This window comes from Dromiciops gliroides, chromosome 1 (genome assembly GCF_019393635.1).
Source record: "Dromiciops gliroides isolate mDroGli1 chromosome 1, mDroGli1.pri, whole genome shotgun sequence".
Lineage (NCBI taxonomy): Eukaryota > Metazoa > Chordata > Mammalia > Microbiotheria > Microbiotheriidae > Dromiciops > Dromiciops gliroides.
Genome location: NC_057861.1, coordinates 110,445,031 through 110,575,091, shown reverse-complemented (window position 1 = coordinate 110,575,091; position 130,061 = coordinate 110,445,031). Strand labels below are relative to the sequence as shown.

General features: G+C 37.5%; 1 protein-coding gene and 1 pseudogene across 2 annotated transcripts; both read right to left on the bottom strand.

The window, feature by feature from the left end:
* Positions 1–26,023: 26,023 nt before the first annotated feature.
* On the bottom strand, positions 26,024–108,319 carry ATAD2 (ATPase family AAA domain containing 2). Of its 2 annotated transcripts, XM_043982182.1 has the most exons (28): positions 107,805–108,319; positions 95,772–95,917; positions 93,715–93,764; positions 92,868–93,033; positions 91,659–91,761; positions 90,871–90,958; positions 88,311–88,442; positions 87,618–87,735; positions 79,451–79,567; positions 78,313–78,421; positions 77,318–77,433; positions 73,818–73,992; positions 73,348–73,436; positions 70,746–70,905; positions 68,400–68,490; positions 67,527–67,841; positions 66,593–66,725; positions 65,906–66,092; positions 65,009–65,194; positions 50,897–51,032; positions 50,306–50,502; positions 48,794–48,953; positions 42,178–42,300; positions 41,930–42,085; positions 39,725–40,129; positions 32,810–32,943; positions 29,700–29,828; positions 26,024–27,446 (listed from the first exon to the last, which is right to left on the bottom strand). In XM_043982182.1, exons 1-28 carry the CDS (start codon positions 108,039–108,041, stop codon positions 27,402–27,404), a joined length of 4,203 nt encoding a protein of 1,400 aa, XP_043838117.1. In that variant the 5' UTR covers positions 108,042–108,319; the 3' UTR covers positions 26,024–27,401. The 2 variants fall into 2 exon arrangements, with proteins under 2 accessions (XP_043838117.1, XP_043838126.1); XM_043982191.1 differs by lacking the exons at positions 65,906–66,092; positions 66,593–66,725; positions 67,527–67,841; positions 68,400–68,490.
* Positions 108,320–111,488: 3,169 nt separating this feature from the next.
* On the bottom strand, positions 111,489–111,632 carry LOC122737700 (annotated as a pseudogene).
* Positions 111,633–130,061: the final 18,429 nt, after the last annotated feature.

Below are 130,061 nucleotides of genomic sequence, written 5' to 3'. Positions count from 1 at the left end.
TCCATTGACTGACATGACTTGAAGGTGGTCTTAAGTTAGTTAACTTCCTTTAGTTAGGAAGGTCGATCTACATTTCCTTTGAAATTCTCCTGACTCTGGGCTGGCCCTGCAAAACCAGCCAGAGTTCCTGTGTGGGGGGGGGGGGGGGGGGGGGGCGGGGGGGCAGTGTCTGAGTCCCCAAAACCCCATTATTTTCTCACAGTATGGAAGGTAGGTATAAAGTAAACAATGGAAGAAAGGACTGAACATTTAAAGGAACTTAGGATACAGGTAAAGAAGTAGGGGAAGACAGAAATATAACTAGAATTATAGGACAAGAGCTTTGTCCTTGTTTAGGACATGATTCATGAGATATCTGAAGGAGTAGACACTGAAATTTAGAAGGTATAAAAATTTAACATTTGCACTTAATTAGCAGCATCAAAGCAACTACAGTAACTACTTTCTCTGTCCATACAACTAAATTTGTCTTAATTACTGCTTGTATTATTTCCACATCACGAATTACAAAGTTGATCTGTGCTGCTTGTCTTTGTCACTTGCTTCACATATATTCCTTTGTTATTTGCTTCAGGTGTATTTCTTGCTCCTTGCTCTGGGTGCCAACATTTCTAGTTACAGCTATGACAGGAGAGGAAACTGAAAAAGTAGCTTGGAGCTAGAATATTAAGATCTTTGAATATCTGGCTAAGTCATTTTAAAATTAATTTGTTTATAGATGTCTGGAGTAACACTCTCTGGATTAATCACTGCCTATTTGACTATAAAACAAGTAACTGAACCTCACTTTCCTTATCCTAAAATGAGGGAACATGTTGGATTATATGACCTCTTATGTTCCTATCAGCTCTAAATCTAAGGCTCCTATAATCCTCCACTAGAGTGCTGTTCTAGTTGGGGCAGCTAAGTGGTTCAGTGGATAAAGCATTGGTCCTGGGATTCAGAAGGACCTGAGTTCAAATTTGACCTCAGACACTCAACACTTATTAGCTGTGTGACCCTGGACAAGTCACTTAACCCTCATTTCTCCACCCCCACCCCCCAAAGTGCTATTCTAATGCTTCATCATGACTTGGAGTTGACCCTGGGTCAACTTGAAGGCGTTACCAGCATAGACATGACCTAACAAGCTGCAAAGCCTCTATGGGTTTAGCCAGAAGATAAGGCACAGGTCTGACCGTGTCATTCCCCTACTCAAAAGCCTTTGTTGGCTCACTATTGTCTACAGAATAAAATACAAATTCCTTAGCCTGACATTTCAAGCCCTTCATACAACATCTCATATCGTATACCAAGATAAACTCCAAAAGGGTACATGACTTAGACATAAAGAGTGACATCATCTAAAAACAAACAAACAAATAAATAAGTAAATAAATAAGTAAATAAACAAACAAACAAACAAACAAATAAACAAATAAACAAATAAACAAATAAACAAATAAATAAATAAATAAATAAATAAATAAATAAATAAATAAATAAATAAATAAATAAATAAATAAATAAATAAATAAATAAATAAGGGGCAGCTAGGTGGCACAGTGGATAGAGCACCGGCCCTGGACTCAGGAGGACCTGAGTTCAAATCCGGCCTCTGACACTTAACACTTACTAGCTGTGTGACCCTGGGCAAGTCACTTAACCCCAATTGCCTCACTAAAAAAATAAATAAGAGTGACATCATAAACAAATTAGAGGAGCAAGGAAGAAATTATCTGTCAGATCTATGAACAGGGGAAGAGGTCATGACATCTCAAGTGCTAAAGAAGTTTACTGAAGATAAATGGACAGTTTTGATTAGATACAATTAAAATATGTCTGCACAAGCATAACTTATGAAGCTAAAATAAGAAGAGAAGTAGGAAGTTGAGAAAAAAAATCTTTGCAGCAAGTTTCTGTGAGAAAGGTCTCATTTTTAAGGTATGTAAAGAACTGTTAAATTTGTAAAGAATGAGATTATTCCTCAATTGATAAGGATATGAATAGGCAATTTCAGAGGAAGAAATCCAAGTTATCAATAACCATATTTTAAAATGCTCTAAGTCACTAATAATTAGAGACACAAATTAAAACAACTCTGAGGTACCACCTTGTGCCCAACAGATTGGTGAAGTTGAGAAAAAGGTAAAAGGACAAATGCTAGAGGGGTTTGGGGAAAAACAGGGAGTTTAATGCACTGTTGTCTTTTTTGCGGGGAGAAATTTTTAATATTCTTTTAAAAATTTTTTTTGAGTTCTAAATTTCCTCCTTCCCTCTCTTCTCTCCCCCCTCCCTAAGACTGTAAGCAATTTGATAAAAGTTATACATGTGCAATCATGTAAAACATATTTCTATATTAGTCATGTTGTGAAAGAAGAAACAGACCCAAAAAACTCAACAAAAAATAAAGTAAAAATAGTATGCTTTGATCTGCATTATGACTCCATCTGTTTTTTTCTGGAGGTAGATAGCATTTTTCATCATGAGTTCTTTAGGATTGTCTTGGACCATTGTATTAGTTACAGTAGCTACATCTTTCACAGGTGGTCATCCTTACAAAATTGCTATTACTGTGTACAATGCTCTCCTGGTTCTTCTCACTTCACTTTGTATCAGTTCATATACATCTTTCCAGGTTTTTCTGAAATCATCCTGCTTATCATTTCTTATAGTACAATAGTATTACATTATAACCTTATACAACAACTTGTCAGCCATTCGCCAATTGATGGGCATTCCCTTGATTTCCAATTCTTCCCCACTACAAAAAGAGCTGCTATAAATATTTTTTGTACAAATAGGTCCTTTTACTTAAAAAAAAATATTTTTGGGATACAGATCTAGTAGTGGTATTGTTGGGTCAAAGGGTTTACACAGTTTTATAACCTTTGGGGCATAGTTCCAAATTGTTCTCTAGAATTGTTGGATCAGTTCATAACTCCACCAACTGCATCAGTGTACCAATTTTCCCAATCCCTTCCAACATTTCTAATTTTCTTATTTTGTCATATTAGCCAATCTATGAGGTAGTACCTCAGAGTTGTTTTAATCTGCATTTCTCTAATCAATAGTAGTTTAGAGTGTTCTTTTTTTTTATATGAGCATAGATAGTTTTGATTTCTTCTTCTGAAAACTGCCTGTTTATATCCTTTGACCATTTATCAATTGGGGAATGACTTATATTCTTATAAATTTGACTCAGTTCTCTATATGTTTGAGAGATGAGGCCTTTATCAGAGACAGTTGCTGTAAATTTTTCTCCCTGATTTTCTTTTTTCTTTCCAATCTTGGTTGTGTTGGTTTTGTTTGTGCAAAAAATCTTTTTTTAGTTTAATATAATCAAAATTATCCATTTTACAACCTGCAATACTATCTCTTGTTAGGTCATAAATTCTTACTTTATTCATAAATCTGAGAGGTAAACTATTCCATGCTCCCCTAATTTGCTTATGGTACCACCCTTTATGTCTAATTCATTTACCCATTTTGATCTTATCTTAGTATACAGTGTAAGATGTTGGACTATACCTAGTTACTGTCATACTATTTTCTGGTTTTCCCAGCAGTTTTCGTCAAATAGTGAATTCTTGAAGGATTTTACAATAGAAGAAGGATAGACAACATAAGAAAGAAAGCTGCAAAAAGGAATGGGGGAGGGAAGGTAGCCAACATGGTGGAGAAACCAAAGGACAGAATGAGTGTAGCTGGGTGGGAAATGACCTATCTGAGAAGTCAGTCCTGTTCCCTACTTAAATGGATGAGTTTATAACTATTCTCCAACCAGAAGAGGAGAGAGTACCAATGAAAGGAGAGTAACAAGGTTGACGGATCTTGCAAGCTGATGAAATTCCCAAAGATGAATTTGGTGGGATACTGGTATAGAAGCTGAGGAAATCCAAAATGAGTATCCTATTATCAGAAAACTGATAATGATCTATTCACATCCTGACTGGGAAATGATGGATTCATGATCTACAATGAAACATACATTTTTGGCTAATGTGGTTATTTGTTTTGCTTGATTATGCATATTTGCTACAAGGGTCTTGTTTTTCTTTTTTCTTCCCTTTTAAATCAGGGGTAGGTGGGAGATAAAAAATCAGTGCTTATTAATTGAAAAAAAGTTTTAAGTTGAAAGAAATTACATTCCTATGTACCCTATCTACCTTTTCTCTCTTTCTTCTTTCTGCAAGGTTACTCTTTAAAAAATGGACAGGAAGCTTCTTAGTGGGTAGCTATTTTCATTTAGGCAGGATCTGAGTGATTATCCTTCATGTAACATCTGTGGAGGGAAAATGAAGAAGGAACCTGAGAATTAGCAAGTAGCGTCTAATTTACATTTCCCCCCAATGGGGTGGGAAAATAGGCTTAAGAGAAATAGCATTAAAAGAAAGATACCAGGCAGACAAGACAGGGTCCTCCATCTAAAATATGTAACTGAAATTACATAGTAATTACAGAATATTTACATAGGGTGGTACTTATTTTCCTTCCTAAATAGCTGGCGTGAAAGCGTGAGCCTTGTCATTTTTAAACTCCATGATTTTCCTAAATATTCACCACGGTAAACAGCCATAATCAAGATTCATCACCCGTAATCAGATTCCAAATTATATTGTGAATACATTATCTATGCCAATGAACCTTCCCCCACTCTCCAGCCAGTCTTTAAACCAGAAGAAGTTTCACAATAGACCTTTAAACAAACACTTGCTCTCTCACAATGCGCACATGTCCAGGATATCAATTTGGACTTTCTTTGATCCATTAACTGTTTTAATCACGTACATTCAGAACACTTAAACAAATGTGCTGTCTGAAGGCAGAAGTACTCCAAGCGCCCTCTCGCTGCATGCTAAGTGCTTTTCTCTGAATTGGAGCCAGAGCAGTCATTGGCACAGCGACTGTTTTCATGTAGGGATTTCATCTCCCAACCTTTGCTCACTCAAAAATGCAAAACCTAAAGAATGCAGCTTTCTCATTTTCCCCCTTAAGAAAATGTAATGAAAACAAAATGCAGAAGTGCTACCAGGGATGAAGAAACAAAAGGGCTCACCCATGGCAAGAAACTATAAAAGGAAGTTTGGTGAAAGGGACTAAGATGCCCCATTATGGTATTAAAGAAGTGAGTGTTGGGTCAGTGTGGGATTCTCGCTGAGATACTTCAGAAGCCTCATTCAAAGAAGCAGCCTATCATGGTGGGGAGAGGGCTGGCTTCGAGGCAGGAAGCCTTGGGTTCATGTCTTGCCCCAGACACATATTTGCAATTCGGCCATGGGCAAGTTACAAGCTCTTGGTGCTCCTAAGCAACCCTCTAAAATTATAGTGTGGAAGAAGTGCCAGTTTCCAGCCATATACAGATGAAACAATAAAACAAAATACATCTAGTTTAATAAATGCTTGTTGATTGATGGTTTTGTCCAAATGTAATGAGGGTATCTCGTACTTTTCAAATTTTTCCTTTTTTTTTTCAGATTCTCAAAACATGCACTTACCATCTGTCAGGCTAAAGTGAAAACTGTCTAATACACATGGATGCTTAGTAAATTGGTAGAATGTATCTGGGTTGCCCCTCCTGTTCTCTAACTAAATGATTTTCCCTCTCTTCATTTGGGGTATTTAACACAGAAAAAATACAATTTGTTTAGCTTGTCAAGGTGATAATAATAATAATAATAATAATAATAATAATAATAATAATCTTTTCAGGTCTAGTTTTTTTTTATTTTTTTGTGCAAAGCAATTCAACAAGTATTTATTAATCTCCTACTTTGGGCCCAGAACTGTAATAAGATACCAACACAAATCATCATAATGTACAACATTACTTGATTTGTTTTTATATCTCCATTACTGTTTTATACCCTTTTGGGGGTGGGTGGGAATTGGAGCCTTGATTTAATTGATGTGTAGGATTATCAATGAGAAGAGTTCCTCTACCAATGCAGAAGAGCAACTATTCTGAAACTTGTGGTCTTCAGGAAGGGGCACCTAAATATTGATTGGCTTGCCCAGGGTCACCCAGGCAGTAGCGGTCAGAAGGGGAACTTGAACCTCATCTTTCCTATGCCAAGGCTTTCTCTCTATCCACTCTGACACACTCAATTTGATAAATGCAAGAGAGTTAGTAGTTTGTATTAATTTTGTATTCTGCATTTACTTATTAGTATACAAATCTCCCTTAGATTGTAAACTCATTGAGGTTAGAGACCCCCCTTTTTTTTAAACTCTTGCTTTGTATGGCATACAGTGCCTGTGACATTGTAAGTACTTAATAACATAAATACTTGTTGATTGATTGATAGATATGCTGAACACCTTTCTAGATATGACTCAGTTAATCCCTTTTGGGTAGACCTTAGGCATGTAGGCATAAGTTTTGTTTAAGAGATTGTCCTCAGAGTTTTCCTATAGCATAGATTAGTGAGTATGAAAAGAACTGGATTCCCTCTTTTCAAGGGCAGGATCCCCTAAGAACTGAAAAGTTCATTAGGGTGAATGAGCCCACAGCTGGGGACCCTTAGTGAGAGAGGGAGTCCTACCTGTCTGTACCAGGAGATTTTTGCACCAAATTCATCTAAACTGTTTAAAAATCTTCCACACAAAGGGTTTGGCTGGAACCCATTTGTTAAAAAATGAAAATGCAACACCTTCTTAGAAGATGGAAATTCACTAGCCAAATGTAAACAAAAACTTTTGCATAATTGATGGATGGGCCAGAAAAATGACAGTCATGATTTAGTAAGGATAGGTAGCGCTACACTTCTTCCTTTTAGAACTATGTAAGGGATATTTTTTAGTTATCATATCCATTAAAACCAAGTATCAAAATATAACTGACTATCAAAGCAGACCTTCAAATGACCATATTACAAAATGTTGTCAATACTTTTAAAAAATAATGAACACATTGAATAGTCTTGTTCTCATTAAAAATGGAATCAATAGGGGGCAACTAAATGGTGCAGTGGATAAAGCACCAGCCCTGGATTCAGGAGGACCTGAGTTCAAATTCGGCCTCAGACACTTGACACTTACTAGTTGTGTGACCCTGAGTAAGTCACTTAATCCTCAATGCCCTGCAAAAAAAAAATTAATAATATTAGTGAGAAGAAAAAACGTTTTTGTACTATTAATGAAAGTGAAAACTTCCTCATCAGAGTTCCCTATAATGATGAAATCACTCCCGTATTACCTATACCTAATAAACAAACGAATTATTTTAAAAGTGTTCACTTCATCCTTTTAAAAGCCGTTTTATGAATTTTTACATAAAATATTGGTACAGTAGGGCACATATATAATTTATATGTGAAGAGAGAGATGTTACCCTCTCTCTGCCCCAGTGGATATAGTCATACAGGATAAAGTTTTAAGGAATCAAAAATATGGGCTTATATAGCCCTAATTCCTCTATGAAGTACAAACCCTTCCCTAATTGAGTCAAGAAGGGTACAATATGATTGGCCAAGAAAACAAATTAGTCATGCCTCTTGGGATTTTAAATTGCTAAACCCTGAAGAGTTCAAGGAAATCAGTTGTGGAAATGGGCTCAGCAGTTGTGGAATAAGATCTTCCTCCCCACCCCCATGGAGCTGAGAATGGGATATTTCCCTCTCCTCCTTGTCCCTATCAGTGACATCTAGGTAGTGGCATCTAGCAGCAGAGGGGGAGTTTGCCAACGTTGGGAGAGATTGCAAGCTAGAAGCTACCTGTGGAGGAGCCCCCTGTAAGGGGGGTGAGAGGAGGGGATTTCTCTTTCACCCCCTTCCCATACACGTCATCCATGTAGCTTTTAAGAGCTCCTAATAAGATCAGTAGTGAAGAGCACAGGCACACGCTCCTAACAGGTATGGATACAATAACCAGAGGAAGACAGCAGCTTTAAGGATTGTGACCCCTGACAATTGAGGGGGACACACCATGGGAGTTCGATAGAGCAATACTCTGGGCATAAATGCTATATTCAAAGGAAGTTGTATAAAGATTCTACAAGGGAGAAAGAACTTCCAAATTCTGCATTACCAGCATTTGTGAGTTGCCTGGTGCCTCACAACATCGTATTTTATGTTTGAGCTCACTCTTCCCATGGAGTATGTGCATTTGTGGGAGTTTGTACTAAATTTATGGGGAGAATGTTTTTGAACTACTGTTCTTGATATGCCATTTTAGTAAATCATTTTTGCTAAGAACTAATTGATTCTACTGGATTGACTATTAATGGGAGGTTTACTGTTGGGAGCTTATGAGATATAAGAATAAGACCATAGCCCCACCTCTAGAACTTGAGTTAGCAGCTGCCCTTTGGGGACCTAACTCATTAAGAGAGCTGTCCATTTAAAAGTAAATAAATATGTATACGTGTATGCATATTTCCATGTAGATGGATAGTAACTGCTCACAATTTTTTACTAACACGAGGGAAAAAGTTGCAAGATACTTATTTTATCCCACTCCTTTGAACTTAAGAAGAAAAATTTGTGATGTGAGTCTTCTTACTATCCAGGATCATTTTTTAGGTGAATACACTTTCCCAGCATTCACTTTCTTAAAATTTTGTTTGGTGGTGGTGGTTGTTGTAGTGTCACGTCTGGCTCTTCACGACCCCATTTGGTTTTGTTGTTGTTGTTGTTGTTGTTTTGGCAAAGATACTGGAATGGTTTGTCATTTCCTTCTCTAGCTAATTTTTTTTTTTGGTGGAGCAATGAGGGTTAAGGGACTTGCCCAGGATCACACAGCTAGTAAGTGTCAAGTGTCTGAGGCCAGATTTTGAACTCAGGTCCTCCTGAATCCAGGGCCGGCACTCTATCCACTGTGCCACCTAGCTGTCCCCACTAGCTAATTTTACAGATGAAGAGACTGACTTGCCCACAGCCATACAGCTAGTGTCTGAGGCCAGATTTGAACTCAGGAAGAAGAGTCTTCCTGACTCCAGATCTAGTGCTCTGTCCATTGCACTAACTAGTTCCATTTAAGGTATAACCAATCAATTTCAAGAAGGGGGAATCAGCACATAATCAAATCCCACTCCTCCCTAGTGTTTTTCTTTATTCAGTTTCTGGAAGGCCATACTTCATAGGTTAGTGGCTTAAGGAAGGTTAATGGTCCTTCTGAACTTTGACCTGATCAGGCCACATTTGGAGTAATAATTGCAGTTCTGTATGCTAGCTTTTAGGAAGGAAATAGAAAAGATGGAACATATCAGAAGAAGACAACCAGCATGATGAGAAAACTAGAAACTCTATATGAATCAGTTGAAGGAAATGGTAGTGTTTGGCCCAGAGGGAGGGAACAAGCATTTATTAAGCACTTACCTATGTGCCAGAGAAAGGGAACAAGCATTTATTAAGCACCTACCTATGTGTCAGAGGAAGAGAACAAACATTTATTAAGCACCTACCTATGTGCCAGAGGAAGGGAAGAAGCATTTATTAGGCACCTACTTGTGTGCCAGAAGCTTTACAAATATTATCTCATTTGATCCTTGTGAGGAAACTGAGGGAAGCAGGGGTTAAATGACTTGCCCAGGATCACACAGCCAGTAATTGTCTGAGGCAAATTTGAATTGAGATCTTCCTGACTCCGGGCCCTGTGCCCTATCCACTACATCATCTAGATGCCTAATCATACATTGACTACCACCTATTAAATGAAGGTTTACAGAAGATCTAAGAGCTGTCTATTTCTTAGAACTTTTTATCTCTTCTGACAGCACAGAAGAAAAAGTGGGCTGCCTGTGGAATTTAGAGGCATATTGTATTTTTGTTCATTTCGTGGTCAAAGCAAATCATTACTTCATCACTGACCATCTAAGTAATGAGCCTCTCCATAATTCAGATATACTAATCTTTGGAAAGCTAATGAAGTCTGCCATTAGGTTAGTACTGGGAGCCTTTGTAGACAAGCAAAAACTATTGGAGTTTGTGTTAAGCTAGCTATGCATAGTTTTTGAAAAGCCAGGGTTACTTCCATGCTAAGATGTGGGAATCTTGTGTGCTTTGGGGTAGGGCAGACATTGACAGTCCAGAGAGGAGCTAGAGAGATGGTAGTTGTTGGTGAGGATTGGTCAAAAGAACTGGGGATCTTTATTTAGCTTGGAGGAAGGAAGACTTAAGGGGGCCAGAGGAGGAACACGTGATAGCTGTCTTCAAGTATTTTTATTGCTGTCATATGGAGAAGAGGGATTAGAACTTGTCCTGCTTTGCCTTGAGGGTAGAACTAGGGTAGAAGCTGTAGTCAGCCTTTAGTTGGGTGTAAGGGAAATACTTCCTGACAACTGGAAGTATCTGAAAGTTGAATGGTTTACGTGCTGAGCTAATGGGTCCCTAGGCTTGGCATCTGAAGTTACTTCCAACCCTGAGGAATTGCAATTCTGATATATACTGCACTAATTACATCTTATGTGCTAGAGTGCCTATACCAGAGGTGCGGGGAAGCCAGCAATAGTGAGAGCTGATTGTTCAATTTGCAGTGTGAGCATTTACACCTCAGGAATTGGCTACAAATTAGGGCTTGATTTACTGTTTGATTATTGTTGATTGTCTAAACTTAAGAAAGTGGTGGGAAAATGTTAACAATGCAGATGAAACTTCAAGATGTGTCTCATGCATATTTTTTTTCAGAGTAATTTGTTATACATTTGCCAGCACACCCTAGCAAATGACAACTGAAATCTAGAAACATTCTTCTAAACTAGGTTTTCAGTTCTTTCCTCATACCCTGTGGTCTATCAGGACTGCTACTACAGTTGTGAAATCAATGAATTCCAATTTCTATCTCTGTCCCTGCACACCCTCTAGTGGAGGTGCTAACAAGCAACGAGAGAGAGAGAGAGAGAGAGAGAGAGAGAGAGAGAGAGAGAGAGAGAGAGAGAGAGAGAGAGAGAGAGAGAGAAGAAGAAGAAGAAGAAAGGAAAGAAAGAAACGAAAGAGAGAAAGAAAAACAAAGGTAAGATTTTTGGCTGGTCCAATTGGCAGAATTTTAGGAAGTCACAATAACTCCACCCTGAATAATAAAGGATTAACAGTATCAACAGAAATGCTGTGATGAAAAAGGGTGAGGGAACTTTGGACGGCAATGTATAAAACACAAAATATTTATTAAAACTAGAATCCCAAGGACTCTTTTCATCTGAATTCATATAATCACACACTGTTAGAGCTCTAGACTAGGGCTTTTTTTTTTTTTTTTTAAGTGAGGCAATTGGGGTTAAGTGACTTGCCCAGGGTCACACAGCTAGTAAGTGTTAAGTGTCTGAGGCCTGATTTGAACTCAGGTACTCCTGACTCCAGGGCCGGTGCTTTATCCACTGCGCCACCTAGCCGCCCCTTCTTTTTTTTTTAATCATAAAAGTATTTTATTATTTTCTGGTTACATGTAGAGATAGTTTTCAACATTTGTTTTTGTAAGATTTCTAGTTCCAAATTTTTCTCCGTCCCACCCCCCTCCCCAAGACAACAAGCAATCCGATATGTTATATATGTACAATCGCATTAAACATATTTCTGCATTAGTCATACTGTGAAAGAAGAATCAGAACAAAAGGGAAAAAAAACCTCAAAAAAAAAAACCCCAAAAGTAGAAATAGTATGGTTCAGTCTGCATCTAGATTCCACAGTTCTTTTTTTCTGGATTTGGAGAGCATTTTCCATCACGAACTATCTTGGAACATTGTATTGCTGAGAAGAGTCATGTCTGTCACAGTTGATCAAAACACAATGTTGTTGATACTATATACAATGTTCTTCTGGTTCTGCTCATCTCACTCAGCATCAGTTCATGTAATAGACTTGGGCTTCTTAAACTTTTTCCACTGGGGACCCCTTTTTGCCCCGGGGCAAATTTTTTTACATGACCTCAGGTATATAGGTGTATAAAATAGGTACACATAACCTTTTACTGTTGCCGAATTTTTTGTGACCCCCACATTTAGTTATGTGTCCCCCATATGGAATTGAGACCAACAGTTTAAGAAGCTAGGCTGGGGCAGCTAGGTGGTGCAGTGGATAGAGCACTGGCCCTGGATTCAGGAGGACCTGACTTCAAATCTGGCCTCAGACACTTACTAGCTGTGTAACTCTGGGCAAGTCCCTCTCTCTAATCAGATTGTGAGCTCTTGAAGGCAGGGATTGTCTTTTGTCTCTTTTTGTAGTCCCAGCTCTTAGCACAATGCTTGGTACATAGTAGGTACATAATAAATATTTAATAAATGTTTAGTGGCTGCTAGTTGGTACAGTGTATAAAGTATTGGGCCTGGAGTCAGGAAGACTCATCTTCTGACTCATCTGGCCTCAGACCCTTACTAGCAAGTCACTTAACTCTGTTTGCCTCAGTTTCCTCATTTGAAAAATGGTCTGGGGGGCAGCTAGATGGCGCAGTGGATAGAGCGAAGACCTGAGTTCAAATCTGGCCTCAGACACTTAACACTTACTAGCTGTGTGACCCTGGGCAAGTCACTTAACCCCAATTGCCTCACCAAAAAAAGAAAAGAAAAATGGTCTGGAGAAGGAAATGGCAAATCATTCCAGTATCTTTGCCAAGAAGACACCAAGTGGGGTCATGAAGAGTTGGAAACAACAGAAATACAACTGAACATATGAATGTTTATTGACTGATTTTAGTGACACTGGCCTTCTTGCTGTTCTTGTTCCTCTAGACATTCAGTTTAGTTATTTTTCAATCTGACTTCCCCATTTTACAGATGAGGAAACTGAGGAATTAGGTGTATGACTCTGGGCAAGTCACTAAACCCTGACTGCCTCAATAACAAAACAAAAAAACAGAACTAGTGACTGCCCATCTACCACACAAGTTTATTTTACCCAAATTGGGAAAGAAAACCCAGAATTGCCCCTTAGCACAACTATAATGTGAAAGACTACACAGCACCGTGGATTGATCTGTACTAATAATTAAGACCTGTTAGACCATTATGCAAAGGATAGCAACTCAGTCTTTTAAGTTATAGCTACAAACACTGCCACTGTCCATCTAAGTTTTCTAACTCTTATTCTATAGTGTCATATTACTTTCTAAAAACATCACAACAATTCACAACTCTTGAGGTAGCTTGATGTAGTAGATAGAGCTCTGGGCCTGGAATCAGGAAGACCTGAGTTCAAATTTGGCCTCAGATATTATTAGCTATAGGACCCTGGGCAACTCACTTAATGTTAGTACAGTGCCTGACACATAGTAGGCACTTAATAAATGCTTGTTTCCTTCCTTCCTTCCTTCCCTCCCTTCCTCTTTCCCACAGCATTATGTGTGCCTGTCTTTCTATAGCCCTGTCAACACAATTTTGTGATTTTAGTTCTTTTAGTGATCTTTAGTTCTTACTTATTGTAAGGAGCTGTCTCAGAGTTGTTTTAATTAACATTTCTTTGATTAGAGACTTTAAATAGTTTTTCAGGGTATTGTTGGTAATTTGAGTTTTTTCCTTCAAGATCTGCCTATTCAGTTTCTTTGACCACTTACCTGTTGAGGAGTGGACCTTACTCTTCTATATTTGTCTCAATTCTATATAGATTTTCAACATTGGATTTTAATGAGAAATAATTATAGTAAACACTTTTCCTTTCTAGTTTCTGTTCTTTTTATTATGGATGCATTGCTTTTTGTTGTATGAAAACTAATAATCAAAATCATCTCTTTTATAAAGTCCTATAGATTCTTCCATCTGTTGAATAGATGCTTTCCCCCTTCCTCTTCCTAAATGAAATAGAATATAATTTTTTTTTTTGGTGGGGCAGTGAGGGTTAAGTGACTTGCCCAGGGTCACACAGCTAGTAAGTGTTAAGTGCCTGAGGCCGGATTTGAACTCAGGTCCTCCTGACTCCAGGGCCAGTGCTTTATCCACTAAGCTACCTAGCTTCCCCCCGCCCCACCCCAGGATTAATTGTTCTTTAAAAGTTTGGTAGAAATTCACTTGTGAATCCATCTGGTCCTAGAGATTTTTCAACTCATTCAACTTCTTCAAAAACCCAGATGCTATACCACTTGGCATATACATGTTAAGTATTGATATGACTTCATTGTCCATGGTATCCCTCAGCAAAATATAGTTTCCCTCCCCATCTCCCCCGACTCGATCTATTTCTGCTTCTGTTCTGTCTGAAATCATAATTGCTACCCCTGCTTTCCTTGCTCTACCCAAAGCATAATAGATCCTGCTCCAACTCTACATTCACCCTGTGTGTATCACTCTGCCTCAAATGTGCTCACATTTATAGTTATGACTAACTGTCTATTATCTCTGTGCTATTTTTCATCTGCTTATCCTTCCCATTCTGACCCACTACCCTCTACTTTCCCACAACTGCCTTATGCCTTCCCCAATATTCCCTCCCCCATATCAGTCTCCCCTCCCCCCTCCATTATCACTGAGCCTATCTGAACTTCCCTATAAAGTAAGATTGATTTCTATATCAAACGGTGTATTTGTTGTTCCCTCTTTGTGACAACTTTGATAAGAGTAAGGTTTAATCTTTACCCATGTCCCCTATCTTTCCCTCCATTATGATAATTTATTTATTGATTGATTTATTCACATATTTTATCTATATATTTAAGTCTCTTTGTGTATGTATTTTTTATTTATAAAACATATTTAAGGAATTAAAATACCGCTGTATGTATTAGAATACATCTAGGTGCAGCTAGGTGGCGTAGTGGATAGAGCACTGGCCCTGGATTCAGGAGTACCTGAGTTCAAATCTGGCCTCAGACACTTAACACTTACTGGCTGTGTGACCTTGGACAAGTCACTTAACCTCAATTGCCTCACCAAAAAAAAAAAAAAGAATATATCTAGGTATATCTAAATGTAATAATGTAGAAAATTTACATTATACATATCATGTATGTATCCGTATATTATATCTATGATATATGTATAAAATACAATTCTATATTACAAATAAAATAAAAAATAAACATTTTTATCTAAAGGTTTTAATAGTTCTTTCTTTTATTTTTCCAATTAAATGTAGATAGTTTTAAACATTCATTTTTTATTAATAAAGTATTTTATTTTTTTCCCATTACATGTAAACATTCATTTTTGTAAGATTTTGAGTTCCAAATTTCTCTCTCCCTCCCTTCCCTTTCCTCCCTCCTGAAACCAGCAAACAATCTGTTATAAGTTATACATTACAATCATATTAAAGAAATTTCCACATTAGTCATCTGAGAGAAGAATCAGAACAAAAGGAAAAAAAATACAAGAAAGAACCAACAAAAAAGAACAAAAGTGAAAATAGTATGCTTCTGTATTCAGACGCCATAGTTCTTTTTCTGGACGTGGAGAGCATTTTCCATCCAGAGTCTTTTGGCATTGTCTTGGACCACTGCATTGTTGAGAAGAGCTAAGTCTATCACAGTTGATCATCACACAATGTTGTTGATACTGTGTACAATGTTCTCTTGGTTCTGCTCGTTTCACTCAGCATCAATTCATGTAGGTCTTTCCAGGTTTTTCTGAAATCTGCCTTCTCATTGTTTCTTGCAGCTTTTGCGTGTGTGTGTGTGTGTGTGTGTGTGTGTGTGTGTGTGTGTGTGTGTGTGTGTGAATGAGAGTTAAGTGACTTGCCCAGGGTCACACAGCTAGTAAGTGTCAAGTATCTGAGGCCAAATTTGAACTCAGGTCCTCCTGAATCCAGGTCCAATGCTTTATCCACTGCGCCACCTAGCTGCCCCCCTTCTCATAATTTCTTACAGCACAACAGTATTCTATCACATTAATATACCATAACTTGTTTAGCCATTCTCCAGTTAATGGCCATCTCCATAATTTCCAATTCTTTGCCAGCACAAAAAGAGCAGCTATAAACATATTTTGTACTTGTGCGTCCTTTCCGCCCCCCCCCCTTTTTTTCTTTTTTAGTGAGGCAGTTGGGGTTAAGTGACTTGCCCAGGGTCACACAGCTAGTAAGTGTTAAGTGTCTGAGGCCGGATTTGAACTCAGGTACTCCTGACTCCAGGGCTGGTGCTCTATCCACTGCGCCACCTAGCTGCCCCTTTAAGAAAGACAGACTCTTTTTTTTTTTTTAGTGAGGCAATTGGGATTAAGTGACTTGCCCAGGGTCACACAGCTAGTAAATGTTAAATGTCTGAGGCTGGATTTGAACTCAGGTACTTCTGACTCCAGGGCCGGTGCTTTATCCACTGCGCCATCTAGCTGCCCCTCCTTTTCCCTTTTTAATGATCTTTTTGGGATATAGTCATAGTAGTGGTATTGCTAAGAGTTTACCTAAAGTTTTGAATTCCAAGTTCTATCCCTCTCTCCTCCCTCCCCTCCCCTTTCCCTGAGTCAGTAAGCAATCAGATATAGGTTATATATATGCAATTATGTAAAACATTACCATATTAATCATTTTATATGAGAAGACTCAAGTAAAGGAAAAAAAATGAAAGAAAGTGAAAAATAGCATTCTTCAGTATGTGTTCAATCAGTATCAACTCTTTCTTTGGAGATGGATAGTATGCTTCATCACTAGTCTTTTGGGATTATCTTGGATCATTGCATTGCTGAGAATTGTTAAGTCATTCACAGTTCTTCATCAAACAATATTGCTGTCACTGTGCACATTCTCCTTGCTCTGCTCACTTCACTATGCATGAGTTCATATAAGTTTTTCCAGGTCTTTCTGAAAATCATCCTGCTTGTCATTTCTTATAGCACAATAATATTCCATCACCATCATATACCACAGCTTGTTTAGTCATTCCCCAATTGATGGGCATCCCTTTGATTTTCAATTTTTAGCCACCACAAAAAGAGTTGCTATAAATATTTTTGTACAAATAGGTTTTTTTCCTATTTTTTGTATGCCTTTGGGATATAAACCTAGCAGTGGTTAGCTGGATCAAAAGGTATGTAGTTGGGGGCAGCTAGGTGGTGCAGTGGATAGAGCACTGGCCCCCGATTCAGGAGGACCTGAGTTCAAATCCAGCCTCAGACACTTAACACTTACTAGCTGTGTGACCCTGGGCAAGTCACTTAACCCCAATTGCCTCACCAAAAAAAAAAAAAAAAAGGTATGTAGTTTTGTAGTCCTTTGGGCAAAGTTCCAAATTTTTCTCCAGAATGGTGGATCTTTTCACAACTCAACCAACAGTGGATTAGCGTCCCAGTTTTCCCGCATCCCTTCCAACATCCGATATTTTTCCTTTTTTGTCATACTAGCCACTCGGATGGGTGTGAAGTGGTACCTCAGAGTTGTTTTAATTTGGATTTCTCTGATCAATAGTAATTTGGAGCATTTTTTCATATGACCATAGACAGCTTTGATTTCTTTGTCTGAAAACTTCTTGTTCATATCTTTTGACCATTTGTCAATTGGGGAATGACTTGAATTCCTATAAATTTTTTTTTTTTTTTTGCGGGGCAATGGGGGTTAAGTGACTTGCCCAGGGTCACACAGCTAGGAAGTGTCAAGTGTCTGAGGCTGGATTTGAACTCAGGTACTCCTGAATCCAGGGCCAGTGCATTATCCACTGCACCACCTGGCTGCCCCGAATTCTTATAAATTTGACTCAGTTCTCTATATTTTGGGGAAATAAGGCCTTTATTAGATACTTGTTGCAAAAATTCTTTCCCAGTTTTCTGCTTTCCTTATAATTTTGGTTGCACTGGTTTTGATTGTGTAAAAGCTTTTTAATTTTATGTAATCAAAATGATCTATTTTACATTTTGTAATGATCTCTGTATCTTCTTTGATCCTAAATTCTTGCCCTGTCCATAAATCTGACAGATAAACTATTCCACGCTCTTAATTTGCTCATAGTTATCACCCTTTACGTGGAAATCATGTATCGGTTTTGACCTTATTTTAGTATACGATGTGAGACATATTCTTTTTAAAAAAATTATTTAAAATATACTTGGAATCTATTATATGGGATTAAGATCTAATTTCATTCTTATTATTTCTTTTGTCATGCTTCTTGGTATTCAATTTGCCAAACAATTTATATTGTTGTTGTTTTGGTGGGGCATTGAGGGTTAAGTGACTTGCCCATGGTCACACAGCTAGTAAGTATCAAGTGTCTGAGGCCACATTTGAACTCAGTTCCTCCTGAATCCAGGGCTAGTACTTTATTCACTGCATCACCTAGCTGCCCCCCAAACAATTAATATTGAATAATCATTGCTTTCCCCAATGTTTTGTGATTGGGCTTCATCAAACACTAAATTAAGGACTACCTTTGGACTTAATTCTTAATGATCTACTCTATTCATCTATTTTTCTATTTAAAAACCCCAGTACTACTAGTTCGGACAGTTATTCTTTATGGTTTAGTTTTATCATTCAAAATGAAAATTGTTTTTCATTTTTTTCTTCATATTTTCTAATCCCTCTTCTTATTTTCACCTATTCATTCCTCTATAGAAAAGTTTAAGATTCAGTTCAATTCAACAAACATTTATTTATTAAACTCCTACTTGGCAAGCAGCACCATGCACAACCCTGGGAATCCAAAATAGATGACAAAACTATTTGTGACCTCAGAGAATTTACATTCTACTAGAGGGATATAGCAAATACACTTAAAAAAAAGTAAATAAAAGGTAATTGGAGAGAATTTTGCCCTGCTAACTGCAAATCTGGGAAAGCTTCACAAAGAAAGTAGTACCTCAGCTGAGTCTTGATGGAAGAGGACTCTGAGAGGGACATCTGAGGAGGGAGTGTGTCACGTATTTTTTATGTCTTTTCATCTTCTTATAAGCTGAACGTTTTTATGTGCTGTCTTTCCCAATATGAGCTCCTTGAAAGCCGGGACTGCTTTTTAATTTCTTTTTTTCCTATTTGAATCTCCAGCACTCCATAAATGAAAGGAATCTTAACTATAATATTGTTGCCTATCCTACCTTTTCAAAAAGGACCAATAACTTCATGGGGTGATATTTTGACTTCCTCAGGAATTTGAATTTAAGTGAGTTAGAGGTGCACAAAGCTGTCAGCCTTACTCACTCTGCTAGAGTCATTGAAGTCCAGAGGCAAGACAAAAGCCAGGATGATGGCCCAGGACGCAGTGGAAGATGCAGGCATCTTCCATGCCTGATAAAGTTCTAAGTGCTCCACTGAGCCTGCTTCAGTTACTTTCATGACCATTGGAAGAAATTGTTCTCATCAGCCCATTCCACAAGGGGAAGTCTTCACATGCTGACTTGTGGTCACACGGCCTCTGTTGGAAGACCTCTAAGGATGGGGGAACCCCTCCATCATTCAAGACAGTACATTCCACTTTTGATCATCTCTAATTATTAGGAACTTCCCCCCTATATCAAGCTTACATTGACCTTTTTGCAACTTTCACCTCCCTTTGAGGCCAAATAGAACAAGTCTAGCCGTTCATATATTTGAAATCATCTCCCATTTCCTGCCATATTCCCCTGAGTGTTTTCTTCTCCAGGCTATCCCCAGTGCCCTCAACTATTCTCTTGTGATATGTCCTCTCTCTTCTGGACCTCCAACTTATCAATGTCCTTCTTAAACGATGGTATCCAGAATTGAACAAAGAACTCCAGATGAGGTCTGAGTGGAATTCCAGTGAAAGGATCACCTCCCTATTCCTGGAAGCTATGCCTCTCTTAATACTGCCCAAGATCACATTAGATATTTGGCAGCCACAGTACACTGCTGACCCCCATGTTGATTTTTCAGTACACTAAAATTTATAGATCTTAAAAAAAAAGAAAGGGTGCATCTATGTGGCGCAGTAGATAAAGCACTGGCCTTGGATTCAGGAGGGCCTGAGTTAAAATTCGGCCTCAGACACTAGACACTTACTAGCTGTGTGACCCTGGGCAAGTCACTTAACCCTAATTGCCCCACCCAAAAAAGAAAAACAAAAGATATTTTTTATTGTGACCTTAACAATAAATCATCAACAAACACAAACATTTCACTATATAAAGAACAAGAAACATGCAGAGGAAACAACTGAACTTTGGTTAAATTTGGTTAAATTGTTGCAAATTTACTCCAGTATCTTTGCCAAGAAAATTCCCAAAGGGGTCACAAAGAGTTGGGCATACCTGAAAAAAACAACTCTTTTTCTAGGCCCACACAATTCTCATATTCATCCTTGTGTTGAAGATGGTCTTTGGTTTTCTGTATATTTCCTTTAAAAATCCAAGGTGGTTATTGAGTGCCCTATGAATCCACATTGGACCAGTAAGACAAATTCCATTTTTCCTCTCATTGGTATTGTTTCCCTTTGTGTTTGATAATTTCATTCTTGAGTATCTCCTCTCTCTACTGGGCTGACTTGACTTATAGCATTTTAGTCAAGGGGACCTTATTTAACTTTCCTCTGAACCCTTTGAAATATACTTTCCTAAAATCTAGGGTGAATATCAAGCTATGCTTTGATTTCCTCATCTCTATTACAGATCCTAGGACACTTCCCCCTAGGGTTCTCATCCTTTTTACTCCAGCAACTAGATCTTCCTTGTTAGTAAGACATATCCAAAATAGAATTTCCCTTTGGTTCCTCTCATTTTTTGATAGACAATTATCATCACTAAAGGAAGTTAAGAAGCTACTGACTTTTGGTAGAGAGGGAGCGCCAGCAGTTGTCTCTGCAACTAAAAGTTCCCCATCATTGCTATACCATGCCTCTCTATCAGCCTTCTGATCTGTTTCCTATACTCATTCTATTTCCCCTTTCTTTCTAGGTAGTCTCCAGTATGCTCCAATAAGAACAATCACTTTTTTCCCCTCCTTTCATTAACTTTCAAGTACTCTCTTGTCATGTTTCTCCTCTCTGGTTCCTGGCCTTGCCAATATCAAGATACTTTAATATTCAGTGCTACCACCCTTGCCCTACTTAAGAGATCCTGTTCCCCTCCTTTTAAAAATAAAGTATTCTTGGGGCAGCTAGGTGGCGCAGTGGTTAAAGCACCGACCCTGGATTCAGGAGAACCTGAGTTCAAATCTGGCCTCAGACACTTGACACTTACTAGCTGTGTGACCCTGGGCAAGTCACTTAACCCCAATTGCCTAAGGAAAAAAAAAAGTATTCTTATCTAGAACTAGTGATGTGAGGTCAAATTTGCCTCCTGGCTTTGGTAGCTAATTCCTGTTGCTTTTTGTCTAAACTTCAGGTGTTTATGGCCATGGGTTTTACTATTGGTTTGTTTCATGTATCTTGTTTTCTCTGAACTTGTGGGTGCAATTACTATTCCTCTTCCTTCATTGTAGTTACTATGTAGCTAGCTTGAGGAACATAGAGAGGTAATATCTCCCATCCTTATCCTTTTTTCCGCCCCCCCCCCCCCCCGGGCAATGAGGGTTAAGTGACTTGCCCAGGGTCACATAGCTAGTTAAGTGTCAAGTGTCTGAGGTAAGATTTGAACCCAGGTCCTCCTAAATCCAGGGCGAGTGCTTTATGTACTGCATCACCTAGCTGCCCCCGTCCCTATTCTTTTTAAAGCCATTTTGATAAATTTGCAAGATATTCAGCAAATACATTCTTGCTAGCTTTTCTTTGGTGCACTCCATTTCTTTTTGTTTTGTTTTTTTGTTTGTTTTTGTGGGGCAATAAGGGTTAAGTGACTTGCCCAGGGTCACACAGCTAGTAAGTGCCAAGTGTCTGAGGCTGGATTTGAACTCTAGTCCTCCTGAATACAGGGCCAGTGCTTTATTCACTGTGCCACCTAGCTGCCCCAGTGCACTCCATTTCTGACCAGGAATCTGTCATCTAGTTATCTCCTTCCTTTGGGGAAGAAAGACTTGGAGGAGAGACCAATCTTGATTCATGGGCATGCCCTGCCCTTTCTTTGAAAGAAAAAAAAAAAAGGTTGTGGAAGACAGTTAAACATGGAAGCAGACAGTAAGCTAAGAAATAAGACTAGGTAGAGAGAAGGGCACTGCATTCTCTTCCTACTGTTTCTTGGTAGGAAATTATTTGGAATCTCCTCCAATTATTTATTTATTTATTTAAATTTTTGGTGGGACAATGGGGGTTAAGTGACTTGCCCAGGGTCACACAGCTAGTAAGTGTCAACTGTCTGAGGCCGGATTTGAACCCAGGTACTCCTGAATCCAGGGCTGGTGCTTTATTCACTGCGCCACCAAGCTGCCCCCTCCAATTATTTTTTAAAGGAAGGCTTAAGTAAGCCTGGTGTCAAAGTTGACTCCGTCCCCCAATTCTTTCTGTTCAAAGGCATATTATACACATATATTAAGCCATGGTCCAAAATCCAAATCCCATTCTCATATACCCCTGAGGCAGCTATTTACTTCCCATATTACCTTTCGTTTTGTGCATCCCTTGCTTTCAATGGGCAACAATGAGGAAAACACAACCAGCATCCCATGGTCTTTTATTTTCTTACCCAAGATTTCATAATTATTGGCAACATTTTCTGTGTTCCATCTGGCAGTATCATTTGTGCACAAGTGAATCACCAGAAGTGGGAGTGAGGTTCTCTGTTATATCTTGGACACATGCCCCAAGAAGACAACTGACCTCTTTATTGTTGTTTTAATCAGTTCAACAAATAACTTTCTTTTTATCTTTGAGCAAGCAATACTACTACTGCTCAATTCTTTCTCCACCCGTTATTGGATAGATCTCTCACCTGATAGTTTATCTTAACCATAGGATTCTTTGACCAATCAATAAATATTTGTCAAGCATTTGCAATAAGCACCAGCCACTTTGCTAAGAACTAAGAAAAAAAAAAGAAAGAAAAAGCAAAACCAGTTCCTGTCCACAAGGAGCTCATATTCTAACTGGGGAGACAACACATGTATATATAGGTATATATAGGATACGTATAAGGTAGCTGCACCTCTTTGGAACAGTACATTCTTTGTCCTCAGAATATCCAAGTTTCCTTCTTTAGGAAAAACCTCAACTCCATTTTTGCCTTTTGGAATATTCTTTCCCAAGCTCTGCCCCACCCCTTTCTGCCTCCTCCCCTCTGTTCTTTATAATAATTGTGGCATAATTTTGTGTGATACTGTGGTTTCTTGGTACTTAAAACTTTCTAGATGCTTGCATCTATTTGCATGTATTTTCTCTTTAACTTGGAAGCTCTGGATTTTGGTTATCATAATCCTTGGTGTTTTCAGTTCGGAATGTCTTTCAAGAGGTGATCTATGGGTTCCTTGTCTTCATTCTGCCCTCTTTTTCTAATAGATCTGGGCAGTTTTATGATTTTAAGTAAAGTATCCAGTTTTTTTTCCCTTTTGGTTGTGATATTTAGGGAGTCTCATGCTTAAGTTACCTCTTCCGAATCTGTTTTCCAAGTCAGGTGTTTTTTATAAGATACTTCACACTCTTTTAAAAAATTGTTTTCAATTAAGTTAATTTAAGTATTTCTTGAAGTCATATGAAGTCATTGAGTCCTCATTGCTCTAGTCTACTTTTTAGGGAGTTCAGGTTAGGTAAAGTTTTTCACCTTGTTTCTTTCAAATTTTGTCCTAAATAGCTTTTATTTAAATTCCAACTAATTTTAAAATTTCTTCCATCCATTCTTTTTTTTTGGTGAGGCAATTGGGGTTAAGTGACTTGCCCAGGGTCGCACAGCTAGTATGTGTCAAGTGTCTGAGGTCACATTTGAACTCAGGTCCTCCTGAATCCAGAGCCGGTGCTCTATCCACTGCACTACCTAGCTGCTCTCATCCATTCTTATAGTATCTGTGGCCAAGGCATTTTCCCCCTGTTCTGCTATTTGTTGTTGAATTACTGTCAGGTTTTATCTCATGGGTTTTTCTTCACTCATGGTATTCTTCATTATGTCTGTTTTGTTTGTTTTTTTAAACTCATAGTTATCTTGATGTAGTCCCTCTTTGAGGCTTATAGGCTTCAAGTTTTTCTAACAGTCCATTTCTTCAGTGAATTTAAGAGGGATTACCATCTTAGTCACTCCGGGTTTTTGGTTGTTTTTTTGTTTTGTTTTGTTTTGTTTTTTTAAGATGCAGGTGCTTATTTCTCTACTTCCATAAGTTTTTTTTCTTTTTGCAAGAGTGTCACAGAGCTGGCTTTTTCTACATCTCTTGTCATCAAATCTGATACTGGGTCCTCATGGAGGTGGGTCTTGGACAGTTGGGTTACAGTTTCACTTTAATCACTTACTAGCTATTATCCTGGGTAAATTACGCAGCCTCTCTCAATCAATTTCTTTATTTGCAAAATGTGGGAGTTGTACTTCATGGCCATGGTCCCTTCTAGCACTAAATCTATGATCCCAGAAGGTTTGGAACAGGTGCTGTGGGGGAGTATTATAAGAAATTAAATCAGATTGGCAAAGATGAAAAACAAGGAAAATAAATTTTGGAGGGGCTATGGGAAAACAGGGACACCAAGGTTCTTTTGGTGTAGCTGTGAATTGGTCCAAATCTTCTGGAAAGCAATCTGGAACCATATCCAAAAAGTCACTAGCACCAATAGGCTTACATCCCAGATATCCAAGAGGAAAAGGATTCATGCAAAAAGTAATTTTAGCAGCTTTTTGTTATAGCACAAAATTGAAAACAAAAGCTTAATGCCCGTAAATTGGAGAAATGCTAAACTATGGAATAAGGGATAGCATAATGGAATACTGTGCTACAAGAAATAATGAAATATCTTCAGAGAAACCTTGGAAGACTTAATACCCAGTATTTATCTAATAGCACTATAAAGTTTGTGAAGTGCTTTACACATATCTCATTTTATTCTCCTAACATCCCCAAGTGTTAGGTACCACAATTATCTCTTTTACAGATTAGGGAATTTAGCCAGAGGTTCAAGTGACTTGCCCTAGGTCCTGCAGCTAGTTAAGTGCCTGAGGCCATATTTGGCCTAAGGTCTTCAATGACTCCCAGTCTATGGTCCCATCTAGCTGCCCAAAGATTCACAGGAATTTATTCCAAGTAATCAGAACAAAACAATTTATACAACATGATAAAAATGAAAAACCTGGATAGAAAATCAATCAGGGAAGGAAAAGAGAGTGCTGTGTAGTTTAGAGGCACTTGAAATTAAGACATGATTGTGTAGTGGATCCAGTTGACAGGGTAATATGACTTCAAGGATACAAAAATCTAACTTATGCTGACATTTAAAAATCAATGAAATCTACTTTGTATCTACTTTTAAAATTTCACCTATGTGCACTCACTTCCAGTCACAGGCTGGCTTCCTCCCTCTCTCTCTCATCACAAAATTCTACTTATTCCCCATGTAGAGGTAATTACCTAGGCCTGGAATGCCCTGCTTTCTCATCTGCCCTCAGAATCCTTAGGTTTCCTTCAGGATTACCTAAACCTTTCCCGACCTCCTGAATTGTTGGCATATGTCCTCCCACAATTACCCTGAATATACTTGGCATTTACTTCTGTGTTTACATGTGCCTCCCCCCGCACCACCGTCAGCAAGATGTAAGCTACCTGAAAGCAGGGGCTATTTCACTTTGGTCTATGTCCCCAGTGCCTGGCACCACAATCAGAAGCGATAGTTTTGCTTATTTCATTTCTTTGATTAGTGTCACCCATTTTATTATGTCTTGAGAAAATTCTGTTTGCGGTTTTACTGTTCATATTGTTTTAGAATACTTTTATTCATTTTTGTTTCAATCCATAATAATTTTTGCATTTTTTGGAAAGCTTTTCCCCTTCATTTGAGGACTTCCAATACTTTGGTTTCTTTTTGACATTTCAATAATGAATTTTAAAAAGAATAGTGAGAAGACAACCTCACTTTTAAACTCTCACTTGATTCATCTTTTTTTTAATTGCCCCACTGTCCCCAATCACGTTTAATATTATGCTTAAAATACTAGAGGCAGCTAGGTGGCACAGTGGATAAAGCACCAGTCCTGGATTCAGGAGGACCTGGGTTCAAATCCGACTTCTGACACTTGACACTTATTAGCTGTGGGACCCTGGGCAGGTCACTTAACCCCAAATGCCTCACAATAAATAAATAAGTAAGTAAATAAATAAATAAACAAATAAATAACTAGACATAAAAGCAAAATTCATACTGATTTTCAACTTGCAAAATTTATTATGCAAACTATACATAAAAATGAAGTGCTAAAGTTACAAAATATGTACCTGGAAAAGTAATAATTTATATATAAAATTTCAGTACAAGCAAAATATTTATATCCAGGTACATTTTTTTTTGGAAAACCTTTTCAGGTGTATAGTACTGCTTAAAGCTGGTTATATAAATACTTAAGGCAGTAACAACTAATTTAAAGGTGATAAACTGGTTTCTAAAAGACTTTCAGTCACCAGGTGGTTCAAATATGATATCTGAATGAAAGGCAGTATAACATTGACCATTACATAAAGAGTGACTAAAAGTCCAAATAATTCTCTCCTTATATAGAATAGCTTTACTAAAACTTACTTTCCCTATCCCCACAAAAACACCCACACTAATCTGAAAATTTTTTAGCTTCTTATAGAAGCAACTTTGGGGATTAACATTTTCAAAAAGTGAATATGCACTGTAGTAAATATTTTAACCATTTATAGATGCCAGGAAATTTATTTTTGGTATCATTAATACAAAATATCAAAATGTGTAACATTTATACAACTGTATACAACAAAGTATCTTTATGATGATGTCTAAACAAAAAATTTGAAGGCCACAAGCTTAGATTTCAAATCTAAATCATGTTTTTAAAAAACATCAAAAATGTAGTCAACACAAAATATGATAAAGGTAAATACATAAGGAAATGTAAACATGGATATTTATAAAACCTAAATTAGAATTATGAAAATGCATATTTTACAAATATCTTAATTTAGTGTTCAAGTTTAAAACTGTTGTAAAGCTTTTTACCTCTCATATTCAGAGCTTTACCACAAATCTTAAGCTTGAACATTGGTTCTTGGGTAATGAGGTAAGGAAAGTTACAGAATGCAGATGACAGAGGGACAAAAAAAGGTGAAGGAACAGAGGTCAACAATAGGCCACAATGCAACATAATATTTCTATTTAATTTACACCATTAAGAAAAAGAAATGACAAAATTAACAGTGCCAAATCTAAGTCTCGGGAAATTTAAATGTCGATAACAGATTTGTTATTAATGGATCTCCACCTTTAATTATTCTTATGCAAAAGGGTCATAAATCCAATGAACGATGGCCTCTGACAAAGAAATAAACTTATCAAAACAACTTTAATAGACCTGCAGAGTACTTTGAGTTTAAACGTTGCAGCATTAAATATTAAACAATCTTGTTGTGACTCAAACTGTTTAATATTTATCAAAATCAACTTTTAAACACCCACCTCACACATACAAAATTAAAAACAATTTAAATACTTTATTTATCAGTATTTTAATAACAATATATCTTAAATATGTGGAAATTCAATCTTGCACAAGCTGTGCAAAGATAACAAAAGTGAATGAAACGATGTCAAATTGAAAAAAGCTGAATTTCACAACTTCATGATTTGGAACAACTAAAGTTTTTGATTTCTTGCTCCATTTTCTAGAAGGTTGAGAGAGAGAGAGAGAGAGAGAGAAACAAACCATTAAGTTTTAACGCCATCACTTTATTATCAAACTGCCCTTAGAATGAGTCTAAGATTGATTATCTGATACCAGAGTCAAAAAATTTTAAGGAACCTTGTGCCAAAATTTGGCTATTTATGGTAAATAATACTTTGCATTTATTAGTGACCAAATTTTTCAAGCCAACAATTGTTAGGAAATAACAAAAACAAACCACACCAATGACTTAATTTTAACTAGAGTATCATTATGACTGTATCCACTCTAACATAGAAGAGCCCACCCTGAAACCTTTTAAAGTGCTCACTGCCACCTCACATTGAAAAAATGTTCATTACAAAATTGATATTGTGGTTTGTTTTTTTTAGATGGAAGACCAGTGGTCGATAGATAAAATGTAGTATTTCTATGAATACAAAATTGAGAAATTTAACCTTGAAAGAGTTCTATGTGTAGGAAGTAGGTGGGGTTTGTTTCCCTTACTAGGTTCTTCAAAAGCAAAGGTGAGTACTATTGTTGTAGAAGAGAATCCTAGTGATTCTGAGAATGGACTAAAATGTGTCTGAAGTCCCTTTCAAGTCTGAGACTATAATTCAGGATAATCATCCTATTCACATTTAAATACAGAAAGATTTCCAACTTTTATTACATATGCTGTCTTATTTGATCTTCATAACAACTCTAAGGTGGGTGCTATTACCACTCCCATTTTAGAGAGGAGGAAATAGAGCTAAAAAGGATAAATCATTTTAGTTAAATTGAACATCCCATTCTCCAAGTATGATAATTATTTAAGTTATCAAACAAATATAAAAAAGCATGTTTTAAGTACTACTCAAGAAGTTACAGTAAAACTTCTAAATAAACAACTTAAAATAACCAGGGAAAAGCTAGTCTACATTATAGACCTTGAGGAATGAAGGAGTAGAAATGAAATCAGTATTTTTCAAATATTTGCAATAACTCAAATTATTAAAATATTTCCTAGAAGTTATTCCCAGGCTTGCTGTAATGATGGTAATGCTTACTTAAAATAGGGAACTTTATTTGCATGTCAACAATCATGCTAAAGTCCTTTAAAATAAAACTTTCTTTCTTAACAAGGTAAAAATATGTTTTTCCTATTAATTTGCTTTGCCAGCAAGTTCTTTGAAGTGTCAAGAAAAGCTGCAGTCCAGTTCAGGTCAAATAAATGCCAATTCTAAACTGAATTTTTTGGTTGCACCTTAAAAACTGCCAGTATTTTAGAATTATCTGAAAGTATTTTTGATAGTATTTTTTTATTCTAGGTTACAGTATGATCTAGATGAGAGGTGTCAAACATGTGGCCTAAGAGGCCCACAAGATGGGGAGTGCAGCCCAAACCAAATTAAAATGTAACTGGGAAACATTTAACAAAATGATACAATAAAACACAGGTAATATATGAGGTAACAGGTTGAGACAGTTAAGTCTTGCCTAGGGCCACAGAGCTGAGTGGCAGAGAAGAATTATAGACATGAGAGCAGTCATCAAGTACAACACGGTTTGGGAAGTGGAATGCTATAATTGAACTATGACCAACAGTGGAGGAAGCTGAAGTGCAGAGAGGTTCAGTGATTTGCCCAGGGTCACAAAGGTAGCTGGGGAAAAAGCTAAGGCTGAACTCAGGCTCTGTGATTTCAAAGTTCAGTTCTCTTACCATGTTTTGCCTTTGAAGATATATTCTTTAAACAGGGAAACAGATTCTGGTTTAATAAAAGAAAAAGAGGGGGCAGCTAGGTGGTGCACTGATCCTGGATTCAGGAGGACCTGAGTTCAAATGTGACCTCAGACACTTTCCACTTACTAGCTGTGTGACTCTGGGCAAGTCACTTAATCCTCGTTGCCCAGCAGAAAAAAAAGAAAAAAGATTTTGTAACTGTAAAACTTCTCCAAAAGTGGAATGGACAACCAAGGAAATATAACAGACTAACTTTGTTATATTAATAATGGAATAGCATTACAAAATAAAAATGACAGATAGCAATACAAATAAATATAAAAAATACACAAAGGAGATAACATGTGCACTGACAATATTTTTTTTAAAAAAAGGAAAAGCAATTTAAATCCAAGGATAGTAAAGAAATGCAAAGGAGGTTGTGGCTGTGGTTGGATGGATCAACTTTGAGGTTCTTTCCAACTAAGATTATGATGGTAGATCACTATGGTTCAAAATATCAATTACAAAATGCATATAACAACTCACCTCAATTAGTTGTGTCTTGTCATAGTCTTTGCGATGTTGATAAATACATTGGCTGATTATTGCATATAATTTTTCCAACTGAAATATATTGTACTCTTGAGTTTTCTTAACAGTAATCTTTAAAAGATTCTAAAAAGAAAAGATGTGTTAAATATTTATGTGTGTGTATGAAGAAGGAATTTTCATTCAATTAAAAAAGTGAATATTTATTAAGTGCCTACTATGCCTTTAAGACACAGTGCTAGGAATACAACACCCAAACAGCCCATGCCTTTTAGAAGTTTACACCTAATGTAAATGTATGGTTTACCTCTTTTTAAACGTAATATTTCCAGATATTCACAGGAAAATAACTTTTGTGGTACAAATTGATATCTTTGACCTTTGGGGATATCATATTCCAACTCTTATGATTTCTTATAAATTAGAAGTAGTCTTTATTTTCTCTGTACTTTTGAGCCTCTTTCACTGTTTCTCTGGAAGACTAATAAACCTTGACATTCCACCTTTTAACATTAGTCACTGGCTTGTATAGAACTCATATGCCCAATGATACTGTCTTTTCTCCCTATACTGTAAATTTTCTTTCTACCTATGTTTTTTGAGGGTCCTAAATTTGCCACCAAGAACCTGTTTTACATTTTCCATTGTATTTTCTAAATAGTAGACTTTAATACTAGAGCTTTTGGGGGCAGCTAGATGGCACAGTGGAATAAAGCCACTGCCCTGGATTCAGGAGGACCCGAGTTCAAATTCAGGCTCAGACATGTGACACTTACTACCTGTGTGACCCTGGGCAAGTCATTTAACCCTCGCTGAACCCCCCCCCCCAAAAAAAAAGTAGAGCTCTGTCCTAAGTACTATCTATACTTCTAATTCTTTCACTTTTCTGGTTAAGTCATTATGGACGAAATTATTCCATTATGAATTCTGACTATCTTGCCCTGCCTTTTATTGGAGATTTGGGTCAACTTAGTTAATTGTATAGTATTTATCGTATTGGGTCATTTGGCAGGGACAGGAAAGGAATAAGTATTTATTAAGCACCTATTTACTATGCACAAGGTACTGTGCTAAGCACTTTACAAATATTACTTCTTATTTCTAAGCCTCATTTTCTTCATAAATAGGGATAATAGTATTTGTAGTACTTACCCCATAAAGATTCTGTGTGGCTTAAATGAGATAACACATTTAAAGCATCTTACAAACCTTAAGGTGCTACTGTCAGCTATTATTACTGTTGTTGTTTAGAGACCTTCCAGAGCATCCTAGTGTTAACCTCCAGAAATGCATGAATGGTTTGACAAGATCAACTGACTTGGCCAAGTTACAGAAGGAGTGAAGCTACACAACTGGGAAGCAAGCCCAAGTCCTCTGACTCTCATTCACAACTCTGTGACCCATGACCTAATGAAGAGGTAGGACTTTAAGAACGAGTAGATATTAGAAAGACAAACAAACAAACAAACAAACAAAAACCCCTGAAAAAACAGCCCTACAAAAAACCCAAACCAAAAACTATTTTAGGAGAGGAAAACGAAAAAACAGCACCGGCAATGCAAGGAATCTGCTGTGCGGCAATGGTCGACAAATAAAATCTAGCTGCACTGGAGGGTTCTTTTTTTTTTTTTTTTTAAATTTTTGTGTGTGTGAGGCAATTGGGGTTAAGTGACTTGCCCAGGGTCACACAGCTACTAAGTGTTAAGTGTCTGAGGCGGGATTTGAACTCAGGACCTCCTGACTCCAGGGCCGGTGCTCTATCCACTGCACCATCTAGCTGCCCCTGGAGGGTTCTTTTTAAGGGAGCACTTATAGATTATGGAGGAACATTAAAAGGAGTGACATAAAATAAGATTAGAAGATTAATATTGACGGCAATAGAGAAGTACACTGTAGTTAGAAAAAACTTTTGGAAAGCTATGATATTAATAAAAATGTGGTGAGATGCAAAGTAGAGGTAGATCTCACTATGAAGACTAGAGTTAAAATGTCTCCTAAATCTTAAGCCTTGGGTGAGAGAGAAAAGTATCATTTAAATAGAGAAATTAAGAGGGGAAGCTGGCTTTAGGACACAGAATGAATGATTTAGAGCTGGAAGCAATCTCAGGTCACCTAGTCTACCACGACCATCATTTCACAGGTGAACAAACAGGCCCAGAGAGGTTAAGTGACAAGCTTATTCTAAGAGTAAGAAGTGGCAGAGGCAGGATTCAAACCTAAGTGCTCTTACTTTAGATCTAGCATTCTTTCCACTGCACCACAGTGTTTTTTATTCAGCTTTAAATATCCAAGTGAGATGTTGTGGTTCAGTCATGTCTTACTCTTCATGACTTTCTTTGCAGTTTTCTTGGCAAAGATTTGAGTAGTTTGCCATTTTCTTCTCCAGTTCGTTTTACAGATAAGGAAATCGAGGCAAACAGGGATAAGTGGCTTACTCAGGGTCAAACTGCTAGAAAGTGTCTGAGGCCAGATTTGAATCCAGGAAGATGAGTCTTCCTGATAGCAGGACAAGCACTCTATCCGCTATGCCACCGTGACGGGATACTACTAAAATAGGAATAACTTGAAGAAATCAGAGATATAGTATTAGAGTTTAGGTGAAAGGTCAGGGAGATAGATTTGGATGTCATCTATTTTGTCAACAGTGTGTCAAATGTTACATTAAGCCAAAACCAATAAGGGCCAAGGAAAACTACTGGGTTTTGAAACAGGAGGCCCTTAATAAAGTTTCACTGGAGTAGGAAAAGTAAAAACCGAACCAGAGGGTTGGAGGAAGTTAAGGATGGAACAGGTAGCAAGGAAATGGGTGGGTATAGAACATACATTTGCTAAGTTTGGCATCAATGGAAAGAAACAGAATAAGAGCCTGACAGGACAGGGAAAAAAAAGGAGAGATGAACCCTATGTAAATTTGAATGACCAGCAGAATACACCAACAGGAAGATAAAGAACGGAAAAGCTAAAGGAAGGATAAATGATAGATCCTATAGAATGTTAAAAGGGAATGAAATTTATATCACACATTTATGAAATGGTATCTCAAAGAAATGTGCTAACATTTTAAAAATTATTTGTACATCAGCATTTAAAAATGTTTATTTACATACTTTTAGCTGTTCATGGTCCACAATAAGTGGGGGTGTGGGTTCAGAAAGAATTTCCAAAGCCTTCTCAACACTGATAAGCTGCTGCTGTTCGACCTGGGAACGTCTGGCCCGAGTCATCCTAAGAACACAGGCTTCTAGAAAGATCAATTAGATAGCTGTCATTTAATGCATAAATATGTGGAAATTAAACACCTAAGTTCAAATTCAAATATACATTCATTAAGCAACTATGTGCAGAGTATTATGCTAAGTAACAGGAAAATACCAAGTTCAAATAAAACACTGCTTTTGCCATGGTACAGTGATTGGCATTTGAGGAATGAATGCCTACAAAAATTTAAGAAAAAAACCAGAGATGAAAAGATTATTTAACTTGAAAAGCAATAAATAAATCAGTACATATTTACTAAGCACCTATGTAACTAGTATTGTGCTAGTGAGAAAAATACACACATAATAAAACAATCCCTACTCTCAGGGAGCTTATTCTAATCAGGAAGGTAAGTACAAATAGAAATATATACAGCATAAATAGAAAGTGAATAAATGCAAGTTTATACAGAATAATTAAGGAGGGCACTAGTAGTTGGTGGGATCAGGAAAGGCTTCATGGAGGAAAGGAATCATGAAGGAAAAGGACTCTATGAAGTGAAGGTAAAGAAGAGAACATTCCAAGCTTGGGGGATGGCCAATTTAAAGGCATAAAGAAGAAAGATGGAGTGCCACAAGTGTAAGCAACAGAATGAAAGCCAGTCTGGTTGAATTGCAGAGCACAGGAGGGGGAGTAACATCCAATGAGGCTGGGGAAAAACAGGTGGAGCCAGGCTGTGTAGGGTTTAAGAACCAAGAAAATTTAAATATTTTATTCTTGCAATAAGTGGAAGCTATTAGAGCTGGATAGCAAGTGTCACAGTCAGACCTGTGTTTAAGGCAAATTACTGTGGCAGCACTGTATAGAAAGGACTAGCATGTTGCAAAATATGGCAAGGTGACCAATTAGGAGGCTGTTGTGATAATCTAGGTGAAGTGTGATAAAGTGGTAACTGTGAGTGAAGAGGAGTTTGTGAAAGAGACTGTGAAAGGTAGAAATGGAAATATTTGGCCACTGAATACATGAGGTAAAGGAGAGTAAATGAGTACAGAAGAAAGAATAATTAGTCTTTCTTGTTTATAAATAAAAAAAGACTTCTCTTTGCTATTAAAAAAAAGAACATTTTCATCACCAAAGAATAAAAAGGACCTAAGCATCTAAAGATTTAAGGGGAATTTTATCTTTATCAGGAAAAGTGAAGTGGTATTTAATTCCCTGACTACTTATATCAAGTGAATATCTTATGTAGGCAGGAATACAAAGTACTGAAGTATGTCTGAGTTAGGGAAGGTAAGAGACAGTAAGGAATGGATTTACACTCCTAACAATTCCATAGGGTAGTTTCTTTAGCCTCTGAACAAGTCATTGAAGGAGGACTATATGAAGGGGCTTTGCCACAGAAGGAAAACACTTGTAAACAACATTCCTATGGCAAAGGTCTGCAGTAAGAGATATGGACCTGACAACGAGCTTCATATGGACAGGAATTCTCAGATCAGTGTAACCACTTTCTCTAAGCAAGGACTGTACCTCCTTGGACAGTATTCCATATGAGGAAGGGAAATGTCAACAAGTTGCCCAGGGACACCAACACCCAGACTGATAAATGTGAAACCAGAGATAAGATAACATGGTATTGGAATAGAAACCGATCATGTCAAGCAAAGAAGGAAGGACAGAGCCTCTAGATTTGATACAGATCAACCACAACCACACATTTTTTTCTATTGAACATTGCCACCATTACAATCTGTTGTGAGGCACAGAGGACAAAAATTGCTGGGAAAAATGAAAAGCACTTTGGCAAAAACCAAGTATAGATCAACATCTCACACTATTACTAAGATAAGGTCAAAATGGGTACATGATTTACACATAGAGTAATACAAGCAAATTAGGAGAACATAGAATAATTTAACTATCAAATCTATGGATAAAAGAATTTATGACTAACATTATAAAATGTAAAATGGGTAATTCTAATTACCTTAAATTTAAAATGTTTTGCACAAACAAAACCAATGCAGCTAAGATTAGAAGGAAAGCAGATTGGGAAAAAACCTTTACAGCAAATTTATCTGATAAAGGTTTCGCCTCAACTACACAGAGAACTGAGGCATATTTATAAGATTATGAATCATTCTCCAATTGATAAATGGTCAAAGGACAGGTGCAAGCAGTTTTCAGAGGAAATCCAAGCTATCTATAGTCATATTTTAAAAAATGCTCTAAGTCACTATTGATTAGAGAAATGCAAATTAAAAGAATTCTGAAGTCCCATTGCACACCAATCAGATTGGTTAGTGCAACATAAAAGGAAAATGACAACTGTTGGAAGGTATGTGAAAAAACTGGGAGCTGTGAACTAATCCAACCATTTTGGAAACCAATTTGAAAGTATGCCCCAAAGGCTATGAAACAGTGACCCTCTGAAGCAGCAATACCACTATTTGGTCTATATCTCAAAAAGATAAAAGAAAAAAAGGGAAAGACTTATATGTATGAAAAATATTTATAGCAACTCTTTTTGTGGTGCAAAGAACTGGAAATTAAGGGGAATGCCCATCAACTGAAAAAATGGATGAACAAGTTGTTCTTTAGGAAATGATGAGCGGTTGGTTTCAGAAAAAACCTGAGAAAACTTATATGAATTGATGAAAAGTGAAGTGAGCAGAACCAGGAGAATATTGTGCATAGTACCAGCAATACTCTAAGGATGCTCAACAGTGAATGACTTAGCTATTTCCAGCAATACAATGATCAAATATGATTTTGAAAAACATAAAAAATGTTATCCACTTACAGAAAAAGAACTGATGAAGTCTGAAATGTAGATAGAAGCATACATTTTTGTGTTTTGTTTTTTTTTTGGGATGCAGGGCGATGAGGGTTAAGTGACTTGCCCAGGGTCCCATAGCTAGTAAGTGTCAAGTGTCTGAGGCGGGATTTGAACTCAGGTCCTCCTGAATCCAGGGCCGGTGCTTTATCCACTGCACCAACCAGCTTCCCCATGAAGCATACTTTTAAAAAACCTTTATTTTTCTTGTTTTTTTAATGTCTTCCCCCCCTACCGCCCATAACATGGCTAACACAGAAATATATTTTGCAGGATTATACATTATATAATCTATATTAAAAGGCTTGCCTTCTCAGTGACGGGGAGAAGAGTGCAAATTTGGAACTCCAAAATTCTAAAATTGAATATTAAAAACTTTTTTACATGTAATTGAAAAAAAATAAACATTTTTACTTGTGGGGGACAAAAGTGAGGCATAGCAGAAAAAATGAGGACAGGGTAAAAAATCCAGAAAGACAGTAGAAATTAGATAAAAGGAGGAACTCAAATCTGTTACTTCAGAAGCTTTATCCTCCAATGAGGGGCATAGAAAGAATAAATTAATCAGAAAATGAAATTCAGGAAGGCTGGAAGGGAAGAAAATGAAGACAAAGGAAAACTTCTTGGAAAAGGGTATTATAAGAAAGTTACTGAATAAAATTTGAATAGTAGCTAAGATTCTGAACCACCTGATTGACAGAATGGGAAAAGAGAAGGGATAAAAAGAATGCATGAAATGGATAGAGTAAGACAAATTAACAATCCAAGTAGATTCAAGAAATTGGGGCAGGACAACCAAAAGGAGAGGAGGTGCAGGTAGGGAACTACTAGTATCAGGCACTATACTAAGTACTGGGATACAAAGAAAGGCCAAATATAGTCCCTACTCAAGGAGTTCAGTCTAATGAAGGAGACATGTAAAAAACTGTACAAGTAAGACATGTAGAGAATAACTGGGAAATAATCAGAGAGAGAAGATATTAGAATTCAGGGAGATGGGGAAAGGATTCCTGGTGAAGTTAGGAGCTGTAAGGGCCTAAAATTGTGATGTCTAAAATCTAATGAGTGGTCACTTTGAATTAGAAGCTTTAGCTTTTTAAGCATTTATTAAAGTGCATTAGAAGTTAGTGGAGAGAGAGAGAGAGAGAGAGAGAGAGAGAGAGAGAGGGAGGTGTAAAACAGCCTTTTTCTATCTCTAAGAGCCAGCCTCCAACCTCTTGTCAAGCTGAAGTCCAGAACCAAAGACTACTCCCCTGCGGCTTCTCCCAGAAGCCTCCTGTGAAACAGGAAACAGGGGTGTTCTCACACACAGCTCCAAGCTAATTGGTTGGTAGCACTGATTGACAGGACCCACGGGCAGCAGACATCACTTCCAGTCGCCAAAGTCACATGGTTTCTTTTCAGGCCAGAGCTTACAATGTCCCTCCCAGCAGGGGGTGTCATTCCAATTCTCAGAGGTTAGCTAGAACTTGAAGGAAGCCAGGAAGGTGAGCATTCTAAGCATGGGGGTTAACTAGTGAAAATGCCTGGAGTCTGGAGATGGCATGTTTTGTGTGAGGAAGTGACAAAGTAACAAGGAGGGGACTAAGTTGTAAAAAGACTAGAAAGGAGAAAGTAGGAAAGCTCCCAAGTGTACACCAAAGGATTTTATATGTGATGCTGAATTGGTATTGGGGGTGTGTGTGTGTGTGAGAGAGAGAGAGAGAGAGAGAGACACACACACACACACACACACACACACACACACACACACACACACACTGATGGTAGACCTATGATTTAGGGTAAGGCGGGTTTGACTTGAAAACTAGCTACTATTACCTCTCTTACTAAGTCAACAGTTATGGACCCTGGAGTCAGGAAAGACTGGTGTCTGATGCTTAAAAGTTCTCTATGAATACAGGCAAGTCACTTACCCTTTCCAGCTTTAATTTCTTCATATATAAAAGGAGTGCATTGGGCTCCACGGCCTCTAAGGTCTCTAGAGGTTCTAAATCTACAATCCTATAAACTACAACTGAAATTTACATAGTGCTTTAAGGTTTACGAACTGCTTTCTTCATAAAATATGACATAAAAAGGAGCAGTATTAACACACTATTTTCTTTTGTTTTAGGAAACTTTGACATATCTGGTTTTTTATCAAATATTGCCTTGTTGCCTAAAACAATATTTTGAATTATTTCTGCCTTTTAAAATTTACTGAAGACTTCTTTAAGACCAAATATGCGACCTATTTTTGTGACAGCTATGAGTACTGGGGGAAAAGTTTACCTGATTTTTCCATGTGTTAATCATTTCTAGCTTTAATGAAATGGTTCAGATGTGTGATTTCTTTCTGAATTTTACTGTAAGATCTGTCACATTCTGATAAAGAATCTTAAATTATTTGTATGGAACATATTGGAGACATGAAGGCTAGATGATAATTGGATGTGGAATTGGCTGAATGGTCAGACTATATAGTCATTAATGGTTTAATACAAGAGAGGAATATATTTATATAAGGTTATTCTATTGGTAACATGAAGACTATCAATATGATTAATACCAACAATATTCAGAATGAATCTAACATTTTCTATCATCATAAAAAATAAGCTTATATTTAAAAACAAACCATTAAACTTGGTCTTGATCTATTACAAGTAAGAAATACTACAATTAACAGAGTGAAAGTACTAATCTATGATACATTAGGCATATCTGATTCACTTAGGATTTACTTGTTTAATCAAGGTTCTGGTTGACTCCACAAAATAAAGTCTTTTATTGTTGTTCAACAAAATAATTAAAAGATTAAGTTTGGTAAACTGAATTTAATGTGAGTACAATACTGAAATAATCATAGTAACATCATAGTTGTATTTATTTTGTGGGGAAATTGCTGATCCTACTTCTTAATTCTGAGCCATTTTGCTTAAGTTGACTATTTAATACTCTAAAATGTTAGTCTGTTTCACAAATAAGTTGATATTTTCAGCACAGGAAAAAATGACAAAGTATATGTGAAACCACGTCTCTTTCATTTCAGAATTTCTGACCTAGGCAGTTAGATTGCTTAGTGATGCAATGGATAAAGTGATCGGCTTGGCTTTGGGGAAACCTGAGTTCAAATTAGACCTCAGACATTCATCTGTATGTAAATGGGGATAATAATAGCACCTACACCCCTCCCCCACATATTGTTGTGAGGATTATATGATATAATAAATAATATAATAATCAAGCACTTAGCACAGTGCTTGGTACACAGTAAGCTCTATATAAATGTTAGCTATTATCATCAGTGCAAAGAGCAGTGGGCCTGGAAATAGGAAGCCCTGAGTTCAAATCCAGCCTCATTCGCTAACTAGTTGTGTAACCCTGGGCAAGTCATTTAATCTCTATTTCAGTTTCTTTAACTGTAAACTGAGGATAATAATAGAGCCTACTTCCTAGAGTTGCTGTGAGGATTAAATAAGATAAAATCTGTAAAGTGGTAAATATAATACCTGGCACAAAGTAGGTACTTAATATTTGTTTCTGCCCTTTTTTGGTTATTCTTGTTTTTACCCCTTTCTAAGAAAGGGGTAACTAAGTGGCACAGTGAACAGAGCACAGGGTTTGCAATCACAAAGACTCATCTTAATGAGTTCAAATCTGGCCTCAGACACTGACTACCTTTGTGACCTTGGGCAAGTCACTTAACTTCTCTTTGGTACTGGGGAAGGAAATGGCAAATCACTATTATCTTTGCCAAGAAAACCCCATGAACAGAGGTTAATGTAGCCATGAAGAGCTAGACATGACTGAAATGACTCAATACCAACTTCTAATAACGGTTTTTGAACAGGTAGATCCAGGGAATACCTATATTTTAAATTTTAAAAATTATAATGCCATTCATTTCCTTTATTAACACACCACATAATACATGAGTGAAATCGTCAATTATTTTCCACTATAAATCTCACTTGTTTTACTTTCATAACTTAAAAATGCTTACCCTTTGCCTCAGCATCTTCAGAATATTCCATTATTTGACAGTTTGTAATTTCTCCATTGCAAGTTATCCTCTCTTTTCTCAATTCTGTATTTATTACAGTCTTCTTTGTCTCCTTCTCAGGCTCATTAACACCATCACAAGTAACACAAATACTTTTATTTTCCACCTCATTTTTATTTTCAGAACCATTTTGCTGTTTTTCATTTTCTTCCATTGAAGACTCTCCTGTGACTTCAGCCTCATTATGATCTATACTGGTATCGTGATTTTCTTGATCTCCATCACTCTCATTTTTGTCATCTTCCGTATTTCTGCTATCTTCTTTGGTTTGAGAAATCTTCCTTCTTTTTTTTATGGTGCCAAAGTACCACTTACTCTTTCTCCGAATCTTTTTCTTAGATGGAGCTAGCAAAGACAAAAAAGCCACTGGCAAATATCAACCATTTTTCTCCAAGTCTAGACTCTCATCCACCTCTTCCCATGTCACAACCAGGAGTAAAGAAAGTGCTCAGCCACTTTACAAATAGGATTTTCATAATGTCATAACAGAAAGCTATCACTACATGGGGTCCATAATCATAAATTTGGATACTAACCATTTAATGAAAGGCAACATGATATAGTTAATAAAGAGCTGGCCTTGAAGTCAGGAGTACATGTATTCAAGTCCTGTTATATGATACAGTGCATCTGGCACCCCAGACAGCTCTAAGAATCTTAAGTAGCAGAGAAAGTAAGGTGCACATTTGCCTTGGTAGAGGAAAATCCTCACTGGGAGCTCCTTACACAAATAATATGTTCCTGTCCAAGACTCAAAACCAAACCAAACCAAACTTTCCCCACCCACAACATTTAAAAGCACAAAAGAACTATACACTTAGTATATGACTTATGTTTCTAAATGGAAAGGCTCCAAAGCTAACAAATCTCCTCCTGCTCACTGTGAACTCCCACCCACCAAGTCTTACTACTTTTACCCTGTAGACTTCATTCCTACCGTACCACTCACATCTCGATGCTCCAGGCAGCCACTTCAATCATGTATCCTACTAAACAGTCTGGTGGCCTTCTGGCTGTTCCACCAACAAGGTATTTGCACATTTTCTCGGGCTGTCCCCTATACCGAGTGCTTCCTCATCTCTGCCTCCCAGCTTCCTTGAATTCTTTTAAGTCTCATCTAAAATCTCACCTTCTACGGTAAGCCTTCCCTAACTTCTCTTAATTCCAGTGAATTTCCTCTCGGATTTATTTCCTATCCTGTATATGAGCTAATTTGTACATATCTGTTGTCTCCCATATTAGACTATGAGCTCTTTGAGGGTTTGTCTCATCTCTTTTTGTATCTCCAGAGCTTATAACAGTGTCTGGTATATAGCAGGTGCTTAATAAATGTTGACACTATTTGGTAACCATTTTCCCTGATCCTCCTGCCTTGAATCTTTTTTGTTATTCTATTTAACTTCTCTTATGCAGTTATTACTCTGATTTATATTGTAAACGCCTCAACATCTACTATTGGATTATGAATAATTTAAGAGTAGGAACTACATTTTCTCGAACTCAAGTACAGATCAGTTGGTGTATTTCTACACCATCTATATGGAAAAGAGGTACTACAATAAGAGCATTATTTTCCATTTAAATTCAGCAAGTATTTACCGGATACTTAGTGGACAAGATAAGACTATTTTTAGAAAATTTTAAATCTTGTTTATTTGGGGGGGAAGAGAGAAGTTGGGGAGAGAAATCTAAAAATTGAACAATTACAGGAAAAACAGATGAAAGGAACGTTAGTGTTAAAATGTGTACCGCATTTTCTGAACATTTGTATTTGGCTGAGTTAAAGGATGGTAAATCAAAAGCATGTGTGGACACTAATCCACTAAAAAGAAGGTATTTTAAAGAAATGAAAATTCAAATATTCTCCTTTAATTGTTGCTTCTGATTTGTGTCTTGTATTTTATTTTATTTTTTGGTGAGGCAATTGGGGTTAAGTGACTTGCCTAGGGTCACACAGCGAGTAAGTGTTAAGTGTCTGAGGACGGACTTGAACTCAGGTCCTCCTGACTCCAGGGCCAGTGCTCTATCCACTGCGCCACCTAGCTGCCCCATGTGTCTTGTATTTTAAAACACCTTAAGTTGAATGTTTGTTTCATGATGCAAAAAATAAACGAAATAATAAAATAAAAATCTAAGAGTATTTACCAGTATAAAGTGAAGGAGTACTACAGGCTACAGGGGCATTGAGCATCTTCAGCTTTTCACTCTGCTCTGGGTCTGATCTTTTACCATCAACAGAAGTTGTGCTCTGCTTTGGCATCACATGATAGTAAGATGGTGCATATTTGGAAGAGCTGCAACCTAATTTTAAAAAAAGAAAGAAATCAGGATCTTGGGCACTAGGAACGAAATAGCTTACCAGTGCATTTTCTGATATAAAAATAATTTCCTACCTCGCTTTTTTCGAGACTCCTGAATTTCTTCACATAGCTGTTCAAAATCTTCATCAAGTTCTTCTTTAATTATTGCATAGGCAGTATCTCTTAGAGTACAGGCTCTGTGTCTGATAAGTCGATCTGAAAAGTCAAGACAAAACATGGTACTATTTTTCTTATCATTTACCAAGGGGAAGCTAGGTGGCGCAGTGGATGGAGCACTGGCCCTGGAGTCAGGAGTACCTGAGTTCAAATCCGGCCTCAGACACTTAACACTTACTAGCTGTGTGATCCTGGGCAAGTCACTTAACCCCAATTGCCTCACTAAAAACAAAACAAAACCCAAAAATAATAGGGCAGCTAGGTGGCACAGTGGATAAAGCACCGGCCCTGGATTCAGGAGTACCTGAGTTCAAATCTGACCTCAGACGCTTGACACTTACTGGCTGTGTGACCCTGGGCGATTCACATAACCCTCATTGCCCCCCCCCCCAAGTCATCATTTACCAAGACCAAAGTATTTGGATTATGATTTATTTCTGAACATTACTTAATTTACAAATTTTCACCTGGCCATGTCATGGGTAAAAAGGTCAATACAATTTTAATAAATTTTAGAAAGATGAATTTCTCATCTGAATGTCATTTTACCCAGAAAACGCTGACTTCTTTAAATCTACTCTATCATCATTTCTCCTCTATTTAGATATATCAATGTCAAAATTGAATGAACAGGGCAGCTAGGTGGCACAGTGGATAAAGCACTGGCCCTGGATTCAGGAGGACCTGAGTTCAAATATGGCCTTAGATATTTGACACTTCCTAGCTGTGTGACTCTGGGCAAGTCGTTAAGTGACTCAATGCCCTGCTCCCACCCCCCAATTGAATGAACAAAGATTCAACTCTACTGAAAAGAAAGTGAAAATATAAAGTGGGTGTCAGTATATGGAGTGGGGAATGGGGAATCTTTAGTTGTATCTACAACCTCCATGATCTTGAATCCTGGAGCTCCTCTTTATGAGAATTTTCTCCTGTTCATTTATCTCTTTTGTCCTAGTCTTCTGAAATCTATTCATCCTCCTCAGATTCAGTTCCTTTCACCTTGTTCTTCCAGGTCAGGCCCTGGCCAGGCCTGCTCTGGCTTCACTTTATTCATTGACTCTAGATTTAAACAGATGAACCATGAACACAGAATGTGCTTTATCCTTGAATTATTCCATTGTGTATTGCCCTGCCTAACCTCAATTTTGGGTCACCACCAATATCTGCCTTATCCCAAGTTGTGGAATAGATTGATTGTTGTCCTTCATCCTTGAAGAGAACCAAAATGACACCATTATGTTGGAGTCAAGGTACAGTGTGTCCAACGGTGGCTAATCAGACAAATACAAGCTCAGAAGGCTCTACCACAGGTCAAGCACGAACAGTCCTTATAAATATTTAGGGTGGAGATGTCTCTAGATTTGTGCACCTCAAATTTCTTTTGAGCTACTGCAATTCTACTTCATTTAGAGCACAGCAGCTTCTTTGATTCGGGGCATACTATGCTGGATGGTCCTTTGCCAGCATCTCCCATGTCATGTAACTGATTCCAAAGTTTTTCAGAGACCTTGAGAGTGTCCTTGTATCATTTGCCTTCATTGGGCAAGTTCTCCATAAAGTAATCTTTTTAGACCACACGTTTGGCATTTGAATAATGTGGCCAGTCCATCAAAGGGCCACTCTTTGCAGTAAACTTTGAATGCCTGACAGTGCAGTTTGAGAAAGAACCTCGGTATCTGGTACTTTATCTTGCCAGGTGACTTTCAAAATCTTCCTAAGACAACTCAAATGGAAGCAATTCCGTGTCCTGGCCTGGTGCTGGTAGACTGACCAGGTTTCACAGGCATACAGTGAGGTCAGGACAAGGGCTCTGTAGAATTTCAGTTTGGCAGGCAGTCAGCTCTTCTTTCTCACACTTTCCTTTGGAGCCTCCCAAACACTAAGCCAGCTCTAGCAATGCATGTGTCAACCTCATTATCAATGTGTACATACTTGTAAAGTATATTGCCAAGGTAAATGAACTTATCACAGTACTCAAAACGTTTCCATTTGCTGTAACCGATGGTTCCATGTATGGATGGTGTGGTACTGGCTGATGGGGCACCTGTGTTTTCTTGGTCTTGTTAGGACAAAATTAGCACAAGAAGCAGAGAATCCATCCATATTTTGCTGCATCTCAGCTTCAGAGGTTGCACTGACTATACAATTATCTGTGAACAAAAAATCATGCACCAACTCTCTCTCCACTTTATTCCTGGCTTATAGCCTTTTTGGGGGGGAGGGGGAGGGAATCACATCTTTATTTTCACTAACTGCTAATTGAAATTTGTCACTTTCAGATATGAATGTAGGCAACAAACCCCAACTCCTGAAGCCAGCAAGCAGTCTGATGATATAGGTTCTAATCATTTTAGGATTTTCTTTCTTTTTCGGGGGTGGGGGTGGGTGCGGCAGGGCAATGAGAGTTAAGTGACTTGCCCAGGGTCACACAGCTAGTTAAGTGTCAAGTGTCTGAGGCTGGATTTGAACTCGGGTCCTCCTGAATCCAAGGCCAGTGCTTTATCCACTGTGCTACCTAGCTGCCCCGGTTCTAATCATTTTAAACATATTTTCACATTAATTATGTCATGAGAGAAGAATCAGAACAAAAGGGGGAAAAAAGCACAAGAAAGAAGAAACGACAAAAAAGTGAAAATAGTATGCTTTGATCTGCATTCAGACTCCATAGTTCTCCTGGATGGGGAGAGCAATTTCCACCATAAATCTTTTGGTATTGCCTTGGATCACTAGCTAAGTCTATTACAGTTGATCATCACACAATGTTGCCATTACTGTGCACTTATACTTTACTTTTGATAGAGTTAAATGCTGGCTTTTTAGAGATGGATGAACTCTCCTGCTGGTAAACCCTGTGGAGTTCTCATTTCTCATTTAGTGCCTTCTGAATTCCCCTTCATTTTTGTCGATCCAGGCTTGATGTTTGCCAGTGTTCTGTCCCAGATGAGTATATGCAGTGCTGTACACCAAATCTTACTGGTAGACCGAGCCTACTCTAGCATTAAAGCCACCCAGAATTATAAACTTGTTCTCTTATGGCACACTGATGATGAAGGTCTCCAGGTCTTCATAAAATTTTTCTTTGACCTCAGCAGGCTCATCATGGTGGGAGCATAGGCACTGATGATGGTGGCGTGGTGTCTTCCTGAAAGTGGCAACTGCATTGTCATGGGTTTGTCGTTCACCCCTTCTGGTAAGCATATGAATTTGTTGACTAGTTTTGATTGCAAAACCTATGCCAACTTCACAGTGCTTCTTATCTTAGTGAGCACTCCAGAAAAACGTGTATCTAGTTTCAACGTCAGTAAGCTCACCTTCATTTGCCAGCCTTGTTTCACTCATGGCTGATATTTGGATGCTGTATCTGCTGAGTTCTCTCACAACTAGAGCTTTCAAGGTCTATTGGATTTTTTGTTGTCCATAAGTGTGTGCACATTCTCATGTACTGATAATGAGTGGAATCATCTTTGCAAAAGTTTCTGTACCATTTTCTGTGTTTTGACTACACGGTGGGATCCTCACCTGTTGCAGTAAGCAGGGAAGGGTTGGATTAAGCAGACAATTTTTAGGACACCTTTTCTAGCCCCTTCCTCACACCAGGTGGTGAGCAGCATGGTCCTTTAAAAAGGCTGCCTAGACACCCAAGGGGTTGTCAAATCCCACTGCTGCTTCAGACCTTACGGCAAGGACCACCTGTGTGTAGGGCTGTGAGTTGATCTGCATTCAAACTCCATAGTTCTTTTTCTGGATGGGGACAGCATTTTCTACCATAAATCTTCTGGTATCACTTTGGATCACTGTATTGCTAAGAGGAGCTAAGTCTATCACAGTTGATCATCACACAATGTTGCTGTGTGCTTGTACTTTTTTTCTTTTCTTTTTTTTTTTTTAGTGAGGCAATTGGAGTTAAGTGACTTGCCCAGGGTCAAGCATCTGAGGCCGAATTTGAACTCAGGTACTCCTGACTCCAAGGCCAGTGCTTTATCCACTGTGCCACCTAGCTGCCCCTTGTACTTTGCTTTTGATGGAGTTAAATGCTGGCTTCTTAGAGATGAATGAACTCTCCTGCTGGTAAACCCTGTAAATCCCAGTAAATCCCCATCTACTGCTTTTTCACTTTCATGCCACCACAGGACTTTGAGATAGGTAAAAACAGCCAAATGATATGGCTGATGTCTTTTGATTTGTGCATAAATTGGATTTAAGTGAGGCAGAGTTGTACGAAGTCATTGGCCTTACTCTCTCTCATTCAAGTCCATTGGCAAGACAAAGTTAAAACAACTCGTGAAGGCTCAGGATGCAGTGGGTGACTGATTTTTTTGATGTCTAAACAAACTCTAAGCACTTCACAGTGCCTGCTTCAGCCACCTTCATGGCTACTGGAATAAGCTGTTCTCTTCCACCCATTCTGCCAGGGGAAGTCAACACATGCTTAGGGTAGATACCACCCAACTCACCAATGGGTTTGAGACCCCTTGGTTACATTACAGGTGAATATGAGGAAGCCATGCTCAATGGGTTCACTATAAATTTATGCTGTTTAATTTCAACTGAACCCTGAACAACAATCCTTTTATCTTTTCCTATCACTACTTCCTACAGTAGATTTTTCAAATCTTTCCCTCAATTTTCTAAAGCCATTTTTACCCCACCCTGGCAGATAACGTTACAAAAATAGAAATGATACACCTGAATTTTGGACACTTCTTTCAAATGTTACTAATTATCTCTTACCTCTTTTCTTTGGGGGAGGGGGGCAGGGCAAAGAGGGTTAAGTGACTTGCCCAAGGTCACACAGCTAGTAAGTGTCAAGTGTCTGAGGCAGAATTTGAACTCAGGTCCTCCTGAGTTCAGGGCCGGTGCTTTATCCACTGAGCCACCTAGCTCCTTCTCTTAATTCTTAAACTCAATACACTGTCCTCAATCTTCATCCTTTTGATCTGTTTGCAGCACCCCCACCCCACTATTGTCTACAACTGCATCCCTCTAGATATTATTTCGACCCTTGTCTTACATGACAAAGAGCTCTTTTATTATCTGACTGGCCATGCTTTCTTTAGCTGGATTATCATCCATATCCCATCAGCAACTGCTGATGTCCCCAGGTGTTTCCTCTCTCTCTAAATGTCCCTTGGCTAGATCCATTGCCAATTTTTTCTACAGAAATGGCTGAGGCCCGTCTACCCAGTTTGAATCTCTCCCCAGAGTTCTATGACATCAACTTCCTCCTAGACATTTCCCCTCAGCACCTCTAATTCCTGTGTGTACCTATTCTTCCTCTCCCTCCTCGTTTACCTAACCATCTCGGGCAGGTTCAAGAATCTCAGAGCTGTGCTATACTTCTTTCTATTCCTTCACACTAGGTGCCAATCAGACGTCAGGTCTTATCAAGGTAACTTTTACCATATTTCTGTCCTCTACCCCATACCATGTTAATTTAGGGTCTGTAAAAGTTCTCACTTAGACTACTGTAAGAAACTTTCAATAATCCTCCTGCTTCACCTTTTCCTTCTCCAGTGAATCCTCTACATAGCTGCCAAAATAATTCTAAGGCAGAAATATGACCATGTAATTTTCTTGCTCAAAAATGGTTCGGCAGTCTACTAATGGCTCCAGGACAAAATGAAAACTCCTAAGCCTGACACTTAAAAGTCTTTTGCAATCTAACTCCAACCTACCTCTCTACCCTTATTTCATATTACTCTCTCAAATGGAACTACTACGTGTTACTTGAATTTGACATTCCCTCTCCTGCCTCTGGAGGGCACTCACCCAGACAGTCTCTCATGCTTAGAATGTATGATCTCTCTTTAACACTCTGAATCCTTATTTTCAATCAAGTCTTACTCAAATGCTCTCTTCCCTCCACAGAATTTTCTTAAGTGTTTTCTCACTCCTTAAATGGATTTTAAAATATATTTTTTTAATCTGTGATGAATCCTCTTAGTGGAATGTAAGCTCCTAGAGAGCAAAGAGATTCACTTCTGCATCTGCATCCCCAAGTGCCTTACACACAGTTAAGGGCTTAATAAATGTTTCTTGGGTTGAATTAAAATATTCTTATTTTAAATGTTCATTGACTAAAGGAAATAAAAATTCAAACAGCACATGGTCATAAATGTCTTACTATCCTAAATTATCATCATCATCATCATCATTATTATTTGCAGGGCAATGAGGGTTAAGTGACTTGCCCAGGGCCACACAGCTAGTAAGTGTCAAGTGTCTGAGGCTGGATTTTGAACTCAGGTCCTCCTGAATCCAGGAGCTATTCCTTTATCCAGTGTGCCACCTAGCTGCCCCCCCCCATTATTATTATTTTTTAATAAAGTATTTTATTTCATTTTTCCAGTTACATGTAAAGATAGTTCTCAATTTTTGTTTATACAAGCTTTCCAATTTCAGATTTTTCTCCCTCCCTCCCCCCTCCCCTAGACACTAGGTAATCTGATATAGGTTTTATATATGTATGTATATATATAAAAAAACATTTCTGCATTAGTCCTAAATTATTTTTAAGGGGAAAAATACTCACCTCCAGGATCTCTGTCAGGGTTGTACTCTAAAGCATTACTACAGATGAGGTCAATATCTTTCAGGTAGTCCTTCACAGTCAGATATTTATGTAGGTCAATTTTACTGATGACTAATGATAGGTCCATAGGCTGCTTTATTACAGTGACATAATCAGGAACCTACAAGTGAAATAACATCTCTAGTAAATACACCACTGATTAGAAGCTGCTGTTACCTTAAAATAGCTATATGATTAAAGAATCTACATTCAAATCTGTTACTTATCCAAACTGACCTTCAACTTCCCCCAAGAATGTCTGCTTTAGCTAGACTGTTTTCTTTATTGTCATTTTCAAACACCCATGTTTTTTTTTGGCCAATGGGCTTTAGCCAATGTTGTTTTTTCCCCTACTAAAATGTCCTTCCTCCATCTTGCATAATCCAAAGTCCATTCATCTTTCAACACTATATTTGCAGAATTCTCTGAACTACTAATAAATAGCAGGACACACAAATTAACATCTGACTGTTGTGTAACTATTTTAAAAGTTCTTTCTTGAACTACTATCTAAGCTTAAGGAAGTCAGAATCCTCATCTTATTTCCTTTTGTGTATCTTACAATGCCTTAGACAGGTATTTAATAATCAACAAATAGTTAAACAAAATGGTATATCAAATTTAAGTTCTCAACCTACTACTATATTTTCTTTCTTTCTTTTTTTTTGGTGAGGCAATTGGGGTTAAGTTACTTGCCCAAGGTCACGCAGCTAGTAAGTGTCAAGTGTCTGAGGCTGCATTTGAACTCAGGTTCTCCTGACTCCAGGGCCAGTGCTTTATCCACTGTGCCACCTAGCTGCCCCCTATTACTATATTTTCACTCTGTCTAACTAAGTACCTACTGTCAAATTCAGAAAGGTGACCTGAGTAATTACAAAAATAGTTTTGGACATAAATCAATTCTAAAATTTCAAGGACCCATGATTTCACTGAAGTGGTTAACACCATGACCCTTTTGGTCTTAAGTTTACCTAAATTTATCTAGGCTGGTTCTCAGCAAGATAAAGAGTTCTTATTACCAGGGCCTATATCTGAATACATTCTATGCCAGAATTTGAAACCTTAAGGCACAGATTCAAGATTAACTCAGATCCATGAGCCTCTCAAGTGGGCCTTTGGATCAGAAAATGTAAAAGACATGATGTTTTTTTTAGGCCTTTGAAAAAAAATATCCTCAAAACATATAGCCAAACAGCTTTATACTGCATAAGTTCATGCCCAGGGCCACTATCTGAAATGGTTTGGTTTTGGTTTTTGTTTTTTTTGGCAGGGCAACTGGGGTTAAGTGACCTGCCCAGGGTCACACAGCTAGTAAGTGTTAAGTGTCTGAGGCCAGATTCGAACTCAGGTACTTCTGAATCCAGGGCCGGCGCTCTATCCACTGCGCTACCTAGCTGCCCCTATCCGAAATGTTTTGAGGTAGCATGTCCACATTTCTAAGAGGATTTATCTTTTGAAATAAAATTCAGATACCTCATCAGGATCAACAGGCTTGGTAAATACTCTGAAGCGTTTGTCAATAGCGAGTCTATGAGTAACATTTCTTAGGAAAATTCTAAGTTCACGAAATGTATCCTCCTCTTGCTCTTCAAGCCGCTTCACTTCCTCTGCTGTCAAGGGTTTTGGCTCAGGTGGTGGAGCTACTGGTAGGACTTCTAGTGCCTGTAAAACTTCAAATGAACCAAATATTTTAGAAAATAACCTTCACTTCTCAACGCTTGACACTAAATCATAAACCGAGAGTCAGAAGCTTATGTGTAACAAAAAGAGGTATAGTCACATTCAAATATGAGATAAAAATGTACTGATAAGCAAAAAAAGAAAATCCATCACGTTTTATGTAATAAGTGCATAGTTAAGGGTATGTTTTGATGAAACCAGAAAATCAAAATTTATGTTGATGTGAAATAATCATGGTATAAGAGGTAAGAGATAATGAATGAAATGGGACAAAAAATAACTCCAGTTCTTTCAACCAACCATATATTTGAGGCCCATCATTATCCCAGTTGTCCATATCTGGAAGTTCTTCATATTTAACTGAATTGTAGGAGAGACACTAACCTGCTTTTTTTTTGGATGCAGGAGGCTTAGCAGCTTGATTCAGAATTAAATCCTCAAAAAATTTTGTTCTTTCTTCACCACCAGGCAACTGGACATTGAAAACCTCTCCATAATCACTAATAAATAATTCTTGTACCTAAAAAAATTCAGAAGTATTGTTCTGTAAACTACAGTAAGAATAAGCTTATATTTCTATGGTACTTTAAGACTTGTGAAGTGCTTTTAAATCCTGTAATCCTCACGACAATTCCAAAACTATTATCCTTTTCATTAGGTGTGGAAAGTAAGGTTCAGATATTTAAGGAGTGGTGTAGGTTCACAGAGCTATTAAGCACCTGATGTGGAAGCTAAACCCAAGTCTACCTTGACCTGAAGTCTGGGTCTCTATCCATTACTATGTTCTAACACATACTCTGCCTGGATATGATACACATTCATTTATGCAACTGGCCATTCAACATAGTAGAGAAGAGTGTTATCCATTGTTTTTGACATATAAACCTAAAAAATTACACCCAGTGACAGTACACTGAGGAAATAAAGGGCAATTATGTTCATACTAAGTGATAGCTTAGCCCTTGTAATACAAATTAATAATCTTTTAAACCAAAGATTTAAACTACATAAAGATTCTGAACAAGAGTTCAAAATGAAAGAATCCAGATAACAGGATAAATATCTCTTTTACCCCAACCCGTCTCTCTTCTGAGCTTGACCCACCATGCCGACACAATTTGTATGTTCTATAAGCACCTGAAATTTAACATCCCAAAACCAAACATATTCTTTTTCTGCTAAAATATGTTCCTCTTTCTGACTTCCCTCTGTCACTAGTATTGCTATTTTTATATTAAAAATCTTGCTATTTCTACTTCTTCCTCTCTATTTTCAATACCACACCACACTAATAGAGGCCATTACCACCCAAATGGAGTCATATTTGCAATAACTACTGACTGAGCTAGTCTCCAAGAGGTACGGACTCTTCCTCTAAATCATACTGTTAGGGGCAGCTAGGTGGCGCAGTGGATAGAGCGCCGGCCCTGGATTCAAATCCGGCCTCAGACCCTTGACACGTACTAGCTGTGTGACCCTGGACAAGTCACTTAACCCCAATTGTCTCACCAAAAAACCCCACAAAAAAACAAACAAAGCAAACAACCCCCCAAAACCATACTGCTCATTCCTGCACCTTAATCTTTATGTAGATTTCAAGGGCTTCTCTACTTGAGAGTATAAAACAGGGATCTAGCACACAAGCCAAACTGGAAAAGGATTCTCTGTAAACAGTGAAGGTTCCTAGATGCTATTTCTGGATGACATGGTGCTAGCTGCATCAATTCCCAAAATATTCTGGAAAATATTTGTAATTGTCTAATAGGGTTTGGTTTCATCACCCACACAGAAACGAACAAGTGGATGAAGAATGTATGCAGGTCCAGATTATTACATGTATTTGGACAGACAATTAAGGGTTCACTTATCAGAATGTAGATCCTGGAGATGGTATAAATGGACAAAACAGCAAGTCCAGAATTTAAGAGGAGGAGAGTAAGTGGGATTGCCTTCAATAAACTACAGAGCTTCTTTAAAAACCCCACATTTAACAAAAGTCCACCACTTTAATATCAAAATTCTTCTGGTGTGCTGAAGGACAGCACTGAATGTTAGTCTTAAAAGAAATAAAAATGAGTATGCTACAGAAGGCAATGGAAAAGTACATAGAGGATGTGAACAAGCATTAACACATAACCAGAAAGGAACTCTGAAAAACAAAAATAAAACGTTAATGGGAAGATGTATCATGAGAAAGTGAGGAAGGTCTCCAACAGGTTGGGTGGGCTCCCTGCAGCGTATTTAAGGGAGGAAAAAGACAAGACTTATTGGATGGCCAGGAATAGCTGGGCTGAGATCTGTATGGCTGGAGGGGATTTACTAGTTATTAAACATTCCCCAGTGAATAGAAGTGGTTTCACCTTAAAATAGCTATAGGATCAATCAGAGGTCACCATCAATTGGGGGATGACTGAAAAAACTATGATATTCAAATGTGGTAGAATATTATTTCATCAAAAGAAATGACAAAAAAGGAAAGACTCAGAGAAATGTGGAAGACTTATGGGAACTGATGCAGGTAAAGTGAATGAAGTAGGATAAAAATGTATACCTTTGAAATACCTAATAAATCTGATCGATGAAATGATCAATTACAACTTTATAAGACTAATGCTTCCCTTCCCATCTCTTGGCAGAAATGATGGCCTAGAGGTACAGAATGAGATGCATTTTCAGACCTGGCCAATATGTTGACTTATTTTGCCAAGGCTTCTACTGTTGTGAGGAATGGGTGAAAAGACCATCAAAGAACTAATAAGTTGGGGTACATACAGGAGAATGAGAAAAGAACTAGAGGAAGGTTTCCAGGATGTACTTAGGAAGAATATTCACACTGATAAGATCACAGATTCATTCAAGTATATATTATGGGTACTGGCATAAACAAAAGCCCTGTAAGTTGGCACCAGCTATTTCACAAGCATTCTGCTGAGACTCACAGTCATAAGATCAAAGGACTTAGAGATAAAAGGATCTTAATTTAATTCCCTCATTTTACGGATGAGGTCACTGAGGCACGAAGAAGAAAAATTAACTTTCCAGAGTTCACATTGGCAGTAAATGGCACAAGTAGAATTCAAAATTAATTTCTATACTTCAATGCGCTAAAGCACATAATTTTAAAAGCTTTTATAATCTGGCTCTATTTCTATTATACTGTAGAGTACTAATACTTTGGTTTAGAATATGAATAAATATTCAGTTATTCTTACAAATGAAATTATGCCTACACATGTTAGTGACAACTTTCTGGCAATGAACCCTTCTATCTTTTCTGAGGGAACAGAATGCCTGTTGCTTTTAAAAAGCCATCACACTTGAGGGGGCAGCTAGATGGCGCAGTGGTTAAAGCACTGGCCCTGTATTCAGGAGTACCTGAGTTCAAAGCCAGCCTCAGACACTTGACACTTGCTAGCTGTGTGACCCTGGGCAAGTCACTTAACCCCCATTGCCCCGCCAAAAATAAATAAATAAATAAATATTCAAAAAGCCATCACACTTGAAAGCTGGTATAATAAATACCTTGATTATATTATCTGTGGTTTAAGAAAAGCTTTTTCGGGGGCAGCTAGGTGGCGCAGTGGATAAAACACTGGCCTTGGATTCAGGAGTACCCGAGTTCAAATCCAGCCTCAGACACTTGACACTTAACTAGCTGTGTGACCCTGGGCAAGTCACTTAACCCTCACTGCCCTGCAAAAATTAAAAACAAAAAACCAAAAACAAACAAAAAAAGCTTTTTCATTTGAGTTTTTTTTTCTGTAGACTGTGGCCTAATGAAGGACTCTTGGGATGGAAGGAACCCAGAGTGGCCATTTCTCCAGGTCTCTTTTCCACTGGAGAGTAACTGAAGAAAAGGAAATAATATCACAAGCAGAGATTTAATGCAAGATGTCCTGTGGGAAGGTAGAGATCTGTAATAATTGGCAAGGATAATATAAAATTACTGAAAATATTGTGTTTTCCCTAAGTATGTATATAAGTACTCAATAATTATTTGTTAATTGAACTGTATTAGGATTTTATAAGTTTCCCATTGCATTTTTGCATTCTTCCCCTACCAGACAATAAGCTCTGTTAGGGCATGAACTACATAAATCATCCTATTATTCCTTATTCCACAAATATTTATTGATATTGTTACAAAGAAAATGTAAAGTACTTCATATCAAAAACAAGTGACCTGGAAAACAGATCAAGGCAACAAAGTTTATGGCTCACTGGACTACCTAAAAGCTATGATTAAAAAAAAGAAAGAAAAAGAGCCCAGATATATTCCAAGAAATCATAAAACCGGACAAACCTCTTAAAACCAGAGAGCAAAGTAAAAATAGAAGCTTACTATAAGAAACTTCAAAATGAAAACCCCCAGAATATTTTAGGCAAAATCTAGTTTCCAGTCAAAGAAGAAATACTACGGGCAGGCAGAAAGAAAAGACTTCAAGTACCTATGAGCCATAATCAAAATTACACATGATCTGGCAGCTACCATTTTAAAGGAAAGGAGAGCATGTAGTATGGCATTTCAGAAGGCAAAAGATATAGGCTTACAACCAAAAATAACTTATGATGCAAAACTGAATATAATCAAACATAAATTTCTAAGATTGCAGCTATGCGGAAAATTCAAAGTGCCAACATAAGAATCAAGAGAACTAAAAAAGGTAAACATGAATAATCGTAAGAGGCTAAAATAAGGGTAAATTTATTATATGCTAATACTGGGAAATAATCCATGTGTTCACTTTGAGCCATATTATCATTAGGCATCATAGAGGTAGTTTACATTAAAAGGGCTAAAACTGGGGGCGGCTAGGTGTCGCAGTGGATAAAGCACCGGCCCTGGATTCAGGAGTACCTGAGTTCAAATCCAGCCTCAGACACTTGACACTAACTAGCTGTGTGACCCTGGGCAAGTCACTTAACCCCCATTGCCCCGCAGAAAAAAAACAAAAAACAACAAAAAAGAAGGGCTAAAACTAGTTCTGTTTTGTCTCAATCTTAAAGGAAGAATGGAAAGGGGTGAGGAAAGGAAGATATTAGGGGAGAAAAGGAGAGGAAAGGTAGGAAAAATTATTTCACATATTGGGGTATGCAACTAGAAGTCTATTCAAGTGAGGAGGAAGGGGAGAGGGAATGGTTGACCCTTGAATCTCATTTGTCTAAACTTGTCAAAGGAGGAAAGAATATACACACTCACAGAGATAGATACAGGAATGTATTTCACTCAACAGGAAAATAGGAGGGAAAGAGGGAAAAAGGGTATAGTTTAAGGATAGATTAAGGGAGGTATTCATCTCAAGTAAAAGAAAATATTTATAGTTCTTGTGGTGGCAAAAAAATTGGAAACAGAGGGTACTTATCAATTGCGGAATGACTATACACAAGTTACAGTATGTGCATAATCTGATAGGAATACTATCATGTTATAAGAATTGATAATGGGATAGTTTCAGAGAAACCTGAGAAAAATGGTATGATTTGATACAGAATGAAGTGAGCAAATGAAAAATTTGTATAAAGACGATATTGTAAGTCAAACAACTTTGAAAGATTTAGGAATATTGGTCAGCACAATGACTAAGCACAATGCCAGAGACCTATTGATGAAATATGCTAACCACCTCTTGATAGAGGTAAAAGATTCACGTACAGAATGAGACATTTGTTTTGCTTGATTGTACATATTTGTAACAGGAGGTTTATTTTTTCTTAGAAAGAAAAATTAAGTTTTATATCAACATGTAATGAAGCTTTTAAAAATAGATGCTTTGCTAGTATTAAGCTACAAGTTATTATATAGTTATCCACTGAATCAAAGAATATAAAATCTAATTAATGTCATATGGTGATCAAATGAGAATATATGTAAAGTGCTTTGAAAATCTTAAAACATTATGTAAATGCGAGGCCCTATTTTCTTTGAGATGGAAAAAGTAAATTTTCATTCATATGATTAGATCAGTAGTCTCCTAATGAACTAAAAAAATTAATTCAGCACTGACATTTTATTACCAGCTGTCTTAAAAATAAAAGTTTTTTTGAAGCCCTAACACAAATTGTAAGAATTAGCATAAACCCATGGGATTAGAGCCTGAAAAAAATTAGGGCAGACTAATAATCTTATGACAGAAGTTCCCTGGATTCTCAATCATTTGGTTATCACACCTAAGTGAAATAATACAATTTGCTAATTTAATCATTAATTTTTTTTTTTGCGCGCAGGGCAATGAAGGTTAAGTGAGGGTCCTCCTGACTCCAGGGCCGGTGCTTTATCCACTGTGTCACGTAGCTGCCCCAAGACATTCTTTTCTTCTTCTTCTTTTTTTTTTAGTGAGGCAATTGGGGTTAAGTGACTTGCCCAGGGTCACACAGCTAGTAAGTGTCAAGTGTCTGAGGCTGGCTTTGAACTCAGGTCCTCCTGAATCCAGGGCTAGTGCTTTATCCACTGTGCCACCTAGCTGCCCCCAATCATTAACTTTCAATATGTTTCCCACCAACACTCTTACCAAAATGTTAAAAAGAAAATTAATGATTTGAATTTTATCTCATTTCATTTCCCACCTTATACTCTTGGTACTAACGAGCAGTAAAGGGTTCAAATGCTAGGAAATAGAAAAAAGGAACTTAAATACTTAATGTTTCATAAAGCAAGGACAAGGCCTTATACAATTTCACCAAGCTACTGATGGTCACTACTAAATCATCAATGTAGTACATACAAAAAGAACTTTTAATCTACATGATTGAGTTAAAGGTTTTTGATTTTTTTGTTTTTGTTTTTTTGTTTTTTAGTGAGGCAATTGGGGTTAAGTGACTTGCCCAGGGTCACACAGCTAGTAAGTGTTAAGTGTCTGAGGTCAGATTTGAACTCAGGTACTCCTGAATCCAGGGCCAGCGCTCTATCCACTGCACCACCTAGCCGCCCCAAAGGTTTTTGATTTTGAAATGATTATGGTACAATTATAAAGTAAAGAAGATGCATTTGAATATGGTTTGTGGAAACAAATCCCAAAATCTCACTTTTCCCATAAAGCTTTACAATACCCATTAGAAAAGAATGTCTTGGGGCAGCTAGGTGGTGCAGTGGATAGAGCACTGGCCCTGGAGTCAGGAGTACCTGAGTTCAAATCCAGCCTCAGACCCTTGACACTTACTAGCTGTGTGACCCTGGGTAAGTCACTTAACCCCAATTGCCTCACTTAAAAAAAAAAAAAAGAAGAAGAAGAAAAGAATGTCTTGGGGCAGCTACGTGACACAGTGGATAAAGCACCGACCCTGGAGTCAGGAGGACCTGAGTTCAAATCCAACCTCAGACACGTGCTAGTTGTGTGACCCTGGGCAAGTCACTTAACCCTCATTGCCCCGTTCCCCCCAAGAAGAAAAAAAAAAAGAATGTCTTTTCATCTCAATTACAGAGGGAATCCAATTATGTTTTTAACCTTGCATCTCACTTCTAAAATACATATACATATAATCCACATTTGTTAAATATAACTTAATATTCATTTCTTTTTGGTACAATGCTTTTATTCTTAGTCTTAATGACTTGTACCTGTGTCTACTTCTTAGTGCCTTACACAGAGTTCATAGATGGCAGTCACTATAACTACTGTGCCATGCCATATTAAATTAGGCACTTAAAAGTATTCGTTTTCAAAAATCTTGATCAAAGAAAGAAAGAAAGAAAGAAAGAAAGAAAGAAAGAAAGAAAGAAGAAAGAAAGAAAGAAAAAAGTGGGGGCAGCTAGGTGGCGCAGTGGATAAAGCACTGGCCCTGGATTCAGGAGGACCTGAGTTCAAATCCAGCCTCAGACACTTGACACTTACTAGCTGTGTGACCCTGGGTGAGTCACTTCACACAGCCCCCTTAAAAAAAAAAAAAAAAGTCCTGGTCATAATAATTTCAATTTCCACACTCTACTCATGTTACTTTGATTGTACTCAGTTATATATTGTAATGATAATGCTCATAAACTTCATCTTACACACACATCAAGGTTCTACCTCTGATTCAGAATGCTGAAATTCCTACTTCTACTAACAATTCTATTTTTCCCTATGGCTCACTCACTCTAAAAACATACTAAATCATGGCCCATAGTTACTTCACTGATTATGGTTCTTCTAATTTCTTCAGCTAGGTGGCAGAGTGGAGAGTGCCAAGTCTGTAGTCAGGAAGACTCTTCTACTTAAGTTCAAACATGGCCTTAGACACTTACTAGTTGGGTGACCCTGGGCACAACCTCATTTGCCTCAGTTTTCTTATCTGTAAAATGAGCTAGAGAAGGAAATAGCAAACCACTCCAGGGTCTTTGCCAAGAAAACCCCAAATGAGGTCACAAAAAGTCAGACACAACTGAAAAATGACTGAACAGCACAATTCATCACCACAATTAAACCTCACTTTTCCCCTTTTTCACTTTTGACTGTAGGATTCCATTCCAACTACATACCTTTCCCCCCCTATGAATTACTTGTCCCCTTGTCTGATCTGACTCTCGTCTTGCCAAATTCCAACCCTGGGTTATCCTCACACCATCTACTTAATCAACTATTACTCAAGAGCTGCTGAATATCACCAAAGAAGGCATACAATCATGCTGACTGGATCCACTATGAATATATTTAATTTCATTTAAGTTTTTGTTGTTGCAAGACAATCCTTTTATTCTTTCCTAACAAATTCTTGATTAAGCTTCCCATAACAACAATAGTTCCAAATCTTCTCTCAAGCTTCCTATGCTGCTTCTTAGTAGAGGACTACTTAAAACTTAGTACTGAGGAAATAAAAGGCCATCTGGTATGAACTAACAATTCTTCCTCATTCCACAATGCAAACACCTGCTAAGTTATCTCCCATTCTCTCCACCTCTGTTCCTGTTTCTGAAGAAGGGGTGGTTCTTATTCTTACCAAGGCTTTATTTTACTTTTTATTTTTGCTCAATTCTATCACCTCTGAAAATGTGCCCCCCCCTTCAGTGATTCCCTCTCTTGATAATCTCTAATTTTTCTTAATCTACTTGCTCAGGTCTCTCCTGACCCCCACCCCAACACTTAAAAAAAGTAACCTTTTAGGGGGCAGCTAGGAGGTGGTGCAGTGGATAGAGCACCGGCCCTGGGGTCAGGCGGACCTGAGTTCAAATCTGGCCTCAGACAATTAACACTTACTGGCTGTGTGACCCTGGGCAAGTCACTTTACTCCAATTGCCTCACCAAAGCCCCCCCCCCCCCAAATAAAAAAAACCCCAATGGGGCAGCTAGGTGGCGCAATGGATAAAGCACCAGCCCTGGATTCAGGAGTACCTGAGTTCAAATCCGACCTCAGACACTTGACACTTACTAGCTGTGTGACCCTGGGCAAGTCATGTAACCCCCATTGTCCCGCAAAAAACAAAACAAAAAAACAACCCCCCCCCCATAATATCAACAGTAGTCCTATCCTATCAAGGCAATACAATGTAATACCTTTTTTTTTTTTTTTAGTGAGGCAATTGGGGTTAAGTGACTTGCCCAGGGTCACACAGCTAGTAAGTGTTAAGTGTCTGAGGTCGGATTTGAACTCAGGTCCTCCTGACTCCAGGGCCGGTGCTCTATCCACTGCACCACCTAGCTGCCCCCTAATCTCCACAACTTTTTTTTTTTTTTGCGGGGCAATGGGGGTTAAGTGACTTGCCCAGGGTCACACAGCTAGTAAGTGTCAAGTGTCCGAGGCCGGATTTGAACTCAGGTACTCCTGAATCCAGGGCCGGTGCTTTATCCACTGTGCTAACTAGCCACCCCTCAATGTAATACTTTTTTAAAAAGGTAGATGGTGATGTTTTCACCATTCCGTTTTGGCAGTGTGAGCCAATAATTTTAATTCAGAGCAACACCACTGTACAGCAATAAACTACACTGAAAGTGTTATAACCCTGAAGTTTCATTTCATACCCTCAAAATTGGCAAAAATGGCAACAGGGCTGAAGGGGTTATGGAATGATAGGCACACAAATACCTTGTTGGTGGAGCTGAGAGATATTCAAACACTTTGGAATTATGCAAATAAAGTGACTAAAATGTCCACAACTTTTTAATCAAAGACTGCATTACTGGATTTATGCCAAAGGAAGCCACCAACAAGAAAGTCACCAACATGAAAGTCCCCATATATCTTAAAACATTTATAGCAACACTTTATGATAGCAAAGAATTGGAAACTAAGTATATGCCCATCGACTGGGGAATGGTCAGCAAACAGTGGTACTTGGAATACTGCTGTGGTACAAGAAATGATGTGTGATGATGACTACAGAAAAGCATGGAAAAATTTGTATGAACTTACGCAAAGTGAAGTAAGCAGAACCAAGAAAATAATATATACAACAACCATAATGTAAATGGAAAGAACAATACACACCAAAAAAAAATCAAAAGTAAATTTAATTTAAAAATTATAAAGATCCAACAGGACTTGGAGATATGAGAGGATACCCCAATTCATTCTTTCATGGAAGTGAGAGATCCACTGGTGTTATAAATTGTGAATTTTAGGAGTTTTTCAATGTATTATTCAGTTATGTTGATTTTTCCCCCTCCATAAAAATTACCATTTGTTATATGAGATGGCTCTCTGGGAGGGAGAAGGATATCTGGGATAACTATGATAATGTAAAAAACAGAAACAATCAAAAACTTCTTTTAATAAAACCAACCTATTACTGATTCAACTTTCTAATCAATCCATTCTGCTCTCCTTTTATTTTATGGGTGAGTTCAATCCACTCAGTTATGACTGTGTATTTCCCTCCCTCTTGTCTTCTTGTACTTTCTCTTCTTTGCTCCCTATTTACAAATAAGGTGGCAGAAGAGAGGGACTGTGGCTGATCCTTATAACCTTAAAAATGTGCTATTATGTCTTTTGTCCTACCTGGCAAATGATACCAAGTTTTTATACATTCTTCCCTTACATTAATCCTCCCTTCATGTTCCCTCTTCAAATATTTGAGTTTGTTTTTTTGATTATTCCCTTTCCTCCCCTCCCCCCCTTAGAGCCTTTCTCTCTGTCCCCTCTATTTTCCCTTTTGAATTTTATCTATTTCTCTGAGTAATTATGTTCAATTTTCCTTTGTCCTATTCAGATGAAAGTGAGCTTCATGGGATGTTCTTCACCTCACACTTTTTTTCTAAGACTACATACTCATCATCTCAGGCACCTCTATTAAGCAGTGATTTTTCCTTTCATACCCCTTCCACCTATTTTTGTATTCTCCTAAGATCATTAAAACAGAATGAAACCACCCACAGGCCTTCTGTCATTTTTACCTTTCTCTATGACCCTTAAAGATACTAGGTTTCTGAGAAGACATGTTTCTTATCCCCATATTAACACTCATTTCTATATACTAACTTCCAATTAAACAGATCACTCACCCTCATACCCAGTGTTTCTCTTGGAGCCTACATTTCCATTTCCAAGAAACTATTCAGTTCTGGCCTTTTCATTAGGAGAGCTTGGAAAAACCTCTATTCTATTAAAGATCCATTCCTCTCCCCACCCCACACTCCAGGATTATATTCAGTTTTACTGGACAGGTTATCTCTAGCTGTAAACCTTTATATTCTGAGTTCTGTTACTTGAGAATGGCAGCTTTTAAGCCTCGTGTAATCCTTATTGTAGCTCCTTCCTACTTGAACTCCTTTTTGGCTGCTTGTATCAATTTTTTCTTTGACCTAGAAGTTCTCTGGGATATTCCTGGGAGTTTACATTTTGCAGTTTCTTTCTGGAAGTTACCATTAAATTCTTTCTATTTTTACTTTGGTCTTTGGTTCTTAAAAGAGTTCTGGATAGTTGTCATTTATAATTTCTTGAACTACAGCATTCAAGACTTTTTCTGATTGTAGAATTTAGATAGCCTAATAATTCTTATATTATTTCTTCATGATCTGTTTTCCAGACCAATTGTTTTTGATAATCTATCCTTTATATTTTTCTTTTTCCCCACCCCACAATTTTTTGGTTTTAGTTTGATATTTCTTGTTGTTCCACCGATTTCACATTCTTTCTGGCACATTTCAATTTTTATGGCATTCTGTTCAGAAAAGTTTGGTTCTCTTTACCATTATATCACTGTTCTCTCCCCACTTTAAAAATATCTTTTGGCTGTTGTCTCTATATACAGGGTTTCTCAAAAATCTTAGAGTAATTTTAATCTTGAATGGCTTAAAGGATCAGAATAAGGTTGTTTAAATAGCTCAAAACTGTACCTGAGGGACAACATATGATTAATGTCCCTGTACTTTTGATTCTCTCACCTTCTAGTTCCTCAGCTCTGCTCAATTGATCTCTCCATCCTTAGTTTAATTATCAGATCCTCTCTAATGATACATTTTTCCTCAAAGAGAAGGCATCTAGTTCATCCATGTTCAGGATGTCACCATCTTTAAAAAATTATTTTGTTCCCACCACCTTCTGAAGCTATTTTCCCTTCTCTCTCTTGTGCTGAACTACAAAGGAATAATCTATACTCAATGGCTTCACTTTCTCATCACTCACTTATAATCCAATCTATCTGGCGTAATCTCCTATATGGAAACCCATCTCTTAAAATGGAAATTATTAGACTCAGCTTTGTCCTATCTATAAAACTTGTCATAAGGGCAGAATATCTGCCTCTTCTTTTACTTCAACAACACCAATCTCTCTCCTTGTTCTCCTTTTACTTCTGTGGTTGTTTCTTCCTTTCTCCCTTCTTTCTCAAATGGGAACATAGTCAAAATAAAACTTATTTTACTATAACGAAAAGAGTACAGGATATAAATTAAAATCAGAGTGTATGAGTTCAAATCCAGTCCTTGCTACTATCTGTATGATTGTGGCAAATCACTTCTCTACATGCCTCATGTCAATCCTTTCTAGCCTAAAACCTATGATTTTTTGATCTTCCTGCAACATGTGCCTCTCCCTCCATTTCTGTTGAAGCACACCATCATTATTGCAAGACCCAGGCCCAAAATTTCATTCATATCCAACTCTTTTGAACATTTTCTCGTGACTCTCCATATTATACTCCAGAATCAAATATAAATTCCTACTTGGTTTTTAAGGTCCTCAACAATCTAGGACCTTCCTATCTTTCTAGCCAGTTTCGTTACCCTCCCACCATCCCCATATTCTGTCATTCAGTGTCACTGGTCTCCTTGCTGCTCCCCACAGAAAATATTCCATCTCCTTATAAACCTAGAATTCTCTCCCTCCTTTTCTACATCTCCTGTCCTTCCTAGCTTCCTTCAAGTCCAAACTAAAATCCTACCCTCTACAAGAAGTCCTTGCAGATCTTTGTTAATGCCAGTGCCTTCCCTCTGTTGAGTATCTTCATTTATCTCATCTATACCTTGTTTGTACAGTTGTTATCTCATTAGACTGTGAACTCTTTGACAGCGGGGACTATTTTCTTTGTATCCTTAATGCTTAGCACAGCACCTGACAGAGGAGGCATGTAATAAATACTTGATGACTACCCAACTGATCCCATATCTAAACAGCTGCTAAGCTACCTCTACAATATCTATAACACCACAGTATTCCATACATGTTAACACTAGTCCTATTAATTACAATGGACTTTTACTACTGGTCTTGTAGCCCCCAGTCTAATACTAATACTATCAAGTCATCTTCTGATGCATAGGGTTTATACTTCTTGTCAAACTGTAAGCAGGAGTAGGGCAGAAATGATTTTTCTACCTATAGTCATTAACATCTTTTGCACCTAGGAAACTGACAAGTTTTTCTTGAATTTAATATAATGTCTTCAATTGATAAATATGAATAAGGATTTCTCCAAGTTATTAAATCTATCAAGACTCATAAAAAAACCCCAATGCTCCAAACCACCAGTAATTAGAGAAATGCAAATTTAAGCATCACTGAAGGTGACAAAAAAAGAAAATGAGAAATGTTAGAACTGCTGTGGGGATATAGGCACATTCACATACTGCTGGTAGAACTGTAAATTGGTCCAGGGGTTCTGAGAGGTGGGGGAGAGAAAGTAAATGCTTGTTGAAAAAAAGAAATTAAAATTTGGAAGAGGTGCCTAATTTCCAAGCCATGTTGTTTTGGACACTTAATACCTTGATTCTCCCCTGAATTATACAGTCTATGGATCTTGAGTTACATGGAAGGAAATAGATATTGATAGGTATGGATGAACAGAACAAGTTGCCAAAAGGGAAGGACTGCAAGATAGGCAAAAAAATAGGAAAGTACTAGCCTAGAATTGCATTACAACATTAGAATTCAATCTAAGGTAGGTAAGTCATTTTTGTAACCCATGAAAGGAGAATTTAATTATAATATAGTATCATTTATAAGACAGGGCCATAAAATTCACAACTTAACCTCTAAGACAATACTGGCAGGATCAAAGGAAAAAAAACATGTCCAGACTCAAGACCCTTTTGTATTTATCTTGTACTTAATAAAAATTAGTCTGAAGACAAATTAAAAAAAAAGTACCTCTTCTGGAAGAGTAGTATGTTGTACATCTGAAGTAGCAAGCAGTAAAACTGGAGCAAATGAGGGAATATTCTGTAACAATGTGGTAAAAGTAGCTTTAAGTGTTAATCCAACTGTCTCCCACCACAAGTGGATATGAGGAACATACACTATACTTGGGGCTGTTCTCTTGGCTTCACGGATCACCTAATAGGAGAAAAATTATCATTTCTAGTTAGAAAAGGAACATATTTAAAGTATGTTTAACCTTTCAGAAAAATCCACGAACTACAAAATCTTTACTTTTAAAGAAGTTTCTTCCAATATATTCCCATGCAACCATAAGTTCTGTGAATAATAATAATAATAATAATAATAATAAGTTCAAGTGAATAATGAATTTGATAGGAAATTTTAAAGAAATTTTAAAGAAAAAATATTCCCATTAAAGACTTTGTATTCAATTAGTTGTAAAAGTTCTTCTACAATAAATCAAGGTTAGCTGTAATAGCTTTTTTCCTTTTAAAACTCAGATCAAAGATGAAAATTACAAAGAACAAAATCTATTCATTAGTATAATAGTAATTATAGCTAACATCTATAGAATACTTTATGTTTTGCAAAGAACTTATTTCATTTCATCTTTATCATAACCATGTGAGGGAAGTGCTATTATTATCTCCTTATTACAAATGAGGAAACTGAGGCTGAAAGATAAGTAACTTGCCTAGAGTAACATAGCTATTAATAAGCATCTCAGCCAGTATTAGAATTCAGGTCTTCCTAACTCCAAGTCCAACAATCTATTCACTGTACTGCCTAGCTGCCCACTATATCAAAGACTATAATGTTGTAAATTTTTTCTGCAAGAGACTACTTTAAACACAACACTCATTTTTTTTGTTAACACTGAACTACCTGGGCACATGTTTCCTCAGGTGATGTGGTACTGACTCCAAAAAGAACAGGAAGGTCCAAGGTATATACTGTAAACTTTTCCAAAGCATGAATCACAGCAGGTGCCAAATGAGAACTCTGCCCAAATCCTGGCTCTCCTACTATCAAGATTCTTGGTCGAAAAGATATAGGCTGGTGATAAGCATTTCTAAAACGACAGTGAATGTATTCCATTTTTAAAAAAGTCCTTCAGTACATGTTCTAAAACAATAACCCCATTCCCAATTAACAATGTTTGAACACTTATAATTCAAAGGTTTAACTAAAGACCACCTTAAATATTACTGCTATGCTATTCTTCTTCCCAATTTCTTTGGCACAGTTTTTAACAGTACTATATGTTACTGTATAAATATTGACAACTTTACCATAGCTGAATGCACTTCCTAACAGAGGCTAAAAAGTAATATGAAGTATCTATGACAGATGATATACAAATTTGTATAAGCACACAAAATACAGGTGAATCCGTTCAAACATAGCTATGAATGGAAATGTTTATGTTTAAAATGTATGAGATGTCCTTAAGACTGCTTTCCCATTTAACTTATTAGGTATTTGAGTCAGGTACCAAAGATTCTCTTTTCAATTAACTTCAATTGATTCTCAGAATAAGTATCTTTAACACACACACACAAAACCACATACCTATTGAGATGAAGGAAATTAACATTTTCTTTTGTTTTACTGAAGGCTTTCTGAGAAAGCCCATTTTCGTATACTGAGAGAACTTCATCATCACTATATGCTAAATCACTTTCTAGTAGAGGCCCAGGGACATCTACAAAACAAAATATATTATCCCATTTTAGTGACTTCACTGGGTAAATTTCAATCGATGGTAAAGCAGACAACTATTTAAATCAGGTTTCAGTGAGAGTTAAGAATGACTTAATTTTTAAAATAAAATGTATTATATTAAAAAAATCTAAAAAGCATTCTTAGCTCCAGGCAGACAACAAACTGTTCAGCCTGATGGCTAGCTTGCTAAGTTCAGATTTAGACTGCACTGCAGTTTGCAAATTGAGTGGAGGCATGAGAAATAGGAAGATTACAGGAATTTTTCAAGGAAAAAACCCTAATTTTATAAAAATATATCACAAAATTTAAATCTATCACTTTTAGGTATAAAAATTATATTCTATAAAAAAAAGTTATGTTTACAAACATCATTTTAAAAGAGGTTGAAAGGAATGGATTTCAATGGCCACTTAGTTTAACCTATACCCAAAATAAATTTCTAAAATAACCACATTATAAGTGGTCACCCAGCCTTTGTTTGAAGACCTAAAATTAAGGGAAACCTACTATCTCTCAAGACATGCCATTTTATTTTCTTAGGAAGTTTTTCTTAACATGAACCCTTAATTTACTTCTTTGTAAACTTCCTCCCATTATCTTCTATAGCCAAATATAAGTCTAATCCTTCCTCCAGAGGATACCTCTTATAAATCCAATATCTATTATGTCTCGAGTCTTCTCTAGACTAAGCATAACCATTTCTTTCAACCAATCCTCATATGACATGAACTTAAGATCCTTCAAATTCAAATATGACACTTGTTCATTTAAGACTTTATACCTGACTTTGGTCCTTTATTTGTTCCAAGTTCTGCATGTGGAAACACTCTTTGTATGGCCCCTAAGATCTTACAAACAGTGTTTTCAAGGAGAGGTTTCACAATAGTAGACAGTGCCTGTCCCGGTGATGTCACAGCCCTTTGAGAGGCTGGTATTATCTTTTGCATAGCTACTAGAAAATCCTTAGCTGAGATATTAATCGATGAGAGATCCAACTGTAGTTTCTCGCTACTTGTATATATCTGAGGATAACGTCTACGTAGAGCACAAAGAGCAGCTTCAGAACATATGGACTTAATATCTGCACCACAGTATCCTATTAAAAAGAGTTATCATGAAAAGAGAATAAAGAGTTTAAGACAGTTCAATAATACTGCACTAATAAGCAAAAAAAAAGGGACTGTCCAATTCTTCCAGATGAAAGGTCTAGAGACAATTGTAAGAGATTTTGATTTAGTATCAAAAAGAACTAAATCAACCCTTTCATTTTACAAATGAGATAAGTAAAGTCCAACAAAGTAGCTCAGACTTATTATTCAAATTCTCTCTCTCTCTCTCTCTCTCTCGCATGCGCACACACACACACAGCGAAATAGGAGAGCCAATGTTGGCAAGAAAAAGAATAAAGTAAAAAAAATCATCTAAGGTTGTCCTCTCACAAATCTTACATAAAAATTCACTATTTTTTACTATATTCTATCAATGTTTTGGGCAAGAGGGAAATGGCAAAAACTAAAGGCAAATTAAAAAAACAAATAAATCTTCAATTCCCCCAATAAGTTTAAGGTTTTAAAAGAAACAAAAAAAACCCAAATCAAAAAACCCAACTGTACATTCTATTAAGTATTGTAGTACTCCTTAAAAAAATGTTTACCAACACATTTTTCTGCAAGTTCTTCAAGAAATATATCCAATGGCTTGGGATTCCAATCTCTTGTATGTATCTTTAGAATTTCTTTTCGAGCCTATAAATAAAACCACTCTTTAAAAAATTTAAAAGAACAATATCAGTTTCCCAAAGCCCTTTTGAATGCTAGACTTTTTTAGAATAGATTCTTTAATCAAAAAATGTTAACTTGAAGGTTAAAGTGAAGAAATTAAATTAAGGCGAGAAAGAGAGACTTTAAGTACTACTTGTAATTAATATTTTGTAAGTATTGTTATCACACAGGCCTCCTCTATATTTTAATGCTTAATTTCTAAAGGTATGATTTTTTTTACTAATTCACACTTTCCTATCTTTTATATATATATTTAGGATAAATTTAACAATCTACTAGAGCTTAAGAAACTAATATTCAGGGGCAGCTAGGTGGCGCAGTGGATAGAGCACTGGCCCTGGAGTCAGGAGTACCTGAGTTCAAATCCGGCCTCAGACACTTAACACTTACTAGCTGCGTGACCCTGGGCAAGTCACTTAACCCCAATTGCCTCACTAAAAAAAACAAAAACAAAAAAACAAACTAATATTCATATTTAAACAGTATTGATGATACTAATATGCTAGCTGTCAAAGTACAAAGATGAAGTAACATTATTAAATTATTTCTAGGAGTGCATTAATTATTAAATCATTTATTCAAGAGTAATGTATTTGCTTTATCCCCAGGCAATACATATGTATTTCAAAATGGTTTGCTGGGTTTGGTGACTATGTTCATGAAATAGCCATTAAATGACTAAAGGCATGAACATGGCCTAATCCAAACTTGAAAGAAAGAAAGAGAAAGAGAGAAAGAAAGGATTACAATTCATAGAGTCATAGGATTTTGCAGGTAAGGAGAATTAAGTTTAAACCTCTGTTTTATAAATAAGAATACTGAAAACAGTGTTTCCCACTTTCCTCTAGCAAATTTTAATTAATTCAATTATATAATTTTCTCCCAGTTATTAATATCTATTGACCTTAAGGATATTCTCATGCCTTTTTCTTTTTTTAAAATGACTTCAGGACCTGTTTCAACAATTCAATATCCCTAGTCATCATTTTGGGCAAAACTCATACTCACATTCATAACCCAACTCTTAAGTTCTTTAAATTCAGCAACCTCTATATCCAACATCATTTCAGCTCTCCAATGATATGACTACCCCTTAACTTCACCCAGAATGAAATGACATCACTCTGAAATTCTCTCTGACAACAACTTTATGTCTTCCTACCTCTCTTCTGCTTCAATTCCACTGAATTCATTATTAGCTGGTTCCTCAACTTTTTCCTTCTTTCTCAGTCTATTAGCTGCATTCTTGTTTTCACTTGCTACTTTATATCAACTTCCTATTTAATTTCTCACAATTTCCCACCCTCTCAAGTCCTCAATTATCAGTTTCCCTAAAAAGCTGGGCTTTTTGTTTTCTTCAGTGGACTGGAAGGGATATACAGATGTATGGTTTCATATATGTATAACTTCCAGTTTGGAAACTCCTTCTACAAAGGGAGATCAGTAAGTCATATGTTAACATATAAATTGCCTGGAGTTCTGAGAAATTAAATGACAATACGGTCACAAAGCTAGGATAACACATATCAGAGCCTAGGTCTTTCTTGACTCCTAAAATAGTACTCTGACACCACACCATGCTGTCTCTCACTGTCTTGCTCTTAACTTGAACTTCCAAACTAGTACGAAAATTGTTACACTCTATATTATATGGAAAATCATGTACTACTAGTTAGAATAATTGTTGTTTTTTTTTTTCTGGGGAAATGAGGGTTAAAGTGACTTGCCCAAGGTCACCGAGCTAGTAAGTGTCAGGTGTCTGAGGCCGAGAATCACTGTTTTCCGTGACTACACATGTATAACTTATGTTGAATTTCTTGCCTTCTCAAATGGGGGGATCAGTTTGGGGTTTTTTTTGGTGGGGCGATGGGAAGTTAAGTGACTTGCCCAGGGTCACACAGCTAGTAAGTGTCAAGTGTCTGAGGTCAGATTTGAACTCAGGTACTCCTGAATCCAGGGCCAGTGCTTTATCCACTGCGCCACCTAGCTGCCCCCAGGGGGAACAGTTTTAAAAATGGATGTTAAAAATTATTTTTACATGTCATTAGGGGAAAATAAAATGCTAAATTAAAAAACCCACTGTTTTCCAGACATGTATTGTATGTGGGCATTTGTGCATGTGCATATTTGGGAGGTGGGGATCTGTCTGGATGCTAGAAATGAATGTTGTATTGCAAAAGATTTACTAAAGTGAAATGAAATTAATATTTAGTCCTTACATCTTTATCTGGTAAGCTAAAAAGGAATTCTCTGTCAAATCGGCCAGGTCTTCGTAAAGCAGGATCTATAGAATCCAGTCTATTGGTAGCTCCAATAACAACAATTTCTCCCCTACTATCCAATCCATCCATAAGTGCTAGTAAGGTCGATACAATGGAACTAAAAAAAAAACAAAGAAAAAAAAGGGAAGAGACAAAACTTTGGTTCAGTAAAAGTAGTCTAGCTAAAGTTATATAAATTTCATACAACTTCATCTAACAAGCTTTCTTTTCCTTAAAAAGCAAATTCTATAAAGAAACAATTACATTTAGAAAAAAAAGAAACAATTTTAACTGAATTAAGAAAACATAAACGAATTTATTTTTGGCCAAAAAGCATTTATTGAACAAATTCCCCCCCCCTCAACAGGACAGAAATAAAATTCCTGACCCAGATCATGATCTCAATCAAGTCATAAAAAGAACCAACAATGTTATTAAGAACAAAGATACAACTATAAATAACTAGGATAATTAAAGAACACTTGACTGGCAGGAAGGAACCCTGGGATCAGGTTCTAGCTCTGCCAATTAGTAGCTATGTGATAGCTGTCAAACCACTTAAAATGTTCAGAAAAACAAGTCAAAAAAGAACTTAAAGGGGGCAGCTAAGTGGCATAGTGGATAAAGCACTGGCCTTGGATTCAGGAAGACCTGGGTTCAAATCCAGCCTCAGACACGAGACACATACTAGCTGTGTGACCCTGGGCAAGTCACTTAACCCTCATTGCCTCACCCCCACCCCCCCAAAACAAAAAAACTTAAGAATCTCTGGACTCTGAAAATGATAATTTTAAAAAGCCTGGACATTAGACTTACAGAAATCATAATGAAAACTTCTCATTGGGACCAGATGGCAATGTATAAAGGTAGTAAGAATCTACTCATCTTGTGAAAGGAACCCCACAAGTTAAAGTCTCAGAAATGTGAAAGACACAATACTGAGCTGTCATGTTAAAGTTAAAAAATATATATATAAACATCTAGAAAGCAGTTCAAGTACCTAGTAACTACATTAAGGATCACCTAAGACTTGGAAACTTGTACTATAAATGAGAGATCTTGGAATACAATATTGCAAAAGGCAAAAGACTTACAACCAAGAACTTACCCAGCTAAGCTGGGTATGATCCTACAGAGAGTAAAGGTTAAAATAGACCTTTATTGGAAGTAATATTTGATTTTCAAGTGTATTTGATGAAAACCCCAAAGCTGAGTAGGAACTTTGAAATACAAAAGAGTCCACAGAAACTTAGAAAGGAAATTTTATATAAGCAACTGCAAGGAGCTGTGTGATGATGCAGTGCTAACATTTGAATAGGTAGAGATGAAATGATTATTAATGCTTTCAAACCGTAATAAGAAAAACAAGTTCTGTGGGAGAAATGACTGTTCTGAGGTTTTAAATGGAAAGAAAAGACATGGAAAAAAGAGGAATACACTAAGTATAGAAATGAGACAGAAAGGGGTGGAACTTACTTTTTTGATGTAACTGGATAATAATAATACAAACATGGAGGAAGGGGTGGGGAAGTGTTAAAGTAGAGGATAATACTAAGGTAAAGAATAGTCAGAGGCAAAACAAAACCCTGTCCTGGAGGAATTAAAATGGGAAAAGAAAAGAAATAAAAAAAGAAAAAGAAATAAAAGAAGGTTCCTTAAGATTGCTACTTAACACAATGGAACAATGGATGAAAAAACTGGTTTTTACATATGAATATGTCATTGTGTTTAAGAAATGACCAAAGAGAGGATTTCATACAATTCTGGGTAATATAAACTGAAGTAAGATCAGAAGAAAAATTTCTATAAGAACAATATCGTAAGAAAAAAAAACAACTTTAAAAGATTCAAGAACTCTAGTTGGTACAATGACCAACTGTGTCTCCAGTGGAGCTGTGATGAAGCATATTGTTACCTCCCTCCTGACAGAAATGTGATGGACAACAAAGTGTAGAAAGAGACATATTTTTGGACATGACCACACTGTGGGTTTGTTTTGCTTGACTATGCTTTTTTATTGCAAGGCTTTTCTTTCTTTCATTTTCTCAATTTTTAATTGGGAGGAACAGGAGGAGTAGGAAGACTGATGCCAAAAAAAGGCCATTGTAGTATTTTTTAAAATGCAAAGAAAAGAACAGAAGGTAATTCAGAAGGGATTAGACAAGCAAGGATTCTGAAAAGCAATGAGTAGGATTTATTGTGAATGTGTATATTTTTTAAAGTAATATAAAAAAGATTCACAGTTTCATGCAGAATCTTCTGTGTTTTGTTCTTTATATGTAAATGCTCTTTGTATTGCTGTTTCAGTTCAGAATGATTTTTTTAAAAATGAAAAATAAAAAAGCGCTAAGACTAATTTGCATGGAAACACTAAGGTCACAAAAGTATAGTGGATGCATAAGCCTTATTGCCTTTGGACATCAGCCGACTGGGACTGTGGCAATCAAATAAGATGAAAATTGATGAAATAAATTCATTAGGTACCACCAGCAGAATGCTAATGCAGACACTGATATATAAAGAGATTGGATATGGAAAATTCTTTGTATAAAAATCTTACCTGTGAATTTGATCTTGTCTGCTTGACCTAACAGGAGCCAGACCATCAATTTCATCAAAGAAAATAATTGAAGGACGCATCTGATAAGCCTATAAGACAAATTTAGTATTGTTGGTGTTACCACAAATATTAGAAACACATAAATTTAATCTCCATTTTAGTCAAATTTCTGCTCTGGCTTCAGTTTAGCAGTGCATAATCATACAAATCAAATTAAAATTCAAGAGTATACTTTTGATAGATGGGAAAAGATAGCCAATTTTTAGGTAATAAAGTATAGACACCTGTTCAATTTCATATGCACCACTCATCACTGATACCAGGCATTATTGTTTTCACGTAAAAATCCAAGAAATTATGTTAATATATTCAAATATTAAAGTATTCTACTGAATATATATCCAATTTCAAAGACAGTGTGAGAGGTCCGTCTCCCCCCACCCAGGTACAGATTAACATAACTTTCTCACCTGATCAAATAACAAACGTAGTTGTCGTTCAGATTCCCCTACCCATTTACTCAAACAATCAGCACCTTTTCTCATAAAAAAGGCCACTCTTTTATCACCTTGACTGCATTCATTGGCAAGTGCTCGGGCAACAAGCGTCTTTCCGGTTCCAGGAGGGCCATAGAACAAACAACCCCTGTAAAATAGTGTATTTTTTTCAATATTAATAGTATTTTTTTCCAGTTACATGTAAAGATAGTTTTCAATATTCATTTTTTACAAGATTTTGAGTTTCAAAGTTTTCTCCCTCCTTCTCCTCCCCCATCCACAAGACAGCAACTAATCAGATATACCTTATATATGTATAATCATGTGAAACATATTTCCACCTTAGTCATGTTGTGAAAGAAGCAGAACAAAAGGGGGAAAACCTCAAGAAAGAAAAAAACAAACAACAAAAAAGTGAAAATAGTATGGTTCAATCTTAATCCAGATTCCACAGTTCTTTTTCTGGATGTTGAGAGCAATTTCCATCCTGAGTCCTTTGGAATTGTCTTGGATCACTGTCATCTATCAGAGCTGATCATCACACAATGTTGCTATTACTGTGTACAATGTTTTGGTTCTGCTCACTTCACTCAGCATCAGTCCACTTGAGTCTTTCTAGGTTTTTCTGAAATCTGCCTGCTCATCATATAGCACAATAGTATTCCATTACATTCTTGTACCATAATGAAAACAGCATATTTTAAATGTCAAGACAAACTGAAACTACATGGTGACAGATTTCATGACTTTAGTGAACAAGCAAATAATCAAAGAATGACAACTCAATTGTACTGAGCATACACTGCATTATATGTGAACTTAAGAATCAATTTTTTAGTCTTTGCAAAGATGTTTTATTGTAAAGGATATTTATTATTGTGAGAATTCATCTTTGTAATTTTAAGGAATTATAAGTAACTAAACTGATAAACATTGTGAAACTTTGCAGAATTATACATTCACATATTACAATTAAGCAGTCCTGAGAAAAAACTCAATTACATAAAAAAAGTAGAACATATCCATAGTGACTGAGTGGGAATGTAGAAAGTTGTACAGGAATAGAAAAGATGTCAATTAAATATTATCATTTTGGTAACATGAAAGCACAAATTTCAGAAGAGGAGGGCAAAATCTGATCATAAACCAAAAATCTGTTTCACACTGCACAGATTTTCAGACTTTTTCAATGTAATGATCAGTTATGCGATTATTTTCCTTTTCTTCTTTTGTCTTTGAAAAATATTATTCATTTTATGTGACAGCTCTCTGGAAAGGGGAAGAAGGGACATTGGGGGAAATTATGATATGAAAAAGATAATGAAGACATGGATGAAAGCTTATTTAAAAAGTGATATAGGAGCATCTAGGTGGCACAGTGGATAGAGCACCAGCCCTGGAGTCAGGAGTACCTGAGTTCAAATCCAGCCTCAGACACTTGACACATACTACCTGTGTGACCCTGGGCAAGTCACTTAACCCCAATTGTTTCACTTAAAAAAAAAAAAGTAAAAGTGATATAGCCACTAGGAAACAAATGGCTAAGCTGGGTCTTAATATTTGTTTTTTAAAAGTATCAACGTCATGCCAGACAAACCTCATTTCCTCTATGACAATAACACAAACTAATAGATGAGGGGGATTCTATGTATATATTTTATTTAGATTTTAACAAAGCACATGGATCTCATATTCTTCTCACAGGGAAGGTACAAAGATAGGGATCGGACAATTGTCAGATTCATAACTGGTTAGATGGCCAGATTAAATAGTTAATGGTTCAATGTCAACTCCGGTGTAGTACCCCAGGGATTTGTGCCTAATTTTGTGCTACCTAACATTTTTATCAATGACTTAGAAAAAAGTACAGATAGTACTTGCTCATAACTTACTAGCTGTGTAACTTCTGTCTGCCTCAGTTTCCTCATATGCAAAATGGGGATAATAATAGCACCTACCTCCCAGGGTTGTTGTGACACTGAATATTTATAAAGTGCTCTGCAAACCTCAAAGTACTATGGAAATACTAGCTATTATGACACAAAGGTAGTAAGGACAGCTAACACTGGATGACAGAGATCAGAGTACTAAGCTGAAAGATTAAATTTAAGAGGAAAGAATATAAAATTTTGCTCAAGTACCAAAAAAATTTTTTTTTACAAATATAATATTGGCGAGTTATGGATAGAAGTAGGTGTTCTGAAAATATTTGGGTTTTAGTGGCTTTGCAAGTTTAATATTTTGTTGTTCAATTGTGTCTCAGTCTCCATGACCCTCATTTTTTGTTTTCTTGGCCAAGATACTGGAATGGTTTGCCATTTCCTTCTCCAGCTAATTTTACAGATGAGGAAACTGAGGCAAACAAGCTTAAGTGACTTGCCCACAGTAATACATCTAATAACTGTCTGAGGCTGGATTTGAACTCAGGTCTCTTCCTGACTCCAGGCACAGTGCTTTACCCATTTTGCCACCTAGCTGCCCAAGTTCAATATTAGTCAGCAATGAAACATGGCAGCTAAGTTAACAAGGATTTATTATACACTTTCTCTGGGCCAGGCATTGTGCAAAATGTTGGAAACAAAAATACAAGCAAAGTGAGAGTCCCTGACTCCAAGGAACTTATGTTGTAATGGGGGAACCACCACAGAGAAAAAGAAAGCTGAAAAGGCTTGGCTGGGGGGTGGGGGAGAGGAAGAGGACACAGAAGGTAGTGATGGGGTGAGGCAGACCTGCCAGCACATTGTAAAAAATTGGAAGAGAGTTAAAAATACAGCCTAGAGAGAAATAAAGATCTAGCTGGCCTAAGCCTCCTCCTTAAAATGGAAATTCTGAGAACTAAGGAGACAGATGAATGGATGGGTGATGGCAGAGACACAGAGGCAGAGGATACTTCCAATGTGTGAAGTTCAGGGATGGACTGAACTTTCTAGGGTAAAAAAAGATGTTGGGGCATTCTAGAGAAAATCTGGGGGAGTCAGCACACCTACAACCAGAGAGAGAGAAAACATAAATGATAGAGGTATAAATTCAGAATCTATGGGAAACGAACAACAGAACTGTGTGTGATCCAAGTCATGGGGAGAGTCATAGGATCATAGATTTATAGGTGAAAAAGATAAATGCCAATCTAATCCAAGCTCTTCATTTAACCCACGAAGAGCTGAGGCCCAGGGAGGTTAAGTGACCGGCCCAAATCACCCAGTAAATAAGATGGTATGAACCATACCAACTCTCCAATGAGATAACAGATCCTGTCATAGACGAGGTCTCAGGCTAGGAATTTTAGTCACGGGAAGCAGGTTCTAATAGAGAAAGGTATTTCAAGCCCATAAAGACTTTAAAAAGAAGATGCACACTGCCAAGGCTTACTTTATCTCACTCCTTCAGGCCTAAACACAAAGTTTCAACAGCAGCCCATTACCTTTCTTGGCAATATTTATAACATAGTTTTCTTTACAAGCTATCAACATTACCTTGGTGGCTGAATTTTAAATCTTTCAAAGACTTCTGGATAAAGCAATGGAAAGACCACCATTTCTTTTAGAGCTGCAATATGGTTTGAAAGCCCACCAACACTATCAAATCGTACCTAAAAGGGAAGGAGTTCAGCAGTTAAATATTCCAATTCTTTAAACTGCAAAACAAAACACTATAATTCACTAACACAAAATATCACTTACTGGTCCCTAATATACATATCTCAGGAGCACTGATAAAGTATACCAAAGACAATATAAATGAGAGGTCCATAAAAGCTGAAGTTGCTTTCTAAACAAGTTCTGTTTTGCTACTTGTATTTTATAGGAAGAGACACTGTTAAAACCAGAAGTTCTACACTCACTTCTGCTATAATTCCCATTTTGAAATTGTGAAGCTGCTTCTAATACAATGGATACATTAGAGAACATTTTGAGTATAATTAAATTTCAAGTTTGCTTCTGGGTGATTTTTTTCTGTGAGAACCAGCAAGAGAATTAGAAAATCGTACCATTTTACAATACACCACAAGCTGCAACCTTCCTGACATCTACTTTAATGAGTAAACTCTAAGCTTTTGTCAAGGTGAAGGGCCATATTTATTATCTATCTTCTGGGGCAGCAGGAACTGTGAGCTGGTCTGAACCACCCTCACCCTATGCCTCCCTGAGAAAGACTTGTTGTAGCCTGCCCAACTCACTCGCGCATCAGTCTAAAATACAGGCTATGGACACACTATTTATGTATTTCCTAATCATTTAAAACATCCAAAACTGTACTTAATAAAAAATTAGGTTATCTTTTAAAAAAATGTTACTGAAAAAGTTTTTAAGCATTGTGCCCCAGTCCCACTTCCTCATGAATTCTGGTTTTTATTATATTATTTTGCAAAGCATGGTTGTTTTTGTTGGTGGTGGTTTTTTGGGGGGTGGGGAAGAAGTTTCATTATAGTAAAACTACCTATTTTGTACACATTGCATTCTATACTCACTGAAGAATCTATTTGCATTGGATCAACATCAGCCAAGCTTGCACCAATTTTCATTCGATCTTTATGAATTCCTTTTAATTCATCTTTCCGAAAGTTCAATGGAAGGCACCTAATTTTAAAAAACAAAACCATTACGTCATAAACATGACAAAATTTGTTTTTAACTACACAAGATTATAGCACTTTTGAAGTAGATAGCATCTTAATCATTTAACGCCTCTATTTTTACTATTAAGATATTAAGGCCTAGAGAAAAATATTAATTTTTGAAACTTAATAATTAAATCATTGATGCTTTTCAATCATAAATGCCATTTCTTTTATGAACCCAAGGAAGTTACCTACTATTTTGAGACACTGTTCTTACTGTACTATCTAAACACTAAAGACATAATAATAATGTATTATTCATTGAATTCAGAGTATTCCTTAATTTGGAATTCCTAAAGATCCATTCCTATTGATAAAACTAAAACAGACAATTTTGCTTATCCAGTTAATGGACATTAGCAGATACAAAATTTTTAAAAAATCGTTGTCTTTGAAATACATAAGTGCATACATAATTGAATATGGAGAAAGCTTATATTCTGACAACTTAGTTAAACTAACTGTATTATGTACAAATTATCCCAAACTGGCAATTTAATCCAATTTAACATTTACTCAGTATGTCCTATAGTCAATTTCCCTATCCTGTCACCTGCTTCCTGCTTTAATTTGAAAGTAGAACAATCTGGTATCTTTTAAACATTCTGCAGAGCAGGAGAACTAGTTAAAACTTTGTTTTATAAATCTTCTCAATAGAAAATATAGTGTTAAGCTGTCAATGAAGCTATAATTAAGCAGATTAGATTTTGGTGCCACAAAACAATCATAACCAAAAATCTTGATGAGAATTAATTAGGGCATAAAAAAGTTGTAAGTAACAGATTTGGGGATACTGAGAATCATATCTAGAGTGCACTGTAACCTCCTAGAACAAAATGAGAAAAATATGAAGATTATACCTGCAAACAAGTCAATTTGTTCTACTTAAAATCTATTTGCATTTCATGAGGTGATATACTAACCTTGTTTTGTTTTCTTCTTTAAAAGGAGGCTTAATTGATGAGGATTTAATACTTATATAACTTACCTGCTAATAGCCATACTACGGCTTCTTTTCCTCCGTCTCTCAAAATGTTGTTCATCATCATCGTCATCAGAAGAAGATGATGATGTAGAATCACTATTATGGATTGCATGCCTTCGCCTTAAATAGCACATTAAGAAAAAAAGATTGAAGTCATGTTAAATAAAGGGAAAAACTCATCAACCAACTTTTATTAAGGGCCTACTACATGCAGACATTGTGCTAGATTCTAGAACTACAAAGATCAGGAAAAGAGAATGAAACTAGATAAGCATATCACAACCCAATAAAATGAAAACAAATTTACAAAAACAGGAATATATCTGTCAAATATGCTAAAAAAAAGTCAATTTATGTGATTATCTCATATCAAGATAAAAATAGGCTTTTTTCTTTTACTATACTCATTTATTAAATCTTGTCATAAAAAGGTTTTTGGGGACATCTTCAAAATGAAAATCTTAAATATTACAGACACCTGTTAATAATATTTAGATTGAAATGAATTAATTTTATTTGGGAAACCAAATAAACCACTACAAATTTGTGTAATATAATCTCAAATGGGCCCTCACTATAGCAGGACAAACTTTTTATATCTCTCTGATCCATTCATTATTTCACTCACCCCAGTAGCTTTCCCAAACTGTTTAAATCCTCCTGAAACCTTGTGGCTTCTCTCCCCTTCCCTGTCTAACCTGAAACTCTTGTTTCATATTTCACTGAAAAACTCAGTAAAAATTGGAAACTGAAGGGATGTCTATCAATTAGGGAATGGCTGATAAAGTATATGATTGTGATGGAATACTACTGTACTTTAAGGAATGATGATCTCAATGATTCTAGGAAAACATGGAAAGACTTGCATGAAATAATGAAGAGTGAAATGAGCAAAAGCAAGAGAACATTGCATATAGTAACAGCAATATTGTTTTAAGAATGACTTTAAGTAAGTTCTTCTGACTATTATACTCAAATTAACTGTAAAGATGCTATCTGCATCCAGAGAAAGAACTGATAAACACAAGTATAGAACAATTTTACATATATATGTGTATTTGTATGAGTGTGTATACACACATACACATGTAAAATTGTTCTATACTTCTACTTATATAAATATTTTATATATAAATGCACATTTACATATAAATATGTATTGCCTATATACACATATATACATACCGACCCATCTATTTGTGTCTAATGGTAGCCATGGGGCAGAAGAAATTTTGTTGTATATTTGAAAGGAATAGCAAGTTATGCATAATTTTGATGTTATAGAAATGCTTGTTTTATTCCAAAAATTAAAAATAAAAGACAAATGTGGGGGAAAAAAGGGAAAAACTTAGTAATTTGTTTAGAGCTCCCTTTTTCCCCTTGTTCCTCATTTCAAAGACCTCAGAGGTCTTCCCTCATTATCTCCTCCACACATCTCACGGGAAGAAGTGGTCCTTCTCCTTTGTCAAAGGTAATAAGCCCTTCACATGCACAAGTGATCCCATTCCATCCCATCTTTTTATTTAAATTTTTTTGTTGTGGGGCAATGGGGGTTAAGTGATTTGCCCAGGGTCCCACAGCTAGTAAGTGTCAAGTGTCTGAGGCTGGATTTGAACTCAGGTCCTCCTGAATCCAGGGCCGGTGCTTTATCCACTGCATTACCTAGCTGCCCCATCCCATCCCATCTTGTTTAGTACTAAATTTGGAATTTTATTTTAAAGCTAGGCAAAATGATGTTGCCATGAATTCTAAAAGGAAGGGCCAGTCAAATAATATTCACAAATATCAATATATATAAAATATGCAATCTTTGTAATATGTAATATTAAAATCCACACCGACAAAAGAGGAAAGAGAAGGCACCTAAAGAAACCAATGTGGCTACACAAGAAATTAGGATAAAATGCTAAGAAAAATAAAAACTGATTTTTTAAAAAGTTATGTTGGGTGCAAGTAGGAAGAAAAGAACTGTGGATTGATGGGATTAACTGAAATAACATTAAGGAGATGGTATGACTATAACATTCAATTCCATTTTGTTTCAGTTTTCTTACAAAGAAAGACCATCTTCAAAAGATGATTAAGGGGCAGCTAGGTGGTGCAGTGGATACAGCACTGGCCCTGGAGTAAGGAGGACCTGAGTTCAAATCTGACCTTGGACACTTAACACTCACTAGCTGTGTGACCCTGGGTAAGTCACTTAACCCCAACTGCCTCTCACACACACACACACACACACACACACACACACACACACACACACACACACACAAAATTAAAAGGGAATAAATGAATTTTTAAAAATTATTAAATGTTTACTAAACTGCCATGCACTCTGCTAAATGGTAGGAATAAAAAACAAAAACCCAATCCCCTTTACCAAAAAAACAAAACAGTAATGCATAACAACCATGAACAAAATAATGAAAATACAAAACAGTACCTGTCCTAAAGAAGTTTTTTTTTTCTTTTGTGTGTGTGTGAGGCAATTGGTTTTAAGTGATTTGTCCAGGGTCACACAGCTAGTATGTCAAGTGTCTGAAGCCAGGTTTGAACTCAGGTCCTCCTAAATCCAGAGCCAGTGCTTTATCCACTGTGCCACCTAGCTGCCCCAAGAAGTTTACTTCCTAATAGGGGAAGGCAACTTATATGGGAGTGGTGAGCAGGGAAGTATTTTGCTGAGGTACAAAGAGAAAGAAGAGGTGGTAACAGGCTAAGAGTGCAATGTGCCAGGTGTAAGGCTGGGTGATATGTGAAGCTATTTTCCCCAGACTGGGGGAAACCTAGATTTTGAAAGACCCAGATACTGTGGCCTGGGATTATGAAGGTATTTGGAAAACTGTTGGCTAATTTAAAAAAGTTTGACGGTTAAGACTTGATAAATTACACAATGGCCAGTTTCCAACCCCAGCTTTGGCACTTCCTGAGTATATCATTACTAGCTCCCCATGGGTCTCAGCGGCTCATCCATAAAATGAGATGATAGGTTCTGGATGACATCTAAGGTCCCTTCCAGCACTATGATGTCTTAGGATACTGAAAACACTTGCAGACATGAATGACTCAAGAGCTACTATTAGTAATCTTTTAGACATCACAAAAAATGGGGCCAAGAGAAGAATACCTTAGTTTTCAAAAAGTAAGAAAAGGTTAAATTCTGATAATTAGACATTAGTGAATTTTACAGATTCTCAGCAAAATTCTTGGCAGATTATTACAACAGATGATCTATGATCACTTGGATAACATGGGTTTACTTAATGTGAGTCATGTCAAATTAATTTCCTTCGTTTTTCTTCTTGATAGATTTTACTTCTGTGATTCTTGTCTGGGCAATATAAGAAGTCGCAGTTTCAAACAAAGGGGTGAGGGGAGAGGAAATAATTAAGGGCTCTAAGAGAAGTCCCCTTAACTCTGCTGCCTGTCACTTAAAAAAAAACTTCTTCCTGTGTTCATCCATCCATACTATAGGAGAAAAACAATGAAAGCTAGACTCAGAAGCTAACCTTTAACGTTAGTTCCACCATTTACTAGCTGTATATGTCCTTGGATAAGTCATTTAATGTCTGAGGTTCAGTGCTTTGCATATAAAATAAGAATATTCTTGCACTATTTTAGCTTATAGTTACAAGTTATGAAAAAAAAATATATAAAAATGTACTGCAATACACACAAAATTTTAAAAAATAAGCTACGGGGCAGCTAGGTGGCGCAGTGGATAGAGCACCGGCCCTGGAGTCAGGAGGACCTGAGTTCAAATCCAGACTCAGGCACTTAACACTAGCTGTGTGACCCTGGGCAAGTCACTTAACCCCAATTGCCTCACTTAAAAAAAAAAAAGCTACTCTGTTTAACTATTCCCTTCTGTCTCAGGAGTGTCTGCATATTCCAAAACTAATCCCTCCATCTGTATCTTTTTGATTCTATCTCCTCAAACATGAACTCCATCAGTTGTTCTTTTTATAGCATCTTTAATCTCTCTCCACCGTTTCCTTCCCCTCTCCTTAAAATATATACACCTAACCTAAGGAAATTTCCCTTGATTTCCCAGCTTTCAATGACCATATTTCCACCCTTTCACTGTCAAACTTTCTGATAATCCATGCCTCAATTTGTAACTCAATTTTGAGTTTCTGTAATAATGCTGTTTGAAAAGTGCTTTAAAAAACATCTCATTTGAACAAGATGAGGTGGCAAGAGGTTAGATTTCTAGTTCCACCTATCACCTACACTGTAAAATGAAAGTATTAATATTTTTTATTTTCTGAGATTAGTGGAGGACATAGGTCTGAGAAACTAAAAGGGACTGTAAAAAGAGGCAAATATTAACAATGGGGTTAGATTGGTTGACCAGATAGTAATATTTGGATTCATTCCTCAGTTATTCTATGTAATATACTCCCATTCAAAATGTGTACACAGGTTTGTCATTTAGTATACCAGGCTATATACAGTTATACCAAAACCTATACATTGTATATTACATGTATACACCTGTCTTATTTAATCTAAATTGCATGTTCTTTGATAGAAGAAACTGGGCTTCATATTTTCTAATCTGAGGAAGTTTGGTGTAATACATCAACGGCTAGACATGAATCAGAAGTGACTTGAAGTAAACTACTTGAGTACGTGGCACATCAGTGTATATAATTGTAAACAAAAATGTTCATTGAATTTTATAACACTTTTTTAAAGCACTTTACTAATTACCTCAGTACTTTGGTACCAACTAAAGTTATGGCTCCAAAAACAAAAACAAAAAAAAACTCGAGCCTCACAAACTTGTGAAATATTATCTCCCTTTTACAGAAAAGTAAATTGAGGCAAAGGTTAAATGGCTTGCCTAGGGTCACACACTTAATAAGGATCTGAGGCCTATTTTGAACTGGGATCTTCCTAACTTCAGGACCAGGGCTGCCTTTGACACTAGATTCCTCCCCTCCCTTGGCTTCCCTAATGGTATTTAATTTAATTTAATTTATTTATTTATTTGCCACTTTACCCTTTTACTTTTTAAAAATCATAAAAGTATTTTATTATTTTCCAGTTATATGTAAAGATGATTTCCAACATTTGTTTTCATAAGATTTTTAGTTCCAAATTTTTTCCTAGATGTATATAGCCAGCTTCCATCTCTGCTGAGCTTTAAAAAAAATTTAAAGTTTTGAATTCCAAATTCTATCCTTCCCTCCCCTCCCTGAGGCAGTAAGCAATCAGATATAGTTATACTTGTGCAAGTAGGTAAAACATTACCATATTAGTAATTTTGTATAAGAAGACTCAAATAAAAGAAAAAAAATGAAAGATATAAAGTGAAAAATAGCATGCTTCATTCAGTGTTCAATCAATATCAGCAATAGTATGCTTCGTCACTAGTCCTTTGGGATTATTTTGGATCATTGTATTGCTGAGAATAGTTAAGTCATTCAAAGTTCTTCCTCAAACAATGTTGCTGTCACTGCACACAATGTTCTCCTGGTTCTGCTCACTTCACTATGCATCAGTTTATATAAGTCTTTCTAGGACTTTCTGAAAATCATCCTGCTTGTCATTTCTTATAGCACAGCAATATTCCATAACAATCATATACCACAGTTTGTTTAGCCATTCACCAATTTATAGGTATCCCTCTGATTTCCAATTCTTAGCCACCACAAAAAGAGCTGCTAGAAATATTTTTGTACAACTCAGTCTTTTTCTCTTTTTGGGGGATGCCTTTGGGATATAAATCTAGCAGTGGTATTGCTGGACCAAAAGGTATGCAGTTTTATAGCCCTTTGGACATAGTTCCAAATTTCTGCTGAGCTTTTGTCTCACATCACAAACTGCCCATTGTCCAAAACTGAACTCATTACCTTTCCCTGTAATATCACCCCTTTTCCAAATTTCCCTATTTCTATTGAAGACATTGCCATCCTTCTAGTTTCCCAGATCCATGATATCTTCACTATCCTGGACCCCTTACCCCACACATCTTGCAATTTCTAACTCTACATCCCTTGTATCTAACCTTTCTCTCCACTCTATCACAGTTATCACTTCAGTTCAGATCCTCATCACCCTCTCATCTAGATTATTCCAAAAGCCTCTTAAATGATCTCTATGCCTCAAGTCTTTCGACATTCTAGGACATTCTACACAAACTACAAAGTAATTTTCCTTTAACACAGACCTAAGCACATCATTCTCCTACTTGTTAGTAGTTATTAGCATGTTATCTATCTCATTAGATTGTGAATTCCCTGAAAATATTGAGCATCTTTTGTCTTTCTTAGTGTCTCCAGTGCTTAGCACAGTCTCTGGCACATAGTAGGTACTTGATAAATACTTGTTGATGGACTACTCATGTAATTCAAGTGGCTTTCCACTGCCTCTGGGCAACTGTTTAAATTTAAAAACTCTACACGCTGTGGTCACTCACACTATTTCAATAAAACTTGGGAAACTGGAAACAAAACAAAACAAAACCCTACGCAACTTTCCATTCTCATTGGATATTACTCTCCCCTTCCTACTCTGAGCTCCAGCCAAACTGACCTCTCTTCCTCACAAAGAATCCTCCATTTCTTATCTCCCTGCCTTTGTACTAGGCATCCAACATACCTAAAATGTATTGGTTCTTTATTTATGCAGTTTAAGGAATCATCTTCTGCATGAAGCCTTTCCTGATCTTCCCCTACTGCCTTTCCACTAAACTATCTTGCATCCAATTGCTTTCCATATATTTATTCATTTTATATTTATGCTACATATTTTCACATATGTACTTTTTGTCTCCTTCATTAAAATATAACCTCCGGGGGGGGCAGCTAGGTGGTGCAGTGGATGGAGCACCGGCCCTGGAATCAGGAGTACCTGAGTTCAAATCCGGCCTCAGACACTTAACACTTACTAGCTGTGTGACCCTGGGCAAGTCACTTGGCCCCAATTGCCTCACTAAAAAAAAAAGTATGGATTATTTCTACAGCATAAACACTCAATAAATATTTATTCATTGAAAAGCAACGGCCCAATAGACCTAAGAGGTCAATGAGAGAGGACTCATTGAGCCAACAGTGTCAGCCCCAGGAAAAAGAGCTATTGCAACCTTAGCCAGCATTTAAAAAATACAGTATCCAGGGGAAGCTAGGTGGTGTAGTGGATAAAGCACTGGTCCTGGATTCAGGAGTACCTGAATTCAAACCCGGCCTCAGACACTTGACACTTATTAGCTGTGTGATGCTGGGCAAGTCACTTAACCCCAATGCTCCGCAAAAAAACCAAAACAAAAAAACACACACAAAAAAACCAAAACTGTATCCAAATTAAGGTAGTAGATACCACTACTCTATCTAGATCCACTTGCGATCCCTTTTTGTCAAGAATTTATATGCAAGCATATAGGTATATAAAAAGGTATACAAATCAAACATTCACTACCAAATTTTTCACAGGCCCCACACACAGTTACATGACCCCATATGGGGTTGTAAGCCACAGTTTAAGAAACTTTGATCTAGATCTTAAGATCTTACCTGGCATCTTTTTGTCTAATTCCTAGAAGTGCTTTTTGAGAGAATTTTACAATTTTAGAATGAATTAGCCTGCTAGTCATGTCACAGAAGGAAAAGATGAAGGACCTAAGATGTTCAGCTTGGAAAAATGAACACTTTAGAGGATGCATGATATAGCATTTTGAATATTTGAAAGGTAGTCATTTTATGCTCTGAAAAGAAATAGTTATATGTTCTTCTAGAGGGCAAAATTAAAGGAGGGTAGACTGCTGAATCTGATGGCTTTAATAATTTGCTATCTAGCAAAAAAACCCAGCAAGCCTCCCTCAGTGAGGGTGCATAGGGAGGAAAAATAATCATCAGGAATACTGTAGAGCAGGGATTCTTAACCATTTATTGAGTCATGGACCCTTTGGGCAATTTACTAAAGACTATGGATGCCTTCTCAGAATGTTTTTAGATGCACAACATAAAATAAATAGGAAATACAAAGGAAACCAATTATAATTAAATAGTTACTGAAATATATTTTTGAAACTACTGTATAGAATCTATATTAAGAACTCCTATCTGGAAAATTCTTGTGTAAGGAGTAAGAATTGAATTAGATGATACCTAAAATTCTATGACTCTACCCCAAATATGCTTTCATAGCTTTTGAGACATATTGGTACCTGTTAATCCTTTTACAATAAGGACTTCTTGGTCCTGCAGAACTAAATCGGTATCTTCGCCTTGCAGGAGAGGCTGGGCCGCTATAAAACATGTTAGGTTTTCTCTGATGCCGGGGTTCTATTTAAAATTTTAAAAAGTTATAACAGTTACAAAATATTTTGGACTTTAATATTTACAAAGTACTTCCTTAATTAAAAACAAACAAAATATTATTACACAGGAGCATTTAATATTTTTATTTCCTTGCTCCAGAAGTTTTATCCTACAATGATTTAATATTTTTAAGTAGTAAAATATAATAACCAACAGGGGGAAAAGTAGTTTTCTTTACACAAATTAATGGAAACCCTTGAGCATGAACACTCCAAAATCTAAAAAAAGTAAAACAGTATTTCTAAAGGTTGGATTGTATCTCATATTATGTCATATAAAACAATCCATTTTAGACTAAGATCAGAACTGAATTTATATTATAGGATCTAACTTAATCTGGAATAGATTCAATTGCTGGCTAAGAAAGGCTATTTAAGTTATCAGCTTTTATAAAAGAATGTAACCCACAAAATTTGCCTAGAGTGGGAGTCATTGAAGAAAAAACAAAAACACACCTAACAACAGCATTTGTTAACTACAAGAAAAACTCAAGTTAGCAAAAACTTTCCTTCCAACCAACAAATATATTTAGCACTTACTTTCCAGGGGAGCCTGATAATGCACAGCAGTCTTTCGCTGTCTAAGATCATAGCGTTTTTGATTATCCTCTTCCCCATCTTCATCTTCATCTTCATCTTCATCTTCCTGGTCTTCACCTTCTTCAGAAGATTCTATGATTAAGAAAGTCTTACTTTTAGAATAAAAATTTAAAGGAAACTTTTTAGGGGGATGGGAGTTGATTGGATTACTGTTCACTCAATGGTTTGCCAACATCAAAGAAAAAATAAGGACTAGTTTGTATACTTAGTTACAAGTTTAAACAATGCAAGATCATGATAGGGATATGGAGCCACCATAGCTAGTATGGCTGTCATAGAGAAGTAGTTACCTTCCCACTTGTTTCCTACTTTAGAACTCTTGCTAGCTTTGGTTATTATTAACACCAATAAAGTTCTTTTAAATAAATACTCTCAGAAAGCATGAATCAGAGATTCAATAAACTTAGCAAAAAAGATGTTAGCTATGCTTAGCCTGAAGTTTTTTTATTAGTTTAACACAATACTCCATATTCTGGCTTAGAATAAATAGCCTTAAATTTAAAGGGGGGAAAAAGTGCAAATAAAATAACACCATGAGTTTTCTTTCACCCTACACCCTTGGCAAAGACGACAAAAGATGGGAATAATTAATATTGGAGAGAGATGTGGAAAAGATAGATGCATCAGTACCTTAACTGGTGGAGCTATGAATTAACTAGTACACCATTTTGGAAAGCAGTTTGAAATTATATCATAAAGTGACTAAAATGTCCATACCCTTTGATCTAGAGGTTCAAATAACAGGCAGATGTCCCAAGAAAGTCATTAAGAAGAAAGTCCCCTTATACAATATTTATAGCAACATTTTTTTGAAGCAAAAAACAAGAAACAAAGAAAATGCCCATAGACTGGGGAATAGCTAAACAAATTGTGGTACATATGAAAAGATAAATATGGTGAATACAGAAAAGCATGGAACGATCTACATGAACTGATCCAGAATGAGATAAGTAGAGCCAAGAAAATAAAGAACAAAATGACTACAATGTTCATAGAAAAAACAGCCACAAAATAACCACAAATTAATATTTCAAAACCATAAAAACCAAGCATGACATGAGTTAAGAGATAGAAGAATATTTCTACTCACTCCTCTGCAGAGGTAGAAGCTGAGAATTACAAAATACTTTATATAATATTCTTTGTTATATGGTATAGCTGTACTTGAGAAGAACACAGATACAGGAGAAAATTTGAACAAAGTACACACAAAAGATAAATAAAAAAAATTTAAAAAAAATGATTGAGCATATGAACAAAATGAGGAAAATAAAGCAACTTCCCATTCCTAAGACATATTTTCATAATCTAGCATGGTTATTTTGTACTGTTGTAAATTCTCAGAACGACTCATTCTAAATGCAACTAAAAAAGAACAATAAAAAGGAAATGTAAAAATCTTACCATTATCAGAGAACATATTATTTGCATCACTAACAATACATATACCTATGATCACTTTAAAAATTATTAAAATAGCACTAATAAAAGTTTAGACTTTGACTCATATCATTAGATTTAGTTTATTAGATTCCTGAAAGTAGTTACAATAAACCATATATCTAAGTCTTAAATAAGTTGAGGCAAAAACCTAGTTTTGAAGTTCAACATTTTTAGAGCCCATAAACACACACAATTACTTCAACATATTCTGCCCACTATCAACTGTTAAAAAAAATTTTTTTTTTTGCAGGGTGAGGCAATTGTGGTTAAGTGACTTGCCCAGGGTCACACAGCTAGTAAGTGTTAAGTGTCTGAGGCCAGATTTGAACTCAGGTACTCCTGACTCCAGGGCCAGTGCTCTATCCACTGTGCCACCTAGCTGCCCCTGAGGCTGGATCTGAACTCAGGTCTTTCTGAATCCAGGGCCGGTGCTCTATATCCACTATGCCACCTAACTACCCCTATCAACTGTTTCTGTAACTTCTGAGCATGGTTTCTTTTTTCATCAAACCTGCTATTACAGCATTAGGATAGTATTATTTTAGAATACTGTTAGATTTTACATGCCTTGAATCACTTGCCTATCTAAAAGCAACTTCACCTTTTGTGCCTTACTTTAAAATTAACTGCTTAAACAAGCATAAATTAGACAACTAAATTATATTTTAAAATTCAAATATTAAGACAGTAAAAAACAAATGTTTTTCTCAGCACTTGATATTTCCATCCAAAATAAAATTTCATTGCCATTTGAGTAGCCTCATCTGAAAAACTACATTTCAAAAACTAGGTTCTGGCTGATTACCATCCTATTATTTAAGCAATGGAATGAAGTAATCTGTGTCTCTCAAGTATGTTTGGTATCAAAACATTTTTTAATGCAACTAAATGGCATTCCCATAGAATACAATTTGGTTTGTACCATGGTGAAAAATTTGTTTTGCTTAGTCTCTAAGTGCTAAAAGTGATATAATTTCCCCACAAAAAGGTGGCTTCCTATTGAAAAAAGGTATTTCAATAGGTTATTAAAAGGGCTCAAAACCAAAAGAGTACTCACCTACACTGCCATCCTGATTATCAGTAGTTTCTTCATCAGTTCTTTGAACATTTTTTTGCTTTCCTCTAGAGTACATGTCAAGATTTTCCTGAAATTATTTATATGAAAACTATTAACACTTTTGGGGCATTTATGTGAGTAGGACTTTATAAAACTGAACCTTACTTAAAAGATGGGAGTGTTAGTAAGAAATATTTTTTCTCATTTCTATGTGTTGTCATTTTTGCATTCAAATTTTATAAAATGAGAGCTTTATCAATGAAACACACTTCGCCAAAACCATTTTAGAGCACTGTGACATCTTGAGTTTGTATTACAAAATAATCACTGTTGCTAGCAATAGCTGCTAGTTCCCCAAACTCAACTTTTCCTTAAGTAAAATAATACCTTGCAATTATATAGCACTTTTGGGTTCACAAAGTATTTTCACATACATTACCTCATTTGTTCCTCACAATAACAGGATAAAATAGGTATAGGAGGCATCATTATAGTTGTTTCAAAGATCAGAAAACAGGTTGAAAGGAGCTAACTGACCTATAAAAGATCACATAGCTAGTAAATGGATAAAGCAAGAATATGGACAAACCCAATCTACTAAAGACTGATATAGTTAAACCTGTGCCTCAAGCATCTGCAAAGTGATGAATTATTAAGTCAAGAATCTTAAGTAATGGACATTGATCAGGGATTTGAATAATTTATCCAAAAAATGTTTTTGATGCAGAAAATTAAACTGGGTATTATTACTAAATCTACATTAAAGGAAGAATGTAAACATTAATTACTTCTTCGGCATCATTAAATACTCCCAAGTCTTCCAAGTCAATCATTCGACGTCTACGCATCTTTTTCATATCATCCATTTTCTGCAATACGGCTTCAGCAGTGCTAATATTAAAAAAAAATACACTTGATATAAAAGTAGGCTGGTACAATTACTAAAGCAATTGCAAAATACATATGAACATAATGGAACACTATGCCATAGGAAATGAAAAAAGTGAGTTTCAGAGAAACCTGGAAAGACTAATATGAAAAAAGCAAACTGTAGAGAACAATTTATACAACAATATTATAAAGAAAAACATCCCTAAAACACTTAAAAATTATGACCAATCACAATTCCAGAAGATCATTGATACAACATGCTAGTCAACCTCCTGACAGAAAAGTGATAGACTCAAGGTGAAAAATGAGATTTTTATTAAGCTATAGTCAATATGGGAATTTGTTTTGCTTGATTGCCTATTTGTTACAAAGGTTTTGTTTTTCATTTTTTCCCAGGGCATGGGAAGAGGAAACTGGAAAGGAAAAAAAAAAGTTAATTGCTAAAAATTAAATTTAAAGTATGTGAAAAATCATTTAAGAATATCACTGGTGAGATATTAAACTAAAAATGTAAAAATACTATCTCCTCACATTATAATTTAAAGAACAAAGGCAAAACTTTCATCTCCTTTTCAGTCAGGTCTTCACGAAATGCGCAACAAAATTCATTGCAGTGAAGTAAGCAAGTATCCAATGATGCTATCATACAAGTTTTAGATAGAACCAAAGTGTATCTTCTTTTTTTTTTTTTTGCGGGACAATGAGGGTTAGGTGATATGCCCAGGGTCACATAGCTAGTAAGTATCAAGTGTCTGAGGCTGGATTTGAACTCAGGTCCTCCTGAATCCAGGACTGGTGCTTTATCCACCACCTATCGGCCCCTGAACCAAAGTGTATCATAGCTAAGATCATTATTTGATCATTTTATTTACTCATCTACCAAATGCTCCAGAACCTCAAGCTACCATAAATTCATGAGTTGATGTAAGCTAAGAGGTAAAATACTCTAATTGTTAAGTTTAATATGGTAATATAAAACTAAGTGTCATGGGATGTATATAGTAATAATTCAAACTCATAGTTTATTTTCTTTCTTGGTCTAAAAAGAACAATTACTGTTCTAGGTAAATTAATATGCAACTTTTGGCATCTTCATATTCACTTACTTTGTTATAAGTTTGTCAAACAGTACAGATTGATTCACAGTGCTGTAACGACTTCTGATCCTACAACTTCGTCGAACTTCTACATCACCATTCTCTTCATGAAGATGCTCTGTAGTTTGAACAGCATTTCTAGTCCTCAAAGACCGAGTAACTGGAATCACTTTGTCTATAAAATATTTGCATATGATATAGGTACATAAAAGGTATACTCATTTGTATATATAATATTAAATGTAAAAAATTCTGCCCTAGCTTTTCTGTTTTAGAGAATTTAGAAATTTTTAAAAATTAAGTATTTTATTTATTTTTTCCCCGTTACGTGTAAAGATAGTTCTCAGAATTTAGAAATTTTTTATGTACACGGAGAACAATAATTGTCCTGAAATGAATGTGCAACTTTAAAAGTTGTACTTTAGAATAATATAATTATGAATCATGATAAACCTACACTAGAAAGGCAATTTCTAATATGACAATTTTAATAACACATTTTTTGCCAATTAAAAAAGTAATTACATAGCCTATTCATTCTTTGACTCTAAAAATAATGTGTAGACTGTAATAACTATTAATAGACTTCAAGTAAACTTAGCATATAGTTTTAGGAAAACACAAAAAGTTTTTTAAAAACATTATCAATACCACTGATTCATACATACCTGTACTAACAAAAGAAATTCATGTAATGTTAAGATTGCCTCCAAGTAGAAAAATATTGTAAATCTAATATTAAATACACTAACAATGCCATGCTTGTTACTTAATATAACATAGGAAGATTCCAAATGAAGTAATCAAAATTATATCAATTTAACACTAAATTCAGGAAACATTCAGGAAGTATTACCTTCTTTGCAATCTTCATTTTTTTTATCGGCCTGCTGTCTGGCCAATTGCCTATATGAGAAAAATGTGTTAGAAAATAACTATATACAAAACCTTAATACTAATATAGAAAATAATGATATACAAAACCTTAATACTAATTTTAAACTTCCATTTTAATTCCACATCCAACTTTCAAAGTTACTTAAGACTAGTATTAAGTATTAGTGCCACTATATTAAACATCAAAGGTGAATTATGGGGGGGGGGGACCCACCAAAATTCATTTAGACTTTTGATTCAAAGAGCTATAAGGTTTAAATAAGTCAGTTAGTTAAAAAGCATTTATTAAATATTTACTATGTGCCAGGTACTGTGCTAAATACTAGGGATGGGGAAAAAAAAAAGATGAAAATTTAGTCCCTGCCATTAAGCAGCTCATATTTCAATGTTGAAGACAATATGCACATAACTATATACGTAAAGGAGATATATGTATATATATATAAATACACACACACACACACACACACACACACACACACACACACAATGTACACAGAAGGTAATTTCAGAGGGGATGCAGCACTAGCAGTCCAGGGGAACTCAAAAAGTATGTCTGGGCCTCAAGTCAGAAGGCCTGAGTTCAGTTCCATCTTTAGACACTTTCTTTAGGCAAATATTGTCTGTTTCCTCAAATACAATACAAAAATAATAATAGTACCCACCTTGCAGAGTTGTTGTGAGGGTTAAATGAGATATTTATATACATAGCACAGGGCCTGGCACACAGTAGGGATTTAATGCTTCTTTCCTTCCTACCAGGGTATATACTCGAAGGTGTTAGAAGGTAGAAATGAGAAGACATGCCACCAGATTGGATCTGTGGGGGTGACTGTGAGTAGTTGAGGATAACTTCAAGGCTGCAAGTTTGGATGATTAGAAGGATGGTTGACAGAGAATGGGCTGCAGTGGGGGAAGTTCTGTTTTGGACAGGTTGAGTTTGAGATGCTCATGGGGCACCCAATTAAAGATGTTCCAAAGAACATCTGTTGGTGATAAGGGAATAGAGCTCAATTGAAAAAGTAGGGCTCAATATATAAATCTGGGAATTATATTCATCAGGATAACTGAACCAATGGAACTGATGAGACCATCAAATGAGATAGTACAGAGGGGGAAGAGGGCATAGAATAAAGGATTTTTTTGAGGGATGGGGGTAGGAAGTGGAGTAGAGGGGTGGTGGTGTGTGTTATTCATTGTTAGTGGGTGTAATCTGGAGTATTAGGCTATGAGATTTAAGTAGATTAAGGAAATGGGAAGTTAGGGTATTTAAGGGTGCATCACTATGTATGGTCAAGTTTCCTAGTAAAAAGGCAGGAGTTGAGGTAGAGAGAAAAACAGTCAGGAAGTCAAAGACTTCCTGAATGTCATACAGACAGAACAATCTCAGAACATTCAAAATAACTTCTTTTTTTTTTTTTGTGGTAGCAATGTAAACCTGAAACAAAGTGGGTCAAATTGAAGATGGTCTGAGCCCATTTGTGAGTTATTGTATTTTTGTGCTAAGGATACAAACATAAGTAAGAAAGACACCAACCTCAAGGACTTTACTTTCTAATGGGAGAAGATAAAACAATCAAACATTTATTAGGAGCCTTTGTGCCAGGTACTGTTATATGACATGCTAAAATAGAGATACCCTAAAGCAGGTTAGGGGAAAAAAACATATTAACAACATCCTAAGACATAATTATTAGTAATGATATGGTATGTATAGTGAGAAATTCCTGAATACAGCTAATCCCTCACATTCCCACCTTGGAGAAAAAGCAACTCATTTTTAGATGGGAATAAAAGGAAAAGAACTGATCACTTATCAGTCTTGTCAGCTACACATACATATTACCACCAAAACAAAAACATGAAAGAGAAATATTTTTTTGATTCAATGAAGTCCACAAGTCCATTATGGCAGCAATCTAAACACTGGTGTCTTGCTAATGGAAGCATTTGAGAAAACATATCACAGAAGTTCATCATTTAAATTACTTCATATTCAACCATCTTTAGAGGTACCTTGTAAAATGTCTTCCATTAGTTGTATCACTTGATATTTCCATATTCTTGTCAAAACTAGAGTCTGAAGAATGCTGTTCAGTTTTCCTCAATGATCTTAACACATTTGTACTGAAACTTTCAACTTCCTTAACTGACGAACGAGTCTTAAGAAAAATTAAGAAAAGCCTTTAAGTTCTTCTGCAATAAAACTAAACTGGTTAATTCACTTGAACTGTTCTCAAAAATAAAACCAACAAAAAACCCCACTCATATTAAATTAATTTTCGATTTCAATGAAACAATACAATTATATTTATGCCTCAAGAGGCAATATAACATAATTACTGTAACAACTAAACACCACCATTACATGACCAAAAGAAGGCCTCTAGAGGTTTTCCTTCAGAAATATTAAAATAGTTTATTGTTAGTACTGATTGTAGTGCCTCCACCAAAAAATATAATTGAAAGGTGAAATGTCTTTTTAAAAAGTCAGCTTTTAAGAAGCAACCATAAAATATTAAGTTCAACTATGACATAAGTAAGTTTAAAAGAATATTCTTACCATATCCCCACAATCACATAAAGGAACTTATGCAACTGCCTAACCACTTAATTCTATCCCAGGATTTTTAACAGTTGATTTCAAGTAAGCTAATTGCATTTATATTCCACCTGGACATTTTGTACCCCCCCCCCCAACACCTTATCAATTAACAACTTCATTTACCCAAACCTGCCCATTAAATTATTTTGTGGGGCATCTAGTTTATACAGCAGAGTCTTACTTGGTTTCTCTCAAAATGAGAGGACTTTTCCAGTGACCCTCCCATGAGATTATCTGGTATACTTTACAAAGATGTGTCAGGACCTTCCTTTGTGGGAGAGGGATTAGAGAAGTCATATTGTGTCCTTTTATAGTCAGAATGTTATACTGCCTATAAACACCCAAACAGGATCCTAATGTTTTAGCTGATAGGGACATCTACTTAAGTCTAAATAACATTGGATTACACCTGGATTTTCTCACAAAATTCTAGTAAATTTTGCATGTTCTGACTAACAATTCAAGCAAAGTACAATAGTGGAATACTTTCGAAATTTAAGGTTTAGTTTTACCAAGTTTAAAGAAGTCTTTATTCATTTCTAAATATTAACATTGTAATAGGTTAAACACTGAAATATCTTCAGTCAATGCATTTTTAAAAATGTAGATCCCAATCCAAACTCCTTCCATAGTTTAACAACCAGTCTTCTAATATGTGGCCTGATATAGTACTCCCTGACCCCAAGATGTGGTCTGAGATTTTTAAAAAAGATTTAAAAAACCCCACAAAACAACCTTTTAAAAATAGAAACTTTTAAGTCAGTAGGGCCTAATCACCTGAAATTTCTGGTTATGTGGTCAAATTCTAGATGATGTTTGGCTCCAAATGGATCTATTAAAAATATTTTTTCAAAAGTCCTGAAATCAAAACTAAAAGACCACAACAGGGATATAAACTCAGAATGAGAATTGAGATAAGTCCTGAATGAATAAATATACCCAATAGTTCAATAATTTTACAGTCTGTTAAAGGTCAATACTCTCATTGACTTGATTAAAGCTTAGCACTATGCTTATAATTATTTTTGCAAAATAAATAAAAAAAATTTTTGGCTTGGAATGCTAGGGGTTGCCTTTGTACAAATGCTAGAAAAATATGTATTTTTAAATGGCCAAGAGATTTAATTTTTTCCCACATAACCTTATATACATGGATTTTTAATCATGTAAGAAAAGCATGGATACCACTAGTTTAATCTGCCAAACCAGTACAAACCTTGGATCATTTTTACCACATACAAAAACCCCAAACCAAATCAAAAAACATCCCTCCAAAAGCTCTATGATTCCATCATTTAACTGGTGATATAAACAAACCTCTTGGTCTGAAAGGATGACATCCTCCTATAATTAAACTAAGTGTCCTGAAGGGTTATCCTTCCAAATCCTAGGTATAAGAACTTCAGGGCATAAATGCTCTCTGATCTCGATGACCTAAAGGTTTCCATTTAGGGAGGAAACTGGGTTTTGACATAGGCTTCAGCTGAATCACAAATATAGTTACTTCCCTCAGGAGGATAAGTAGTTAGGACAGCTGACATTTATTATAACCCTTTAAGACCTGTCTACAAAACAGGAACTCTTATTTCAGGTAATCCTCACAACAATCCTTTTAATTAAGTATTAAAAGCATTATTATCTCTATTTTACTATTGGGTAAATGAGGTTCAGAGGTGACTTACCCAGGGTTACATAGCTATCAAGCTCAGGTTTCTCCTTGCTCCAACTCCAGGGCTCTTTTTCTACTACACTCTCTTACTAATTTATGTCTTAATTATATTAGAAGCAGCTGGTAGTGCAGTGGATAAAGTGTTGGGCCTAGATTTAGGAAAAACTGAGTTCAAATCAAGCCTCAGATACTTACTAGCTAGCTGTGTGACCCTGGAGATGTAAATCACAACCTCTGTCTATCTCAGTTTCCTCAACAGTGAAATGGGGATAATAATAGCACCTACTTCCCAGGATCATTGTGAGAATGAATTGACAAAAATTTGTAAAGTATTTAGCATAGGATCTGGCACATAGTAAACACTATAAAGTGCTCATTCCCTACCCATTTCCCCTTTAACATATAACTTACCTCTTTTAGCTTCTGCTTCCTCAGCTCTAAAATGGGGATGATTACAATACCTACCTTACAAGGCTGTTGTGAGGATCAAATGAGACGTGTAAAGTGCTTTGCAAACCCTATATAAATGTTAGCTATTGTTATTACTAATTTTTATTGGATTATTTTATTTTGGATCTATGAGGTGAAAAAGTCTTCTACTTGACTCCGGTGGGCTTAACTTCAATGTTGACTGTTTTGTCACATTGTCTCATAAAAACATGTAAGAGCTAGAAGGAATGTTACAAGTCATCTAGTTCAGTCTCGTCATCTTAAAGATGAAAAACTGAGGCCTAGGGACATTTAGGTTAACTTAAGAATTGCCCAGTTTAGGTAAAGAATTGTGCAAGGTCACACAGACAGTAGGTGCAAGGAAGAGGATTTATACCCCAGCTCCAGCATTCTTTCTACTATGCCATGCTTTAGGAGATAACAATGGAAAATATATTTAAAATCTGAAGAAATCATTATTTTATTATTATAAATTTCTTAGATGAAGACAAAAATATGAATAACTGAGAAACTCTGATATGAAAAAACTGTGATTTTATATTCACTTTGCAAATTTTATGTGATGAAAATACCACCTTATCTGTGATATTAACTAACCATTTGGTCTAATAAGCAAGTAATAGTAAAATGGCTCAGTAAAGAAATAAAGTTTAACAACTTTCCCTAATTTGTAAAGTTAGTATGAATATTTGTCTTGTTCTCTTAATTTACTTTGCTAAACTTTGATGACAACAAAAGATCTTTTTTGTGGGAAGTCAATTAGAATCCTGATTCAATAACCGAATCCTAAATCCAATATTTTAACTGCAATCTTAATAACTATAACAATCAGTTATGATTTCAACAGCACTTCCAAGAAGAGTTTGTGCACATATAGTAGTTATCTGTTATATCCAATTCAGTATAGGGCACCAGTAGTTGCACTCAAAAAGTTAATGTGATGTTTCTAACTATTAATAGATTAAGAACACCCTAGTGACTCATTTTAAAAGGTGTATTTATTTTTATACTGATTCAAAACTTGAGATCACCGGTTCTTAACTTTTTTTGGGTCATGGATCTCTGGCAGTTTCTTGAAATCTCTGGAACCCTTCTCTAAAAGTTTATATATGCATAAGACACAAAGGATGACAAAGTAAACCAATTATTTTATTATTATAATTATTGAAATAGCTATCAAAACATTAAACAAAAGCCTGGGTTAAGAACCAATGTTTTTATCTAAGCAGCATTAGAATTCTGGCTAGTGTTGGTATTATTCAAATTTTTAAGCACTTATTGTAGAAATCACCCTTTACTAACTACTTTAAAGTTTAGTTTATAAAATGAACTTATTCAACTATTTAAAATTGACAATGTGTAAGTCACTTCAGTAAGTTACTTTCATGTCTACCATATCTATATAAAGTAATAGTAAGCTTCTTGCCAAAAACTAAGAGGGAAAAAAAAGTTTAAATTGTTGGGGCAAATCTACTTTAAGGAACTCAATACACTTAAGCAAATTTTGTTAAACACTCATGTCAAAGGCACTGTCCTTTGAACATGGACAATACAGGAACAATACAGAAACCAGTCCTAGGAACAATACAGAAACTAGTAAAAGTTACCCCCTCTACCCTTGAGTGATAACAATGTACATTTAAATGTGATAAATATATAAAAGATATAAAATATAAGGTAATTTGGGGAAAGAGGAGTTTGGGCTTCAGGCAAAGCTTCATTTAGGAGGTGGTCTTTGAATTGAGCTTCGAGGGAAACAAGGAATTTGACTAGGAGTTAAGATGAAGTGATCAGTCTGTGCAGAAACGGCAAGACAGGAAATGGAACGTTCTATATGAGGAACAGTAAAAAAGCCCATTTGCCTGAACCCACAACAGTGCCTGGATAGAAGTAATGTATAAACTCTTGAGGTACCACCTGACACCTATCAGATTGGCTAAAATGACAAAAAAGGAAAATAATAAATGTTGGAGAAGCTGTGGAAAAATTGGAACACTAATGCATTGTTGGTGGAGCTGTGAACTGATCCAACCATTCTGGAGAGCAATTTGGAATTATGCCCAAAGGGCTATAAAGCTGTGCATACCCTTTGACCCAGCAATACCACTTTTGGGTCTTTTTCCCAAAGAGATCATGGAAAAGGGAAAAGGGACCCACAATGTACAAAAAATATTTATAGCTGCTCTTTATGTGGTGGCAAGGAATTGGAAGTTGAGGGGGTGCCCATCAATTGGGGAATGGCTGGACAAGTTGTGGTATATGAATGTAATGGAATACTATTGTGCTGTAAGAAACGATGAGCAGGAGGAGTTCAGAGAAACCTGGAGGGTCTTGCATGAGCTGCTGATGAGTGAGATGTGCAGAACCAGAAGAACATTGTACACAGTATCATCAACATTGTGTGTTGATCTACTGTGATGGACTAGATTCTTCTCACCAATGCAATGGTACAGAAGAGTTCCAGGGGACTCATGATGGAAGAGGATCTCCAAATCCAGGAAAAAAAAAAAAAAAAGAACTGTGGAATATAGATGCTGATTGAACCATACTATTTTTTTTTGTTTTTGGTGCTGTTTTTCTATTTTGAGGTTTTCCCTCACTGCTCTGATTTTTCTCTTATAACATGACTAATGCAGAAATATGTTTAATGTTATTATACACACACACACACACACACACACACATCGGATTGCCTGCTGTCTAGGGGAGGGGGGAGGGAGAAAAATCTGAAATTGGAAAGCTTGTATAAACAAAAGTTGAGAACTATATTTACATATAAATGGAAAAAAAAAATACTTTTATCAGGAAAAAAAATGGATGGTATTGCCTCAGGCTTGGATCAATTAAATAGTCTGGACAATTTTATGAAACAAATACGTACTCATGCTGTTTATGAAGAAAGGGCTTCAAAGAATAATAAATTCTTGATGACTTGAAAAATAAAAAAGAAGTAATGTTAAGTTGAAGCAGGTGGTGAAGGGCTTTAAATGACAGAGTTTTCATTTTATCCTAGTGGTAAATGGGAGTCAAATGAGGTTTTATTTTATTATTAATTTAAAAAAAATGGGGGGGGGGTGAGGCAATTGGGGTTAAGTGACTTGCCCAGGGTCACACAGCTAGTAAGTGTCAAGTGTCTGAGGCCAGATTTGAACTCAGGTCCTCCTGAATCCAAGGCCGGTGCTCTATCCACTGCACCACCTAGCTGCCCCATCACATGAGTTTATTAAGCAAGACAGTGGCTTTATGAATACCACTTTGGTGTCTGAGCTGTGTGGGGATCAGTTAAGAGCAGGAGTTTCTTAAACTTTTTCCACTCACAAATCCTTTTTGCCCAAGAAATAGGTACACATGACCTTTTACTGTTGATAAATTTTTTATGACCCTCACATTCAGTTATATGGGGTCAAGAGTCACAGTTTAAGAAGCTTTGAATTAGAGTAAGGAAGTATGTAAGCAAAAGGGAGCAATTAGTGCACCAGAGATTTAGAACAGGAAGGGGCCTTAGAAGTCACCTAGTCTGATGTCTTTCAGCAGAGAAAAGTGAATACCAAAGAAGCTGGGGGAGGCGGGGAATGGACACACAGACATCACATACATATCTAACATAACAGAATAAAGCCAAAATAGTTTTAAAAGGAAAAACTAGTAGTTGTGGAGAGATGTTAGGAAATACTTCAAGTATAAGACAAGCACGTGAGCTGAGTCTTGAAGGAAATATGAGATCATGCAAGTTGCAGAAGGAGACTAGTATCATAGGCATGAGGCCAGTGCAGGAACACAAAGCAGTGGAAGAGAAACACATGTGAGGAACAAGAAAGCCAGTTTGTCTATACAGTTAAGAGAAGAAAGTGAAATAATATATAATAGAGTTGTGTAACGATAGTTTGGGGAGAGACTGTGAAGAGCCTGAAAAGCAAGTGGAGTTTATACTTTAACCTAGAGACAACAGTAGTTTTGTTGAGTAAGGGAGTTCATGGTGAGATCTGGAATAAAGGAAAATCACTTTAGCAGCTGAGTGAGGACTGGATCAGTTAGGAGGCCATTGCAATAGTCCAGGTAAGAAGTAATGAAGATCTGATCAAAGGTAGTGGATGTTAAGAGGGCAAATGAAAAAGATGTGAGGTAGATAGAAAAAACAAGATGTGGCAAATGACTGGCTAAATGGGATGAAGAGTTTAAAATTACACTGAGGGGGCAGCTAGGTGGTGCAGTGGATAAAGCACCAGCCCTGGATTCAGGAAGACCTGAGTTCAAATCCGGCCTCAGACACTTGATACTAGCTTTGTGACCCTGGGCAAGTCATTTAACCCTCATTGGCTCAGGGGAAAAAAAATGACACTGAGGTTGCCTTCAAGAGAAACATCTAAGTTTTAGAAGAGGGATTTGTTTTGAGAAATAAATTCCACACAGAGTAGGTGTAACCTGAGATGTCTATAGGACTTTTAGTTTGAAATGTATGAAAAAGCAGTTGGTGATGAGGCAATAGACCTCAGGAGAGAAGATAGGGCTGGATAGAAAGGCCTGGGGAGTCATCTTCAAAGAGGTAAGTTAGCTTGTAAAACTGATGAAATCACCAAGTGAAAAAGTTGTACCGAAATGAGAGAAGAGAGCCCAGAATAGAGCACTGGGATAAAAATTCCTCCAGGGATTAGGTGACATTTTATACTATTTATTATTAATTCTTCAAATCACTCAGAATATTTTCCCTCTTGCTTCTTCTGTTAGTATAGTCAACTATCCATAGCCCATGCTAATGGATAGGAGCATCGGCACAGATAATTAAAGGTCTTTTAGTAATACATTCATTCACTCAGTAGTTTTGGAGCACAGCAAGCTGCCAGGTGAAGACAAATAGCAGATAACAAGATCCAGAGCCCTCACTATGGCAAGACAGTCCCTTTTATTGCACTCTAATTGATTCCCTATTTCACTTTCCACAGAAGGTATTTCAAACTTCCTCCTCTCTCTAACTGAGGACTCTGCCTTTGACTTTAATGAGGAACAACAGATCACCTTGAACCCTTGAGCCCCCTCCTCTCCATTCTCTTCATTGCAAAACTCCTTGACATTTCTCATTCTCAAAATGTGGAGGACAAAGAGGCTGTCCTTCCCCATGACAATCACTTGATCTCCTGTCTTCTCCAGCAGGCTGCTTCCTCAATCCTCTCCCTCTCCTTTAATCAACTTCTATCAACTAGTTTCTTCCCACTGCCCTTTACACATACTGAAGTCTCCTTCAATGGGGGGGGGGGGGGGAGAGAACGGAGGAAAAGAAAAAAAGCTTTCACTAAATACTAACAATATCCTTGAACTAACTTTATGTCTCCTTTCCCATTCTCAGCCAAACTCCTTGAAAAGTTTGTCAACACTCAGTGCCTTCACTTCCCCTTCTCTCCCTCTTCAATCCTTTGCAATTTAGTTTTTGACTTCACTCACCTGAAACTGTTCTCTCCAAAGTTACCAATTCTTTCTTTGCTTTTCTTTTGGTGAGGCAATTGGGGTTAAGTGACTTGCCCAGGGTCACACAGCTAGTGTCAAGTGTCTGAGGCTAGATTTGAACTCAGGTCCTCCTGAATCCGGGGTGGTGCTCTATCCACTATGCCAGCTAGCTGTCCCCCAATTATTTCTTAATTACTAAATCTAATGTTCTTTTCTCAATGCTCTTCCTCCTCTATCTCTGTAGCCTTTGACACTATTGATCACTTTTGCTTTGATGTCTCCTCAGTCCAAAACGAAACGTTTTTCTGCCTAAAAATCTCTGCTCAGGCAAGAGTAATGTATGATGATGAGGAGGACTGAATGAAGATGAGGATTGAGGATGATGGAGAAGATTGATGGATGATGACTGGTGATGATGATGGCAAAACATATGGTACTTTGCTGGGCTATTGTGAAGAAAATTCTTTGTCAAGATTAAGGTACTATATAAATGTTATCTATTACTGTTGTTGCAATAATCAACCTCATGAGCAGCAGCTAGGTGATGCAGTGGATAGAGCACTGGCCCTGGATTCAGGAGTACCTGAGTTCAAATCCAGCCTCAGACACTGAACACTTACTAGCTGTGTGACCCTGGGCAAGTCACTTAACCCTCATTGCCCCACCGAAAACATAAAATAAAAATAAAGTACTATATAAATGTAGTTTACTATAAAAAAAATGATGAGCAGAATGGTATCAGAAAGACATGGAGGGACCTGCATGAGCTGATGCAAAATGAAATGTACTGTATACAAAATAACAGTAATATTGTGAGATAATCTGCTGTGAATGAGTTATTTTCAGCAATGCAATGATCCAAGATAACTCTGAAGGTCTTATGAAAATTGCAATCTACAAAGAAAGAACTGAGGGTATCTGAAAACAGATTGAAGCATAATTTTTTGTTAGTTCCTTAATCTGAAGTTTTGTTTTTCTGTTTTCTGCGGGGCAGTGGGGGTTAAGTGACTTGCCCAGGGTCACACAGCTAGTAGTGTTGTCTGTTTTCTTTCACAACTTGGCTAATGTGAAGATGTTTTGCATGACTACACATGTATAACTTATACTGAATTGCTTGAGTTCTTGGGAGGCAGTGGGGAAGAAGGGAGGAAGAAAGGTTGGAACACAAAGTTTTTAAAAACTGATGTCAAGGGGCGGCTAGGTGGCACAGTGGATAGAGCACTGGCCCAGGAGTCAGGAGAACCTGAGTTCAAATTCAGCCTCGGACACTTAACAATTACTAGCTGTGTGACCCTGGGCAAGTCACTTAACCCCAATTGCCTCACTAAAAAAACAAACAAACAAAAAAAACCCTGATGTCAACATTTGTTTTTATATGTAATTTGAAAAATAAAAATTCTAAATTTAAAAAACAACCCCCCCCCTCTGCTCTATCCAACTTTCTTAATTTTGTCAAAGGCATCATCATACTTTCAGTCATCATGATATTTAACCATGTTATTATCCTTGACTCTTTACTCTCCTAAACCCCCAAATATCCAATTAATAGCCTTGTTCCTACTTTCATAGCTCTAATATCTGACCTCTTCTCTCCACTATTTCAGGTGCTCATTACTTCTCAACTAGATTACAGCAGCTTCCAAGCCTCAAGTCTTGACACTCCAGTCCATCCTGCAGCCAGCTACCAAAATAAGTTTTTTAAAATGCTAATCTATTTGACTCCTACTCAGATGAACTCTACTGGACCCCCTATTGCCTCTAGTATAGCTTTTTTTTTTTTTGCAGGGCAATGAGGGTTAAGTGACTTGCCCAGAGTCACACAGCTAGTAAGTGTCAAGTGTCTGAGGCCAGATTTGAACTCAGGTTCTCCTGAATCCAGGGCCACCAAGCTGTCCATATTTAGCTTTTAAAGCCATAAACCACCTGGTTCCAATCTATATCTTTCTAGTCTCACTGATCTTTACTCACTCTCTCATACTCTGTAATTCAGCCAAATTAGTCTTCATTCTGTTTAAAGAACACTCCACATCTCCCCTCTTTGCCTTTCGATGGTTTTACTACATCCTAGAATGCACTCCTCCACCTATTCCGTTGTCAAACACCATCTTCTATATGAAGCCTTTCTGGATTCCTCCAACTGCTAATATCATTCCCCTCACCAAAAACCTTGCACAAATTTGTATTTAACTTCATATTTATACTGTACATATTGTTGGATGTACTTTTCATCTACCACATGAGAATATAAACTCACAAATAGGGATTGTTTCATTCTTTCTATTTCTATTTCCAGTGTCTAGCATAGTGCCTGACACTTAATAAATAATTTTTGATTCATGTGCCACCTTTACAAGAAAGTCTCCATTATACTGGTGAATCTATTAGACTATATTATTCTGACTTCTCCACCCTTAAAGAGTGGATGACACTTCTGATTTCACTAGGATGAAGACCATCCTACAAGAACTTTCTCAACTCCTCTCAAAAGCATAGCAGGATCACCAAACATCTCTCCAACTTGAGAGAAATAAAGTGTAGTGTACTTTCCTAAAGCTAATCCTTCTACCTGTACCCTAATCTACCAAATACATCCCTATGACAATCACCTCTCTTTTACACTTCTGAGGTCAGTCTCTCCTTAGTCTCCTTGCTTGCTATCAAATGCCTATAAAAACTCAGATCTCTCTGGACCTAAAAGACTATTTCCATACTGTTTATGTTCATCTTTGCCTTTGTTATTAAACTTCCTGAAAAAGCAGTCTACATTTCCTCAACACCCCATTCTCTTGACCCATTCCTACAGTCTTTTAAGAAGCCAGTAACACCAAATCCAAAGGTCCCTTTATTTTTTTTTACACCCCTTATCCTTTTTGACAGTCTCTCCACCCTGGACTTTACAGACACCACACTCTACTGGTTCTTCCCGATTTCTTCTTTTTTGTTTCCTGGAGGCCAGGGAGATTGTGATTTGCCCATTCTCAAATGGGTAGTAAAGTTGCTAAGACCCAGCTGCCACCAAATCCAAAATTCTTCCCCGAGACAGATATTTGTACTTTCTTCTAAAGTTTGCAAAGGGCTTTACACACGTTCTCTCTCTTGATCTTTACTGCAGTCCTTGGAGGCTGAGGCTAAGGGTATCATCTCCATTTTACAGGGTGGGAAGACTGAGGCTTAGCTTAGTTGAAGCCAGTTTTGCACATGGTCCCACCGTTAAGTGTCAGTGGTAGCTAGGAACCCCCGGTCTTCCGGACTTCTCGGCCTAAGGCCGTTTCCGAGGCCAGCGGAGAGAGGGAGGCAGGCTCTGGAAGGGACTTGTCAGTTTCTAGGAGGGTTTTGACACATCGTCAGCATCCCTCCCGCCCCTTTCCTAATGTCCAGGACGCGGGCAGGAGAGGGTCCCCCCGAAAGGGGCCCGAGCGAGGGGCGCCGCCGCCGCCAGATGCGCGAGACTTGGGGGTCTGCGGAAGGGAGGAGAGGGGAGTGGGGCGACGGGGCCGAGGGCCAGACCGCAGGCCTCGGCCCGGCTCCGGACACGTCCCGGCCCCGCCCCTCGGCCTGGCCCTGCCCCGGCCCCCGCCCCTCGGGGCTCCAATCGAGAGCCCGCCTCGCACTCACCTCCTTCTTCGCCTCCTCCCCCCGCGGCTCCAAGGCGCCCCCGCCTTCTCCTCCAGCGCGGAGACCCCCTTTCCTGGGGGGCCGCGCCCGGACCCCACCCCCTTCCCCGGCCAGCCCCCCCCCCGCCCCGCTTCCCTTCAACCCCAACCGCCACCGCGCCCCGTGACAGGCGGCGACATGGCCCCGGCCCCGCCGCCCCGAGCGGCGCGTGTGCCCGGCCGCCGGCCTGCCCGTCTCCCTCCCGGGCCCGAGGCGCCAGCGCCACACTCACCACGCAGGCGGGGGTGGCGGCGGCGGAGGCCGGGGCGGAGACGGCGGCCGCCGCCTTGCCCATGGCGCTGCTGGACCGCAGCTGCCTCCTCCCGCTGCCAAGGGGCTCCAAGGTGAGGAACTCGGAACTCAAGTCCAGAGGGTCCGAGAAGTTGCCGCCGCCAGCGTCCGCACTCCGCGCGGCTGCCGAGGCCGGGGAGCGGCCGTGCAGCTCGGAGCTGCTACGCAGGATCACCATCTTCTTCCCCTCCAGGCGGATGAGGGTAGAGAACGGGCCGGGAGGCGGCGGCAGCAGGGCTCTTCTGCGCTACGAATTCTGGCGCCACTAGCTCCCCTCTGAGGACGCGGGGGCCGCCCCGGATCCCTGCGCGACAGACCCCGCCCCTCGCTTCGGCGTTTCGGCCTGGCGGAGCTTGGATACCCCCGGCCAGGACGGGGCCGTCCTTGGTCTCGCCGTCAGTCCGAGAAACGGGGACGGAGGAAGGGAACCCCAGACATTTGGAGGGACTGGCCAGTCTCCGAAGGAACTTCTTTCTGTTCTCTGTAGTCCCGGTGCCTTGGAGCACAGCGGAAGGAGCGAGAACAGAGGTGAAGCGGCTTGTTTGGAATTTTGGCGCGTGGAAGTCGGGGGAAGGGAGGCTGGCTCACCTTGTGATTGGCAGTCGGGTCCTAGTTCATTACGCCTCCTGTTTCCCGCCAAAGAATTCAAATACAAAATGCAGAGTATTTTCACAGTTTAATCAAAGAATTTGGTGTGCTGTTGTCTAGTTGCTATGGCCAAAGATGAGCGAAATAAAACACACCCCTTCCCTCAACCCTAAAGGCGAGGTGGGATAATGAAAGTCAAAATCGCAGATTAAATGTGAAATACTTGTAACTGGAGAGATAAAGAGGGTTGTAGTGTGCATAATGTCGGGGAACTTTATTGCCATCTTACCTTAACTTACCCTGACTTCCTATCTGAATTTGACGTTTTGAAATTTTTATTCCATACTTTCTATTTTAATACTGGACGTTTTTAGTCCAGAAAACTAAAGGAGAAAGAAAGAGCATTTAAAGCTTCTGCTAAGTTGTATGACTATAGGGTTTGTTTTTAAAAAAAAAAAACAATTCACAACCATATATAGAAAAGGAATAGGTAACTGTTTAGATGACCATCTCATTCGAATAGCATTTCTGCACCTTAAAAGCAGTAAAAGATTACCGTATGGCGTTTTAAAATTATTTTTTTCCAACATCCATAGCTTGTTGAATTTCTACATTTGGCTGTTTTCGTATTTGGAAACAAATTTTTAAAACTCTACCTTTAAAAAATTAGAGTACAAATGATTATATACAGAGAGATTTAAGTTTTGAAAAGCACTCTACCATCCTCATTCCCACCACTACCCTGAGATTATCCCCATTTTACAGATGAGGAAACTGAGGCAGACAGGTTAAGTAACTTGCCTGGGGTCACACAGTTAACTAGTATCTGATGGAAAACTGAATTAGGCTTTTTGTTACTAGATCCAGCTCTCTATCCACTGTGCCACCTAGGTAAGTAGCTTACCTTTTAGCTATTGCTTTCTCATTTACTAGTATAAAATATAAATTTTTACTAATAAAAAATTCAGTTTCAGCTTATGTACCCAAAAAGATATCTTAAAATGTTTTAATGATTTATGAAAGACCTATTATAGATGATGGGGAGTTCCTAATTGGTCTCCCTGCCTCCTCTCATCTCCTTACTCCACTCCCTCTCCAGACAACTGTCAATGTTATTACCAGGTCATCCTGCTACTTAATCAACTCCCTGACTCCCCATTAACCTCCAGTGTCCAGTATGGAGCTGTCATTTAGTGTTTTCCAACCTGGCCCCATCCTACCTTTCCAGCCTTCTTATATACATTCTTTTTCTCCACACATCATTAAGCCCAGCCCCTTCACTCACAGCACTCCTTCTCCCTGTCATGTTGCCTTTTCATTGGCTGGCTGTCCCCCTTCCCCGGAACACTCTGCTTCCAATCTCCCTCTTGGAATCCCCCATTCCTTCAAGACTCAGCTTAAACATCACCTCCTGCATCTGGCTCTCCTTCTTAGCCTCCTCCCCAAGATGACCTTGAATCTGTTTGGTGGGTATTTTGTCCATATCTATATGTGGGCATGTTGTCTCCCCTTTTAGAACATAAACTGGATGAGTACCGGAACCAGTATGCTTTGGTTTGGTATCCCCCAACCCCCCCCCCCCCCCCCAGCACATGATCCAAGCCTTCTTTCCATCTCCCCTGCCTGCTGTTGTACAATCCTGATCACTGGACCCCACCAGCTGTTTGTAAGGCTGTCTTTTTTTTTTTTTTTTTGGCAGGGCAATGAGGGTTAAGTGACTTGCCCAGGGTCACACAGCTAGTAAGTGTCAGAGGCCGGATTTGAACTCAGGTACTCCTGAATCCAAGGCTGGTGCTTTATCTACTGCGCCACCTAGCTGCCCCCTGTAAGGCTGTCTTGGTGATTCAGTGGAAAGAGAACTGCATATGGAGTCTGGAGAGCCCTCAGGCCCTGTGTATGACTACATAGGAGAGTCACTTTTCTGAGCCTCAGCTTCTTCATCTGTAAAAGGGGATAACACTATTAGCACTTAGTGGGTAGGGTTTCTGTGATGTTAAAATGAAATAATAGATGTATTGTCTTATAAAAGTGTTATTTATTCAATTCAGTAATCATTTATTAAGGGTCTACTAAGTGCTAGAAATACAAATAAGAAGAGGAAAAAGACAGTCCCTGCCTTTGAGGAGCTTACAATAGAAATGGGGGGGGGGAGACAACCACAAAAGGAAGGGCCAGCAGAAAGTATGATGTTCCTTGGAGTCAAAACAAAACAGAGCTACTGATGGAAAATTCATACCTGAACCCTCTATATCAGGAAGTTTGGGGAGGAGTCTAGTGCCTCACCCTTCAGGCCTCCAGCCAGAGAGCTTGGGAACTGTGGGAGCTGAGAAGGTGCCCAGTATCAAAACTCAAGTCAATCAGCATGATGATGAGGTTTCAGGTGATCAGCTTATCCATGGAGTCAAAACCAAGCAGAGGGCAGCTAGGTGGCACAGTAGATAGAGCACCAGCCCTGGATTCAGGAGGACCTGAGTTCAAATCCGACCTCAGACACTTTACACACTTACTAGCGGTGTGACCCTGGGCAAGTCACTTAACCCCAATTGCCTTACCAAAAACAACAACAAACCAAAACAAAACCAAGCAGAGCCACTGATGGAAATGGAGAGTTACCTGGAACATTCTTATTATGTGCATATATATATATATATATATATATATGAGAAACCAAGAGAGCTAGACTTAGGCTTTTATTGGTATGGGTATCATTTAGTGTGAAGACTCCCTCCACCCATGAAGACTAGCAGCTCACCGATAACATATAGCAAGAATGTCTTTGCTGGAGCTGAGAGGGTCAGTCACTTGCCGGTGGTAGCACTGTTACTATGTGGGAAAGGCAGGATTGACCTCAGGACTCGACATTCATGACCACTTTTAACTTGACCTCTATCACTAAGGAGTACTTGAGTTGTGTTTGGCAGGGCATTTTCAAAGACCTGCAAACATGAGTTTTATAAACATCTTAAAAATTCAAATCAGATGACTCAGATCCTTGTCTAATTACTCATACACATGCTCCTGTCAGTGGAATGCTAAGTGGAAGATCTTTCTAAGCCAGAAGTTTTTTTTTTTTAATTTTGGGGGAAATCTAAGGGGTCAGCCCAACTGGGGGGCAATGGCTAAGCCTCACCCTGGGGAAAGCACCTTCATGATCATGGAATCACCCCAGGCAGGTAAGTATAAGCTGGAAATGTTTTGAGTCGAGCAGAGTAGTGGACCCTCCCTCTCCTGTCAGAGAAACAGCCTAGCTGGGCTTGAGGAGGTTCATCTCTGGAAAGTGAGCCAATAAGCCATTCACAAAAGCTTCTAAGACATAGAATATTCCTGATCATCCCTAGTGAACCAGTACCTGCAGACTAAGGAAATCAAGAATCACTGAAGTGACAAAGTGCAGTTCATTTTGCTTCACACTGACATGTTAACAATGAACTGTTTGCTAATTGAATTGTCTCAGTCCTTGTTTTCTTGTTTTAAGCTCACTGATAATTATTAAAAATGTACCAGTGTATCTGAAATGATTCCTAGAGATTCAAAGTCTTTTTCTCCTGGTGAGTACTGTGAGGAAGGGTGGGGGGGAGGCATGATTTGGAATGAGGACTTGAATTCAAATCCTGACACCAATCCACAAACATTATTACCTAACTTCTCCTAGCCTCATTTTCCTCATTTAGAAAGTGAGGGGTTGGAGTGAGCATCCTCTGAGGTCCTTCCCATTTCTAAATTGTTTTTTCTACCCATAGGCACTGATGGGTTATAAAATTGCCCTGTCAGATTTCCTGGTGCCTAAAATGACTTGCCCAGGGTCACACAGAGGAAAAGAAATTGAAAGAAGGGAGAGGGAAGGGTTCTACAGTCTCCAAAAGCACCTGTTTTAACTAGGCCCTTATTAAATCCATTTCACACACAAGTCAAGACAAAACCCTATGATGCCATTAGTCCTATTCAAGGAGGAAGGACTAACAAGAGGCAGAGGTGGAGCTGAATCAATCTCTGAATAAGCCACCAGATGGTGCTCAGACCTCAAGCTGCTCCAGCTCCCTCCCTTTGTAAGCAAGAGCAGGAGCAGGGTCTGTAGGACCTTTCTAGGTCTTTTGTTGGCTGTTTAGTCATGTTCTGTTCTTCCTGACCCCATCTGGGTTTTTTCTTGGCAGAGATACTGGAGTGGTTTGCCATTTCCTGCTCTAGCTCATTTTACAGAATGAGGAAACTGGGGCAGGCAAGGTTAAGTGACTTACTCAGGGTCACCTGGCTAGTAAGTATCTGAGGCCAGATTTGAATTCAGGAGGAGTCTGCCTGACTCCAGACCCAGCACTCTATCTACTTGCTACTTGGCTGCCCCCAAATTTTCTTTACAAATAGAAAAACCACTCTTAGCTCAGAGCTATACAAACACACTTGGAAGATTTGGTCCAAAGATTGCCAAACCCTGTTATAGAGGGTATTACAGCAGACAGGATGGAATTAGAAGCATGGCAGGGGCTGGCTAGATATAGCAGACCATTAGACAGTCACCAGTCAGGGCAGGGAAAGGAAGAAGCTTTTATTAAACGATTATCGTGTGCCAGGCAGTATGCTAAGTGCTTTATAAATATTATCCAAAGGGCCCCAGGGAGGGAGGTCCAGATCTGAGAAGGTTAAGTCATGATTTCCAGTTTGGAGAATACAATAGCAGGATGGATGTCAAGGTCTGATGTCTAGAGGATTCAGGGGCAAGCAGGGAAGATGTCCAGATGTCCAGGGTGGAATGAGATTCGAATCACCTTCCTAATTTCAAGTGACCAGAAAGCTAGCTAGCTAGTACTCTCTGTGTCTCTCTGTCTCTTTCTGTCTCTGTCTCTCTGTCTCTGTCTCTCTCTGTCACTCTTTCTCTCTGTCTCTGTCTCCCTCTCCCTCTCTGTATGTATCCACACACACACACACACACACACACACACACACACATTTTAGAGGCTCAAATTTTTAAAAGGTACAGCCTTAAAGGTCTCTTTCATTGAGATTACCCCAGGCCAACAAAATAAGCACATTTTTGGCTCTTGTTAATTAGTCATATAACACACCCAGCTGATGCACAAAAACCCCCCAAAAACTTCTTTGGGACATCCATCAAGGCATGAGTTACTTGACACCCTACCCCCACCCCTTTGGGGAAATGTGCCCAGCTGTCACTCATACCTGGATGTGGGGAAATGGAATGCCTTTCTCCTCTTCCCTGCCCAGGTGCAGGTTGTGTGCTCTTTCCTATGATCTGTACTGCCTGCCAAGTCTTTCTGAGGTTGGAATAAACACATACACCCTGATTTTCATTTGCCCTTTCAAATCTTGTCATACATCAGGCACCTAGCACTGGGACCATGTAAATTGCCTTGAAACTTGGAGAAACATTTGTTAAGGAGGCACTTAACTATGCTAAAGAGAGGACAGATCTGGCAACATTTGTCCTGCATTTCTGCTGCTAGAGCCAAGGTCTTTGTGCCCCTTATACCATTAAGCCCTCCAGATGTTACTGTTTTCAGATGAAATTGCATCATGGAACACTACAATCTCTAAACAATCAAAATGTTAGGTGACACAAAGGATAAAGAGACTGAAGTCCCAGAGGTGAAATTACCTACCTAAACCACAAGTTCATAAGCAGTAGAGCCAGACTTATATCCAAGGTCTCCAGCTTTGTGCTCTAGTGCTCATCTATTCTATTGCACAGACTGCTTCTTTAAGGGATGGGAGTCAAGAAGTTAGTTTTAGAATCAGAGGGGACCTCTGATATGGGATCGGAAGCAGGGCAGTACAGTAGCAATAGCATTGGTTGTAGAGGCAGAGTATGTAGGTCCAAATCCTTTAAGTCCAAACTAAAATCTCATCTCTAAATTGGACTGATTTTCCTGTTAATTATTTTTTTGATATATTTTGCATCTGTTTGTTTGTATATTGCCTCTCCCATTCATTGCCTAGACCTTGGAAAGACCCTAGCTTAAAAAGGCCGAGGTTGGGGGGCAGCTAGGTGGCGCAGTGGATAAAGCACTGGCCCTGGATTCAGGAGGACCTGAGTTCATATCTGGCCTCAGACACTTGACATTTACTAGCTGTGTGACCCTGGGCAAGTCTCTTAACCCCCATTGCCCTGCAAAAGAAAAAACAAAAACAAACAAACAAAAAAAGAGGCCGAGGTTTCTCACTGCATCCAGGGCCATCTCTAGTAGTCTTGATGTATACCTTGCCACTGGATCCAGATGGCTCAAAAGGAGAAAGTGAGACTGGTAACTGCACAGCCTTCCCTCATTTAAATCCAATTCACTTGGAAGTCATGATGTTACCTTCCCCTTGTCATGATCCTCTTCAAGAATGAAGGACAAACAACAACAACAACAGTAGCTGTGCCCATTAGATGGTAAGCTCCTTGAGGGCAGGGACTATCTTTTGCCTTTTTCTGTATCCCCAGGACTTAATGAATGTTTATTGATTGATTGAAATCTTGTCTCTGTAAGTTTACTACCTGTGTAACCTTGGACAGGTCACATCCCTCCCTGAGTATCAGCTTCTCCATCTATAAAATTAGGAGGTTGGACTAGATGGCCTTTAAGTTTTCTTTAAACTCTAGACCTAGTATCCCATTATGCTAAGTGGAATAACAGGATTGAACAAAGGTTATGAGGCTGCAAGCTAAAGTCAGGTACAGGAAGTAGGGGGGAAAGTGATATGTATTTATATAACATTCACTTTGTGCCAGGCACTAAGTGCTTAACAAATATTATTTTGTTTGATCCTTAGAACAACCATGGGAGGTAAATGCTGTGATTATCCTCACTTTATAATTGAGAAAACCAAGGCAAATAGAAGTTATATCTTTGCCCAGAGTCATATAGTGAGTGTCAGAGGCTAGATTTGAACTCGGGGCTTCCTGACTCTGGAAAACTCATCTTCCTGAGTTCAAATCTGGCTTCGGACACTTCCTAGCTGTGTGACCCTGGACAAGTCACTTAACTCTGTTTGCCTCAGTTTCCTCATCTATAAAATGAACTGGAGAAGGAAATGCCAAACCACTCCAGTATCTTTGCCAAGAAAACCCCAAATGGGGTCAGGAAGAGTCGGACATAAATGAACTGAGTAAACAGCAACTTCCTGATTCCAGGTCCAGCTCTCTATCCCCTGCACGATCAGCTGCCGAACTATAGATACTTAGCTGCAATGTTATAAGTATGTGTGGAAAGGATTAATAGTTTTATGTCAAGATATATATCAGTAAGTTGAGAGATGAAGGTCTGGGGAACTTGCTGTTAGCACAGTGATAATTTCTACAATGTCCTTTTCCCTTCACCGCAATTGAAATGCTGTGTCAATATCATACATGCCTTTTATTTTATGGATTTAACTACTGAATTATTTGATGCATGTATATAAAAATTCTGGATTTTACACTTATTTATTTTTCTTTTCACTATAATGTAATCTGATTCAGTAATATTCTTTTCTAGCTCATTTGATCATTTGACTTTATATCATCTTAGTACCTATGTAGTAGTATTCTCTACATAATAGGTGCTTAATAAATACTGGTTGTATTTTGCTATTTACTCTATTTACATTTTGTACGTAGGAGTAGATTATAATTGATATATGACCAGAAAAGTAGGCAAAGAAAAGTGGGTCAGGTACTCAATGAGAATGAGGAACAATGGATGAGTATTTTCAACATGTTTAAAGGATCTGAGGAAGGCATTTTGCATGTTAAGCTGATCCTCTGTGAAATATTTATGAAAAATATGAATAAGAATCACACAAAATGACAATAGAGGAGTGACAGTCTACACCCTTGAAAAAAATACACTTACCAATGAGATCATAGATCCATTGAAGTAAATAAGTATATCATTTCTCATTGTGTATTTCCTGTAGGCAGCATATTGATGGATTTTGTTTTTAGTTTATTTTGTAATTTTTAACAAACATTTATTAAGAGTCCATTATGTGCCAATCACTTTACAAATGTTATCTCGTTTGTTCCTCATAGTAGCCCTGAGGCTATCAGCAGTTAAATAGATAGCCCAGGATCACACAGCTAGGCAATACCTCCAACCAGACTTGAACTTGTCTTCCTGACTCCAATTCCAGGGCTCTATACACTGTGCCCCCTAGCTGAGAAGAGAATTCAGACCATTTAATAAATATTCAGTTTGATATTTTTTCCCTGGTATATAACATTTCTTTCCTATATTTATTCTTAATATTTTTTGAGGGAATGCAAAATATTTAATTTTCCTTAAATGATTTCCATAGCTAAAACTAACTTGTCAAACAAACTAAATTATTGTCTTTTCAACTTCTGAGTTTGAATGATTCCCTAAGGTTTATCCTACTATCATTGAAGAATAAAATTGTTTTAAGAATCTCCAACTTCTTTCCTTCCCTTGCTTTTCTTTATGTTGCTGTTTTTTGCCATATTTCTTCTTGAAGTACACTATTCTTGAGTCCTTCTATAAAAAGTCATAACACATTTCTGGAGCACTTTAAGGTTGACAAAGCCTTCTCCTCAAAAATAACCCTGTGTAATATGTATTTATTCTTATCATCACCATTATTGTATAGGTGAGAAAGCAGATGGAGTAAGGGACTTGTGTGTGGTCTTCCAATTAATATCAAAGCTAGAGGGCAGCTAGGTGGCACAGTGGATAAAGCACTGGCCCTGGATTCAGGAGGACCTGAGTTCAAAGCCAGCCTCAGACACTTGACACTTACTAGCTGTGTGACCCTGGGCAAGTCACTTAACCCCCATTGCCCTGCAAAAAAAAATAAAAATAATGATAAAAATTAAAAATATCAAAGCTAGAATTTGAATTCAAGTTTCTCCTGACCCCTAATCTAGAGTCCTGTCCTCTACCACATACTAAATGAAGGCTAGTAATCATAACTATCTAGTATTTGTGTCTGAACTATTCAGGTGACCATTTCTGTCTAGATCTCAATCACAAAATAATATTTTGTAACAGAACAGAACAGTCCTGTTTAGACAGGATTTTTCAGGTTAATAGGATTTTCTGCTTCTCAATTTAATTTACATTTTATATTTTCATTTTATACATCAACATAAAGGAAGTGGAATAATTTCAGTGTACTTAAAGATGTTGATACTTGCCTGCTTTGTAAACGTTGCCTCTGGAAACTGTATACCAGAAATCTTGGAACAACCAGGCTAAAAAATAATACTGTATAAAATAGAACCTTTATTCTTCCCAGTCCAGTTCCACAGTACTCCTCTTCATGTACTCTATGTTCCAGCCAAACTGGACTAGCTGTTCTCTCATCTCATCCTGCTTCTTCCTGTCCCCCCCCCTGCTCTTTCATACAGTGGTGGATTTAGAACTAGAAAGGAAGTCATTATATTCAGCTCTTTTTATAGATGAGGAAACTGAGGCTCAAGTTAAATGACTTACTGAGGGTCATACAACTAGTTAACATTTGAGGTGAGATCCAAACCCAGGTTTTCCTCACTCCAAGCTCAGTACTTTATTCATTACACCATACTGCTTCCAGGCACCTCTACAGGGTTTCTCTTCTTTTCTACCTGCCACTGCTTCTGCTTCTGGAAGGCCTTTTTTTCCCTTTGTTTTAAAGCCTGGGTTAAGTGCCGCATGTATCATAAAAATCTTTTGTGGTCTAGGAGAAAAAGGATTGGATTTGGAGACAGGAACCAAATTTCAATCCTGGCTCCCTCAGAGGGTCCTGAGACAGGGGAATGATATGCTAAGTGTACGTTTACATCTTATATCCCCTTCATACTCTGAGCCAATGACAATGGCATCCTTTCTATTTCTTGCATAAGACACTTCATCTCCTGACTCTGGACGTTTTCACTGGCTTCTCCCATGCCCAGGAACACTCTCCCTCCTGACTTTCACTGTCTGGTTTCCATTGCTTCCTTTAAGTCTCTGCTCAAGCCTGACCTTTTGTAAGAAGCCTTTCCCAGTCCTTAATACTAGTGTCTTTACTCTGTTGATTATTTCCAATTTACCCCGTATAGATCTTGTTTGTATATACTTGTTTACATGTTGTCACCCCAATTCGATTGTGAGCTCCTTGAGACGAGGTACTGTTTTTTGCATTTCTTTGTATCTCTAGTGCTTAACATAGTGCCTGGCACACGATAGGAATTTAATGCTTTTTGACTGACAAGTGGATAGTAAATGCTCATTGACTGAGTGACAGAAATTTTAAAGAGAATTGGGATATTCCGTTTGAAATATCAAACAGGGATTTGATGATGTGAGACCAAAGTTTGGCAGAGAGGCTAAGACTGTAAATAGAAATCTTGGAGTCACTGATATAGAGATGATAATTGAATTTGCTGAGTGAGTCAACAAGCATTTATTAAATGCCTATTATATGCCAGGACCTGTGCTAAGCACTAAGACAAAAGGGACAGTCCCTGCTCTCAAGGAGCTCACAGTCTAACAAAGAATGGGCATGAGGAAAAGCTTCTTGTAGAAGGTGGGATTTTTAGCAGCAACTTGAAGTTAGGAAGTGAAGATGAGGAGGGAAAGAATTCTAGGTCGGGGGACATCCCAGAAAAATGGCAGAGTTGGGAGATGAGTGTCTTGTGAGAAGTAGAGTAAAGTAGAGGTCAAGGCCACTGTACTTCAGAGTACTTGAGGGAGGGGTCAAAAGGTATAAGAAGACCTGACTATCAAATTGCTTCCGGGTCCCAGTCCCTTTGCCCTCTGGAATATCCTCTTCCATGCCCTCCGGTCCTTTCATGTAGAAGCTGCTAGATCTTGCTTTATCCTTATTGGAGCTCCACAGTATTTGAATTCCTTTTTTTTTCTAGCTTCTTGTCAATGAGGCAGGTAGGAAGGAAGGGAGATAATTTGGAACTCAAATGGAGGAGTCCTCCAGAAGGGTCACAGGAATGCCTAATCTGTGCAGACCAGGTTTCCTTAAACATATTGGTAGCTGTGAGCATATTATGACCAGGGACTCCCCTGCTGAGAGAGCATGAATCGACTTCACCTGTCACATAGCCAAAATTTGTATTGCCTTTGAAGATTTACAAAGTACATTGCACTTTACAAGGTGCATTGATCTTCACAACGATCTTGTGAGGTAGTTGCTATTATCTACTCTCATTTTACAGAAAAGGGAAACGGCGCCGAGATGGGCTAAATGACTAACCTGGGGACACATAGCTAGTAACTATCTGAGGTGGAATTTGAACTCAGTCTTCCTGATTCCAGGTCTAGCTCTTTATTCAGTCTTTCAGGCTGTATCCGTACCACAGGATAAATTGAGCTTTTAATATGCAAGCACTCCGAGACAGTTACCAGCCTAACATTGGAGATTGGATTGAACAGAACTGTGCCAAAATAAACCAATGCTATTATTTTGTTTTGTTTTGTTTTGTTTTGTGGGGCAATGAGGGTTAAGTGACTTGCCCAGGGTTACACAGGTAGTAAGTGTCAAGTGTCTGAGGCTGGATTTGAACTCAGGTCCTCCTGAATCCAAGGCAGGTGCTTTATCCACTGTGCCACCTGGCCACCCCCAAACCAACGATATTATAATGAATGTGAACAACAACAAAGGCATGACATCTTGTATTTCAAGTTTGAGTAGGATATGGGAAGGAAGGGTGCAGAGAATGGATACCTTTAAATGTCAAAGGGGTAGGAAGAGAAGATGTGCCTTTTGAAATATCAAATTATATTTCTAGGGGAAAAGTGATACAATGTATGCACTAGTTAATTCCCTATAGCGTTAGCAAGAACTATGTGGACTCACCAAAGTATTTAGAAAAATCCAGATTTCCTGTTCCACACACCCAGAAAGCCATAACAGAATGACATGTGTAAGAAAAATAAACCAGTAAAAGAAAATGCAGAGCATTCAGACAGGTCTGAGCAGAAGCAGAGCACGAGGAGACCAGGAGTATGATGGAAGTCAAGGGATAAGAAAACTACAGGACAAACTGATCCAAATTGCCAAATACTATAGAAAAGTTCAGGAAGATGAGGACTAAGAAAACAGTATTGGATGTAGCATGTAAGGGGTAATCAGTGACTTTGGAAAAGGTCATTTCAATAGAATGGTGGGGACAGATTGACAGTAGTTGAGAAATAAGTAGTGAAGAAGAGGCTTTAAGTGTAGACTTCCTTTCATTATGGAAAAGACAAGTATTTTAGTATAGGAGAAAGTATGCTGGATTTAGTTAGAGGATCTGAATTAAAATCCTGGGTCTTTGATTGCCCTGTTTCTGTGACCTTAGGTTTAACCTTTGTAAGTCTCAGTTTTATCATGTTTAAAATGAGGGGTTAGACTTAGTGTCTTCTTAAGGTGCTTTCTACCTCTAAATTTATGATCCTAAGTTTAGCAGTGAAAGGGAAAAGAAACAGGGTGATGGCTTGAGGGGATGTCAAGGGGATAATTTTATGGTTTTTTGGATAATGGTAGCAAGCATATTTGTAGGCATCTGGGAAATAGTCCATAAGATGAGTGGGGATGAGCTCAAGGGCACAATTGGAGAGGTTCATCTTGTAGAGGAAGAGGGGCTAGCTCATTGTATGAAACCAACAATAAAAGAAAGGAGGATGGGTGAAGATAGTGAGATTTTCTGAGGTGTAGCAGAAGTGCATCTCATGATGCATCTCATGATGAATGGTTTCAATATTCTCAGTAAAGGAGGTGAAGTTATCTCTTGAGAAAAAGTAGTATAGTAGTGTAGGTGGACACTTGAGGATAAAGAAAAAATGTGTGAGATTTAATAGGTATAGAGTACAGCCTGCATAAGCAAAGGCATTAAGGCAGAATAATGTGAGGTGTGTATGAAGATGATAAGTAGTTTAGTGTAGCTGGAGTATATTGTATAAGAAGGAGAGTTGAGTGGACCTGGTTGGGGGTGGGGGGGAGATGAGACTGTCCAATCAGATTTCAGTCCTTAGAACATATGCAATATATTTTGCTTTATATCAACCCATGTGGAGGCTTGGTGAGCCTGTTTCTATAAATTCATGATGGGATGCAGTAGCCCTTTCCCTCCCCAATTCAGAGCCTGTGTAGGTATCTTCCATTTTCTGTTGGCTTTCTGTGTGGCGATGAAGTCTTTTAACTGATGGAACTGTGTGTACATACAAAAGGAGGGACCACATACAAGCTTTCTCTCTTCCCAAATAAGGGATAAGACTAGAAAATTAAACTGATGCCATATTGTGGAGAACCTGTGCCCGGTTAAAGAGATTGAGCTTCTTTTTGTGGTGGCTAAGAATTGGAAATCAAAGGGATGCCCATCAATTAGGGAATGGCTGAACAAGCTGTGGTATGCAATTGTAATGGAATATTATTGTGCTATAAGAAATAACAAGCAGGATGATTTCAGAAAGGCCTGGAAAGACTTGTGTGAACTGATATATAGTGAAGTGAGTAGAACAGCAATGTTGTTTGATGAAGAACTATAAATGACTTAACTACTCTCAGCAATACAATGATCCAAGACAATCCCAAAGGACTAATGATGAAGCATACTATGGCTGATAATGATTGAACACAGACTGAAGCATGCTATTTTTCATTTTGTTTAATTTTTCTTGTACAAAATTACTAATATGGCCATGTTTTACATAATTGAACATATATAACCTGTATCTGATTGCTTACCATCTCAGGAAGGTGGAGGGGATGGAAGGAAGGAGGGATAGAATTTGGAACTCAAAACTTTAAATAAAAATGTTTAGTGTCAAAAAATAAAGGGATCGAGCTTGATGTGGTAGGTGATAGGAAGCAATTGTCTGGTTTTGAGCAGAGGCTTGATATAGCTAGATTTGTACATAAGGAGGATATATCTTCAAGTGATGGATGTCATGGATAGACTGGAAGAAAAAGAAAGTGGAGGCAGGAAGATCTCTTATAAAACTATTGCAGGAGTGCAGGTGGGTGATAATACAAAGATGAACTAGAGTGATGGTGCTAAAAATTAAAAGCAATCATTAGATATGGGAAATATTGTGGAAGTAGAATCATTGGGATTTTGTAGAATCATTGGATATGAAAGATGAGAGAGAGGGAAGAACCAAAGATACCATCCAGACTTTGAATATAGGAGAAGAGGTGAACAGTGTTGCTACTGAAAGAATTGGTGAAACCCAAAGAAAGAGGAAGGGTTTTTTGTTTTTGTTTTTTGTTTGTTTTTGGTGGGGCAATGAAGGCAATGTGACTTGCTCAGGGTCACACAGCTAGGAAGTGTCAAGTGTCTGAGGCTGGATTTGAACTCAGGTCCTCCTGAATCCAGGGCCAGTGCTTTATCCACTGTGCCACCTAGCTGCCCTCAAAGAGCAAGTTTTAATGAATAGACAAGTTCAGTTTTGGAGGAGGTGAGTTTAAAGCGCTAGTGAGGCATTGAGGTGAGGAATATCCTGTAGGCATTTGGAAAAGTGAATCAGTGACCTCAAGAGAGGTTATAGCTGGAGGAGCCATTTGTATAGAGGTGATAAAAGAAGTCACAGGAGTTAACAATGTTACTGAGGGAGAGAGTAAAGAGCAAAGAGGGACTGACAAAATCTTTTGAGGTCCAAGAGAGGATGAGGAGTCAGCAAAGGAAGAGAAAGAGGTGTAGTTGGAGAGGTAACAATACAGCAGTGAGACCAAAGAACATGAGAACTGGGGGGAAAAGATTTGATGCCACTGATGTACTTAAAATAGTTTTAGTAGAATGGGGACAGAAGACTTATTGACAGAGATTGAGGAGAAAGTGGGTAGTAAAGAAATGTGATTGAAAGCATTGGGTTTTTCAAGACTACTTTCAAATTTCTACCTGCTTGGGGGAGAAAGATCAAGGAAAGGGTTTCTCTAGAGAATGGAGAGACCTGAATATGTCTGTAGCTAGCTAGGAAGAAGTTAGTGAAGCACAAGATATTAAAGACTCATGAGAGAGAAGGGATAACTTTTTTTATACCCAATATTCCCTTCCTTAAATTATGAATGTTAAGACAAGATTTTTTAAAAAAAGAAGATATTTTCCCTTTTGTCCAAAATTTCCTAGGTTTCTATTTCAGTATTCATTTCTTTCTTGGTAACAATTAGTACAGAATAGCAGTTTTCCTCATTGCATCCTTGGTGCTATAATAACCCTCTATTTGATTTCCCCTTCCCATTTCAATGTCTAGTCATCGCTCCAGATTAGTCATGGTAAGATATATCTTTCAAGAAGTTACTCAAAGGCTTACTATAATATCAAGTCAAATTTCTCATTTCTTAGAATTCAAATTCTTACATAAAAGCTCTGACAACTGGTGTGTGTCAGAGGCATGTCTTAGACACAAGTCTTTCTGACTCCACCGCTATGTCTCTATCCAGTAAACTACATTGTCTCTCATTTCTCCTGGTCCCCACTTTCTGGTTTCCATAGCACTTTCCTTACAACAAACAGGTAAGGTGGGTAGTACAGGTATTATTATCCACATTTAAAAAAAAATAAAGGGTGGCTAGTAAGTGCAGGACTTTGATCATATTGACTTCTTCCAAGTCTTTCTTTCTCTTCAGCAACCTTGACAGAATCTGAAACTGTCTTTCTTCTCTCTTAAAGTTAGCAGCCTGAAGATCAGTATCTCTCTTCCTATAAGATCTCACCAACTTTCCCCTCATGTAGGCCAGGAGCATTGAATAATTAATCTCCACCAATGAAGAAACATTATTCGAATGACTTTGAGTCACCTGTTACATTATAAAAACATTTTAACAAAATTTGAAGAAACTCTTCATATAATTTAAGAAAACCTCCAAAAGTAATCCCCCCAAGATTAAGAAAAAATAGCAAAAATTGCAAGGGTGTACAAGCAACCATGCACTTCTGTTTACCATTTATTAAAAGAAAGGAGAAGCAGCATGGTGCTATTTATAGAAATGGTGAAACCCAAAGAAAAGCATGTTTTGATGAATATGAAGCTCAGCTTTGGAGGAGGTAAGCTTGAAGTGATAGTGAGGCATTCAGATAAGGAATATCCTGTAGGCATTTGGAAAAGTGAGTCTGTGACCTTGAGAAAAGTCATAGCTGGAGGTTTTATGGCTTTCAGGAGCCATCTGAGTGCAGCTGATAAATGAAATCACGGTAATTAATGACATTACTAAGGTAGAGAGTACAGGGCCAGCTGTCTAGATTGGAAGCTCAGGGTACAAGTTCCCTCCATGACAAATACTAGCAACGTGACTATCAGTAAGTCACTTAACCTCTTTTGTAGAGGAGTGGCCAATCTGAATCTGTGGAGGGAGTTTCCACATTAGGAGTTTTTCACATTGATAAAATCATTTGGTTTAGACTGGGGGGGAAAAAAAGAAGAGGGAAACAAGTGCTGACCTAGAAATAAAAGGGAGGGCAGGGTGGCTATGTGCTTCAATTTTGATAAAGCAGTACCAATATCTACTTTCATATTTATCCGAGATTTTTTACTCTTTAATGCCTTAAATTGTAGTTAGCATGTATATTGTTCCTTTGGTTTTGCTTTCTTCACTTTGAGTAGATTCAATTTGAATATTTAACCATTTAAAAAAAATTGCAATGTGCGTTACTCCTTATGGCTTAGGAACAGTCCATTACATCCATATGCCACAATTTATTCAGCCATTCTTCAAACCACATCTCTTATTTCCAGCTTTTTGGCTATTACAAATAGTATTTCTATGAATATTTTTACACATTGGTCCCTTCCTATCAATTACAACCTAGGGTTAAGAGGCTAATAGTGGGTTTGTTGGATTAGAGTACAACTTTTTTGTCACTTTTTTTGTTTTTTTGGGCGGGGCAATGGGGATTAAGTGATTTGCCCGGGGTCACACAGCTAACAAGTGTCAGGTGTCTGAGGTCGGATTTGAACTCAGGTTCTCCTGAATCCAAGGCCAGTGCTTTGTCCATTGTGCCACCTAGCTGCCCCTTTGTCACTTTTTTTGTATAATTACAAATTTCTTTCCAAAATTCTTAGCTAATTCACAGCTCCATTAGCAATGAATTTTTAGGGTGTTAATTTTACCAAAAGTCTTGCCAGCAACTGATGCTTTAAAATATAGTATTTTATTTTTCCCCAATTACATGTTAAAACAATTTCTAAACACTTTAAAAAAAGTTTTGAGTTCTAAATTCTTCCTTCCCTCCTCTCCTCACTCCAACAACTGATTTTTTAAAAAATCTTTGGCCATTTATGTGAATTTGATGGCCTCTAAAGTGATACTTCAGAATTAAGCTAATTTGTATTTTTTGATTATTCATATTTTTCAGATTGTTGGTATTAAGTTGTGTTTCTTTTGAAAAATGCCTATTCAGTTGCTGATACTGTCAGACTTGATTGATGTGTTGGTTAGTTTTTTTAAGTGCTTTTTTTTTTTTTTTGCTGAGCTCCCCTTTTTATCCATCTCTTTAAAAAATTATTACAGGGAATGACTCAAGGAAGAGGAGGAAAAACATCAGGAATATATTTGATAATGTAAGAAATTGTGATTTGGGGTTTCCATCACCCCATCTTTGCTTCATTATGGTCAGACTGAAAAGATGTAATCTTGAAAAAAGCCTAAGAGGAGATGGGTGTGTACTTGAAGAGATTATAGAGCCCTCCTCTAGTAATTCCCCTACTTCCACATGGGCCTGACAAATTATAATGGCTCACCAATCTGTAAGGGCCAAATTTAACATGGGGAGAGTTAATTGGGCAGCTCCCCATAATATTGGGGTTCAGAAAATAATGAGAGACCTCTAAGTCTAAAGGTTTCTATCCTTTCAAACTGCCTTTTTTTAGTTATTTCTCCCAGGCTAATAAGAAAGGAGATTAACAGCCTCTTTTCCACAAACAAACCAAGTTTTATTAATGGGAACAAAACAACACACGTGAAGTTAATAAAGCCCGGGACAACGAGGGAGGGAATAGGGGAAGAGAAAATGAATAAGCTCCCTGGCTCTAGCAAAGACTGACTCAAACCCCAAATTTGCTGCTCAGCTAGCTCAAAGAGCTGGCCTTGCTTCTACTCACCACCACCTGGGGTCTGTAGTTTTTCAATAAGAGTCAGCTGTGCAGTCTCTCTCCAGTTTGCTCCGAAGCTCTCTCACACAGCTCCTCCCCCCACTCCCCTTTGCCTCTCCCACAGGAAGGGGAGGTCCTTAGCCATGCTGAGTCTCCAATTGGTTCAACATATACCCTAGGCTGTCCCCATTATAATTTGACCAGGCCCATGTGGAAGTAGGGGAATTACTAGAGGAGGCTCTATAATCTCTTCAAGTACACACCCATCTCCTCTTAGGCTTTTTTCAAGATTACATCTTTTCAGTCTGACCATAATGAAGCAAAGATGGGGTGATGGAAACCCCAAATCACAATTAATTTCTTACAATAATGAAGGTGATATAAAGACAAAAGGTATTAATAAAGTAAAACAAAAGGAAAAGGCTCAGTCATGGGCCTTCACAATTCATTGGAAGAGAATTCCTCTTAACCTTATACATTTGTGCCAATCCTTATAAATTGTAGATGTTAAACTTTCATCAGAAATGTTTAATTGCAAAAATTTCTCCCTTAGTCTGTAGTTCAATCTGTTTATGCTCATGGTTATAACTGGTAAGTTTATTTTTCCCTCTTCCACATTCTTGTTGCTTAAGCTTGCTTCTTAAAAGTCAGCCTACTGGGGCAGCTAGGTGGCATAGTGGATAAAGTACTGGCCCTGGATTCAGGAGGACCTGGGTTCAAATCTGACTCTACACACTTGACACTTACTAGCTGTGTGACCCTGGACAAGTCACCCTCATTGCCCCATAAAAACAAAACCAAAAAGTTAGCCTACTAGTGTCAATCCAGTCCTAAACTCTCCATACCCTCACATTTGTTCCCATAAACTCAAGATTTTGGGATTTTGGTTTTATTGATATCATCTTTTCAGAACTCCTCATGCCTTTTCTCTAGTTGAGGAAGAAAGGTGGTTTAAAATGTTACCCTTTACCCTCATTCCTCTGCTTATTTGTTGTTTTGTTCTTTGTCCATGGTCCCCATATATATATATATATATATATATATATATATAAAATTTTATTTTTCCCAATTACATATTAAAACAATTTTTAACATTAAAAAGTTTTGAGTTCCAAATTCTATTTTTCCCTCTATCCCTACCCGTCCCCCCTCTCTGAGATGGTAAGCAATCAGATATAGGTTATGCATATGCAATCATGTAAAACATTTCCATGTTAGTCATCTTGTACAAGAAGACTTGAATAAAAAAAAAGAATGAAAGAAAGTGAGAAATAGCATGCTTCAGTCTGTATTCAATCAACATCAGTTCTTTTTCTGGAGGTGGATAATATGCTTTGTCATTAGTCCTGGATCATTATATTGCTGAGAATAGCTAAGTCATTCCCAGTTCTTCATTGTCCAGTATTGCTATTATTGTTTATAGCGTTCTACTGGTTCTGCTCACTTCATTTTGTATCACTCCATGTAAGTTTTTTCTGAAATCATTGTGCTTGTCATTTCTTATAGCACAATAATGTTCCATCACAATCATATATCACAGCTTGTTTAGCCATTCCGCAATTGATGGGCATCCCTTTGATTTCCAGTTCTTATCCACCACAAAAAGAGCTGCTATAAATATTTTTGTACAAATAGGTCCTTTTCTCTTTTTTTGGATGTCTTTGGAGCATACACCTGGTAGTGATATTACTAGATCAAAGGGTATGCACAGTTTTATAGCCCTTTGAGCATAGTTCCAAATTGCTCTCATGGCCCCCATATTCAAGGTACAATAATTTTTCTCCTTTTGCTCATTGTATTACTTCTATTGAGCTCCTTAAGCATTTTAAACATATCTGCTCTGTCCAAGGAACTAAATGTTAGGGATACAAAAAGATGAGATATAGCACCAGAGGGAGACTGGTTTAAAATGACACTGGGAAATATACTATATGGTTTGAAGGAACTGAAGATGTTTAGTCTGTTGAAGGTAAGGCGAGGGGAAAAAGGATAATTGTCTTCAAATTTAAAAGTAAATTCTGGTCTGTAAGTTTAGAATCAAAGAGGCCAGGCGGGACAACTCTTCATCTGATAAGGACTTCATAAGCATATTCAGTATGAGCCTGACTGTAACCTAGCAGCCTGAATCTCAGGTTGCATTGTCAAGAGGCTGTCTCTAGGTCAAAGAAGTTAGCAGTCCCCTTGAACCCTGCCCTGGGCTTAGACATCTGGAGTATTAGGTTTAGTTCAGGATGTTCCATTTTGGGCCAAGACAATGACAAACTGAACCATGCCAGAAAAAGGACCACCAGAATGGTGAGAGGATTGGAGACCATGATTTAGGGATGGGGGCTAGAATTGGACCTGTGATTTCATTGGTATAGGGAACTTCTCTATCCATGCAGTAAGGAGAATCATAATTGTTAGTGAGGGTGCTCCTTCCACTATCATTAGAATTGTTTACTAATTGGGGCAGCTAGATGGCGAAGTGGATAGAGCACCGGCCCTGGAGTCAGGAGTACCTGAGTTCAAATCTGGCCTCAGACACATAACACTTACTAGCTGTGTGACCCTGGGCAAGTCACTTAACCCCAATTGCCTCGCTAAAAAAAAAAAAAGAATGACCCTTATCAGAATTGTTTACTAATTAATAATAGAAATGATTTAGAGAGTAAGGTTCTTGTAAAAGGGATTGTTTCATTCATTGTGATGGCATCCTAAATTAGTCAATTAGTATGAGTTACACACTTTTTGCTGGGCACTGTGCTAAGGGATAGGGATACAAAGAAAGTAAAAAAAGTCAAAAGACAGTCCTTCCTCTCAAAGAGCTCACTAATGGAGGAGACTACTTAACAACAGGGCAGCTAGGTGGAGCAGCGAATAGAGCATTCCTCCTGCAGTCAGGAAGACCTGAGTTTAAATTGGGCAGCAGACACTTACTAGCTGGGTGACCCAGGTCAAGTCACTTCACCCCGTTTGCCTCAGTTTCCTCATTTGTAAAATGATCTGGAGAAGGAAATGGCAAACCACTCCAGTATCTTTGCCAAGAAAACTCCAAATGTGGATCAAGAAAAATCAGACACTACTGAAATGACTAAACAACTTATGCAAATAACTATAACAAGGCACATTCAGGATAAAATTGGGGTAGTCTCAGAGGTAATGCTCCTTATGGAGGCCTGGGAAAGGCTTCCTGCAGGTGTGATTTTAGCTGGAACTTGAAGGAAACCCAGGGAAGCCAGGAGGAGCTGAGCAGTGAGATGATTCCAGGCATGGAGGACAGCCAGTGAAAATGCTGGCCTTGAGAACGGAATATCTTGTCTTCTACATGGAGAGTCTTAAACTTTTTCCACTTGCCAGCCCTTTTCACTTGAGAAATTTTTAGGGGACTCCGGGTACATGAGGATATAAAATAAGTACACAAATCAAACATTTACAGCCAAATTTTCGTGACCCCCACATTCAGTTACACCACCCCACATGGGGTGGAGACCCCCAGTTTGAGAAACTTTGGACTAGATGACCCCTAAGGTTTTTTTTCCCAGGGTCAAACTTGGATGCATGATTTCTCTGATACAAAATATACATAAGAGGCCCCCCTCAACCCCGCCCTCAAGGAGCTTACGCGGCAGATGATACACAAACCCAAGAAGACC

What these genes read in the sequence shown, in the direction of transcription:
- ATAD2 (XM_043982182.1), bottom strand. Translation starts at nt 108,041, where the DNA reads ATGGTGATCCTGCGTAGCAGCTCCGAGCTGCACGGCCGCTCCCCGGCC. An exon ending in TACGTTTGTTATTTGATCAG is followed by an intron (nt 73,437 to 73,817) that starts GTGAGAAAGTTA and finishes TTTGTCTTATAG; the next exon opens with GCTTATCAGATGCGTCCTTC. An exon ending in CCCTGACAGAGATCCTGGAG is followed by an intron (nt 42,301 to 48,793) that starts GTGAGTATTTTT and finishes TTGACTTTTCAG; the next exon opens with ATCGACTTATCAGACACAGA.